The 121,896-nt window shown below is 40.7% G+C and overlaps 2 protein-coding genes across 13 annotated transcripts; both read left to right on the plus strand.

Moving 5' to 3' along the window:
• The first annotated feature begins 8,798 nt into the window (after window positions 1-8,798).
• Window positions 8,799-77,832, plus strand: LOC119895724 (disks large homolog 4). 12 transcript variants are annotated; one of them, XM_038709011.1, is made up of 22 exons: window positions 8,799-8,893; window positions 42,806-42,967; window positions 51,395-51,451; window positions 60,715-60,768; window positions 61,642-61,692; window positions 61,874-61,998; window positions 64,425-64,594; window positions 64,760-64,911; window positions 65,688-65,832; window positions 66,221-66,356; window positions 67,099-67,255; window positions 67,369-67,471; window positions 68,153-68,267; window positions 70,870-71,058; window positions 71,276-71,318; window positions 71,400-71,430; window positions 72,074-72,121; window positions 72,243-72,344; window positions 72,542-72,714; window positions 73,085-73,197; window positions 73,307-73,398; window positions 74,326-77,832. In XM_038709011.1, the coding sequence occupies exons 1-22, from the start codon at window positions 8,864-8,866 to the stop codon at window positions 74,430-74,432; spliced, it is 2,355 nt and encodes a 784-aa protein (XP_038564939.1). In that variant the 5' UTR covers window positions 8,799-8,863; the 3' UTR covers window positions 74,433-77,832. The 12 variants fall into 12 exon arrangements, with proteins under 12 accessions (XP_038564939.1, XP_038564938.1, XP_038564932.1 ...); XM_038709010.1 differs by lacking the exon at window positions 8,799-8,893 and adding an exon at window positions 19,372-19,543; XM_038709004.1 differs by lacking the exon at window positions 8,799-8,893 and adding an exon at window positions 32,224-32,428.
• A 7,198-nt stretch (window positions 77,833-85,030) lies between these two features.
• Window positions 85,031-120,451, plus strand: ephb4a (eph receptor B4a). The gene is made up of 17 exons (XM_038708241.1): window positions 85,031-85,958; window positions 103,812-103,882; window positions 105,698-105,979; window positions 107,878-108,268; window positions 110,342-110,494; window positions 111,998-112,333; window positions 112,418-112,542; window positions 113,225-113,390; window positions 113,714-113,813; window positions 115,072-115,136; window positions 115,297-115,410; window positions 115,713-115,960; window positions 116,044-116,259; window positions 116,473-116,622; window positions 116,922-117,115; window positions 117,548-117,706; window positions 118,001-120,451. The coding sequence occupies exons 1-17, from the start codon at window positions 85,880-85,882 to the stop codon at window positions 118,107-118,109; spliced, it is 2,958 nt and encodes a 985-aa protein (XP_038564169.1). The 5' UTR covers window positions 85,031-85,879; the 3' UTR covers window positions 118,110-120,451.
• Window positions 120,452-121,896: the final 1,445 nt, after the last annotated feature.

A 121,896-nucleotide genomic window follows, 5' to 3' on the forward strand; every position in this document is an offset into this window, starting at 1 on the left:
GCTAAAGATAAATCTGGCCACTTTTCAGTCAGCATCCCCATGATCTGGATGTTCTGCTTAGGTTTAGCCTGTTTAGATGACCAGCGCTTGTCCTTGGCCTACTTTTTGGTCAGAGGCATCCCATAGAGCCAGAAGAGTATAGTCTTTAAGCAAAGCGGCACAGGAGGATGGAGACAACATATTTATGGGTGAGTGCTCCTCAGATCTTAGAGAGAATTACTTTAATAGAGGTTTGTGGATGTACATCAGTGGAAATGCTTTCAGTATTCCAGCCTTCTCCATGGGGAGAGGTTTTTCCTCTTTGCTACTTCTAGCATGATATATTTTTAACAGCAAGTGCATGTGTAAGTGTGTGCCTGTCTGTGTGTGTGTGTGTGTGTGTGTGTGTGAGTGTGGGTGGAAGGTCTGAGTTTTTTTCCCTCATTTACCTAATTACCATCAATCCTATGCTTTTGTTCTTGCAGCAAATGTTTGTGACAATTGAAGAGCATACTGTTAATTTTAGGAATCATACCTTTGAGAACGTGAGAATACTTAAGCTTTGGCAAAGAAATGTGAGCGCAGAGCTCCTTGCTCACTCGAGAGCAGAATTATATAATCTTGTATACAGGTCAGCCATATTAGGATCATTTTCTGAGAGACAACATGTGCTATGTACGGTATGTGGCCCAAAACCTCAGCCCTTTCACATGAATAGAAACTCTCATATTTACCACTTACCCTCTAAAATGTCCATAAAGAGCTGTCATAGTCACCAGAGTACCTCACACACATGTGGCACACTTACTTTAATTACCAAAGCATTCCCATAAACATAATTTGCTCCCAGTTTCCCACTTACAGGCATAAAATGTTCTTTGATTCATTTCTGAAATACAAAGAAAATATTTTCAGCTTCATGCATGGACAGTTTTGCTCACAGATTTTTTTTAGACTTTTTTCTGCTTTGTTTGTGTATGTGAGAGATGTTTCAGTTTATAAGTTTAGTAGTGGAAGAGGAAGCTGTCAAAGCTGTCAACTATGAAGGCTGAGGGCACATCAAGTGCTGCTGTACAAATTAATAACTAAATGGAAACAGAAACCCCACATCATCACAGATGTGATAAGTGGATATACTTAATTATCTGTGACATTTACAGGTGATTTCGTAAACCCATTTCTGCTGCCACTTAGTCAAGACTAGTGTAATACAACACATAATAATGTTATACTGCAGAAAGAGATTACTAATTACAGTGGAGTTCATTTATTTTGTTGGATTTTATAAAAAAGATTTAAGCAATTTGTCAAGTGACAGTGTGCATGTCTGTGATAAAGACAAATGACTCAATAAATGAATAAGTTTGGTGTCAAACATGTGAGTTAAAGCAAAACAAAGAGCATTTTTTTTAAAGATCAGTATGGGAACTGAACATGATGTTTCTGTAACTTGTGTTTCCGTCCTCACCAGAAATACTGCCCTATTGGATGATTATGCAGCGGCTTCTTATGACCCATATTTACGTTTTTTGTAAAGCTGTGACCTCTAGTGGTGGAAGAAGTCAGGTGATATAGTATAAAAAACAAAAAAGGTGGGTGGTGTTATGGATAGACATGTTAAGAAAACTCAGGACTATCACTCAGGAGACTGAGAGTGGAGTCCCATGTGAAAGAAGGTCAAAGTTGAAGTTTTAAGCTTTAATGTACTTATTTTAACACAAACCCCGATCTTTTCCTAAATCTAAACAAGTAGTTTTGTTGCTGTGGTGTCCGAACAATAATGCTGCGATGATGTGTTGAGAAGAAACCCGCTCGACACTGTTCTTGATCATAAAAGTTTATTAAATCAAAGAGTTCAGCATCAATTACAAGCTCTGCAGCAGCTTGGAGAGTGACCCAGCCTGATGACCACTCTGTCTCTCTGTACATAAAACATAGCTTATATAGGATATGTTTAGGTATCTGTTAGGTACCATAGAAGGGTTTGAGTCTGCAAAGTAAAAGGTCAAACCCATAGAAGGGTACAGTACTATCTTGAGGTAACAAAACAAGGGGTTAGAGGTCAAATTCTATAGAAGGGTTCAGTGCCTACATAACCACCAATCACTGCTCTCCCCATAGAACACCTCCCCAAAGGTCACTGACCCTCTGTCTTGCTGCTACAGTGCTATTTTGAACTGTTATGAGTCAAATGCATAAGTATTGGATACTACATTGCCTAAACCTAACTAAACTACTGCCGTTTCATGTTTACCACGTGTTAAACGTCATGTGTCACATGACTTACGTAACATACTTAAAGGTTCAGTGTGTAATATTTAGGAGGATCTATTGACAGAAATGCAATATAATATCCATAACTATCTATGTCAGTGGTGTATAAAGACCTTACTTAATGAACTGTTATGTTTTTATTAACTTAGAATGAGCCTTTTCTATCTACATACACCGCGGGTCCTCTTACATGGACATTGCCATGTTGCGCCGCTATGTTTCTACAGTAGCCCAAACGGACAAACTATTCTACAGAGCATGTTTCATCACGACGTTGAAAACATATGAAGAAGAAGTAGTAATGCTAGAAGTAGTAGTAGTAGTAGTAGTAGTAGTAGTCGACTGGTTTATTGGAGGTAAGACAAGAAGAGAAATTTGGACAAATGGAGGCCACCGTAGCTTCTCCTGTGCGCTTGGAAAAGGGTGAGTGAGCGGTTACTGATGGTGCATTCATGTGGTGTTGAAATAATCAGAATCTTTTTTCCTCCTTAAATCTTTATTACAAAAAGAGAAAATAAAGAGAACATGGAGCATAAAGAAGTATACAGAACTTTGATTTGTGCAAAGTAATGTATTACATATACATATTTTGCATACATGCAAATTGTAATATAGTTGTAACAGTTATTTTGCTGTCCACGTACAGTGAACGAGATGTCTGCATGTTGTTTATACGCTCTGATAATGTTAATCCAACACATCTTTGTAGTAGGTTCAATTTTGATTCCACATTCTGACTTAAGATCACATGAGCACACACTGAAGTCATGATGCAGTGGTTCACTTTTACTCTGTGATCATTAGGCTTTAGCTTCTATCGTTATTTTTTTCATGTCAGATTGACAGCCTGAATTTAACCTTCAAATGCACAAGGAAAACCTTTCTGTCTGCTTCCTTCTGAGATCGCTTTTTGGTTTTTCACAGTTATAGACAGTGACATGCTAAGTCCGACAGGTGCGACAGTTTGCCAGTAACTAAAGGGGGCGTGGCTAAGCAAAGGGTCAATTTGAAACCCTCACCACTAGATGCCACTAAAACATACACACTGAATCTTCATAGTTCCCTTGAAATAAAAATCGATGTTTATTTGTTTTAATTGCATATGCCTTGCAATATGTGTCACCAATACACCAGCATCTGGCTCAACAATGATAAAAACGTTTTTTTGTTTTTTTTGTAGGTATTCTTGATGGCATTTTAGGGCGTACTCACACTAGGCCCCATTGCCTTGTACCGTGCCCAAGCACGATGGTCCCCCTCCCCACTCCCCCGCTGGCCTGCGCTCACACTGCGCCTAACTATCTGAGCCGGAGCACGTTTACGTCATCACTCAGTCGGTTAGTGATGACAAGTTCGACTCTTTTGACAGACTCGAATCTCGAATCAAATTCACCTCTTAATCACTCTCTATCATCATTGTATAAACCCCCTTGGGCCCACAACCAAATTCAAACCATGTAAATACCACAGAAATATGTTGTCTACATGCAATCCACTACTCCAGCTAAATCCTTCCATTTTCACAGTCTTTCCCGAGTATACAACCAGACCAGCCATATAAAGGCTTATGTATATAATTACTATCATTATCTCTAAGTGCTCATTCATACAGTAGCCTAACATCTCTATCCATGAGTAAAATACTAATATCAGATTTGTGTATATAGAAGTAATAAGCTTGATACACTATATGAATAAGCACACTCTTATTAAAATTCAACCAATTTAATAATAATCTGGATAAAGCCACCAAGTTCTTAAAAGAACTCCAGCACAGACAGAGGAACAAAGAAATATTAACACAATACATAAATGCAGCAGTTTGGCAGGTCTGGACGCATAATGGGCCACATCAGGTCCTGATTCTGCAGACAGAGAAACAAACATGAGCACATCGCTCTCAAACACGGCCAGGTCGTTTACCAGTCAGGAGCTGTGAAACAACAGCACGGCTCTGTTGATAAATAAAAAGTAAAAGTTACGTTGCGTTCTCTGGCAGACCCGGATCAGCTGTTAGCTGTAACACACCACAGGGCTAACGTTAACGTTGCTATGTGGCTGTGTTTTAATGTTTTAATGACCGGGTTGGTTTGTTTTGGAGAGGAGACGGCCTCAGAGGTAATTCGGCTCCCGGTAGAACCCTGTTAGGGCACTGAAGTGGAGCGGACCCAGAACAACTCTCATCAGCTTTTAGCTGTAAACCCTAGCAGGACTAAAGTTACGGTACGGCTGTGTTAAAACTATAACTTAGCACAACATCACTGCGCTGTAGTAATGTTATGCTTTATAAAATGTAACATATTTAACAAAATAGCTATATAATATCAGTCCAGTGACTGTCACCTGACAGTCGACCTGCCTCTAATTCTCCGGCACTGGCAGTCACTCAGCCTGCCGAATGATCAAAAGACTGAAGAGGACCCATGTGAGCGGTGAACGAGTCGTTCATTCCTGCTCCACAGTAGGAGCTGTCACGTGACAAATAAATGACTCATACCTAGAGACCCACAGTTGCTATGAGTCGTGAACTAATCAGTTCTGTTTCCTGTGCTGCTTGCTTACCACAGCCCTGTAGCCGAGCTGTCACGTGACAAATGAACAACTCAAACAGATCCAGATTTGAGAGTCGTGAACTAATCAATTCTGTTTCCTGTGCTGACGGAGCCCATGTAGCTGCCGTGTGACAAGTGAACGTAAGAGTCCAAGATCCTTCACGCATGCGTGAAAATTAACAAATTACTCACTGAGACTACCCGTTCCTCCCGAGTCATACACACGATAAGGTCTTATGAACGAAACGTTCATTGAACGACACAACACTACAGTCGGTGTTTCCCATACATTGATGTGTTAGAGGCAGCCCGCCACAGTATCAATACCGACATTCAGTGCTACTGGCTACTGCAAACGTCAATCAATATTTCGACAAGTTCCTCCCTAGCTTTGTATTTTAACGGGAAACACGTAAATATAAGCAAATAGCACTCCGGTTTCCATTTCATGGGAACTATAAGGTCCGGTACACATGTCGTTGGACTGGTACTTGCCAACACTCATACATGTTGTTTTGGGGAATGGTCATATATGTCGTTGTACTTTCCAACGGAAATGCATGCCATTTTGGAAAATAGGCATATTTGTCGTCATTTATGTCATTTTTGGACAATTGACAATTGACCTATTTTGAGTTTTAGAAAGATCAACATCTTAATTAACATGCCACAAAAAATCTGTAACATCCTCAGCTGTTGTTTATCCAGGGCAAATTTGCTTGAGCTTTCAGCAAGACAGCACTAAATTGATTACAATACTACTTTCTTGGGTCAATAAAGTGACAGGGGACAAAATCCTTGTTCTGTCCAAAAATACATTCCGAGGTTTATCTGACGCTTTAATGAGGCTTCAGCCGTCTGAAATACACAAATCAATGGAGTATCTTTATTTTTTTAGTACGAAATTCCCTCTTTATTTTACTGTCCCTACACTGCACTCACTCAGCAATAAAACATTATCTGGGGAAAAATATAGTCAATTTTGTACTAAAAAGACTTTAAATGAGGAAGATATCCACTTGACAGCTGAAACCTCATATTAAGCTGAGATACTTTAAATGAATGAGGACTGTGAAGATGTTGTTAGGAAGGGAAAAGCCAGTTAGAACGTGAAGAAAGATTAGAATTAGCAAGACTGTTTCGGGCAGACATTAAAAAATGTGGACCTATCCTTTAATACTAGGTTCATCATAGTAAGTTCAGTAACATTTAAAAAAAATTTGCAAGTATTTGTGGATTCCAGTTTTTCCAATGCAAGGATTTGCCTATGAAATCAATACCCTTAGGACTTGTGATAATAGCCCAGCTTATACTAGATTTTTGAGCACAACACTAATATTGATATTTAGTATTTGATATTATAATATATTGTCTGTTTTTAAACCTATACAACATCCCTTAGATTAGTTTTTTAAGCGGGACATTTTACAGTTCTATATTTTACAGTCTACTTGTCAGTGTATTTCAGTGTACAAACGATGTAATGGTAACACTGTTTCTAAAATAACTCAAACCGTCTTTGGCATTTGGCATTTCTTTTTACTTATTAGCCAACATCTACACTACTTGCAATAAACTGATATCGGATGATTTATCGGTTTAGCTCTACTTGTGATGGGCTTTTGTCCTTATTGGAATGAAGTTAATCATTAGTTGCAGCATTGAATCTTATTCCAAACTAATATTAAAGCAAAAGATGCACTCAAAAAGACATATGTAGTGTTCCTTTGGAGTGTGCTGGCAACACTGCCACTTGAAGGAACATTAAACTACTAGTTCAAGGCTCATGACTGCCACTGTAATAAAATCCATAGCAGTCTATGCTGCAAATTAACAAAGCAATAGCAATTAAATCTAAATATGCCTTGAGATACAACCAACAGACAAAAGTAAAATTTCTTAATTTCTTTTTCTTGCATGGCTTGCTTTTGAAATGCTGTCTTTCCACTTTTAGAAAAAAACATTTGCACATGTTTAAAATGACTTACATTTGTTTATTATATCTATATATATTTGTTTGTTTGAAAGAAGAAAACTTCAACTTCCTGAGAGATAAATATCATCTGCTCCTGTTACTGGATTCGCTGCTATCACATTATTTTATTATTTTCAATCTATAATGAATAGAGTTGTTGGAAGGGGCATCAAGGGCTAGAGGGGGTTATCAAAAGTTATATGACGACAGTGAAATATTTCTTAGACTACCTCTGCTGGATATCTCATTAAGCTGCTGTCTCTCTGCTACCAAGTTAAACTTGTAGTTACAAGTTCAATATGAGTCAAAAGATGCCCGAAAAAATTGAGCAAAAAAACTAGAGTGTAGACTAACAGGTATGTAATTGAGTAGAAGTGGAGTAATTAAGGTAGCCCATCCTTCCATTTAATTACAGAGATTGCCATTGTTGGAAGCATGACTGCGAGTGTATTTATAACAGTGGCCATCTGTGGATGAGAGTGTCTGTGTTTGTTGCATTGCACTGTACATTTTGATCAAAGCCTGTACTCTTCACCCCGGGGGATGAATGTGTGTTCATCATTTAGAATTGCTTTATTGCTGCACCATTGCTCTGGCATTGTGGGGAGCTGGAAAGTGGGGTGAGGGGTGGACTTGTACAATTATAGAACTGATGATGCAAAGACACTGAAGCACACATGCCCCCCCCCCCTTACACACACTGAGTGGTACGGTCCACAGTCTTAAAGGCAGAGTGTACGACTGAGACAAGTGCATTTACATCCATTTTATCTAAACTAAATAGAAATCTCATAATCATTTACTATAAATTGTTTCTGGGAAAAAAAGGGGGGTTGAATCCTGAATCATGTGGATATGTGGTGATAGTTCATGTTCAAATAATAATTGATAATTTCTGGCAATTACTTAAATATGACTGTCCTTCATGGTTCTCTGCCCTATATTACTCAAATGTAAAACAAATGGACACTCATATCCATACACACCTACACTTGCACACTTGAACACACATACATATACACACACACCTACACAGAATTACTTTACCACACGTACACACATCTACTCACAAACACTTGCACACACACAAACATATACACATATACAGATTTTGATGCACAGGTGTGTAAATCCAGTTCCCTGCTCAGTCCTCAGAACCACAACGCTGACCATATGACAACAACAAGTCCCCTTATTGCCATGGCAACAACTGCACCATTGCTAAGGCAACAGCTGCAGAGTGCTACAACAAGCAGAAAAACCATCATGCATTTTCAATCTCATTATTTCATCCAGTTAATGCAAACTCCCGTTTGATTTCTTCGTGTCATTCGGTCTTCTTTAAGTCGCTCTCGCGGTGCTTCGTGGTTTCTTTTCTGTGATGCATATGTAATTCACACTCTCCTCCTCAACACATTTTCTTTCGGTCTAATTCCTTCTGTCTTCACACACATACACACACACGCACTCACCCACTCTCCCTCTCCTTTTCTCTCTCCTTCACTGTCCCCTCCCTCAGTTCTTCTTCTCCATCCTCTGCTGTTTCACTGTCTTATTCTGTTTCTCTTTTTCCCTTTCTTTCCACAGTGTGAACCTCCCTCCCCCCCTTTTTTTAATCCCCGCCACCTCTGCTTTCCATCTCCATCCTCCCCCTTCATCCATCTCTTTTCATATTCACCCCATCTTTTCTCTTTCTTTTCGGCTGTTTCTCTCTCGCCTTGGAGAAGGAAAAAAAAAACGGATGTACTCTCACCTTCCCTTTTCTGCGCTCTTTCTCTCTCCCATACTAAATTCTGAGACCACCCTCTCTCCTCTCCTCTCTCTTTCTTTGCTCAGTCTCTCTATTTCCCTGTGGCCCTCCCCCTCCCTTTTCATGTTTCCCCCTCCCTCCATCCTCTCTTTCCCTCGCTGGTTCAGTTAGTCAAAGAACAGATTCACGGAAGGAGAGAAAAGGGGGGAAAGGCAGGACGAGAGTGAGAGTGCAGGAGTGGGGCAGGCTGGGGAGAGGGGTGTGGGGTCTCAGCCCTCTGTCGTGGGGGGTTGGGGGGGTTGAGATACACCCCAATATTTAGTTCTAAGTACCATGGACTGCCTCTGCATTGTGACTACCAAGGTAAGCCTATCTGCTGTTCCATACTGTAGCTCTGTGTGTGTGAGTGTGTGTGTGTGTGTGTGTGTGTGTGTGAAAGAGTGAAAGGTGCCACAACTGTATCTGGACACAGAGAAGCACTCATCTTTCTGTCATCTCTCAATTATAAAACTATACGTGCATTTCTTCTTCTGTAAGACATACACGTGTTTCTATCTTTGTGATCTTTCTCAAAATTTGTATATTTCAGAAAAACCTCAGGATGAGCTGAGCTACCTGAGTGGTGTGTAGGCAGAATACTCTTTGATATTTCCCCCTCTGGATAACCCTCACCCCCACTCTCCTGCATCTCCTACTCTGTGTCATGCTTTGTGAGGGTATAAACAGGCTGACCTGCGTGGATGTAGTAAAAGCAGGAGCGAACCGACGCTTGGGTTGCTTGTGCGGGTCTTTGTGTCACGCCGAAGCTGCAGAATATGTCAGGGAGAGACCATGGGAGGGCATCCTGCATGCTAATCTCCTCATATTTTCAGCTGCTTTATTGTAACCTCAACCATAGGCATTCGTTACAGAGCTACCCACTGCACACATCTACCTCTCACACACATGAGCGACGAGTTATATCATACACATGTGCCCAGTGTCGGCTCTCAGCATGCTGCTCCACGGAGGCAGTACTAGTCATGAAATTGGCTAATAAAATGAAAAATGAAAGAGCTTTAATGCATCCTGACTTCAGACACACTCTGGGGTCAGATCCTGTTTATTCAGGTGGCTACAATATATTCTGCACCTTCAAAAATACTGGTGGGCATGCTTACTCACACACATATTCAAAAACATGTGAACAATGTACTGTAGCAGTTGCACCTGAATGCAGTTTCTGGCAGGAAGTGACACACACACACACACACACACACACACACAGCACTTCTGAAGTTGTGTGATGGTGGGGATCATTTGAAAATTTAACTAGGACTCAGTGTGTGTAGAGCAGAAATGAGTGCAGCTGGCCTTTCCAGACGAATTACATAAATTTGTGCTTAACAGTGGCACATTACATTCATTTGCTTATCAACCTCTCAGTTTCCTTGGCAACAGAGATTAATGGTCAGTTAAACATAGGTAGGCGCAGTCAGATGAGCAGGGAGACAGGATTTTACACTGTGGAGGTTTACATTAAAGTACATTAAATACATTTTCGGTATAATATAGGTAAAAATAAAAGAATTGATTTTGCATCTTCCTCTAACGAGCTAACTTCCAAGCTGATTAGCGCCTGTTGGTTCCACAAGTCCATCTGTGCTACCTAACACGATGCAGTGTGACAAATTCTTTGTGAGAAAACAAAAATGAAAATGTCAAGGTACCTCTCTGTAAGCCTGGAACATCAGTCCCTCATGCATCTTATTTGCCTTGAGTGTGACTCACTGAGTTAGCTAGGAGGGAAAAAAAGTGAAAGACCACAGTTGGTAACAGTGGATATTTCACTAAACTTGTTCCAGGATCCTGCGTCGCTATCAAAGTGAGAAAAGACTTACTGTAAAGCTGGCAAAGAAAACACGACTACTGCCAAGAGATTGTGAGACAGATGGTCAGTTTATAAAAGGGAAAGTTGGTGCACAAAAGTGCATTTAGGAATGCACTGACTCTTTGATCACCCAATGAGATGTTTGGTTGCATTTTCACTGCTGTGCCCAAATTTAACTTTGAACACACTATGATGAGCATTTCACCAAACACAGCCAGCTGAACCTTTGGTATCCATGAAGTGAAAAAAAAAAAAAATAAATTAGACAAGTGAACTGTAGATTCACTCGTCTTTCCACTGTGCAAATTTTCCTTGATCATGGGTCAGATTTGCCAAAGAAAACTTGGTGTATTCCTTTAAATGTGTTATTAAACTTTAATGGAGGCTGGCTGCATTGCAGGTGAGGAGTGTGGCTTGCCGTCATGTAGCAGATGATGGGTGAGCAGCTCCCTGGGTGAGCTGTTCCCTGACACCCACATACTTTCGTACAGGTTATGTGAACAATGTTGCTTCCCCGTGCAGGTCTGTCCACAAAGTTTTGCTGTGTGGGTGAAGCCACAGTACAAGCCAGTGAGTGACAAATATCTGATAACACTGTCTACAGGACACCACGTCTAACTAAAGCACGAGCAATACTTCACAATATAATACAAGCTTCTTCCAGCCATCCTTAAGACTGAAATGGCATCCCTACAGAGTCACTATGTTGAGTATTTTGGGTGGGAAGTTCACCGAAACCCTGAATTTCCAGTAAGATGTAATAAATGGACCTCTTGTGATAGCAGCAGAGACAGAATTAATGCAATTATGCATGAAAAATTAAAGAGCACTTAAAGCAAGCCCCTTTGTACTAAAGAGGTTAGTGTTATTTAAATAGGAGTTTTTGGTCCTTGAGGTAGTAAGTAAGTATTTGTTTTTCTTTTATGATGCTAGTATTATCTTTACACATCTGTCTATCCCTGACAAGTTCCAACCTTTCGGCTTAGATAAAATTTGAAGTAAGATTGACTTCTATCTCCAAAAACATCCAAAATTCCCCAGAGACGTGATCTGGGACATAATGTTTTGTCTGACGTTGCAATGACTTCAATCCTATGAAAATAATCTTTTACGAGAATTCCTACAAGGTAAATTTTTTTCCTGGGTGCGTGAATTGACTTTCAACAGCTTATGTAATTTTCTGCTCCTTCCTACACTCAAATCTCAAGAAAAATAAATAATAAATTGCAACATATGATAGCAATGCATCACACAGAAGTGTCATTATATAACATTTAGAACTGGAATATTAGGGCATTATCTGCTAGTGGAGACGTCACAGGATTTATATTTGGTTGCAAGCTTGACAATACCTTTGACTCTCCCTCCCTGTATGGCACTGAGTCAGAGAAGGATGGTTTGATGTTTGAGAGGCGAGAACAAAGATGGTGTGCACAGTAAAGGGGATTTAAGCTCTAAAAGCAACTTATCTTATTGCTATTGTGATGTCTGATAGAAGATTAATGCAATAGAGAATCACGCGTGTGTCTCCAGTGTGGAGAGGAGGACATACAGTATATTTCTGCTAACTCTCCTGCTTTGGTTGTCTTACACTCCTTCGATTATCACTCCTCTCCCTGTCGTCACCCTCGTTCCACTTCCCTGCTCTCACATTTCCAATTCCACATTTTTTTTGTCCTCCTTCACCTCTGTAATCCCTCACTCAGTCCTCTCTTCCAGCATCCTCTTTCCTTTATCTCTTTTCCCTCCTTTCTCCCTTCTGCTTACTCTCCTCTTTCTTGCTCTCTACTTGCTAGCTTACCTTCTGCCCCCCCTCTTCAGCACTTTAAAGGCTTCCCTAGTTAGTTCTCCTTCAAATAAATTATACATTTGACAAGATGTAGTCAAAGTCAGCAGCTCTGTGTGCACATTATTGGCTTCATGTATGGCTTCATGCTCCAACATGAATATGTTCTTCCCTGAAATCGGTTTTAGCACTCATATTTGTAACTATTTTGTGCTGCCTGCTTATTATGGTTCAATATATATGAATATTTATGTGTGTGTGCATACAAGGATGGGAAGCTCATGGCTGCTGCATCTTGCTCTCGTCCTAAGAGTCTCCAAAATGGAGTTCAACTAAACCCTCCGCTCACAAATCCTCAGTGTTCATTCAGTTCGTCCACAATTCTGCTCATCTTAACAAGTGTCCATTCACCACACTGTATCATGTTTTTCTGTACAAAACAGTGTGCAGTGGGTTAGGATTAGTGATCTAGTGGAGAGCTAATATGATCTCCACTCAAGGGCACGAGCTTCCATGAGGCCTTTGTATGCAGCCACAGAGACACTGATCCTGCCAAGTTGCTCCCAGGGCACAGTGAGCGAAGAAGCAGGGCTTGCCCTGGTGCAAGTCTGATGCCATGACTGCACAGCGCTGAGGTTCTCTATTGTCCAATAAAAAAAACAAAGCAGAACTGAGGGGATAGCAGAGATGTAATGCTATACTTGTTTTTTTCTCTCCTTCTTAATTTCTCCTTCATCATTTCCGCCCAAATGACAGCTCGCCTTTGCGCTCATTAAGAAATATTGCACATTTCTGTGGTCAGCTACGGTTTTTCGTTTCGTCTTTAAGTACAGATTGCACCACTCACCCACACATTCAACCGCTTTCCCGAAAAGAAAGACACACACCTACATGATCAGACAGAGCTCACACAAACTGCAGTGCATCCTGCTCCAGTACAAGTGGCTTCTGCACTGTGAATTGTATCTGCAGCCTTGCTTGAGTTAAGAAATTGGTGAGAACTCATATCCTAGGAAACTTGTCAGGTTTAATTAAACAGGAGGTAGAGGCTTGCCGGATGGTGCTAATTTTTACTGCAGGTGCTACATTCAAGCAGCTTCAATGGTGAATGGTGTTAAAATAAAACATCAGATAATTTGCAAACAACATAATGTTGCAATAGAACATCGAATGACTGAATGGGTTGTTTCCCCCTACATATATGCTCAGCAATCACTTTGTTTCATCCAAGCCCATCAGCCCCTCTCTATGATGATGTGTTGCCAATGCAGTGCTAACCACTAGTCTCTCAACTATTTTATAATGCCCACCACCCCCACCAGGGTCTGTAGCCAGCAAGGAGGCTGTTAAGAGCTTCTCTTTGTCAAATGCACACAACACAATCTGTGCTTCACTCATTTCTCGGTGTCTTTTGCTTCCCTCGGCTCTACAGGCTCATCCAGAGCGGATGAGCTATGCTTATCATTTCTTTTGAATCTCACCTTGAATGTTTAGTCATTATTAATACATATTTCAGAATGCCACAATGTGAAGAAGCCATAGGCTCAGGCAGTATCTTTACTGCTTTTGAGTGTTTTATGTATCTTTCTAGCCATGGAATGAAAAGGCTAATTTCTTCTTCATTGAGCCTTATTGACCCTTTTGTATAATTAGGTTTAAAAAGCTTATCGTTGGTGACAGTGATTGATCATCATTTTGTTGATGTAACATGATATATATACATTGTAAAGAGCTTATAACCTCTATTGCCTGTATTTAAAAAAAACAGCCTACATGCTGTCGACCAGCAGACCCTGCTTACAGGCTGTGCTGCTTAATTTCAGTGTTTTGGCTGTCAGCATCGCTGTCCGTCCTAAAATTGTCCATATGACAGGTGACAGATTAGATCCATCATGGGTTGTTTGGGCTAGAGACTTTGTCGTCTCACATTGAGTGAGAAGGCTAATGGCGAAACACGAGCCTGCTATGATGGACCAGGAGGAGGACTGTGGCTGACGGCTGTGCTACTCTGTTCTAATACTATATTAGTATGCACTGACTAGACAAGAAACACAACAAATTGTCATGGTAATTCAGTAAATAGGACAGAGAAAAAACTAAATTGATAGTGTTGATGATGTATATATAAAGATGTGAGTAGATTCAATAGAAGAGGTCCTGTGGGTATCATTGTGTAGAGAATCAAGGTGAAGGGGGGTCAACCTTTCATGAGGACCTCTGTAATGCATACATTAACTCCACACTACAGGTGTTTAAGTCAAAAGAGTCAACTAACTAGCACATGTTATGTAATTACACTGGGTTTGTCAACATGTAGGGCTTGTGTATGTGTGAGGTGGATGTGCGGAAGTGCAGAAAAGAGGAAGGTAGAATAAAAATGACAACCAAACAAGAATGACAAGGATAGTAGTGGTGATATCATCAATATGAATAGCACATATACTAGCCTTGCAAATGGGATCAAATTTACTTACAGTGCTGTGATCATATTTTTCAATATAGCACACAATGACACCTGGTGGCACGTTGGTAAACTACAGCAAAGGAGTCCATGACAATCTGGCTCAGGGATATTGTCAAATTTGAGCTGCTTCTTGGTGTCCATACAGGCATCTGGATGCTCAGATGCTACATTATGCAACATTACCCTTAACCTTAGCGTTACATACGTGGGTCAGCGTTCACTGAGGTCGAGGCCTTGTTTTTTCCTCATAATTAATAGGAAATACCTTGAACCTGTAAGACCCTTGTCACAGACCATTGTAATGTTCTCATCTGAAATTCTGGTCATGGATTCTGAGGTTTTTAACCTCTTGTTTGGCAAAAGCAGAAGACTGCTCAGAGTAAGAGTCATATTTGAATTATGTGCTTTCTAACTGTAATGACACACCTGAACATTTTAACGAAAAACTGACATGGCCGCATGACAGCGTGGGAAACACACACACACATACACAACACAGTAATGTACAAGCACATATATCTTTTTGTGTGATTTGTTTGTCTCGGGCTTCGCATCTTCATGTTCCTCTTATAGGTGATGTCAGTTGCCTAGCAACCAAGCAATCAGGGCCCGATTGTTGCCATGACAACATGGCAGGGGTATCATCATGGAGAGAATAGAGATGAAAGGAGAAAGGGAGAGAGAGAGAGGAGAGGAGAAGAGACATAGGGAGGGAGAGAGGAGAGGAGAAGAGACATAGGAAGGGAGAGAGGAGAGGAGAAGATACATAGGGAGGGAGAGAGGAGAGGAGAAGAGACATAGGAAGGGAGAGAGGAGAGGAGAAGAGACAGGGAGGGAAAGAGGAGAGGAGAAGAGACATGGGAAGGGAGAGAGGAGAGAAGAGACATAGGAAGGGAGAGAGGAGAGGAGAAGAGACAGGGAGGGAAAGAGGAGAGGAGAAGAGCCATAGGAAGGGAGAGAGGAGAGGAGAAGAGACATAGGGAGGGAGAGAGGAGAGGAGAAGAGACACAGGAAGGGAGAGAGGAGAGGAGAAGAGACATAGGAAGGGAGAGAGGAGAGGAGAAGAGACATAGGGAGGGAGAGAGGAGAGGAGAAGAGACACAGGAAGGGAGAGAGGAGAGGAGAAGAGACAGGGAGGGAAAGAGGAGAGGAGAAGAGACATAGGAAGGGAGAGAGGAGAGGAGAAGAGACATAGGAAGGGAGAGAGGAGAGGAGAAAAGACATAGGGAAGGAGAGAGGAGAGGAGAAGAGACAGGGAGGGGGAGAGGAGAGGAGAAGAGACAGGGAGGGGGAGAGGAGAGGAGAAGAGACAGGGAGGGGAAGAGGAGAGGAGAAGAGACAGGGAGGGGAAGAGGAGAGGAGAAGAGACATAGGGAGGGAGAGAGGAGAGGAAAAGAGAGAGAGAGAGCCCTGCCTTTGAAGGGTGTTGATAATGTGAAGCCCACAGTGTGCAGGTAGGAGGATGACCTCTGTGTAGGCGGCAGCAGAGAATGCTCATGAATGCGGAGAATAGAAAATTAATGTTGGGTCTTATGCGGCTGGATCCGCGGGTTACGCAGCGTTTGACACTGTTCTAACAGTACAGGCTTCATTCCAGATGGAAATGTCACGACGTGCTCCAGTTGTCTTTAGTCACAGACAGTGAAGCTGATGCAGAAACCACAGCTCAGTGTGTCGCTGAGGTCCAGAGGACTTTAGGCCTAACCTCCGCAGGTGTCATAACCCATCCATCACCCGATAGCAGTCCACTGTAAAACAGCCCAATGGGGTCATGGTGCATTTACTCTGTTTATTCCCTCGCTCAACTGTGCTTCTCCTTTAATACAGCCATGTAGCAGAAAGAAACAGGGCCCAAGAAGGAAGGAGAAGGAACTACACGCAAATACACCCATCATGATGCCATTTAAGCTACTTTACTATATGGATCAGAGTGAATGCAGAATTATATTTATAATATGTGTGTGTTAAAATACTGACAATCAGGGGTGTTGGACTGGGGGGTCCTCATGCATGGAGGGGCCCATCGAGAATGCCTATATTCAGGGTCCAGAATTTTATTGCCCCTGCTGACAATATTGATTAAATTAGCTGTGTGACCAAATTACATGTTAATATTGTATGGATGGATCAAGTGTCTCTAAGCTAGCAATTCTAGTGAAAGAGGACAACTCTAACAACAAGTGTCCTTCAAGAGAAGCTTTGATTTCTGGATCATTATAGAAGGTTTACTACAATCCGGCCCAACTAGTACTAGTAGCACTGAGCACTGAAGTTTGTGTGGCCTGTAGGCTGCTATCACTGATTTTAGCATCATATATCTTGTAAAACAACACATTCTGAGTTTTTGTGGAGTGATGTAGTGCACTTGTCCCAAAAATCCCTATTTTTACATTTGATAAAACCTGATTTTGCTGAATACCGAACAAGTACGTTCAAATTTTTTTCCATTTATTTTGCTTTTTTACCATTGCATAATTTAAATAGTGATTTTTAATAATTACAATTTTTTTAATCAGTGTTTCCCACAGGATTTGTAGTGAGTATGGTGGGTGGGTCCGAGGCCAGAGAGGATCAGGTAAAGTAAATTACATGTGTTCAATTTACTTTTAATTTAGTTGCGGCTAGCTTAATCGCCTTCTCACAAATGAGTGACAGAAACACTCAAAGCAGTTCAGACCATTTGTTGCCTTTTCTAATTTATGTGTCTTTCTCAGACACTTTAAAATGCTTCCACACTGCTGACACGTCACCGTAAATGTTTGGTAAAATTTCTTCGGCCTTTTGACTTATTAGGCCGAACACTGAAAGTGCTTTTGTTGCTATTTCTGGCCGATTAATTTCGGTGGCCGAATATTCGTTGCATCCCTAGTTTTGAAATAGCTAATAAGTTTTGGAATCCGTGCAATAGATGGCTGCGGTGCCTGTCCATAAAAAGTGGTTATTTTGCCACAGATGGGCTCAGACTATTACATGAGGTGTCTGACAACATCATGGTAAGGATTCCTACGAGTGACCCCCGCTGACGCCATTTGTTTTTAGCAGGAAACAGAAGTCTCGCTCAAGGACAATTCTCATTCTGAAGTGTGAGAGTTGTTGCAGGAAGACGTCGGCAGAAATGAAGGAGTAGAGTTTGTTGTGTACATGGAGGAACTGCTAGCTAGACTTTATTTCCTTAAAGTTACTCCAACAAACTCCTCTTTCCAACTCTGACTCCTTTCCACCGTCATCTTCCTGCTAAAAACAATCTTTCTCCTTGAGTGAGACTTCAGTGCAATTATTACCATAGCTTTGTAAGAATTACTTATTTCACACAAGCTACCTTATCGAATGCTTGTCGAATCAACATAGAAAATAAATCATAGTTATATCATCAGTTCTTGAATGACAAATGTTTAGTGTAAACACATATAGATACACTTTCTTTTCACAATAATAATTAGCCTTTCATGTGATATCATTGACATGCTAAATATGAAATCTTACATCCTAACACAACTGCCTTAAATAGTGTTTTGGGTATCATCATGTAGAGATGCCTGACGTTTTTGCAGAAATAAATCATCATTTATTGCCCATTTCAACATGGTGAATAGCTATTGTAACACCTTTTGCTTTTATCTTTTTGTTGAAGACTGTGTTAAGCTGATGTGTAAGTGTAAAGGGGAGAAAGTACAGCAGTCGATGTTAGGATACCATTTGCACCAAAGTCCAAGAACTAAACAATTTACACACAAGGTAACAACTTGAAGCTAAAGTTTTTATTTGAGCTGGCTAGAAGAAACACTCTTCTGACAGGTGGATATCAACAGGGACAGATCAAAATTACAACTAGAGCTGCAACAAATGATTCCTGATTTTTAATATGTAATAAACGTTTAATCAATAGAATATCACAAAATGGTGAAAAAGTTCCCAGAGCCCATGGTATTGTCAAATCACCTGTTTTGTCCAACCAAGGTTTTCAAATTTAAACTGACAAAAGAAGCAAAGCCTCATTTGTGAAGCTGGAACCAGCAAATGATTGGCATTGTTTTTCTTAATAGATGACAAGCAATCAACTAAAACGATCAATAGATAATTTCAGTGTTTCATGAGAAGTTTCTGGAATATGCAAATCCACAGGGTCATTATGGAGCACCCTTGATAAGCTGATATTTTATATCCACAGGCTTCCAGAGTGACCAATTTGTAGGACAATGTCAAGACAAACATGATGGCAAATTATGTGAATTTGCGCCTCAGAAATGAACATATAGGCTATAGTTAAAACACTAGCTGCAAAGGGATAAATATGTAATTATATAATGATTGCATAACAGAGATATCTGTGTCAAAATGTTCCTCATTTTAAATCATCATCATAATATTTTCCCTTTATGTGATGCTTCCTAATGTATACGCGTGTGGCTGTGTATCAAAGAGGGAGAGAGAGCAAAGAGCAGCGTAGATGGAAGCATACTGTTTATTTCATAAAAAAGGGAAGAAAAATAAAATAATATACAAGGTTTACTGTCTGTCTCTACATCTCCTTCTCTCCCCTCCCTCACTCACCAGCAGTGACAAACATATTTTATGAGTCACGGCTGGAGCAGGCTGCCAGTCCTCTCTATTCAGACCCTTGCCTTTAACATCAAGATATATCCAACACCAACAACTCTGGCTTCCAGGAAAACTCTCTCTCCTTTTCTGCTACGACGCCCCCCCCTTCCCCTTCCCTCTCTCCCCCTCCCTCTTTTTTATTTCCCCTTCCCCTTCCCCAGCCACCCATCTCTCTCTCTCTCTCTTTCTCCCCATCCCTCTCCTCCTCTACTGCGGGTGTCTGGGAGGCTGTTTTTCCTCTGTCTCTCGCTCATGAAGGGCCGCACTAAGCTCCCTTCCCTCTGCCCGTGTGTGGTAGGTAAATTCACCTCTCTGTTCATGTCGTTCTTCTCCTTCCATCTCTCTGTTGCTGCCTCTGTTTTGCATGTTAGCTTAAAGTCTGCTAGTCGTTCTGGCAGGTTTAGGGGAGGTCTGCATCTACATCTGTTCATATCACATCGAACATGCTTGCAATCTCCTCGACTGTCACACATTAATCAGAAATGTGTGTATGAGGAATTTTTTGCTCTCTTTATACGTATGATCTGAGTAGGTTTATTCATTCATTTTGGGTATTACGTATGAGCATGGCCTGGCACATGTGGGTGTGTATGTGCCAGTGAGCATGTTAAGACACGCAGAAGGAGTAAAACTCTAGCAGACTTGTTGATTTAAAGCCCTATAGATTTGTATATGCAACGGTTTTATTCTGTCTTTTGATAGGTTTTGTCAATATATTGATAATAATTCATATTTTTATGCACCTTTCTCCTTGCGAGGACGCTGGGACACAAGCCCAGTTCTCTTCTTCTTTTCTCTTAGAGAAAAACAGCAGTCGTCACTTTGAAAGAGATCATTTAATTTTTAGGGTTAAAAGCAACCCTGATCAACATCAGGGTTAGGGACAGACAGTAGGGTAAGAAGGGATGAGTAGACATGATGAGCGTGTACTGGACTGGTTGAGTCTTATGGCACCAAGATGCCACTTAATGCAGTTCCACAGCCAGAAACCACTATGTTTATGTGTGTATGTGTGTGTGTACACTGGTTTGCACTATATTGTCTGGCTCTGAATGAGAATCATTCGTTTTGGAATATACAACACGGTTTTGCCTCATCAGATGCCGTTCTAATTTTAGTGGTCTGGTTGCAATGTTGATTCTAGTCATGACATTTGCATTTAGGGTCTATTGTTGTCTCTCAACATGAAGACTAAAAATGTGTCAGTAAAGTAAGTAGGTGCCAGTAAAGAAGGCCAACATAAGGCTGAACAAACACAATAAATCATTGTTGTAGCCAAAACATTTTGTATGTCAAAAGTGCCCAGTGATTCAGTGTTACTCAACAAAACTCATTTTGTGTATCCATGAGGCAGTGTTTCCCACAGGATTTTAAGACTATGGTCGGTGGACCTCGGACCCTCTAGGGGGGAAGTCCGGGGGCATGAACATTTTGTACATTTTAAAGTGAAATGCATTAATTTGGTGCAAAATTAAGAGGCTATCTATGAAGAACTTTGTACACTTGTAAATAATGTTGTGCTCTAGTAAACTATTTGATCATAAACCAATTGTATAGCTATAACGATGAAACAGCAACAAAACTCAACAAATGTATTTAGTGTTTTTCCAGCAACCCTAAAAAATCAGAACATAGAATGAGTAATTTCCCTAACAGTTTATTGTTGTGGTGGTTTTTACTTTTAATGGATATATGTAATATGTTTTATACTTTCTGCGAATATAATCCAATTAATCTTTCCATACTGGATAGACACCCTATTTTGAAAGCCGGACGTCACATGTGTGTCCTCGCGCTAAATTCATCAAGCCCGACCCAATTTGATAAATAATGTTGTATGTGGTTTTCATATTGCGTAACATGAGGTAGGACTCTCATACTGTAACACTTGTCTTTGTAAAGAGAGAAAATGACAGGATAAAGTCACCAACCTGCCTGTCAGCTCGCACTGGGCCGTTTCACTGGATTTACCATAAAGGCTTGAATATGTGAGCACTCCAAATTTAAGTGCGGCTAGCTTAATCGCCTTGTGACAGAAACAGACCGTTAACGTTACTGTATTTACCTCAAAAGAAAAGTGGCTGTCTCGAGTCGGATGCCAAAGTGTGTGAGGTTGTGAGGTTGCCAGCTTACAGCAGCGCGGAGCAGCACCCACAAAAAACAACGTTAGAGGTCTGAAATGTTATTATGAGATGTGTAACAATATTTTCGGTTAATTTTGAAACTATGGCGGAGCAAATTAAACTGTGGTGGGCCGCCATGGTCTCGTTAATTAATAGGAAACACTGCATGAGGTGTAAGAAAAGCATTTCCTTTCTCATAAAACATTTTAAATCTGACTTTAGACAGTAGGAGTAGTTTAAATCCATTGTCTACATCCAAGTTTATTAGCTTGCAGTCTACTTCTTTCCAGTCTTTTTTGGAGCATTGCAACACCACCACCTGTTGATCAGTAAAATAGTGTGACACCATTTGTAGGGCTGTGTATCACGTGACCTGCGCGTGTGTGCATGTCCAACAAAAGATGGAACCACTCATAGAAACAGCTCCACAGCATCTAAAACTCCACAGAGAACCTTTAATAAGAGCCTGTATTGCACTAATGACTTCAGCAACTGCGAACAACCTGCTACATAGGGGAAGACCAGTACAGTGGATGAAACCCTTTACAGCTTTCCAACAGATCAAGAACAAACTCTGGGATCGAGGCACAAGTGTGTCAGGTACAACAATCAAAACAAGACTACACCAGTACCACCCCACCTCAGCAGGTTCACTAGAGGATGCTAACCTCAGAAGGTTACAGTTTGCATGAAGGACTCCAGGAAACCATGAGAGTTCTGGATCAAAGTGTCATGGTCAGATGAGGCAGCGATCAACCTGAGCCAGAGTGATGGAAAGATGAAAGAGTGAAAAAAATAGAAACGGCTCATAACCTGAGGCATACAACCTCATTTGTCAAACAGAGGGGAGGTAATGTCATGGCTTGGGTGTGTATGGCTTCACACTTGAGCTCATTGATAATTCCCACGTTGACAGCAGCAGCAGGATGAATGTGGAAATATCCAAATCAGAAATCATAGACCACTGCTTTATCAGCAGGACAGTGGTCCTTAACATTCGGCCAGAGCAGAAGAGGACAGTAACGTTCTTACCTGACAAGTGTTTAATTTGTGGAGGACCAAACTGAAGGCAAAAAAAACAATACAAGCGGGAAGTGAAGATGGCTGCAATCCAGGACTGTCAGAACATCGCCAGGGAAGATATCAAGTGTCTGTTGAGGTCTATGGGACATACCAGTCATTGACTGTAAAGGAAATTCAATCACATATGATGAGTTTAGTTAAATTTGTTTGATATGGATGTAAACCCCGTGATTTTACTTCCCTGAGAGAGATCACCTTAACCTCATACTGATTTCAAATCCAATGTGCTCACACACACACACACACACACACACACACACACACACACACACACACACACACACACACACACACACACAAATGTGTCAATGTCCTATCAATACAACTACTAAGGCAACATGATCCCTTGATATTCTCGCTTGACTAGTCAGAATCAGAATGTGAAATATTCAAGTCAAGTAAATTTGTATTTGTATAGCCCAGTATCACAAATCATAAATGTACCTCAATTGGGCTATTAGTTTCTTATCATGACTACATGTCAACACTACAACAAATTGTTTCTTTCTTTTTGTCAGTAATGGTGTCCCAACACTGTAATATAGAACATATCATTTGTGCTGCACCCACTGACTTCTGTTTGTCCTTTCTCTTATGAGAAGCTGCTTGATGTTTTAACATCTTGCTGTTTTATAACTTTGCAATGAGTTTGATGGGCCATGTGACTGGCTATCACCAATTAGTTAAAGGGGATGGTGATGGGAGGGCAAAGTCTAAAGTATACGATCAGCCAATAGCATGGATTGTGTGTATCGTCATGAATCAGGCTTCTGCGGAGGTAATTTTGCACATTTGCAGAAAACTTAAAAACAGACTTGACCAACTGATCATGAGAGTCAGATTTAAATGCAGATAATTTCACTTATTACCAGTTCAAGAAGAAGCAATGCATTTTATTGTGCAGTTCTCATCCTCGTTTCTGTAATTGTGTTAACAGCCTATATTCAACCGAACATTGCTTACTACTTAGCACACTGGGTAATTATAATTATTACGTTAATTAATATGTGCTCTTAAGTTACTGCTAGCCAGGCAGTTTACTGCTATTACTTGAATAACATTTTCCGTCTGCCAGCTTTGCTAGCAATGTTTAGCAGACATAATAGAAAAAGATATTTAATATTGTTGTCCATATAAAAACAGTGTTGCATTACAGAAGCATTTACTCAGTTGACTACTACATAAATACTGCTAATTCTGTCAGCTTTACCTGTTGGCACCGGTGGCTCTGTTTTTATCATCCTGGCTAGAAGTGATGCCGTTGCTGACCAGACGGATACCCTGCTGTGCTTGCTACATGCCGAGCCAAACCGTGGTGGTCTGAGTCTCTTTGTTGCATATTATCAGAGATGGCTCCAAAAAAAGTCTACTTTTACTCTGTTAAAAGAGTGAGGCAACTGCTTACCTTGAGAAAGCCCACGCAGCGAGGTGCAGACCAGTTTCAGCTTGCAAGCCCATTGTAATTAAAATACGTCACACAATTCTTCCCCAGCACACAATGCTTTGTTCACCAAATCCTTTTTGGCTGCCTTGACTCCATCAGTGCAGCAATTCATAATGACAACTGCACATTTATATTACAAAGTTGTTTGGCAGTCAACACCAGAGCAACAGGAGCAGTCAAATTTAATGCCATATTTCTGGAAAGAAACAACATGCACAAAAGTAAACAAAGTAGCTCTTATTGACTTAGACCATCTATAGAGTTAAGTGTTGCAGATGTGTGGCACCTCTGTGACAACCAGTTCAGGATTTTTGAAATGGGGCTGTGAGTTTAAATACAACACTATGCAACTGGATATTGGACTTCCTCACAAACAGACCCCAGATAGTTTGGATTACCGGCCACACCTCCTCCACTCTAGTGCTCAACGCCACAGCCCCCAGGGCCGTGTGCTCAGCCACATCCTGTTCACGCTGTACGAATACATCCCCCAACATGGAGAGAACTCTGTTGTGAAGTTTGCGGACGACACCACCATCATTAGCCGTATTTCAAACAACGATGAGACTTTGATAATCTTGAAGAGTGGTGCACAGAGAAAAAACTACTGCTCAGTGTTAGTACAACCAAGGATGGCTGTATTTCTTAAAAAGGCTAAACTTCCGTACCAAATTCTTGTTAACTTTTACAGAGGAGCAATTGAAAGCATCCTGACTGACACCACCAACTGGCATGGGATGTGCAAGAACCAGCAGTGTTTCCCACAGAATGACAGTGTATCTGTGGTGCAGGGGGGAGAGGAGGGGGGATGAGCAGTTGATCTTGACTAGCAGTAATGTACAGCATGCTAACCTAGACGGCCCAGCTGTAGTCTAACGTTAACATAGTTATAGCTAGGCTCCTTGCTTGCTAATAACTTATTTATTTATCTATTAACTTATTTGAAGGTGGGTCTCCGAGACTGACAGTGCTGTGTTCAGAACATAGAGTTAGAGTTAACTTAAATGCATTAGTCTTGGACAAATATGTACATTAGTGTTCACGATACTATTCAACTCCGGATTGATTCAGCGCATGAGTTCTGCACCGCTGGCTCACCGCGCTGTATGAACGGTATGGAGCCAGAAAGGGGGGTCCAATTTGAACCGCCTCTGAGCCTGGAACGCTGGTAGTAACAGAGTCGGTACAATGTATTTGTGAAAGGCCACAGCCGGCATGTTGTATTACAGGTAATGGTGTTTTTCTACGCCACTGGTTCCAAAAAGAGGGATCGCTATGTGAAAGCACACATGATTGAAGAATTGTGCCGCATACGTTGGTTTAGTATGAATGAGCATATGCGGCATATTTGCGGATATTCATTCCGCTTATATTGCTTCTCTCTATGAAAGCGGCTCTTGTGTTCTGAGAAAGAGAGGACACAAGAGGGGGACTGGGAAATATATGAAATACGACTTTACCCATTTTAAATAGTAAAAAGAAACCGACAATCAATATGTAGTGGTCAGCATTGATATTGTGGCAGGTGATTAAAACTGCTCAGAAGATCATTGGTCCCATCTCCTGAGCATTAGTGATATCGGTCAGGTGAGGTGCCTGCCTAAGGATACTAAAAGACAGCACCCACCCCAACCACAGCCTGTTCACCCTGCTACTGTCTGGCAAGAGATACAGAAGTGTCTGCTGCCACCACACTTCAGAGACTCTTACATCCATCCTGAGCACTGCACCATGCAAAATAGTTTACTTCTGTAAATTATTTTTATAATTTTTGTTTGCTTTGTGAGTAGCATAAAGGGAACTACAAATTTTATCTCATTATACAACCATGTTGTAAAATGTCAAATAAAGGTAAAACACATTGCGTACACCTGATTCTTTTCACATAGAGTACAATTTGATTTTTTTCACTGGGCATTCTTTTAGGTGGCTTAAATACTTTTGGCTGCTAGCCCTGTCCACAGCAGTACATTTCTTGGCTTCCGGGTCGGTACAACTCTCTGCTTCTCCAAACTGGGGGTACCCTGACCGCCATCTACTGCAGGTAATACACTGACTATAGACTATAAGCACCTCATACAGCCTGACTTCAAAAAACCCAAACTATCCCATTAAACTAACAACCAAAGTGCAGTCTGACCACCATCTACTACTACTGCAGTCAAGGGTAGAAGTGAACGTTTCTGCTACAGCTGCTACAGAAAAAATGGCAAAGCTTGTCAGTGCTAAAGGAAAGACTAGGCTACATGGAAAATGTGTTCCTTTAAAAGACATTTGGCTAGTGCTAGGATGTTAGCTCACAAAAAGACATCTGCAGTGTGTATCTGGATTTGGCTAAGGTACATGGTGGCAGTTATTAGATTTGGCAAAATAAAGCAGCATAAGGTTTTTACAACCACACATAACACATCTACTAAATACAGTAGTGCTATGATCAAAATGATGAAATGTAGCCTAAATTAAAGAAGCAAAAGTAAAAAAACAAAAAAAACGAACAGTAGGCATATAGCATTTCAAATTACCCATTACATCACAAATCTAAACTCTATTTGTATGAAATTGAATTTGAATGAATTTGATTTGAAGTTCAATAAAATTGCTTTGATATTGGCATACAGCATACAGTCAGCCCTTGTGGTAGCATCTTCTGAGGTTAGAAAAGATGTAGAGGCACATGGTGGCAGCTATAGCTGAGAGAAAGCTTTCTAGCTGGTGGGTGGTTCTGGTTTACAATAGACAGATTTTGGTACATGTTGGAGATGGAGTAGACAGTCCATAGTGGTCCTTCTTCCACATTTTTTCACATTATACATGTATAAGTCTCAGATGGAGGACAGCTGGCACAGGATGGTCTCAGTACTGTGGACAGCACACTGTGGTTGTCTTTAGTGTGGGAGGAGGCACAGCAGAACAAGACTGTGATAGAGGAAGTGAGATGAAGGCTGTATAGAATTAGACCAGTAGTTGCTGTGAGACATTCTTCGCCTATCACAGGAAGATCGTCTGTTAGCTTTCATGATTATGGTGTTCTCATCCCATTTGAGGGTGGTGCAGATAATTATCCCCAAGAGCTCAATTTAACCATTTAATAACTGTCTCTAAGTATGTCTGCAGCTACAAAAAGTAGAAAAATGAGGCATTCCCATGCTAATCGATCTTGTGGCTTTTGAAGTGTGTTGAAGGTGCAACATGCGCACCATACTTCATGTATAATGCATTTCTCCAAGTTATCACTGTGGGTGATGACTCCATTCTGGCATGTAAAATTTGGATTAACTGGATGGTTTTGCAAGAGACAGAACCAGAATTATCAGATGTGAAACATTACGGTTTGCTTGTAGAGCAACCTTGGATTACAGCTGTTACACCTGCACCCAGGTTGTCCATGTTTTGGGTGTAACATTGTTTTGTTAATTTACTAGGAAGAATAAATCCCTGAGGAACCTATGGGAAATGAGGAAGGGTGACTGTAAAATTCAACTTATCTTTTCCTGAAAATTTCAAGAGCACATTACTTTGTTGAGATGCATTTTATCTAACAGACAGACCAACATTTTCTAGTAAAGCAGGTGAAATCAGATATTCAAGCCAAGAGAAATCCGATATAGCAGGTTCTGTGTAGGTGTGAATACTATAATTCTCACCTAGGGTGTTTTCCTAGTCAGTAGAGCTGAAGCAGTCTCAGAGCCTCGGGAGAATCCCGGTTGTGTTTGCACTTTTGTTAGACTATTTCAGTGTCAAAGCTGCCGAGTGCTGGAGGTTATAGAAAGCTGAAGACTGGAGGCTTGTTGTATAAGAGTGAAATGCCAATGAATACAATCAGTGTAAAATTTCTCTGTAGGTTTGTCTACCGATACAGTGTAGGATTACATGAATGCAGCTAAAGGACACCCAAACTAAAAATAAGGAAGACAATTTTTGAAGCTTGAATTTGCTGCACTCAAACCTGATAATAGAGTGGAAACGCATCATTTCTGCATCACAGTCATGTTTGTACATCAATTGTTTAGAGAGAGAGAGGGAAAGAGAGAGAGAGCAGACAGCAAAACATATTGTCCTCAAATGACGTAGTCTAAAACTGTTGTGCTTGTTCCTCATTTTATTGCTGTCAGAATTGGATTGAATTTCTACATCATTCTTAAGAGACACTGAAGGATGTGGAAAAATATGGGCTTAACATGAAGGTTGTAACAAACCATTAAGAAGCTACATTCAGTTTTGCATTTTCATTAACGTTTCACTAAAAGATGGGATACGTCCTTGCAAAGCATCATGCCAGTCCTTACTGATGAAGCATTTATTTCCATAGATCCATAAAGGCATGGTATAGTTTTGGGGTTAATATTATAGTTATGCAGAGTTGCCAATTCTCCAATTAAGGCTGGCTAATCTGACAAAACTACCGTAAAACATCAATTAAAAGACTAGTCCCAATTAGACACCTGTCCGTTTTACTGGCCGGGTGTGGCTACAGGTTTTGACAAATATACGCAGTTCTCAATTACCCAGGTCGGGTTTTTTTTACAGAAGTTCTTTGGATGTATAAAACCTCTTAAAGCCCACCGGGTTGTCACTTCAACTTCAGAAGTTCTAAGCTGCTTAGATCTCACATACAAATATAAATGTTAAAACTGGACATGCTACAAATCGTTAGATCAGTTAGATTCTCCATAATTCAATTGTTCAGTTAAATTTAAAGAAATCATGAGCATTAAAGTTATTTAATAGCCATACAAGTACTGGAATATTCATACTGGTAAAATAAACAATTTGTTAGTAGCCTAGTTATCATCTTTGCTAAGCAAGAGTTTTGTGGGAAAGGAATTAAAGCCTGTCCCTTATAGATACCTGTCCCAAATATAGGCGAGTATAGGCAAACCGTTAATGATATGATTTCTCAGCCACTGATAATAACATGATTTTAAGAAGGGCTAAATGATGAGAAAATGTTCATTTTGGCACATCTGGTTCAACATACAGTGTATTAGGCTTAGCACAGTTTCTGGCACTCAAAAGCTCGGTGAGCTGCTATAACAGTGGTGAATAATGCCAGCACTGGCAGCTTGCTCTTAGAGTCACAGTGCTTCTTTATATTCTCTGTGTATTTCAGAGAACCTTGGCATCATTGGTGTCGCATTTTGTAGCATGAAGCACCTACTTTTATACTATACACCCGTGACATAAGCAGTCCTCTTATAGATACGGTGACCAAATGCTGCTGGCAAGTGGACTATTTGTTAGGGATCTGCCACCCCCTGCAGATATTGTCATGGAAACACTACGGCTCTTTTGGGGCGCGCTCTCTCTCTCTCTCTCTCACTCTCTCTCTCCCTCACACACAATGCAGTATTAGGATGTTAATGCTATACTCAACACTGGTACACCACAGTTCAGTTTCCATCTGACTCCCACGCTTACATAATGCTATAGTGGAAGGGGAAAGCCACTTACAGTGTATGATCACCATAGAAATTATACTGTATCTATGATAATTATAGACAGTATTAGCCATATCCATCTTTACGTATCACTTGCCTGAAAAAGCTGCTTGAATTAAAGTAAAATGTTTCCACTTAAATGCATAAAGATGTATACATTCAAATTTAGAAAAGCATCTGCTGTATACAGTACAATCCCAGATACAGGCTGGTTAAACAAAAAAAGCCTTTCATTGGAATGTCTGGGACAACTGTGTTTCTTCTGAAACCAGTGAGAGGCAACATAGCTGACATGGCTTCCCTCCTGCTGTTTATATACACGTCAGAGCTCTGTGGAATGAGATCTGAAGAGGTTTCGGTGCATTTTCCGTCAACAGATAAATCAAATAGACAATTACAGTAGCAAAAAAGGATGAACATTATTTTTTATGAAAGACCATATTTCCAAATTTAAATGTCGATTGAATATTAACTTAATAAACTATATTCACAGATTTTGACACTTTTCCTTTATTTAATGATTGTTATCCTCCAATTTAGACCCACTAATTTAAAGGATCACTCTTGTCTTGGCAGTTTGTTGATTAGATGAGACATTGGTCCTATTTTCATAGTTAGATCAATTAAGGGGAACACAAAGAGACACTGTGTGGATGTATTTTGAAGAGGAGTAGGGGAGAGTAGGTGGGAAATGTGTAGAACCACCCCTGTGTGGAGCGGTGGCCTGTTGCAAATCTGTTACTCATGGTTGCAGTCTTTTTCAGCGAACAATCAATGCCAGAGTCCCTTATTAAAGTACACTCACTGCTGGACAGTTTTCTTTTTTTAGAAAGCAATATCCATGGTAACTGTTGTGGGTTTTAAAGGTCTCCTCATTGTTCATATGTGATCAGAGACGAGAGTCAAAGTCTATAAAGTTAGACCAAATTGTAAAGAAAAACGTCACACATCCAGAGTACTAAAAGGAGAATGTGAATCAGACTACACACATATGATCAAGACTGAGGACAATTTAGGTGTGTAGATGCTTATTTTATTTTTTTCTGGAAAACATATTACTGTACAGGGTGCTTTTTTATTCACAGAGTTGTATCGTATTAATATTGTGTTCATCTACTGATTTACATACTGCTTTCTCTGGCCTCTGAGTTAACTGTAAATAATATTTTTTTCCAGAGAAAGTGACACTAGATTTCCCAGGGTAGCCCCAACACTCTGTGTGATACTACAGTTACCATTTCATTAAAAAAAAAAAATTAGCAGCAGTACATTGATGTATTTGGAACAGTCTGTGTGTTCGATTTAATGCTGACGTCACCCGGGAGCGTTGAGCCTTGCGCCGCAGTCGGTCCTGAGATGAATGCACAATATTTAAATCTAGCCTACCTGGTTCTCTCACTCCACCCTGTGGGCTCACCATGTCAGCACAATCACACACAGGAGTGGAGAGAAACAAAACACACATGAGAACTAATGAGACAATCATCTTGTGAAAGACATAAAGCATTTAAGACATAATGATATGGAGAAAAGGATGTTACCTGCTTTGATTTTGCTGGTTATCTTATGTATCTTCCTATCAAAATACTACTATTTAATTATTTTTTAAAACTGGAAAATACATATGTATATAAGGTTTGTATTAACTTCAGTTTTGTAACAAATTCTATTAATAGATCAAGCATTTGTTCCCTGAGATCAGACCAAATAAATTATTACAGGAAAATCATCAGGTATAATTTCTATTTAAGTTGCTTATAACACGCAACAGTTATCTCAACATATTTTATAGTTCAGCTAATAACTTTTTCACTCACATCAGCTCTATGAGTGAAAAAGCAACTTTTCACCGAAATAACTGTTCGGATAACATTTTAATCAATTAAACTGATTAAAAAACAAAGCTTGACATTGGAAATGTAACTGTGTACTTTCAGAGAAATGTATCAACTTTTATTCAGTCAACTTTTAAACATTCTTTCCTAGTTTAAACTCTTTTAACAGTTTCTATGATGAGTGGTCCTGCCTCTAAAACAACTCAAAAGTAGTGAAAAAATGCTGATACAACAAAAGCAAGTACTGTACTGTACTGTATTTCATTTCATTGTTTGTGAGTGATTTTTTTTTTTGTACACGCAGATCACACATCAGCATGCCTGTATGTGCTTGTTGTGAAGGTTCACTTGTGGTATTTGGGCTAATTTATCAAAAAGCTGCAAGATGACAGAGACATGACACTGGCAATAACCTTGTGCAAGTGTGTTGATGTGTGACGCTCGGCAAGCAGATACATGAGGACATTGTGTAGCCGTCAAGCGCTGTCCTCTGGTTTGAAACATTTCAGCACCTTGGATCGAGCACTTTTATAAATATCCAACAGGGGGCGCAGTAATCACGCTGTAACATGGGGTGGTGAAGCAGTTTGATGTGGCCATTTAGTATTTCCAAGCTTCCACTGCCTTCAGATCAGTGTGTGCGTGTGTTTGTGTGTTTTAACTTTATTATTACTACCAATATTATCTTCATGTTGCCGCTAGGCGAAATAGATAGGCCTACTAGCTTTCTCTATAGAGTCTTTTCACTACTTTTCCTTAAAATTCCAGCTGCGCGTTGAGTACACATTTTACGGTCAATCAAAGAGAAGAGAGAGAGAGAGAGCGAGAGACACTAGTCTAAAGGATGACTGATGCTGCCAGTGTTATTTGGACAACATGTAGGCCTAAAGTGACCTATCGACGTTTTAAACGTGACAAACATGCAGGATCTGAAGTTGCATAAAACACGTCTATTGGACCCGTCCACAGCCACGGTCACATTTTATCCGGGCAGATTGCCTGTTAACCGGCAATCACCGACCGCCCCCCCCACCCCCTCCTCCTTCTCAGCTTCCGCGGCTCCAGTTTAATAAGTGTATCGTTGCTCTGAGCGAGTGGCGGCGGACCGACGAGCTCCGGTCTGTGCTGTCCGTCTGGTGTGAGGCGTTGGACTGATGTCTCTGCCGGTCAGGAATTTAAAGTGTCTCTCGCCGGTCATGTGCCAGTGTAAGGTCATCTGCAGCAACCGGACCCTTTCTCTCATGTTCGGGTGCAAGGTAAGCCTGGGGTGCAAGCAGCCGATGGTTGCAGCGGCGACTGTTTATCTGAATGAACATTTTGGACGGTTATAGTTAGTACAAATAGGTAACAAAAAAAATACAAATAGAGGCCTCTAAGAAATTTCGCGTTTTGATTGTGCCAGTTGTAGTTCATTTGGACCGCGCTTTTCTCATTACACAGCCACTAGAGACATTAGTAGCCTTCACAGCACAGGCTATTAGTTTTACATCACCGCGTGGTGGGTTTTTTAATGCTCATATAGTAGATTTACATGGAACAGGCAAAAACATCCAGGCAGGCATGGTTGTGTTTGGTGGAAGCTATATTCCTTACCACAAACGTTTACTGATATTTAGTGAATGAAACAGGCAATCCCCATCAGATGTCTCCTTATCTGTAAGGCAGGTTATGTAAGGGCCAAACCATATGGTGCACCATACTGATTGGTTCATTTAGCTGTGCATCCCTGCAAATGGCATGCTTTTGACCTTGGGAAATGCACTTTATTGCTCAGGGCCACTTGAATATCACTCATCATCAGAGGAACTGTACACTGCCACAGAGGCTTAATCCAAGCTTGAAATCAGGTAACATGAACAGTACCCCTGCTGTTTTCTATAGCTTACTGATGAATCAGACCCAGGCGGCTGCTCTCAGCTGCTCATTATGAACGAAGAAAACAGGCTATTATGTTTAGCTGTGTGTTTGCAGTATGGTCTTACTGTTGAGTGGGAGATGCTGTCTTTTTTCACTCCAAAGAGACAGCGTGGTCATTCATTCATTCACTGATTGTCCACCACATCTCTGATGCCCCTCCCTCCCAGCTTCAGGTGTTTCCAGTATGGCAGCCAGCTTAGAGCTTCCCTCCACATGGCCCTCTAGTCTGTTAGTTTTTCAAAGCCAAATCAGACTACACTGGTCCACTCTGGCCAAGCATTGTCCCTGCACTTGCCAAAGTGATGTGTACATGTGTACTGAGCTCCAGATAATTTGTTTGTTGATTCAGCTCCAACATTTTGGTTTGGGTTGTTTCTAGTTGCTAGAATCGGATTCACGTCCTGCATATAGTTAGGCTATACATCATAGTTATATTTCATTAATGGTGATTATTTTTACATTTTGTCTGGTAGACAAGAACAATTTCTATATTTGTGAGACACCGCTGGTAAAATTAATGTGGGTGTTTGCTTTCTGGGTTTCTGAAGGGGAGGTCCTGCTGTGCTCAGTGCTGAGTATTACTAGCACAGATAATCCCATGTGTCCCCACGCCTCACTCCCTCCCGGCTCTTCCTCTGTTTCTCCATCTATGACACCACGCCTTCCTGGTGGAAAACATTAAAATTCTCCTCCCACAGACTCAAGTTGTCTCTACAGTCGTCATGACCAACCAGCGAAATGAAACTCCACAGGAAAACATCTATTCTGTAATAAGAGCATGTTTCAAAATGGGATTAACTATTCAAATAAAATGGACTGCGCTTGATTTGCAGTATGAAATGTTGCTTATAACAAATCTGACTTCAAATAATGGCCATTAGTTCATCTCAAGCACATGTTAAAAAGATCTCCTGTCTTTCGAAACATGCTAATCATCCCAACTTTCAAGATTAGCCTCTACTTTCTACACCTCATATTATTTCAACATGCCTAAATTCCAGTTCTGTACACATACAGTATTTCCAGCAGGTCCGGTAGCCCTCAAGCAGCTTGTGTGCAGTCTGTTGAAGTCTCATGGTGGGTTGTTATTAGTGGGCTTATATTTGACCAGATCATTTGGGATGCACTGTTTATTTCAGGTATAATTGTACTGTTCCTCTATATCTTGTCCCTAGTTTTTGTATATATTTCCAGCTCTACCTTGCTCTTATTCCCTACATTCTCTAGGACTGCCATGTATTATATATATATATATATATATATATATATATATATATATATGAAACAATAGCTACCCTGACTGGTCATTTACCAAGGTAATACTCCAAGGTTATTTGTTTGTACAAAGCCCAGCACAGAGTTTCTCAGTGATCTTTAATTCAGGATCGTTGCTAAAAAGGCTCTTTTTGTGTTTGGGAGCGTTCAGCAGTGCTGTAATGTGCTCTTTTATGCTTAATGCTCATTGATGACCTCGCAGCATTTAATTATGACAGACTGCCTCGTTGACGTTTGTCTTCAAGCTACAATTCAGTGCAGTGCTTGCGTTGAAGGCCACGCAATGGACACTAGACAAACGATAAGGTTTAAATGGAAACTCACTATTATTGTAGAGAATGATTTACGACCCAGGGATCAGTCTGCCTTCATCTCAATATCAAGATCGATCATCACCTCACCCTGAGGATGGATTCTCAGACGTCCTTACTGGGAAATGGACAGGAACAACTCAATACCAGCCAACCAATCAAATGATCAAGAGTAATGATATAGAAAGAATCAGCAGGTGATATCAAAGCAGAGGTGGTTTGTGTTACTGCACTGCAATGTGCAGTCTGTGTGTGAAGCACTGGTTTTAACTGTAACAAGTTTTTGTAGCCTAACACACAATTCCTCCTATTTTGCCCTGCTGTTTGTGTCATCTTGCTTTATAAAGAGCAGTGAGTCCCAGCTCTGATAGTAAGCTCAGACAGATGCAACAACATCAATGTGCAGTAGCAGGTATTTACTAATGTTCAGTTCAAGTCTAAGATTGAAGCATTAAGTGGCACCTATACCTTGCCAACTTGCTCTTCCCAGCTTATCTGCTATCAAATAGTGCAGCTGGTTTTATGTGAGCAATGGATGTGCAGGTTGTTGGAGTAAGTAGCACACTAGCAGTATAAAATCCCTCTCTACAATCTCTACAGAAATGGTCCTTACTGTATCTGTCTACAAAAGCCATGGAAATAATAATCGTAGCAGTAATCAAGGAGATAGTGCTCATAAAAGTAAACAGTTTCTTACTGAAGGGATGACAGTGAAGAACGTATGGGTTCTCTGCAAGACAGTTGCCATGGCTTATTTGAAAGAACTCAAATATTCAAGTCGGCCACCATGATCCTTTATAAATGTTAAAACCACCAGAATTGAATCTGCATATTATTGCAACATGGGCTGCCTAGCTACGGTGAACCACTAAAAAACCTTGAGGACATCAAAGCTGTAGAAATGGTAGTGGGCTACTTGAATATGCAATACAAGCCCTTTTTCCAAATTCAACCTTAGAAAAAATCAAAGTAACTTACCCTCCATGACGTCTACATTCATAAAATGCAAAAAATAAATAAATTCTAAAGCTGATGAGAGCAATGGTGCTGGGCAATATTGCTGTCAATGGTAATGAGTAAAAATTACAATGGTAAACCCCTTCCCCCACCACCCTGCCACCCGCCAGACCCCGCCGCACCTTTAGCCGTTCAAAACATAGTCGGGCATGCCATGCAATGTTGCTGGGCAAACTTGCTTGTGGCAAGCCCGGCTATGTTTTGAATGGATAGCGGTGGGGTGGAGCGGGTGGCAGAGTGGTGGGGGAAGGGGATTACGATAGTAATCTTTTCTCATTACTGTTGACGGCAACATTGCCTAGCACCATTGCTCTAAAAGTTGCTGCATGTATCATCAGCATTAAGGTGTCAGACTCAGAACTCGAGGAGAATTTTAGATGCAGGGGTGACTGAATGTGAAATGAACAGAAGGACTGGGCGTAAATGAACACAAATTCATGAACCAAGGCGATCTGTTTTCAACTTATCCGTCTTATGAATCTGTTTTGGAAAAAGAGAGACGATAAGAAAAAGGAAACAGACATCACAAAAATCACATTTGGGCACAAACACACTGACACAATCCCACACATGTTTGGTGCATGCAATGCTAGCTAGCTACAGCTAACAGCAAATGAGGCAAAAATGTTGCTTTCTGTTCGAACACACCTTAAAACGGCATTTTTCTCCAAAAATCTAAAAGAACCACAACAATCCTGGCCAGTCTCTACATTCAAAAAAATATTTCTCTATTTTTTTAAACGTTATCCATGAAATGAGCCACTTCTGTTTGTAGGTTGTGGGTGTATGTGTGTGTGCGTGTAGTGCTATCTTGAATTTTGATACGAGGACTGCTATGTTATCTGTACTGAGACTCATTTCTTACTAGTGCTTGAGAAAAACTTTTATCTTTTTGTTGCATGGATAACCAATAAGAAACAATTGCATTTATTTTGTGTTATTTGCTAACCGCAGTACAGAGAACCACCAAAGAGCTGTTTCGGACATGTTTTTGCAAACAACGCTGATGATCACTGGATAAAAGAAAATTCCCACTGCTGCTGTTATTGCACGTTTGTTTCCAGTGAAACCATTAACCAGTCTTTCAGTGCAGTGTGTTAACATGGCCTCCATGTTTGTGTGTGTGGACAAAACAGAGAGCTGGGGGAGGGTTAACACTACAAGTGCAACATACATAAAAATGTATGTACTCAGCATAAAACGGGCGTGTGCATGCTTCTGTGGACAGAGGGGGAGGGGATGAAATCATGAAGACTACTGAGCTTTGTGAGTGTGAGACCTGTGAGGGGAACAACAGAGTATGGGTTAAGTAAAGGTACATTATTTTAGGTATTCCTCACAGTTTCATTTAGTTTAATGTAAAAACCGAGCCACATGGTCTGCACTTTTTTCCTACATATCATATAAATGTTGTTTCATGTCTTACAAATATGCATGAAGTTCCTGTGAAAACGCTCCAGACAGACAAGATGGAAACCTCCCCCCTGCACTACCCTCAGCAGAAGCACTGCAGCCAAGCGCCCACTATGGCACCATTAACTGTATCTATGACTCTAATCTGTTATTAAATTTGAGGATGATACATCCGTGTGGGTCTTATCAATGATGAATCATGCCACAGAAATGAGATTCAGAATCTCATTTGAGAGGGACATAAATTAACAAGTGAATATTTAAGACTGAAATGTAAGGAAGACTAAACGTTGAGGATCTAAAACAGTGCTAAGCATCCAGGGAGTAAAAAACAGTTTTCTTTATTTATTTTTTATGACTTTTTCTGTTTCACTGTTGTAGTATCGGCCTTCTGGTGGTGAAGAAAGCCCAATTTTACATGTTAACATCTGGTGGTAAAAGCCCAACAGCCAAAGCGCTGATGGGGTTTTATATTTAGAGAAAGTCTTAAGTTGATTGTGTAATGAGCATCAGAATATGCACCACTGAAAGTAATTTTACATGTTAACATCAAAGTTAGAGTTAGACAATCTAAACAGTGCTTCTGGGCACCTAGATTATCTCCCTGCAGGACAATGGTCGAGGTGATATGCCAAATGAAACACGTTCCCCCTGCATTCAATAAATACCTGCACAAATATATTGTGCACCTTTTTAACACAAGTCCGGTGATGCTGTTTTTGGAGTTGATTTATAATAATAATAAATTAATTACCGATCATAAATGAGTAAATACATTTCCACTCTTCCTTCATTCTGCATGCCTCCATTCTGTGGTTGACATATTGTACATGTACGGTAGAAGCTTTGATTTGGTTGTTATTTTTAATCATAAACAGAAAGCCCACCCAACCCTACACCCAACAGCAGACGGACATTTTGAGCAAAGTGATTGAATCTAGACATACTCTCCTGGAGAGGAGCTCTCCTTTGTTGCAGTCCCAGTTTTTGATTTAGGCTGGATGGATTCTTCCATTAAAATCCTTCCTGGTGAAGCTTTAAGCAGTCTGCCCCATGATAAATGAAAAGTTGTTGTTGTTGCAGCATACATAGCTACAGGATACGAACACTTGTCAAAGTGTTGTGCTGAAACACCTTGGAGAATAGTCTGACGTTAGCATTGGCAGAAGATGACAAGATTTTTCTGTCTTCTGAGACTTACATATACATGAAAAAACCAGTCGTACTGGTAGGTGTTGGCTGGCAGCAGCAGTTGTGATAATGCAAATGAGATGAGAGCTGTGTTTGGGGTTTGGAGAGTGAAAATGAACTGAGAAGGCAACAATGACGGTATTTTTTTTTTCTTTGATGGGTTGTGGTGGAAAAGAGAAAGTTCAGATGACCATCAGGGACAAACCTTGTTCTCTCATCAGTGCTCTGTCAAAGGGACAATGAGAGATGATGTTGTGGAGCAAATGCATCATCAGTGTGACTTTAAACAGACTAAAAAGAGTTCAACTTGTGTGTGGCTCTTACATAGGTGCCAGTGGGTGGGTGTATGGGTTTGCTCTACTACAGTAATATCCGGCAGGTGTTCTGGCCTACATATAATATGTGTAGGGAGGTAAATAGCTCTACTGATGAATAACGTAAAGCTAAAGCCTGGGTCACTGGTAATACAGGAGAATACATACACATTTAAAATATGTCTCAATGAGTCTTTTGTAACTATGTATACCACTGCAGCAAAGTACAAAGTGCATGAGTAAAATGGTAAAATCAAAAGGTACAACGCTGGCTGTATTGTTGACTAAATAGTAGCAGGTAAAAATATTAGAGGTGTGACAAAGGTCAGTCACTGTATTAAAAGAGCTGGATACAGTATTTCTGAAAAACTGCAACTATGTATTTTTAGACATTTAATTACTGTTTGTGTATTCTGGATGATTATTAAAATAAGAGGTTTGATTTCAGAGGGAGAATGTATCATTAGCAGTTGCCTGAATAGGAGAAATGTGGCAAGTCTGCAGTTAAATTTAAGCACATAATTTAAACACCTCTTTATGAAATTAATTCAAATTTGCTTTAATTCAAGCACATCTACCTGTCCAGATTTACTTCACTGAGATGTATTGTACTGCACACAACAAAAAAACTCCAGTATATAGTTAATTCTGACAGCGCTGTGAAGTGTCAAGCAGACTTAGCACCCGGCATTAAAATCCCTCTGAGTTCATCAGAGCAGCAACTGTTAAATCCAAATATAGAAAGAAAATGGATTAATCATCATTAAAGAAAATGCAAATAGATGAACTCGCAAAAGCTTAAATCCTGTGAAAATGCAGCGGGGATTTGCCGCCTTTAATTTACACCTGAAGAGCTCCTCATGGTTCCTGTAACACATTACACATCAAACACATCTGCAGTCTAAATTTCTTGGAAATGCTATGCCTGAGAGGTGAGGTTAGCTTTCATTCTATTACCTAATGCACAGCAATTTAAAAGCTTGATCCTTGAATTACGAACCGAGATGATGGTAGATAGCATTTGACATTTGCTCTGCATTAAGTTAACTCATTTAGCCGTTAAAGGAACAGCTTGTTCAGCCTCTCAATGTTGCAGTTATTATAGTACAGGAGGGCCAACAACTGCAAAGTGTGGAGACTTTCCTTATATTGACCTTTACAACAGGCTAAGTCCTTAAAGATGTACTGGATTCCTTCAATACTGATATACTGACCTAATAAAGCCGGAGACACCTGGAGGTATTTTGTTGCAGTGGTAATTTAGTGGGCTGTTGTACAATGAGAGGCAGATTGTATTCGTTGCAAGCTATTATAAGCCCCCTTCTTGTGAGAAAAGGGCCCCAGGAAAACACATTTTATTTACATGATGTCCAATTATCTTTATTGAAACAGATAATATTATATTATGTTTGTTGCATGTATTAATCCAGCACTGTGTTAATCATATAGTGGAACGCAGAGTGCATATTCTGTATTGGAAGAACAACCAAAGAAAACAACTACTAAACATTTACTATAAACCATGCACACTTTACACCCTTTAAAAAGAGTGCTTATCTTCATATCCCAACTGGGCACAGATCATTCAATTGTATATCAGGCAGCAATACTTTTAAGTAACCTTTAACTGCAATAACGTATAATAAAAGTTAAGGCTTTCAGTCCCGCAACTTGAAATCATACAAGCAGTAAATAAGAGTACAGTATATTGCAGGCACAGAGGCACACATATTAGCTCAAACCAAATAACATAGAACAATATTAAACAGTATCAAAAAAGAAATTCATCAGCAAAATGTATATTCACTAGTTCAGGCAGAACCATGCTAATAGACAGACATAATATGACCACCCTAAAATCAAGTGCATAGCTCCAGTGGAAATATTTTCAATTTTAAGATATTAGTGTAGGATCTTTTTCCTTTTTAAAGTGAATAATGGTGCAACATTACCTTGCAACAAAGCAATTTTTGTTTGTCTGGCTGTCTCCTTACACTAGTGCTGATGTTCACATGTGTGCTTTAAATGTGTGCATCTCAAATTGAAGAAATGCTGCACTTTGAAAGGCCTTTAGCCATAACAATCAGACAATATTTTATGATGTGTGAATAAGTGTGAAAATGTGTAGCTTATGTGAAATGCTGCAGGTATGGACCTGTGTGGAAAAACACTTAACTGCTGCTGCGCTAAACGTTAAGGTGTCACCATCTCCAGCAGAAGAGCACGGTCTTTGTTTTCAGGAGTCAGAGCTACTTGTTTTCATTTCAGCCATCTAATTAGGGACTGATTGATATCTGGACCACTAGATGAACACAATGATGAGTAATTAACTAGCTGGAAAACATCAATGAACTTTGATAATACCTAGGAGTTAAGCGTCCCTTTATTGACTGAACAGAATTGACCTCTCATTGATGTTGGCTGCTCCTTTCACTTCACATGAATCCATTGTATTTTCATTTGTCATAATTAAGCCCATCATACCTAACTGTTCCAAAAGCAGCAAGAAAGTAATTGTTCACCTCCAAATAAATTAATCGAGGACTCTTAAAGATTGCTTGTCAGTTCTGTTTTTGTGGTACTGAGCTGCACTGGGCAACATCATACAATTCACTGGTCAGAGGAAACCACGTAAACCCCTCTCTCCAGAAGGACATGTTAAAACATATCTAGCGTTGATGTCACATCCCCCACCAGTGGGACAGAAGGCAACATGGCAGCATAAATGTTGGTCATGCGGGAGAGGGGGAAGCAGTGGAGAACAAAGTGCTGGGGGCGGCTTTGAACTGTGATTCACATTTTATGTTAATGTTTTCTGTCATTTAATACAAATCTTACTTTGTAGAGTTTACTGATATAGGCAGGATTGATTAATTAACCGGCAGTTGTCTATTACACTGTATATAGGTAGTTGATGGTATACAGTTACATAATATTTAATCTATGTTTACATTAACGTAGCAATGCCCGCCTCTGCAGTGCTTAACAGAGAAAAATCAATTGTTTCCTGCTTATCAACCTGTAATTATGGGACCGTGCTATCAACAACTATTCATGGTCCACCCCCATGCTGCTGTTCTCTGCTTCCCTTTATTGACGGTCTCACGTTTTTTATTTTTTTTTATTTTTACCCATCCCCCTCACTTTCTCCTTTATCTTCATCTCTATTTCACTCTCTCTCTTTCTTGCTGTCTCAGTGTAATGTGATCCAGGACCGATGCTGGCAGCCCCAACTGTGGCACTGCAATCTCTGCTCTGCTCTGGTTGCTAGGCAGCCTGTCTGAGACGGGGCTCGGTAATGCACCTCCCTCTCCGTCTGCCTCCCAAAAAAAAAGAGAGAGAGAGAGAGAGAGAAAGACAGAGAGAGAAAGAGGAGCATGGCAGAGCTGGCCATCGGGCCATCAGCCAAAATTCAGATGATCCCTCCAAATTTCTCCGTTTTCAGAATGGGCTGCTTCACATCTGCAGTGCAGCAGAGCACGTCGTGGGCCAGGGGGCTTTAGAAGGGTACAGATTTGTAGCAAAAACACAAGCGCTAACCTACAGGACAGTGTGGCAGATCTCTACTGTGATGCTGCCCACCTTCTGATGTGTTTGTGATGGAAAATGCTGTGTGCAGATTTTGTGTCATCACGCCTAGAATGAAACCTACCATGTGTGGCTAACACAGTGGGCTGCTGGCAAGCTGCCCAGGTGTGGGATATCGGTAGGGGAGTAAGGTTACTAGGAAGAAGCTGCATGATCTGCTACTGTAGAGCCACTATGAGTCATGGCTCTGGTTGATCCATGTGGTTGTGGAGGATGATCACTTCGCTCAACGGCAATATTTTGAGGCCTCCTATGGTATATTCACTTTGCACTTGTAGGCGTCACACATGTTATGTGATACACGGCATTTGCATATAGATTGCCAACATTTGGATAAAGATGCCTCAGTAGAAATGCTACTCTGTGTCCTTGGTGAAGGTGGTTTGTCATTTACACCATTATGTTAAAAGAGATGAGCCATCAATGAAAGGTTACTGTAATGAGGCTGACAATTTGTGATTTAAACATTATCAACCTTTGAGGTTTTTTAATAAAATACACTCCTTATACATGAGACTTGCTCAGACTAACAACCTTGTCTGTATCCGTGTGTGTGTGTGTGTGTGTGTGTGTGTGTGTGTGTGTGTGTGTGTGTGTGTTTTTGCAGAAGTACAGGTACCAGGATGAGGAGACACCCCCCTTGGAGCACAGTCCAGCACATCTGGCTCCAGGGAAAAGTGCCGAGATGCTTCATATGAGTGACAAAAACCTTGCTGCCATGGAGGCCATACATGGCTACACACCACACACACATATCTCTCCTGTCAAGGTAAGACACACACACACACACACACAAAACACTAAGCTGTCTGGGCCTGTTACTGTGTGAGAATACGCGAAGGTGAACATATTGCAACATATTGCAGAGCACACATGATCTTTCCTCAGCCAGTAGGTCACAGTAATATCTTTACCACAGTAATGTGCATTCAGTGACATCATTTTTGACAACACATTCAAATAAAATATGCACTCTGCAGTCTAATTAAGTCCATCAGAGATATTTCACATTTTTGCTGCAGATCAGAAACACTTCTAATATTGTACTGTCTACTTTAGAGGTGGATAATTCTATAGATTGGACAAGTAAGGGTGATGATCGTTCAAATTAAAGCAAAATGTGACAAACTTTCCATGCATTGCCAGTTATTAATACAAACACTAAAGGTTTAATCACCGGACAGATTTACAGTCATGGTAATGTGGTTTCACTCATTCTAATTTGCTTCACTGAGAGACATAACATTCTCTAAGCCTGTTTTATTTATATTAAGAGTTTCATCTAGTTCACGCATGATCTGTCCATTACTATACTTCTCATTATTATTATAACTTTGCACATCACAAAGGTCTGTTTTGAAATTCTAATTCTACAACATAAATTCTTTGATGGGAATATAATGCATTTATGACGACATCTGGCCCTCGGCACCTTTAAGCATCAGATCGACTTTACACCTGCATGAACATGCTTATTAGGCAATTTGATGTCAGAGCTTAATAGCATGAAACTCAAAGAGCAAGTGGACACAAGATGTATTGATTTCAGGACGTGGTTAGAGATCAGTTTATAGTTTAATAGATTATAAAGTGTAAAATCAAATCTCTCATTATTATTTGTGTAGAGGAAAAATGTTAAATGGAATAGCCTGATTGGCACATATAGTCTAACTTATTGATGCATGTAGTATGCCTTTGTCTAGAAAGAAATGCCTATTATTTAATTTTAATTCAATGACATTGGTAATTTTCCATTTACTGAAAGAAGACAGACACTGGAGAGGTACACTTACAGTTTGAAGTAGGGCTGGGCAATAAAACATAATGATAATTTTCTTATTTAACACCTAACAAATGTTCAATAAATAGTAGAAATTAATTCATTTTAATCAAATTAATTGTTCTATTAAGATTTTTATTTTGTTGAGGACAAAGGACTGAAAAATGATTTTACTTAATTTTACTCATGCATATTTGTTAAAAAAAGATTTCATCATAATTTTTTTAAATGTTGTACCTCAGATTTGTTAGGTGATCTACTGTTTGGCAAGTGTTTGTCATGTTCTGACCATAAAGAAAAGTGTAACAATCTTGTTCTTTCAACTTTCACTCGGAAGAAAATATTGCAATAACATTTTTGGCCATGCTGGCCGGCCCTAGTTTGAAGTGGAAAGTGTAATCCAACTTTGCAGACGCTAATGTTAAGATACAATCGCAGATACAAACTAATGGAGAGAAACAAACGTCTGCGAAATCTCCATGACAAAGAAGGAGACATTGACGCAGACAACACAGAAACCACTAGTCACACAGTCAGAAGATACAGCTGACATCAGGAGGAATATGAGTGGAGTCACGTTGCCTGGAGTGCATTAATGAATACATTCTGTAGGGACAAATGCAAGCAGGTGTAAGCTATAATGTGCACTTAATATTGATCCATCTCATATGCCCACACATGTTATTTAACAGCCTCGCTGGCTATTAAGACTTAAGCGTTCCTGTATTTATTTGCTTTGAAGGGGGAAGTGTTTCTCTATTTCCCACATGGGAGTACACTGAAGTCCCAGAGGAGCAAACATGTCCATTAAAATGCTCTATTTTAATAAGCAGAGAGGAGAGTTATGGTGCTTCACCACTGCTATTTAAAACATACAGCGCCTGTTCGGCATGAGCTGTGGTGGCCATAGAGATTTCTCCTTGCGGGTGCTGAGAGGGTGCTCAGTTTAGTAACACTGTCAAAGTGAAAAGCAGTGGCATTGGAGAGTCAGTCCCAGTCATCATATGGTACACTTGAAACTAGTATTATATATGGCACAGTGCACACAACTAACTCTCATGGAGACAGATTGTTAAATGAGCATCAAGTCAACATATCACTCGAGTAACACAGGTTAATAAAATCCAGGAGTGCAGAGAAGATTTGAGCAAGTGCACTGCATGACTGTTTTATGTATAACAATCTGATTGTGCATCTCTGCGTTCACTGCTCTCTCTGTTCATTTGCATCTAAAAAGGAACCTGAGCAAACTGCAACTTGAACAGAACAGAATGACCCGCTGACTACTGGGTTTTCATTTAATGGGGATTGTTCAATAAGCAATAAACAACACAGAGAGAAGCGAGCACTGGCTGTAATTTTGTTGTGGTGGTTTTGTCTCACTTTGTCAAACCAAAGTGTGACTCCAGCAGCCACTGTAACACTTTCACATATATATATATATATATATATATGAGAAAGTGTTTGCTTTTACAAAGAGTAGACATGCTATCCTATTCTCACCTCTCTTGCTGGTTTGATAAATTCCCTTTGTCCCGGCGGAGTTTGTCATCCAGCACATGCCATGGGATCAGTAATTATTCACGGGTGATTTATTACAGTGATGGGGACGGAGACTGGCTCCTTTCCCTAAAATCCACCATTATGAAGTCATTTAAGTCTGTTATAAGTTTAAAATGTGATGTGTGCCCTCCAGTGTTTCAGATCCATTACATGACTCATTCACTCATTTCCCAGAGGCTTTTGGAATCAGAAATTATGGCTGCCAGTAAATCAGTGAGGTAACATACAGGAAATATTATTTTATGCCAAGTAATAATTACATTGTAGGTAAGAAGGTTAGCATCTGCAATACGACCCAGATAAATTTCATTACACAATAAGGATGGTGATTATTTTTTTCATCTTGATAAACCCATGAAAAGACCCAAACCCCCCTCCAAAAAACAATAAATGTATAATATCTTACTAACAAGTATTCTCTCTACAATCTACAGCATACAATACAGTATTCAGATAAGGATGAACTCCCCCCAAAAAACTTTTAACAGGAAAAAAATGATCTGTCTCACGATAATGAACATGGGTACTGTAGTTTGAATAAGGTTTTCTAAAAGCTATAGTGCCCAGCTGTTTTAAGAAATTAACTATTTTGAAAAATAAAACAACATATCTGGGATTTGTATTAAGAGATTTGTGTCTTCAATAGGTAAAAATGGACGTAGCAGAAACAGAGTGGGGAATTTGTAATATTGATTATTAACATTGTCGATTTTGTTTTTTCATGCAATTTGTTGTCTGGGAAAATATCTTAAAATGTTTATTTAATTGAAACAGGATAAGATATTTACATTGACTTGCATTGCTGGTAAACCATGGGCAGTCAACACTTCCCCAACAAAATTTGTTGGTAAGAGGCAAACACTTCACCTTCATGAGGCATCAAAAGTGGATGACTTCTCAATATGCACAGGTTGTTAGTTCCCCCGCAGGATGTTAATGTCGCGTCTTTGCACAGCCAAATAATTTTACTGGCTGTGCAGCACATCTGTGTTGTCCCTAAGTGTCTCGACAGTCAGTGACCGTTTCATTGAAATCAGGGGGCAAAGCACATTTAGCTGGTTGGGTGCATTTGTACAAGTAATCTGTGATAAAGGAAGACGAGGAATCAAACTTTTTGATTGCTCATCATCAATCAGTGGTGTTTGTATACCATGACTTTGTGCTCTTTATTCGCTCAATATGTCGTGTGCTTCTTTAGCACACTTCTTTTGGGTCTAGGATCTTTCTTAGGTCTTGATTCTGTCTTACCCACCTTTCAGCAATAGGTCACATTAAAAACAAATGAAAGAATTAATCGAAAAGAATTACTTATCACCATATTTAGAACTGAAAGCACTGCATTGTGTGGGCATTGAGTGTTTCATGTGTCATGTAATATGCACTGTCCTGTCCTGTCCTGTACTTGATGTTGGTTTCCTGACATCATGCGCCTAAAATAAATCAGTCCTTTGCTCTGCTATTTTGATAATTAGTCAAACTAAATACAGAATTTGCTCCAATAATATCCACATTTTATTTGATTGACTTGAAATCTTTTTGGAGGGATGTTTCCTGTAACACTTTGACTTCATAATCTTCTATATTTTATTTTCTCTTTGCAACGGCCCTGTTTCGATTCCAGCCAGGGACCTTTGTTGCATGTCATATTATCTGTTTGGCAAGCACACAATGTGACTAACCTCATTCACAAACCGATTAATGTGACACAGAGAAACACCAAATGCAAACTAAGCTTGAACATCTTTGACAGTGACAGATCTAAGATCTATAAGAATCTAGTATAGTTGGATCTTTGCTGCCTTGCTGTCTTTATACCACAAAAGCTCTTCTGTCTGGAGGAGTGTGTGGTTTAAAACTAGGCTGCAAAAACGTTTCCTTTATATCATCCCTCCAGATATAGCTGCTTTAGGTAATACTTTTGTGTAAAAATACACCAGTTTTATAAGCCTAAATCAGACAGTCCCATCCCTCCTGACTGAGACTTTGGAGATTTCCTCCTTTTTGCAAAAACGAGATTCTGGTGCTCCGTATGTTTGCAGATAATACAGAATCAAAACTTTACAGTGAGATAAAAAATGATCTTATAAACAGGCAATACAATACATGAAGTGGTGGGGGAAATTAATTTAAATTAATATTATAGCAACAAAAACATTGTTATTGAGACACCTACACCGCAACAAAATCCCGTCTTCAGGATATTTATTTTCCTTTCACATGAAAGGGAGCATGTTGATGTTGTTCACAGTGTTTTGGGAACCAGGATTGGCCCTATTTCTATTTCTGGAATACTGCCATTATTTATGAAGTCTTGTTTTTCTCTTCAGGGAGAACTGAATGCAGTATAAAGGTCTAGGATCACTTAGTTCAAAGTGAATTGTTTGAATCATTTTATGTCAGTGGTCTGCATCTTGAGTGAAAAAATAAAAATAAATGTATATAGAGTAATTTAATCCCAGGTGGACAAACACTGTTGGAGCCATTTTGTTTTTTACCCACTCAGCCTCATGTCAGTGATCATGATTATACTGTGTATTCTGCTGTATTATGATGTGGCATGAGGGACATATCAACATTTTATGTGTGATGAGTTATAATTACACAAGTGTAATAGATTATTAAATCTGAGGATAATGATGATGAAGATAATGAGGTTGTTTTTTTTTGCTATTTGTTGCTGATGAAGATTTTGATAATGACAGTAAATGAAATGAAGATGAACTGATGATGATGATGACGGTGGCGGCTGGTTTATCTGCACTTGGCGTTACCACCTTGCACTTGTATCGAATTCTCACACAGTGTCATTTTTTGGCTGGTTTTGTAACCCTATTCATTACTGTGTGATGTGGTGAGGTACAGTGGGTACGGAAAGTATTCAGACCCCTTTAAATTTTTCACTCTTTGTTTCATTGCAGCCATTTTCCAAAAATCAAAAAAGTTCATTTTATTTCTCAGTAATGTACACTCAGCACCCCATCTTGACAGAAAAAAACAGAAATGTAGAAATTTTTGCAAATTTATTAAAAAAGAAAAACTGAAATATCACATGGTCATAAGTATTCAGACCCTTTGCCGTAACACTCATATTTAACTCAGGTGCTGTCTATTTCTTCTGATCATCCTTGAGATGGTTCTACACCTTCATTTGAGTCCAGCTGTGTTTGATTATACTGATTGGACTTGATTAGGAAAGCCACACACCTGTCTATATAAGACCTTACAGCTCACAGTGCATGTCAGAGCAAATGAGAATCATGAGGTCAAAGGAACTGCCTGAAGAGCTCAGAGACAGAATTGTGGCAAGGCACAGATCTGGCCAAGGTTACAAAAAAATTTCTGCTGCACTTAAGGTTCCTAAGAGCACAGTGGCCTCCATAATCCTCAAATGGAAGACGTTTGGGACGACCAGAACCCTTCCTAGAGCTGGCCGTCCGGCCAAACTGAGCTATCGGTGGAGAAGAGCCTTGGTGAGAGAGGTAAAGAAGAACCCAAAGGTCACTGTGGCTGAGCTCCAGAGATGCAGTCGGGAGATGGGAGAAAGTTGTAGTAAGTCAACCATCACTGCAGCAATCCACCAGTCGGGGCTTTATGGCAGAGTGGCCCGACGGAAGCCTCTCCTCAGTGCAAGACACATGAAAGCCCGCATGGAGTTTGCTAAAAAACACCTGAAGGACTCCAAGATGGTGATAAATAAGATCCTCTGGTCTGATGAGACCAAGATAGAACTTTTTGGCCTTAATTCTAAGCGGTATGTGTGGAGAAAACCAGGCACTGCTCATCACCTGTCCAATACAGTCTCAACAGTGAAGCATGGTGGTGGCAGCATCATGCTGTGGGGGTGTTTTTCAGCTGCAGGGACAGGACGACTGGTTGCAATCGAGGGAAAGATGAATGCGGCCAAGTACAGGGATATCCTGGACGAAAACCTTTTCCAGAGTGCTCTGGACCTCAGACTGGGCCGAAGGTTTACCTTCCAACAAGACAATGACCCTAAGCACACCGCTAAAATAACGAAGGAGTGGCTTCACAACAACTCCGTGGCTGTTCTTGAATGGCCCAGCCAGAGCCCTGACTTAAACCCAATTGAGCATCTCTGGAGAGACCTGAAAATGGCTGTCCACCAACGTTTACCATCCAACCTGACAGAACTGGAGAGGATCTGCAAGGAGGACTGGCAGAGGATACCCAAATCCAGATGTGAAAAACTTGTTGCATCTTTCCCAACACGACTCATGGCTGTATTAGATCAAAAGGGTGCTTCTACTAAATACTGAGCAAAGGGTCTGAATACTTATGACCATGTGATATTTCAGTTTTTCTTTTTTAATAAATTTGCAAAAATTTCTACATTTCTGTTTTTTTCTGTCAAGATGGGGTGCTGAGTGTACATTACTGAGAAATAAAATGATTTTTGGAAAATAGCTGCAATGAAACAAAGAGTGAAAAATTTAAAGGGGTCTGAATACTTTCCGTACCCACTGTACTTCCCTGGATACCCTGGCCTCCATCAATCCCATTTTCCTGTGTTTTACTTTCACATCTCTTTCTGTTTCCACACTACACATTCCCCGTCATGTACCTCTCTGCCTAATTGTGTCTAGTTGCTGTCAGCAGAACAGTTAAGGAAGCTGACCTGAAAGTACTTGTTTGCACCTATTCAGCTGCAAGGAAGGCCTTGAGGGGGGGCAGTGTGATAAAATAAATTAGGACTAGTTAATGCTCTACTCTTTGCTACTGCAACAACTGCTGCTGATGTGCCACTGGGCAAAGGCACTAGTTACTAAGCTCAAAATGTCTTCAGTGGAGCCATTAATAGAAAGGCCATGTCTATATTAGGAAATGGAGGTGCACAGATAGTATCTATAAACATCAGGACCAGCATGAATCCACCTCCCGGGTAGTCCTACTTGGATCAGCAAAAACAGCTGTCCCAACATTCATACTTTAATGACGTGCTCTGCTGCAATATAAAACTTTTCCAATGGGAGGTAAAGTGTCTCCTGACATGTGAAAATGCTGCACTGCTGCCATTTGTAAAATTCATAGGCACAATGTGTATTGTTTAGAGTAGCATCTTCAGCAGTGCAGGGTAAAATCCATTCTGCTCTAACCGGCACAATGATCCCACTGTTCTTTATTGGTTAATCAATTCTGAATAAGCTCTTTTTTATTAGTCCAACAATAAGCTATCAATGACAAGCAGGGGGAAATAGGTACTATATCATCAAGCACATGATATGTTGTGTATTTTCTGTTCTATTATTGGTCATTTTTTTAAATTAGTGGTTTATGTAACAGTCAGTGCATAATATGATCAGATTAATAAATTGAGGTACAAGTGACTCATTTGTATGATTGTTGGAACAGATTTAGTGGCATGTAATTTTCATGTACAAAATCTGATATAGTCTGATAATGTAAAAATACAGGTGTCCCCTGTACCTGTTTATGCAACACTGTACTATATGCACTCCACATGGTACACTAAATGTTGCCTGCCTTTTTGTACATGGCATGCATATCATGTATTAGACTTTACGATATAATTACAGTATCAGCTGTCATCATATTCAAAGTATATCAGTATAAGCTTAGTATAGATTTTTATTAAAAATGTACTATATTTATATTTGACGATCTTGATCCTTATATCAGTTCTGGTAACCTGGTTTTTGTGGATCTCTGCTGTGAACCCAGATGTGAATGTGTGTCTTAGATGAACTAGTCAGCATCCCCTCTGATAAATAGAGGGGAAAAAAACAAACAAAAACAACAAACTGGAACCCACTGTTCTTCCCCTGTACCCGTCCGCATGCCCTGCACAATTACCCTCTTCCTTCTGTTTTGCAGCCTGTGTTGATGTCTACGGGACACACTCCAATGTACACCTCCGCTGTTTCCACACTGGTAAGAGCACAGCGATCCGTGCCGCTCCGTCACCCTGAAAGTTACCACTATCATCATCAGCCATCTTCATCAGTCTGATTTGTGTCCCCTTTTCCTGGATTTGGTGTCAGTCAACATTTGGCTGTCTAATTGCAGAGAGACAGCTGCTCCATACAACGCCATTTTATCTGTACTGCCAGAGTATGAGGACATCTGTTTTTTGATAATATCAGTGTGTTCATACTCATTGTCATTCAGATCTCCTTAGTCTGACAGATTTGTTCCGCTTGTACTCAGAGACTATTGTGGGGCCTGAAATCAGTTGACTAGAACTGAAAAGTTTTAAATGTTGAGCTTTCATCACACTATAATGTTGAATTCCTGTGTTATATTCACATTTCTATTCCTACGTTATAACACAAAAAGTTATATTACTGCATTCCTATGTATCAAAAAATATGCATTGTGGATGCCTGTTTCCGTGTTAAGAAGTGTAAATGGTTTTGCCGGCATATTTCTCTAGAATCAGTCTCTCAGGCTGGCACACACACACAAACCTATCCTGAAATATGTAAATGAGTTGAAAAGCACCCGAGAAGCTGTGAGACTGAAACTGAAATTCAAACGCGTGTCACTGTTAAATGCTGAAGGTGTCATACAGCATGAGGGTTTGATAGACAGATAAATGTAATCTTTTTGCAGCACACACTGAAACCTGAAGGTGTCAGTGTTAGACCGTGCAGAGTGACTTTCATAACCTTGAAAAGATGGCCAAGATGCTTTCTCAATAAAACAGTTTTATGATCAGACAGGTTGCAATAGTCTCACGCACCATGAATTGCTCTAAAGATTTTGGCTGTCTTGCAAGGCAAAAAAAATTATTATAGAATGGCATAAGAATTCATACTACAGTGCAATTAGTTATTCCCTCCAACCTTTGGAAAAACAACAAGCTTATTATTATGTATAAAACAGATATAAATCAAACAGAAACTCTAAATGCCAAATCCAGTTAGAAGTGTACTTATGAAGAATTCTTTTTAAAGACAAAAGTCAGGATTATTGGAAGGAGTGGACTCCATCTCTCCATCTCTGTTGAACAAGTAGTTACTCTAACTATACATCATTGAGTCTTTGTCCGCTTGCCCTGACCTTGAACACACCGTCTAATAGTGCCTGCTTATAATTAAGCTGTTTAACATAAGGGACATTCAGCATCCTTCAGCATGAAGTCATTAGTAATGAAAATTTGTTTGTATACATTCCTTCACACATACACAGAAGTACTTCATTCTGCATATGCATGTATTCAACTTTCTACACTGGTTGAGCAAAGTATGTACTGTCTTCAAGATGCACTGCACTGATACCTATTTGTGTGGATGTCTTTGCAGCCGGTGTAATGCTCGTGTGGTTGTCATTGATGTGTAGGTGGTGTCGTCGGTCTGTCTCTTTATTGCTTTAATGGTGTAGGGTTTGCCAGTACCACTCCAGGCTCCATTGATTTATGGGTAGGATTGTCCCTGGAAGCACTGCAGTGGTTTGGCAAAGTAAGAGGAGGTCTTTGGGTTATGAACATGATTTAGCGAAGATGTGCTATAGCTTCAAATTAGATCTATTTTTTTTAAACTTAACTTAATGTAATTACAATTTTTTTTTCACACCGCACAGAACTTTTGATATTGATCTGTGTTCATATTAATAGATCTCCCTACCTCATCTATTCTGTATGACTCTATAAGTCTGCTGTACTATGTCCTTTCATTATGGGGCTACATAAATTGTTGGCACATCATGTGCTGAGTGGTGCTATTATGGTTGTGATTACACTGAAAAAGCAGGTTCTATCTAACAGCAAACAGAAGATCCAAATAAATGCACACACTATATAAAGCATAGAACAATTTCTATGCAAGGCAAATCCATTATTTGCATTCTTATCCTAATATAAGAATGCCTACCTTTACAGTGATAAGCATCTAATTATTATCTAATTAATGAGCTATGTTTGGCTGATTTGAAAATTCAAGATACCTTCAAACCTCACATATAGACATAAAAGAAGGCACTCCTTAGTGTGTGACTCTGTAGAAGCAGGATAAAAACCACAATTACCCCAATACCAATCAATAACTTTGACATTCCATTCATTCTCCATATTTTGGATGAGGTTCACTCACACGTTAGCTACCCCTGAGGCAGCGCTTTGACTTTATTCACTGACAGATCTGTCCCAAAAATACTCTAAAGGAATACTCTAAATGCAATGCATAAGGTACATTTATCTTAACAGACTGGAGTTCTTGAGCTGAAAACATTACACATTTGCCATTTATTCTTCACCTGATGAGACGGGAGTGAGAACCAGCAGGCACAAAGTGCTTGCTGAAGACCCCCACCGCCCAGTTTGTGTTACGCTCTGTCTCTTCTAATGAAAAAGGATGCCTATCACTTTCTCTCCTCTCTAACCACAGACCTGTTCCTATACATAATACTTTTCACACAAATCCTCTTCAGACAAAACAGTCAACCCCTCTCAGGTGTTTTTGACACACAGCAAAAAAAGCGAATCGTTTTTTTTAATGTAAGGAATTAATGTTTTCTGTAGTGTTTCCCCAAGAGCTCTCCATTATACCCTCCCCTCTGCTCTACACTCTTGTCTGCTTGGTATCTGGTTTCTATCTTCATTTTCTCCGTCCTCCTTACTTTTCTTTAATAAATGTTTAAATATGTCCCTGCAGCTTCGGTGTAATTACAGTGCAGCAGCAGCTCAGGTCCTTTGGGAAGGAGAGGGGAGAAAGAAAGAAGAGAAAAAAATATACACATGCAAAAAGAGGAGGAGAGTGCTGTTCAGGCTTAATGGCAGAGTAAGACAGATAGAGAGGCCCTTGCAATTGGAGGGGTGAGAAAATTAGATAGGTAGACGGAGGAATTTTATTTAACAAAATGAGAACGTCAGCTGACAGCTTGTCCTTCAGCATGTCCTTTTATAAATCCGTTCAGTGTGCATGCCTTGTGTGTGTGTGTGTGTGTGTGTGTGTATATGCACGCCTGTCGATCCATCTCTTTCAAAAAGAGAGAGAGAGAGAAAAAAACCTGCGTATGTAGCTGTGTGTCTACGCAAGGCTACTTCCACCATTTAATTTGTTTGAGGGGGAAAAATTTTTTCAAGCATACATGTAACATCCCTCCTTATTCTTTAGAAGGGCTATAAGGCTTGAGCAGAGCTGTTATGACACTGCCTCAAAATATTTGATTTTAAAGAGACGAGGAACATTTTCCTGTGTTTAAATCAAAGCGAAAATGACGTAATTTGCATTTCAGAAAGAGATTTTCTTTAGACAAATTGCTGTAAAATATTTGCTGATATATGATTTCTGATCCTTACTAAACGTGAAATGTGGATAACTTGGTTTTGCAAGGCTTTGCATTCTTTGTGAAAGCCTTTGTTTTGCCAAAATGTACACATTATCAACAACAACCTTGGGAAAATGTAAACAGGTGACAAACATGAATGATATGATATCAAGTTACATTTTTCCTCCCTCGCTGCCAGTACGGTGTTTAGGTTACACTATTCTGACTGACTGTGGAACTGGGGAATACAGGCCATCAGCCCCCTCTACGTTTCAAGCGCTCCCTAGAACAAGCCAGGCCAGTTTGAGCTGCTTGTCCTTCGAAGTTCAGCCAAAGAATAATTCCTCCCCCTCTCACATCACCAGCGTCAACATTATACAGAGAGACAGCTAAGTAATTGCCATCAAACTTTCCTGCTCACTCCTCTTTCCCTGAGCAGCGGGGATGGGAGGGGTACAGTACAGTGGCAGCAGAAAATATGAACTGCACTCTCACTGAGCACAGACCAGTAGTAGGGAGGTACCGCTATCGCAGTCCACTGCCACAGATGACGAAGGATGGAAGGATCTGTTTGTAAATGTTCCTTTTTATTCTGGATGGGCGACTTCTGAAGACAGGATGACAGTGTTTCAGATAAAATAACGAGCCACATCAGCGATGAGTAATTTTTTTAACTCAAGCCCTGGTTTGAAGGAGGGAATTGGGCTTCCTCAAACGAAGTCTCCAGCTTCGACTCAGCAAGAAGAGGACGCTGGGGCTGTGTTCTTTCTGTGATACTGGATTTAACATTGTATAGAGTTGTATTGTGTGTCTAAAGCATGCTATCTTTGGTATTATGTTTCATTTAGGTTGAGTGGAAAGAAAAACAGAAAGGGCATGTGTTAGGGGCAGTCTGGACTGTGGTTTTTTGATCAACTTTTATGGCAGGGCCTAGACCGAATGGCTCACTTTGCAATAATTCTTTTGTGGTGATGTTGAAAACAGACACTTCAAGAGCATGCTCTAACTCTTCTGGACACGCACTTGGTGGGCGTGTATGTCATTTTGGGAGGTGAGCAGGGTTTGCTCCCAGTATCAACCACGGTTTATATTTCGGCACCGAAGCAGAATGTTCATGTCCGTGTGGTACGCCAAAAAGATGGGCTGCCGGTTCCTCAACAATGTTCGGAAAGCCAAGAAACATCGGCATCATAAGATGGTAGGCAATTTTAAACATGTTTACTCTTTCTTTTTATAACGATGATTGTACCACAATATGGGGCTGGACGATTTCACCTAAAATCAAAATTGCGATTAATTGAAGATTTCACATCAATTACAATTATTGAACGATTATTTTGTTTTTGAATGCTGTTTTTTGTTCACAGGTTTGTACTGTAAATATCCTCAACCAATAAAGCTGGGTTTATTTATTCACAGATTTCACAAATTAGGCTATCTAAATGTTAATTAATAAGGTAATGTTGACATGCACGTGACAGAGACATACTTCCACTATTGATGGTGCATTGCCGCTGCTGAATTACTTACTAAAATTTCACTCACTTATTTAATATCAATGCGGAACAAATGATTTTCACCCGCATACTGTGTGAGTACGGTAAATCGCGCTTTGCTGGCTTCCTCTTCTTATTCATCAGAGGACATATGTGACAGGTGCTGTTATCAGAGCAGCAGGAGTTTGGTCTTTTAACTGCAGTGCAATGTGTTTGCATAGCAAGTGAGTGGACGAGCAAATGAGAGAGCAGGAGGAAGTGACGCTGAAAGCAAGCGAGTAATGAGATGTCAGTCTGGCAGTAAATGTACAGTGTAGGTCATTGTGTGTCCGTCTGTCTGTTGTTTCCACAACTGCTAGAAAGTGAAGGCTGTTAGTGCTAGCCAACATCTCCCTGAGCTTCAGACTCCGGTCTGAAGGCTGAGCAGGACTGGACCGGGTGGAGTCACGTGACGAACACACGCGGTGTTTCAAGGGGAAAGTAGCCTACATGAACACAATATTAACAGGAATAAATAACCGTCATGGGGAAATTACGTCGGTTAGAGGCTCTGAATTTCGGTTTCGATTACTCTTCAGTTAATCTTCCAGTCCTACCTCAATATATTTGAGAAATCTTGATGAAAATGTCAATGTGCTTTGCGGCTTAGAAGCGGTGCTTGAAGAGCATGTCTGATTATGGTTTGTTTTGTTTATCTGCACAGATAGGAAACTCAGCCCAAGGCTGTGGCCCATGATAGATATTTTAATCACAGTGAGCCTTAGTAATCAAATGTGGTAATACGATAGACTGTATATAAAAAAGGGTAATACTAATCAAATCCTACTCATGCTGTGTGTGTGTATGTGTGTGTGTGTTTGTGAGTCCACCTCTATTAGTGTGAAGTTGCAGTTTCTTTCATTTAGTACTCCAGCAAACAAGGAGCCGTACTGTAGGTCACCACCAACTCCACACACCCCATACCCCACACACATGCACCTATGTCACCACCTTTTCCTGTGCTCCACAGATACATACGTGGGATTTACTGAGGCGCCAATAAATGAGCAATGTGCATAATGTGACGTCCAAATTAACTTGTGTAGCATCCTGCTCTAAAACCCACACACAAGCACAGAGGCGGCAAAATCACCAGCCATCGAACGTGACACACAAAAACACACAGCTGCACATTACAAAAACATTTCGCACAAGTCTCGTCAACAGCCCTCAGGGCAGTCTGGCACTGTTATCTGTCTGAACCTCTTTCTCTCTTAAACACAAGATACACACTAATACCTATGATGCTTGCCTGCTTAATTGCTGCCGTAAAACACCTTTCTCAAACACATTTCAATTCACAGTGTGACATTGCGTATTTCAGTAGAGGTCATTATCTTATTGACCGGATGGCTTTTATGTGTTAAAGGCTTTCCAGCTGCTGCAAGGTGTGCAGGACGTGCAACGTTACAGCCTCTCTAAGGCAACCTTTCGTTTGTATCAAGTGCCCACACGTGACACCATCTCCTCTGATGATATCAAAGTTAAAACACTTCATCTCAACAGGGAAGGCAAAGACAGCAGTTGATTTTTTTCATATCCTTAGGCTTAACTAAACAGGTGATTGGTGTTATTTTTCCTCCTTCGACTAAAAATGTCCAGCAGACTGAAAGAGACTAGTGGCATGAGCATGCCCAGAATGGGTCATGAGTGTGCGACAAATACGCATGTATATACAGTACGCAGGTACACGTGCACAGAGCAGCAGACATTGATCAGATTACCTGACAGTCTTATGTAATTCACATATTCATGAGGGAGGATGTACAGTACAGCATGCAGCTACAGCTTTCACAGAGGCTGATTGGTTTACAGAGCTAAATTGCCAATATGAAGTCTATTCATTAAATTATTAATGGAGAAAAGAAAGTGATTCAAACACACTGCTACACTGTTTTGCTGTCCTATTTCTTGCATACAGTTTATGCTAGAATATTGATATATATATTTTTTTTTAATTTAGGAAATGATTAAGTCACACAAAACACTGTAAAATCTGGGAATCAGTGTAACCAGGAAAATTCAAATAAATCTGTTGTTGCTGTTTTATTTGTCTTTGATTTCATTCTGGCATATTAACTTGCTGCATTTAAATCCATTAAGAGATAAAGCCCTGGTTGTGGATGGATGGTGGTGCTGCCTGTAGAGACATGGCACAGGATGGGTTAGCTGAATAGGTGGTGCTAAAATATAGGTGGGCAAGAGCAGCCAAACACTGTAAATCCAAACAACCCCGACGCTGAGCAACTTGACAGAGCAAAGAGAGGGAGAGAGGGTTGTGTCGAAATCCCTGCAGGGAAACTGCCTGCACTGGGCTTAGATTTCTGCTGGCTATACTCATTATTTCTGTCTCCAGATAAGGATGAATTTGACGTTGATGTTCAGCAGCACGGCCCGTTGGACTCAGCTACATGGCGAAGCTCTGCACAGGCACAGTTACAATCAAACAGTGTGCAGCTTAAGCCGAGCGCTGGCCTTTTGTGGAGGGCTGGGGGAGAGTTAAATGTCTTTACCTCATGTGGATGAGTATTTTATCTTTATAACGGCAGCTATAATTAGTATCTCTCAACTTGATTAATAATGAGAAAGGGGGCTCCGCGCTATAGGATAGTGGTGTTGTGTAAAGAACAGGCTTTGAGATGTTGTAGCTTCCCTCATTTATATAAATGTGGTGGAGAAAATAATGAAAACAGCTGTCAGTATAATGCAATACAATTCAAACAGCACCACCAACTGTAGTCTCCAAAATGGCCATCCAGTTGAATCAACACCTCCCTAAAACATTATAACTATCATGAAGGGAGGATTTATTGCAGAATGCATTAGTTTTAGCTAGGTGTACCTGAATGACTGGTGACAACTGAATGTATATAGACTCCAAGACAATACAAATCGCTATATACAAATACAAATTAACTCTGCAAAAACAGTGAGCGTTGCTTCTTTCAGCTCCAATGACAACTTTAATCTCTTGGAGAGAGTAACAGACTGAGTGAAAAAATAACATTACATTGCATCATATGAAGATCACTGGGTGAAAAACGTCAAATTGTTTGTCTTTAAAGCTGAGAAAATGTGTTCAGTTTGGCTGTGTGGTTGTTTGTGTGTGTCAGCGCTGTCAGGTCTGTGAAGGTCAGCAGGCTGATTTTTATGCTGCTGTTTGCTGCTCTGTAAGCACTTTAGACGCACAGGGTCTTTCCCATGCTAATCAGCGTAGTACAGAAACAATGACATAAATACTGGAGTTCAGATGGCGAGTAAGGCTGTGTTCTCCAAAGGTTACTGTACATAGTGTATTTACATCTTCCAACATCCAGACATCCTGGTGATGAGTGAATCCTGGAAAGAAGTATGAAAGAATGACAATGTGTTGCAAGGAAATGGGATTAAAAGGAGAGGAATAAGAATAGCGTGTAGAGGTTAACTGTCACACTTTAGAAGAGATGACGGAGAAAAGTCCCGGCGGGTAAACCCAAACCATATCAATGCCAAAAAGCCTGTCCTCTCATTGACTTGCTGTCTTTTCTAGTCTTTCCTTTATCAGTTTGTTCCTGATGACTAACTTGCTGAAATGTTGGGATTCAGTCTGGCTTGCAGCATGGTTCTGGACAAAATATAGATAACTGACCATCATGCGAGCTGACATTATACTCCTTGATGATAATCGAATTAACTATGCTGTCTGTCACTGCCTTGTTACCGAGTTACTTTTTCTTCATCGTCCACCGAGTGTGCTGCGAGATTGACACCCTGTACTGTCATAACTGCTGCACTTGAATTACTGAGATGTTTGTTTTAAAACAACTGGTGGGCAGGAGGCAGATGTCAATGTCAACAGTAGTCGCTACTAGATATCCATTTACAGCATCAGTAACACATCCTATACTGTAATTCAACCAGTAAATACACCAAGATAAGCCAAAGACCAAAAGTTTGGAAAAACAATGGGGGCTAGCATGAGTTATTTCTGTGTCCTTAATAAGAAAGGGCTCTAAAGCTCTAAAGCAGTGCTCTCTATCCTTTAGCAGAGTGACAGAGTGACAACCATAGCAGAATGAGAATAGTGTTATCACAGTCGGGGGGGCACTTCGCAGGTGGCCACCTAATTGCGTGAAGACATTTTTTTACATTTTTTTTTACATTTTGACATAAAAACAAACATGATGGTGCTGGTATTTATGTTGCTTTCTTATTACTTCTTGTTATTGTTTGTAATAAATAAATGTGAATTGTTAACAAGTTTTGATTGTAATGTCTGAAAGTTTAAAAAAATTTATTTGATTCCCCGAGAAGAAGTCCGGCCCTGATCACAGCTCGGAGTTAAAATGGCTAGAGCTCGCTTGAGTTTCTGCCATAATTTCTTGATAATGTTTCTTCTGTCTCTGCCTCCAGGGAAATACTCCTCCCGTGGTGGTGAACACTGACACACTCGATGGCTCCCCATATGTAAGGATTATGTTCAATCTTGTCTTTTATTGTGTTATTATGTTAGGCTCAACCACATGACTAACTGTACTGCCTTCATATTCAGTCTGGATTATCAGTAGTTTCATTCCTTTTCCCAGAATCCAGGTAGATATTTGCTCATTGTTTTAATCTGAATGATAATGGTAATTAATTGTCTCCTTTTATAATTAAAATTCTCTCTTTGATATACATTTGACAGGACAGAAACATTATTTAATTCGATTCAAAGTGCCATATCTAAAATGAAAGCAGTGAAATACGTTAAACATATTGTCATGAATTGTAAGGGCTTATAGAATGAGGCTTCTCAGAGAAAAGCCTCCCATCACAAACCAGTATTTCTCCCCCCACTACAGCACTAAGAAAAGTTGTTTTCTAGGTCAGCACCAAAACAGTGAAGTCTGAAGTTCTTTAAATTCTCTCTTCCTCTGGGACTTGCTTAATTGCGGAGGTAAAGCTGATGTGTAGCGAAGATCTTCAGCCAGAAGGCGAATTAGACTGAAAGAATTGTGTTGTGGTGCCACACTAGTCTACACATGCAGTATGTCAAAGAGGAGCAATAACATTTATTGGACAGAACTTCTGGGCAGTGCTATAATTAGATTTTGGTGATGATGACGCTGTGTTCAGGAGCTGATGGGAAATCCCCCTTCCGGGACTTCAGAGTCAGTTGATGAATAGTAACCTATGATGATCAAGCTCAGAGAGTAAATGCTGAATTAACATGAGTTGACTTTAAGATTTAGACTCTTATTTTTGCTTATACTTAAACTTGTATAATTGTTTAAATCATTGTACAAATTTCTTAAAACTGATTTTTCTCTAAACAAACTAACACCCCTTTTCTGACAGGTGAATGGGACAGAAGGGGAAATCGAGTATGAGGAGATCACACTGGAAAGAGTGAGTCTGAGAAAATGATCTTACAGTACATATTTACCATATTTACTCCTCTGCAGTTCTACCATATTGATTATTGGTGGTTTGGCCATGGCAACATGATAGTTCAAACTGTCTCCAATCTCTAAAGCCACAGTATTTACCCCTGATGTGAAGAATAATGTGTTTGTGTTTGCTATTGCAGGGTAACTCAGGCCTTGGCTTCAGCATAGCAGGAGGAACAGACAACCCCCATGTGGGCGACGACCCCAGCATCTTCATCACCAAAATCATACCTGGAGGAGCAGCAGCTCAGGATGGACGGCTGAGGTAAAACCACGCACGCTAAGCTACAATAAACACAAAGCCAGCCTGCCTGGATGCATTTATGTTCAGATATATAAAATCCAACAAAGCGCCAAAAGCCCGGACAGACCTGGCAAGGCTGACTCCGAAATGCTGCTCTACTGTCCCCATTTCCCCTGCTCTTACTCTCTACCTCCCAGCACATCTTCTTTTAAATTCACTGATACAGACAACCAGTCACTTTTCTACCAGCAAACACACTTAAAGAAGAGAAACAATCTAAGCAGAACCTCACCTCTTCATTTCAAGACCAAAGTACTGTACCACAAAACTACAGCTTATTGACTGTCCAGCCCATTCGGCATTAAAGTTACATCAGAGAGGACCTGCCTGTTTAATTCAAGATCTGAATGTCTTAACCCAACTAATATATTCTTTTATACTGTATGTCTTTCAACAATTTTATTGACTTTTAATGTTTGTATTTGGTCTAAATACTGTATTTGTAAGACTTATTTATTGTAGTTAATAGTTGCTTTTTTGGTTTTGGGAGGTTCAACAGAGTCTTGTACAATATTGATATGTTAAAAGAGGTCCCATTTTAAGCACATGATATGGAAAGTAATGTTTTCTTTGTCACTGTAAGTATAATCTTTAAAAAGGAGAAAATCTGTAGACGCTCACAGCAGCAACAACATATTTTAGATGGTAAATACTGTATTCTTACCAAATACACTGTGACAAATGACACCTTAAATTAAAGCTCAGGAGGATCAAAGGGTTCTAAAGGAGCCCTTGTAAGAATATGCAATGATATGATGTTTGTTTTCCCACTTTCATAAGAGGCTGTAGTGCAGAGTTTGCCTTTCTGAATAAAAAACTGCACTTCATAAGCCGTTTTCCCGATTACACTGCAATAAATAAGTCATGTACAGAGGCATTCTCCTCATCCTCCTCTTTACAGTTGACCTATAAACGTCCATCTGGAATGACTTCAGACTTTAAAGCAGGCCTGGAGAGAATGCTTATATTTGCCTGAATGCAGTTTTTTTTTCTTGGCCTTCACTGTCTGTTATCAGCAACGTAGCTCAGACATCTCGAGGAAAATGTATGAACATTACTACTCCTATAAAAATGGAATTCCTTGAAAACCTTACAAATCCTGCAATGTGTGGGTGTAAAATTCATGTTGCTTTGAGATGCTTAGCAGTCTTTATTTGATGATTCAAAAACATTCTCTCAGGGTAATTCTTCCGCAATAAGTGACTCAGTGGCCCCTATAATTTATCAGAAAAATCCTTGAAAATAAAAGAGTGTAAAGAACCCCGTGAGCAGAAGACTCGGTAATAGGTCTAAACTGTAGGTATTTGATCATAGATCAGAGGGGATAAAAAGGAGAATTAGCGCGAGCCACAATTACAGAGCAAGTACCTCCACATTTAGAAAGCTTAAGAAGTAGACTGTCGTGTCTAGGATGACATGTCTCCCCATGCGGGTAAAATTCATTTCAACACACTGTAAATTCGCCACTTCGAAGGAAAAAGCTAAGAATACAGAATACGATAGGGCGTCTACGGCCAGGGAGAAGCCTTCGAAATACCATTCAGAAGTTATATAATAGGTTAGAAAACAAACTAGGAAAAGAAGGATCATAACATCTAATGTTAAACTGAATCTCAGCAACAGACCCACATATGTACTTGAAGGCTTGAAGTAGCAAACATCCATGCAGAAACAAATAAAGGCACAGACTATATTTCTGAAAACAGGTTTAAGTGACAGAACTATTGAAACACAAAACATAGCAAAAGTGCTTCAAACAATTGATGATGCCGACAACTGCTTCATCATCACACAGATTCTCTCAATGCTTTCACATTGCCAAAACAGACCCCAGACATGGCACGCTGCAGTGCTACAGTCTCTCCGTTCGAGCTTCATTTGTTAAACGTCTTGCAGCCCTTGAGAATTATTTCAGTCTAACAAAATGTTACACACTATAATTTTCACGGTCATAAAATCAATTTTAAACACATGAATGGAATAGCGATAACTACAGTTTTTAGGCGCTTGGAGGAAGAATGTGTGTCTGAAAATAGCTATTTCATCTACATCTTCTAGCTTGGAAATCAGTTTCACTTCAGCACACAGGCTGTCAGTTTCACTTCACATATCAACTCCTCATCATTTTCAAGAACAGTTAACACAAAGAACTATACTACAGCTTACCCTTGTGCTAGATCAATACCAGAGGGGTTTCTACCCTCTTTAATATGGGATACTGAGAGTTGGGGGAAAAGGCCAGATGTCTGTGCTGAACCTGGATCCCTAACACAGCTATAGTTGGAGATTGACTGCTCATGACCTCTGGTGGAGCATTACACCCCATTTCACCAAAACAAAAGCTGTAATTTCCCTCTCCTTCCCACGGTTCTCTCTCTGTTTCTTAGTGTGAACGACTGTATCCTATTTGTGAATGATGTTGATGTGAGGGAGGTGACACACAGCCAAGCAGTGGAGGCTCTTAAGGAGGCAGGTGCTATCGTCCGCCTCTATGTTCTCCGCAGAAAACCAGCAGCAGAGAAAGTCACTGAAATCAAACTCATCAAAGGGCCTAAAGGTATGTGTATGTGTGGACTGGTGTACAGCATCAATGCTTTTGTGTGGGCTTAAGGATGCTTTATAAACAGCTAAGCTGTGCCCTCTGGATTTAGCAAATCTGCTCCATGTTAACCCATACCTCTTTTGCTCACTCTCTGCCTCTCTCATCGTTCCCTTTCCTCAGGATTAGGTTTCAGCATTGCTGGAGGGGTGGGAAACCAGCACATACCAGGAGATAACAGCATCTATGTCACCAAGATAATTGAAGGTGGGGCGGCTCATAAAGATGGCCGTCTGCAGATTGGGGACAAGATCTTAGCGGTTGGTCACTCACATGTAATAAAAACCAGCATTCACCTTCTGAGCACACATATTCACACACATGCACACTCACCCATTTGTGTGTATAAGAGCCAAGATATGTTGCATCTGTAAATTTTAAGGCCTGAAATTACTTTCAATACTATGTTAATAGATGTGTAGGATGGGATGAATGTTTAACTGTAGCATAGCCACAATGAGTCTCAAGCAGCGTTACTGCCATCTGCTGGAAACAAGACTGTAACACAGCAGCTGATGGCAAGCTCAACACCAGCAACCTCAAAATGGTGCTTGGTTTATACTAAATGGTGTCTGAGCAAATGCTTTACCTTTAAATGGGATATGGCAACATGCTTCTGATTATTATGAAAGCATTCAGAAATACATTTACCACCAATGGCTATATCACATTACATTTATTCATGCGATTTTTTTTAACCATAACACATAGTGCTAGTTAAGTGTGTGCAATCTAATTAATGCTTAGCAATTTATATATATATTATACTTTATACTGTAAGGAAATTATTTCTAATGCATTTAGCAGTTAGTTTTACCTTGTGTATGATTCAAATTTATGTCTGTGCTAAAACAAATAGATGAAGCTTATTGTAGTATTACAATTATTTATCTACAATTTTGCTGCAAAATGTCAATCCAACTGGTGATCCAGTATCATCTCTGGCTCTGATGATTCACAATTCCTAGCAGCTCCCTATCACACTGACTGAGCCTTACGGTTTGCAGTTGGTGATCCTGATTGTGTTTCCCTGCTTGTTGCGAACAACCAGGTGAACAACGTGTGTCTGGAAGATGTGATGCATGAGGATGCGGTGGGGGCTCTGAAGAACACAGCCGAGGTGGTGTACCTCAGGGTGGCTAAGCCCAACAACTTGTTCCTGACCAACTCCTACAACCCCCCAGACCTCACCAGCAGTAAGCCCCTCTCTGTGTGTTCCGCACATCTGCACTGTTGACTGGCACGGAAAAATGTGTCACCAAGTGTAGATGAGATTTTGGAGATTTTTAAAACAGTAGTCAAACATAGAGTGGAGTAGAGAGAATAACTTTTCTGTCTAAATCACTGCAGAGATGAGTTCTGTGAAAACTTAAAGCTGAGGTGTACAGGTTCAGGTTTTGTTTTTTGTTCCTGACCTGAATCCACCTCTTTGTGAAGGTCTACCTATGTAACAAAAAAAATCTGAGCATGGTAATGCTCTTTTTGCAGTAAGCTGATGATTACAGACAATGTTCCACACTAAACATGAAAAATATCACAATCCATATATGACAGCTCCTTTGTTTTTTGTGTGTATGCTTCCAGCATATTCTCATATGGATACTGAACTCAGCCACCCCAACTATCTTGGGTCAGATTACCCACAAGCCCTCACTCCCACATCACCTAGTCGGTTTTCTCCCGTTCTGCATGGCATGATGGGAGATGATGACATCCCCAGGTGAGCAATGATCCTTCAGCTAAACATATCTCATGCGTTGTATTCTTATTTATTATTAGTATTCAAATTAGCAGTAGTAATGGTAGGATTAGCAGTATTGCGGTCAGTATTTTGTGTTGTACATAGTATTATTGATAAATTAATTGATCCTGCATTGGCTTCCAGTTAATTTTAGAATTGATTTTAAGATCCTTTGACTACTTTATAAGTCACTTATTGGTATTGGTCCAGAACAGATTTGCTGTTACCTTATGAACCTTCTATAACCCTCGGGTCCTTCTGTAGTGGCCTCTTAATAATTCCTAAAGCCTCAACTAAAACTTATGGTGAGGCGTCCTTTCAATGTTATGGCCCGCGCTTGTGGAACACCCTTCCTGTTGAGCTGAGAGCAGCAGGAAATCTGGAAATGTTTAAAGGCAAACTAAAGACATACCTATTTAACCAAGCATTTAACTGAGCTGTATTTATTTGATTTAGTTTAAACATTATTTATTTATCATACTTTTGCTATTGATGGGCTGCTTTTCTAGTGCTTTTTGTCCTGGGGTCCTGGCGTTTTACTGTTTTCGGGGTGGCGGGGATGTTTTTACTATTGTTCTGAAATGGCTCTGTAGTGTGAAGCACTTTGTGCTACATGTATTTGTATGAAAAGTGCTATATAAATAAAGATTGATTGATTGATTGATTGATTGATTGATTCATATGACTGTTTACTTTTGTGTCTCCTCCATCTCTTTTCAAGGGATCCTCGCAGAGTTTTGATCCACCGAGGCTCCACAGGTCTGGGATTTAACATTGTTGGAGGAGAGGACGGAGAGGGAATCTTTATCTCCTTCATCCTAGCAGGGGGGCCAGCTGACCTCAGCGGAGAGCTGCACAAGGGCGATCAGATCCTCAGCGTAAAGACACTTTTATCTTCAGGAAGTGGTCACACACACATTAATACGTTGTACAGTGGCACCAAGAGATTTTTCAGTTGTGGTAGTTAACAGTCATGCTGTGTGTGCATCAGGTGAACGGCGTGGACCTGCGTATGGCCACACACGAACAGGCAGCAGCAGCACTGAAGAACGCTGGCCAGACAGTGACCATCATCGCTCAGTACAGACCCGACGGTAAAGCCACAACGGTCACACGCAACAAGTCATACAAACATCAAAGATTTCTCATTTCTAATATTATAAAAGTCAATTAGCCTGGTAAGCTGTCTTAACTTAACTTAAAATAATTAATAATAATTTCAAATCAACATTTCAAATCTGCTGCAAATCTACTTGAACCAAGATTTTTTAATGAAGTATCTTTTGAAGAGTGTTTTTTAAGTCCCGTTTGTCTATTTAAGTGCCATCAGAATCAGAAACCGCTTCATTGGTGATGAGGTACCAGATATACAGATATGCAGTATATCTGTAAAAAAAAAAACTGGAAATGGGCAAACAAGTGATTAGTTAGTTCTTAATTTCTATTGGAAAGAAAGTGAATTGTACTATCAATTACATTCTATGCAGTGAGGTATATATACAGTATTTATATAAAAAAGACAGCACTGATATGGTCACCAGCAAATGTACTGTGTGACAGTCTTTTGACTAGCACTGATTAGGTTTTGTATTTTATGTACGATCATAAAAATGACAAATAAAGGAATTCTGATTCTATTTGATCAGAAGTTATCAGAATTAGTTTTGGGAGAGGAAAAGGTTGGATTGGTGCATCCCTATCACTTACAAGCAAACGTTTCATGTGTCTGAGTGTGGGCCAAAAGGTCTCTATGTGTTTGTCTTTCACTGTTTCAGAGTACAGCCGTTTTGAGGCTAAGATCCATGACTTGAGGGAACAGCTGATGAACAGCAGCATGGGCTCTGGGACCACGACGCTAAGAAGCAACCCAAAGAGAGGCTTCTACATCAGGTCTCTCACATGAAGTAGAAATAGTACCACTGGTACAGCATTACACAGATCAAACAGTGGCTCCAAGAGAGGGCTTTCAGAGGTCAACAGCTTTTGGAAAACTATATTACTTATAACTTACTTATAACTTATACAGCGCCAAATACAACAGTTATCTCAGAGCCCTTTTCATAAAAGAGCAGGCCTAGACCATACTCTGTGATGTTATTTACAGAAACTCGACAATTCCCACCAAGAGCGAGCACTAGGCGACAGAGGGAAGCTAAACCTTCCTTTTAAGAGGCAGAAACCTCAAGCAGAACCATGGTTCAGGGTGGGCGGACATCTGCCTCCATCGGTAGGGGGTGAGAGAGAGAGAGGGCGAGAGAGAGGGCGAGAGAGAGAGGGAGGGAGGGAGGGAGAGAGAGATGGGAGGGAGGCAGCCTAAACAGTATACACACAGAGGTACAGACAGTAAAGGTAATGTTGCTATAGACTGAATGAAAAATGGTACAAGTTGAGCTATTTAAACAAAATTTAAATAAATAGGCTTAACTTAATTTAAGTATTCCAACTTTTGATAATGAGATTATCTTTTGATTAATTTTGTAGAGAATAAGCTTGTTAGGTTAAGTTGATAATCTTGTTGCAAACACATTTAAATTCAAATACCAGCCAACATTATGTTAAGCAGATTTAGCCAGAGTGCTTGCAGTAAATCCATACTAGATTTATTGCAAAACTAGTTGCCATTGCCCAATGTGTTTACATTGATTTACACTAAAATCTACAGTCATTTGCATGCCAATATTTCCTGTAGCCTATCACAAATGGCTGTAGGCTAGTTCAACACTTCACCCCTGTATGTAGGCTACTTGTTACATTAGCTTTCATTTATACAAGAGTAAGGCATCATCATTTAACATCATGTGCCATACTGCAGTTAGGCCTACACCATAAGCAAACCTGAAAATATCAGATTGCTGCAATGATCATTCCATGCACAAATCACTTGGGCAAAGTTGTGTAAATACAGTGAGATAAGCTCTATGTCTGCTGCAGCTCAGCACTGTTTCAGCACCCTGAACAGCGTCACTCCACTGTCAAAGAGTAATCACACCATCCATTCAACCAAGCGACAACAGAATAAAAGATGCTGATGTTTATGTGAAGAATGTCATCGAGAATAAATCATAATATAAATTATGTTGATTAAAATCATGGCAATCTGTGCAACCTGTTCAAACAGAAAACTCTGCCACAATGAGCAAACATCCAAACCGTATCACACTGCACAGAATAAAAGGAGTATGGACCTTACCTTTAGAACTTCTTTACTTGATACAATGTATAAACTGATGATTAAGTCTTCACCTGGTCCAGGTGTGACTCTGTAGCCAGCACTAACAGGACAATGAAAAAATGTGTTCTGGGTCATGGTATTTGCCTAGGTGGGTGTGGGTTCAACAGCTCCCATAGTGCCTCAGGATGTGAAGAAATATGCTATTGTAATCGTTTTATAGGATAGTTGTCCCATCCCGTTGCCACTGTATCGTAGTTTCCCTCCGAAAATCCCGCCATCTATATGGAGATGCTGCCATGTTCGCCCTGCTTCTTCTCTGGCCCGAGTTCCTCTCATTTTTGTTCTGTCAGTCAGAATTTCAGAAAACGGGTCTGTTGTTTGCGGTCAGATTAATATACTGTAACGTTTCCCTTCGCTTCGGGTGGCGGCGAGGCTAGATATGTGCCGCTGAACGTTATGTGAAGGACCAGAACCTGTTCCTACTCTGGTGTCTTCCCGAACAAAACGTTAAAACGTCAGTCATGGTCCTGAATGACAGAAGCCTCTATTAAAGACATTCCTTGCTAAACAAAACGTTTTTAACAGATGAAGACTGTAAATGGATACAACTAGAGGGCAGGTGGACTTCTTAGAAACAGTTTCACATCAGTTTTAGGGGTGTGTAAAGTGACTAAAACACGACTTTTGCCAATGGAAAGCAGGAACAATCAACCATACTGTTAAAACTTGTATAAATCCAAGATGGCGCCGAATTCCTCCCTGGCGAAACGACTGGAGTCCTGACCAGTGCTGCCACTGGTGGTCGGAAACAATACTACAATAGTACTAATAACGTACATGCTCACGTATTTTGTTAGCTTATTTAAATCACAGCGGGTTTAGTATTTTTTATGAAAAGCTTTAAAATGCGCCTGAGGGTTTTTGTTAGCTAAATTGTTAGACTATATAGTAAAATCTGGACACACAACATTCCTTCTGTCTGATTACAACATTGTGATCATTTACAGAGAAATGTGGTTATGCCTGTTGTGTATCTGTTGGATGGACATCCATAATTTTCCATTTGGGGCAACCCTAACAAAATGGCTTCTTATATTTGGATATTTCAAATAAATTTGGATATGTAACTAACACTTTAAAAAGCACTGTAAAAAGCAATCGCTATAGTCTACAGTAGGCTTTGTGATTTTTTCAAACAATGTGAAAAAAGCTTTGTAATTATGAAGATAAGAATAGCTCATAATATTGGTGTTAAAGTGGTTAAATATAATTTTAAAAATGTTTTATTAAGTGACTGATTTAAATTCTTCCATTGTTCAGGGCTCTTTTTGACTATGACAAGACTGCAGACTGTGGCTTCCTCAGTCAGGCACTGGGCTTCAAGTTTGGGGATGTGCTGCATGTGTTGGACTGTGGAGATGAGGAGTGGTGGCAGGCCCGTAAGGTCAGCCCCCAGAACGAGGCTGAGGAAGTCGGCTTCATCCCTAGCAAGCACAGGTCAGATGCACTGTGAGTGAGTGTGGGAGGGATTATTGATCTTTCATTTCAACAGTTAGTAAACCCCTTGATTTGCTTATTTGTGACTAAAATACATGTACAGGAGGTATTAAGTTAAATATCAAACTAAATGTAATTTATGTCAAAGCTTTGTAGCTGCTAACCAGTTTAGCTTGATTGTTCTGTATCCAAAAGGTAATGTTTTTGTCGTTCCTCCTCGTTTCTACAGGGTGGAAAGAAAAGAGTGGTCACGTGTTAACACCAAAGAGAGGGTAAGTTTACTCATTAGAGTTTTTTGATTGAGGTTGGTTGTAACCAGTGTGTAAAAATCTCTGCTCTCATTTCTGTTTCAGGATCATGGTCGAGACAGCTTAAGCACTCAAGGTAATATGAAGCATACATGCACTGTGTATTGACACTGCAAGCTATCATTTACACATGTTACTGACTTTAGCCGATTACTGTTAACGCTGTAGTAATGGAGCTGGACACAGCAGCACAGCAACAGGATTTGCTGACACATGCACACACACAATGTCTTACTTTATTTACATACACTTAATGTTAATGTTTATGTATGTAAATAGTAACCAGACACACTCTGTGGGATCCTGTTTTATGTAATCATGGCAAGATTGATAGCTCAATTGAAGGCATAAGTAGCATTGCCGCCTGTGAATGTGTAACTACCAATAACTGCAGCCAGAGAGCAGTCCCATCCCTACCTTTGCCCTGCTCTTTGGCGTTGCTGTCATCTCCACCAATTTGTGGACATTACCCAAGCTGCTAAATAAGCATTCTTCATTCACACTTTCTTCCGGACTGTAGCCCAAAGCACGACTCACCTCCAACAGAGTCGCAGGTTTACTGTTGTTGTCAGTAACAAAATCTGATAGCTGCGACATTTGAAAATACACCCCGTTCAGTACACACAAATACAGACACACACATGCACAACCATAAACCCAAATGTCATTTATAAGTGTAAAAAGAAATTTGGCTGAATGCTTCTGTGTTCTGTCACCAGGGAGAGATAAAACTTCACACAGCTATGAGACAGTCACTCAAGTGGAAGGTAAGGTCATAAAGAAGAAGTCTATTATTTGAGGCTTTCATATAAAATTTGATTTTTGTTTTTATTTCCCTTTTCTGAATGATCCTACTCTCATTTCATCTCTCTTTCTCTTCATGCTTAGTTCATTATGCGAGGCCCATCATCATTCTGGGTCCTGTGAAAGACAGGATAAATGATGACCTGTTGTCTGAGTTCCCTGATAAGTTTGGATCTTGTGTCCCACGTAAGTAATTATGCCATCAGTCATGGAGACTGAACCGTTGTCTGGTTTTCATTAGATGTCAATGCTGCCACCTGCAGCCATTTTAGGGTGATGTCTGCATAATACATTCCTCCTGGAGAAGTAATTGCTTTAATTTTCAGATTCAAAGCGGTGTGAGTGTATGTGCTGCTTTTATTGTTTTGTTCTTTGCCTGACAGACACCACACGGCCCAAGAGGGAGTATGAGGTGGATGGGCGAGACTATCACTTTGTGTCCTCACGGGAACAGATGGAGAAGGACATCCAGAGCCATCGGTTTATCGAGGCGGGCCAGTACAACAGTCACCTGTATGGCACCAGTGTCCAGAGTGTCCGCGAGGTGGCTGAGCAGGTATGCAGCACAGTGTTTTATCATTGCACAGTGCTGCAATGATAAAATTCTTTAAAATACTTTTATTTAAAATTTCCAATCATTTTAGTAATTGGCTGAATAACTACTAATTGCTAACTGATGACTTGCACTGGAATTATAAGATCAGGCATTTAATATCATTATTATTATTTAAATTTCATTTAAATTGTGTGTTCATAATTTTTTATAAAAGCAATCCCCCATTAGAGAAAAGTTTAAGTAATGAGCCGCCACCTCTCATGGCTAATTAACTGGCAATTTACTAAAAAGTTGTTGAATGGGATACTAAAATAACATTTTGTATTTATTAATCCTTATCATTTCTTTTCCTGCATGTGTGCACAAGTAGCAGGGGAAGCACTGCATCCTGGATGTATCGGCCAATGCTGTGCGCAGACTACAAGCAGCTCAGCTTCATCCCATCGCCATCTTTGTCCGGCCCAAGTCACTGGAGAATGTCCTGTCTGTACTGCAAAAACACGTCTTTAAATATTTGTTAACAGACACTGAATGTATCCTACATCATGAAAATATGTGTTATAATGAAGATTGTGTGTATGATGTTGAACAGAGAGATCAACACTCGCCTGACAGAGGAACAGGCCAGGAAAGGAATGGACCGAGCACTCAAACTAGAACAAGACTTCTTAGAGTGTTTCTCAGGTGAGAGCAGAGAGTCTGTGTCTTTATGAGCACACACACAAGGTGACACACAGAGCCTGGGCTTTCTAAGTAGCAAACTGGTATCCTGTACTATCTATGCACATATTTACTTGTGGATTTGGGCTTGGATTATGTCGGCACCAGATGGTAAACATGAGCTAATACACCTGTGTTTGCACTCCACTGTACACTTGCTTATTATCTATTTAATGTGGAGTAGTAATTATACTCTCCATTTTATGATTGCAAGATTTTAGAAACAACACATATTTTCAGTTCATTGCTGGTGCTCATATTCACACTTCGGAGGGTGATAATATGTGCATTTCATATAATTTTTTTTTATTGTTTATTGCAAACAAATGCCAATGGTAGAACAGGACTCTTTCACAATTGCTGAACTTCACTTTTCTATGTTCCTGGCAGAGCTGAACGAGTTAAATGAGAAAATGAATTTCTCCTGGGAGGACTCAGGGCATTTTAACATTTAAGAGACACATTTAGGGCAAATCACAGCAGCTGACTGAACATGAATGTTATGTTGCCTCACAAATCCAGTGTTGTCCACAATTTCTAATAAATTGGGAAAACAGCTGTCATATGTGACACTTTATCAACCACTGAAAGAATACGTGTGAGGCTGAATACATATGTTTGAGGCTTTGTGGAGATACATGTACAATGGAAATGTGCCTGTTAACATTGTGATCCCACACAATATTGACATTGTATGTAGATCATAAAACAATTGGAAACGCATCTGATAAACATCCTTTCTTTCCTCTCTCTCTTTTTTCCCCCTAATGATTTTTTGCTCCCTGCTGTCTTCATTTCCTCTTTGCTTGCCACCGTCGGTGCCATTTCCCCCCCCCCTCCATTCCTCGTTTTTTTCTCTCCGTCCCTCACACATCCTCTGTCCTGCTGCAGCTGTCGTGGACGGGGACAGCTTTGAAGAGGTCTATCACAAAGTAAAGACAGTGATCGAGGAGCAATCAGGGCCTTACATCTGGATCCCCACTCGGGAGAGGCTGTGATGCTGCATCCGCCCAACCACCCCTTCCTCACAACCACCAACCTACACCACCCTTCACCCTCACAGCCAAGCCAGCCTCGCCTGCCTGCCTGTCCTCCAGCAAAGTCAGTGCTTAGGCAATCACTGAGAATGACACAGAGAGACAAATGCATACTAAGACAAACACAGAGACAGAGACAAACACAGGAAGTGACACAGCAGGGCAAAGAACGATGCCAAAAAAGAGACTCTGAGACAGATGTGAACACAGTGATGTGTAATTAGACTGAAAGAGACTGAGAGAAAAGACTTAATCAGTATTCCACTTTAATGAGGCAGGACTGAGTATTGAGGCCCTGTTCACACTCAGCATTAAAATGCATCTTGGCCAGCAGCTGGACAGCTCTGAATACAGCTGTGACTGCACCCAAAACTGGAGACGCAAATGTCCTAAACGTGGTTGATTTAGTGCTGCCAGACAACTCAGTGTGTGATGTGTGTTTTCTCTGGTTAGATGCAGAAAAAAGCAAGTGTAAAGCGAAATCCAATCACAAGTGAGTACTTGAGAGATTTCAGATGCATTCTGATGCCAGGTGTGAACTGCAGTCCATGTCATCTGGATCTCAACACGGTCTGGAAATATCTGGACACAAGACATTAGGTCTGAATAGGGCTTGAAAGAGCAAAGAGGGTGACCCAGCAGGAACGGACCCTGAGGTAGTATTAAGACCAACTCACCATCCCCATCTTTCTCAAGCCTCACGCCCCCACTGAACACCTTCACACATGTCTGAGATGGAGGTGCCCAAAAAGACACTGGACCCTCTTTTTATATCATCTGCTGGCTTTCTCTCCTCCTCCTCCTCCTGTCAGCTCTGCCTTGTTTAAGGACAGGAAAGGGGGGAAGACTGAGAACGTGGTGTCCAGATCCTGCTGAGTCCCTCTTGATGAGGAGTCATTTCCTCGGCAAAGAGTCCTTTTTCTTGTGAATCTCTTGGTTCTGAGAGTGAACTCAGAGTAACCCCTCAGTGACCAAGACAGACATTTGCTCAATCACCCATGTTGAATATTGCGAGGCATTATTTAATGGCAGTTCAAATAATTATGATAAAAGCTCATATGCTGAATTTGTGCATGCATCCTCAAAGACAATGGAGATAGGAGATAAAAACAATGGAAAAATCTGACTAAAAAAAGAAAAAAAGGAACAAAAAGAAAGGCGAGTAAGCAGGGTGTGTTCTCCTTCTCCACCTCCTTATTGTGGAGGAGTTTTTTTAGCATGTCTAACGAAGGAAGAAGAGAAGAAGAGACATTGTCATGAGACATGGTCATGATTGGCCAGTCCTGAGCGCAGTAGATGCTCTGACATAGTTTAGCCTCTGCTCTCTTATGCACACACACTCACGCACCCACACACCCTCACATTCATCCACTGACACACACACACCCACGCTCACACACACGTAGAGTTGTAACCTCAGCTGTAACCTAGCACACTCCTCTACAGGGGGACTGGCTGTTCTGACCTGCTAGTCAGAATCCAGGATGAATGTTATCTCTCTAGGCACAAACAGCAGAGCTGTTAGCTTCATCGTACCACAGCCAACTCGCCGATCACTCTTCCAAAAGAATCCCTCAGCCGCAGACGTACACACTGTTTCCAGTGGCCGCAGTAAAAGCCATGGCGTGTGTGTGTGTGTGTGTGTGTGTGTGTGTTTGTGTGTGCGTATGTGCACGTGTCTCTGTGTGTGCGCATATGTGCACAATCACGTGTGGAAACTCCTCTGCGTGGGAGGAATAGGTCTTCTTTTATTCTCTCTCTTCCACTTTTTCTCTGCTTCTTTCTCCCTCTTGTGTCCACACAAATTAAAGCTAAGTCATGTTTAACAAATAAATGGCCTATATATATAAATATAAATATGAATATAAATATATATCTTTTTTATGACAATTTCTAACGGGACTAAGTCTGTAAAAATCAACATCTCCAAACAATATTCCATTGATTTCTTTGGTATATATTGCGGTTTGGTTGTTGAATTTACTCACGTTCCCATTTTATTGTTGTAAATGCAGCAAAACGCTACACAGACATAACTGGACCGTTCAAGTCGATGTAAAGCAGACCTCGCACCAGAGCTTTGAACTGACATATTTGACATGTTCTTGTATACGTTGAAAACGAATCGAAACACATGTACAGTGCAGCTCTGTGTGTGTCTGTATGACCGTGTGTGTGTGTGTGTGTGTGAGCATACGTGTGTTTGCTGCTTGTATGTATGTGTGTGCGGGTGACATGAAAGTGTGTGTTATGTATGAAATAAAAATGATACTATATGAGAATATCCTTTATAACATCCACTGGTGGTTATAATGTATAATACGTAAATGGGTGGCGTGTGTATGTGTGTGTGCCAGAGCGAGAGAGTGAGACAAGCACATGAAGATGTAGTGCAATATTGCTATGATGTTATGCAATGAAGATGGTTTAACATGTGTCTAAGATTAAAACAGTATTTATAAAGTTTGCACTGACGGCATTATATGCTACAGGTATCAGAAAGGAAAAGACAGCGAGCAAAAGGACTCCCACAGTTTTATGAGCATGTGTTTGTATTTACTTATAATTTGTTCTGAATTATAAGAGTAAAGGTGGAAGTATTGATGGAAGTGACCATTCATATTTATTGTTTATTTCTAATCACCTGCTTCTCTCAGCTCAAGATGGAACAGCTGGAGCTTGTGAATGACAAGTATCAATTTCTGTTTATGATTTATTATTTATTTAGAACTGTCACTGGTTTCATCTCAAGTCTGTATATTTTTGTATTTTTCCCCCCACACTGAGAGAGATTTTGGGTCTTGGGCCAGAAATGCTGTAAATATATTAGAGATGTTGGAGTGCTATGTGGCTTTAGATGTAGCCGCGCACACTGCTGAATTGATGCAAGTACAGAATCCATCATAGCCATAGCCCAGTTTAACTGCTCAAACACAGAAACAACATCCGCACACTCCGGTGGGGCAACACACACACATACATACACACACACATACACACACATAAAGATATCAGCACATCCACACATCCTACATTTACACATTGAATCACAGAAACAACAACACATGAAAACACATCCATGAATGGAATAATATGTTTTCACTTTCTTTATTTGAGGGTTCAATGTATTTCTTAATATCTCTCTCAGCCATCCGTATCATAGTGTGATATTCCTTATAAAATATATGAATTTTTACAGAAAAGACTGATTACAAAGTTACAACAAAGTCAACTGATGCAGAAAAATATATTTAACAATGACAATATCAAGCAAAATAAGATGTTCCAGTTCAGTGAAGCGCTTGTTGTAAATTAGCTATAAAATAATAAAATGAATTTAAAAATGCTTTCTGAAAATGGACTCAGCAGCCTTGTCTTTTGTTTGTCTATGTCAATGATTTAATGCCTCACAATTCCACAGGTGGAGGCTGCAAGAAAGCAACAGGATGACCAGGGGAGGGCACTCACTCTCCATTTTCAGCTGCCTTTACAAACTCCTCTCAGCTCCATTTGCACATACTTGCTGTGGTTCTTATTTGCAGGTCGCTCCCCCGCCTCCCCCTTTCTCATCATGGGAACCATTTTCTCTTTAGAAAAGCACACAGTGAGGACCCTTTCATTTGATTGCATGTTATGCTATAGTGTGTGTGTGTGTGTGTGTGTGTGTGTGTGTGTGTGTGTGTGCGTGCGCTTGTGCACATGTGCATGTGTCTGTGTGTGTGAACACACTGACATTCACACTGTGTATCTGGCTGTCATGATGCTATGTCCCCCTCTATGCCTCTGGCTTGTTGCATATCACGTGTGCCATTTTGAAAGGCACAATCTGTAATTTAAATGTAAACTTATTGATCAAAACCAAAACAGGAGACATAACATTTGACCTGTTGTTAACTGCCCACATACCTAAGTCCGATTTGACCATGTTTTCTGATGCTGTATGGTTAAGGTTTTCTCATATCATTATTTTGTATTAACAAAGGATAAAACAGCCCTAAATTATTAAGTGTGATTGATTAATTTGTAACCCAAAGTCTTTATGTTTCTGATTTCTGAGTTCTGAGTCTTATGTTAACTGATTCATAGAGACAAAGAATTACAAATTGGACCTCTAAAGAAAGGCTACTGAGAAAAATCAGTGGGCCTAGCTAGTGGGCCAGTCTTTGCAAACTCATGCTTTGCAATCAAAGATTGTTCAAACTCATAACTTTATGTACTTTAAATACTTGGGTAAATCTGTAATTTTCCTAAGAAACCAACAATGCACAAAATATCTGGTATAGACATAAGCAGCATGGAGTCAACACTGGGTTTGAAAGTTTCACTCTGTATACACATCATATAGCATGAAGAACCAGAACGAGCTCAGGCAGTTTTCAATAAGATTATTTCCCCCACCCTTAAACCCATTAAAGGAGAAAATGGGAAATGTGTATGTTAAGGGCTTTAAGTTAATGAGGTAAAATATTCATCAATTTATCCATTTTCTCAGCCACTTGTTCCGGTTGAGGGAGGCTGAGGTATTTCACTCCTGAAACTCAAAACATCAATCACCTGGTTGACCACAGCCTGGTCTCTGCTGTATTTGACAAAGGATTTGACAGAGAGAAGGGTTGGGGGGTCATAAACAAGATTTAAACCTGCAAACTGCTATGTATTTAAGGCCTTACAACCATCGGGTTACTCCCATTCACATGTTTCTGTTATCCTCCTATCAGCCAATACCAGGTGTCTCCTCCATACAGGGCATGCAACGCGTCTACTCACAAGCTGCACAGTTGGATCCTTAAGCAAGGCAGATGCCTGACAGATGGATCATCGAAAAATTCGCCAAAGTAATGTCCTTACTTCAAATTTAGAACTTGAAATGTCCTCCTAATGAAGTAACTGACTCACTGGATAAACTCTCTCTTTAATCATCTAAGTGATTCATGTTTTAAAAATCTTGAAACCATGCATGTCACAGATGTACACACAATCCGTTGCAGGCACGCTGCCAGGGTGGACAGTCTTCTTAAACTCAAAAGGAACGAGAAATGAATTCCTCCAAATGGAAAAATTAAATTGAGCCAGTGATTAGAATCAAATTTCACTCCAAACGCGATGAAATTGGGAAACTGGCAGAGTGAAATTAGCAGTATAATTGTCAAACAATTCGATCTCACAACTCTTAGCTAGATCAAGGTGATGGTCATTATGCATCGCAAGTGGGTGCTATTATTGTATCACCAGCATGTATCCGCAGCCTGTTTCACAATAGGCTGATAATGGAGTAATGCTTTTTTACGCCTGCTGCTGGGGTCCAGAGCCGCAGTGACAGGGCTGGATTTGGATGAAAGAACAGCTGACATGTGTGTCTTGTGGGTGTTGGGAAGAAGACTCGCCAGAGAATTATCTCAAAGCATTCAATGCGACCTCAACCTGCTCATGTACGCCTGCACAGGAAACCAGTCAAGCATTTCAGTACAACACACAGCTATCACAAAATTATCAGTGGACCTGAGGTGTTTCAAGCATCAATCATCCCTGAAGCTTTACCTTTAGTCATGACTTACAGTACATGCCCCAGACATCGAGGGGATCACATTAAGTGCTGAGGTATTCTGACAACATGTGTAGTAAATAGGTCCACATACGTTTCAATCTATTAAAATTACAAAATGTCTGTGTACCTTTCCATTGCATGAGCTATCGGATGGGCGTACCTGTATTCATCTGCACAGATTTAATTATTTGGTCAAGGTAATCCCCTTAGATCCTGAACGATTATACAGCAGACATGTTTTTGTCTAGGAATTTCAAAAACTGCAACAGGACTTGTTAGTCATAGACTTCGCCAACACATTTCAATCAGTCTAGCAAAGACTTTGGCTACACACAGGAGGTTGTCAGCATCATTTGTTATCTTCATTACAACATGACAGCTACAGCGTCGAGTAGAGGATCAAACATAGATCCTTTCCATGTCCATATTTTATTATTCATTTCAGCCAGCTGTGTCTTCTACTTACTGATTCTTCGTCCCCTCTTTTCACTCCTTCACCCGGGAGGTCCCAGCTGGCACCCATCAAACTGTTTGTGTAGCACAACTTGAGTTCAAGTCTTTTGTTTAGATCTTGTGCTGTGTTGGGCATGTGACATCCGGATGGTGTCACTTTAGCTGCTTCACTGTTCTTTATCCACATATTACACTGACTGCATAAAGATCAGATGATTCATCCTCAGATTGGTAAGCGGCAGGGTGTGGTGCAGGGTTTTGCCGTTAAGATGCTGCTTTATGCTGTTTAAAAAAAAAAGCTCCCTACTTAGGTTTATAGACCAAGATAAAACAGACTGGTGGTTTTGTGCCAGAGCTCTCAGACTTGATGTTGGATTAAACTTAATGAGTGCTTCTGCCTTTTTCTGACTCTTAAATGCTTATTATAATAATAAACTGGCAAAAGCACCACACTGCAGCCTGCCACAAAAGACATTTCTGTACTGAAATTATGTGAGAATGAAATTGAAAGGATTGTAAGAAGTATTTTGGCATATTTACTTCTTTTGTGAAATAGCAACTCTTTGCCCATTCCACAAGGCATGTTGCCTTCAAAGGACTGTTACCTTCTGTGGTTAATTTTAATATTTAACAACCTTGAAATTAATCGAAAATGACAAATGACAGATTTTGGTTTTGCACAGTTAGGTAGCAACCAAGAAAATGACTTGATTTTAAACTACAGCCTTCTGGTTTCGCTTTATAAACTGAATCTGCAAGGGCATGCAGAGCTTAACCCATGAAGGCTTATAATGTCACCTGAGCCAAATGCACACTTTCATTTTGTAGTAGCAAGGGCATGCAGAGCGTATCCCAAAATTACAATGATGGCACGTAGCAATATGCCACCGTTTTCATTTTAATATGCATGCGCATGTCTTGTGCCATTATGACTATTCGAAGTTGCTGTGGGTCCCGACCTAAAAGAATACAAGAAATTCAGTTACCTTCTCTTTGTGTTGCTACGTTTAAAGAGCCTTGTTTTTATGCAATGTGGAAAGAACGGAAATGGACATCCCTGGCTCATCCTGTCCACATGTCCAGCAGGCGCCCTTGAGCAAAACACTGAATCCAAAAACCCTCACAATAGGTGTATGCTTGAGGGAACAAAACTTAGGGTATCCAGCCAGGCTAGCAGCTCTATGAGGCTGTAAGCATGCTATACCACGCTCACGATGATGATAAAGCTAACATGTTGATGTTAAGCAGTTACATGTTGACCATCTTATTTTAGCATGTTAGCATGCTAACACTTGCAAATTATCTCTGATGAGACATTTCATGTAAAACCACCAAAACTGTCAACCTCATGGTGGCCTTGGAAGAAAAGTCAGTAGGACTGAACATCTGGGAGCCATGAATGTCTGTACAAAATATTGTTAGTCCATTAAATAGATGATGAGATATTTGACTGGATAAGTGAAAACGCTGACTTGACCAAAACAGTGGACAACACACCAACAGCAACACTGCCCTCTGCAAGAAATATAATGTGATCAACTATGGTCACATGTTTACAGTGAGTTTGTACAAGTATTTCCTACAAAGTAACTCTTTCTGCTCCTTTCCCTCCTTCTGCATTTTATTCATCTAGTGGAAGAGGCCCTCCCACACCAGCCAAACCACAAAGTCCCAAGCAGTTGCGCCTTCTTACAGGCGTTCAACAACGTGTGACAATCAGTGAAACTGTGACGACATTCTGATAAAACATCCTCTGGTAAAAGACACATAGTGTGCACAAACAGCTGACAAATAGCCTTTCCTCCGATTGGTTGGTCACTCTGATCCCAAAGCTCTTGTGCCTTACACTCGAGGGGTTCTCCAAATCATAGGCTCAGAGTGAAGAAGAAAAATGGAACCTCCCAAGGACATTTCTCGGTCTCGTTTGTTTCACAATTATTTCCTGTTGAAGCTCCCACTGCAGCTTGCCAGTGCTGGAAGTGAGATCCTGATTAAAGTGAATTTCATGCACTGCATACAGTAAATGTGACAGCCTTGGTGTGTTGAATATCCCCAAGCATCTTCCTTATGCATGCTGTTTTGGGTTTCTATGGTTTCTATCCACTTATATAAGACACTAACAAAGGACCTGAAAGGAAAAGTTGTTGCAGAAGTAAGTAATAGGCATTTTTATAGAGTCAGGGTGAATTGTGAAACTTTCTTACTGACTTAACTTATTACAGTTTATGGCCATACTATACTATGTATGCAGTGCCCTTGAGCACACAAATAGGAAAATCAAAGTAGCACAAGTATCTTATTAACAAAACTGACAAATTGTAGAAATGCTGTTTCTATCATTTGAGCCTACTCCTCTTATTTGTAAGACATCTTCCACACCACATACTTAGATAAACGGGTATTGATGTAGAGTAAAAGATCAATGTAAGAAAAAGACTTATTCTTTTGTGCCACATAGATCTCATCATCATGTTTCTTAATTTTCAGATAAATCATTGCACCGCGTGTTAGCCTGTGTTGACGTCAATCGGATGGATAAATTCAATGTAACTCAGTGTTTCTGCTTTACAGACACCAGAAAAAACGCAACAACACAAGTTTAACCCAGAGATAAAGAAACACTGGCCTCGCCTTGCCAAAATTAAACATCAGTCTGGCCTTGTTAGTGAGCTTGAATTGCTAATGTCTTATTTACATTTTGTCATTTAGACTTAAAATTTGCATTTTCTTTTATTTATGCCGCTGTCTCTCCCCGATCTTCTTCAAAAAGTGATTCCATTCAGTTCCCCTTGAGGAAAACACCCATTAATTAAATAAGAAAATAGGCTGTGCTGCAACACTGATGTAATGAATCGGTAATGTTATGGTTCTCATTAAAATATGATGTGTTCCGATGGTTAGTTGCAGAAAAATATGCATCTAAGAGAGAGATGTCATAAAACATACAAGTTTAAAACTGGCCAGTGTGGTGGCCTGGATGCATGATAGCTCCCTTTTTTTGTGCTAGCCATGGTAATTATGCAAAAACTTTATTTTTTCATGATATCGCAAGAACTTATCTGTCAAAGGCAATATGGCAGCAGGGTTGCATCATGAGTCTGGTTATGTACTAAGTTGGTTTATCTGCATTTCACAGCTTCGACCTCAACTGGAAACCACATAGGCTACTGTGCTGAAATCCCCAGTGCCAGAGTTTATCAGCCTTGCTTACATGTCCTTGGCGGCATGTATCCTTCAGCGATGCCCCTCTGTGGCTCAGAGTTGCCCGTAATGGGAAGTCATTACATGTTAAATCAAACATATTTTAGTAAAGATGAACTTGATTTTGGTCTGCATTAGGGATGGGTAGGCTATACAAGCTGACTGATTTCCCGACTAATTGGGCTTGAGTCAGGCCAATATCAGTACACTGAACCCAACTCTGGATGGCTGTACCACCACTTACCTGCAGCTTTCATGTCGACTCGAGGACAGTGTATTGAAACAGCATGACAGCACTTGTAGATAGGACGGACTTAATTGTTGTTTTGGACTCAAGACACTCAGAAATAGTCAAAATAATACCGGAAGTCGTGCGACTCTGTTGTAAAAATAAAGCATCTTTTCTTTGCCTATTGTGTTTAAACCTGAGCTTAGTAAAGTGTAATTGCACCAGGTTTTCTGTTGGTGCAGGTGCGGGAGAGTAGCCTACATATAGAGACCCCTTGCTTATGCTATTAGAAACCAAATTATAGTGACTTTCCCACAGTGCTAAACACATATACTGTACATGTAGCCTATGATTAATTTCAGAAGCAGATGTTTCCCCATGGAGCTTGTGTATGAAGTCACATTGAACTTATATTTACAGAATCTAATTTATATATAACCAATACTTTAATCTGGATGACTGTGTAGCGTAACTCAAGTCCCCTACTCTACATGAACAAGCACAAGAGCTTAGAAAGACGTTGTCAAGCCAGCCCATATAATTCCAATTTAACTTGCTCTTTGTCGTATTTAATAGACTTCGGTTAGGTTTTTTTGGTGCATAGCAGTCACAATAAACATAGTAAATGAGAAGAAAAATCATATAGGCCTACAGCAAAAGTCAAGAATCCTAAATATAAAATACAAATATATATATATATTATACTATTTCTTTTAAAATGAAAAGAGATGTAGCCTACAGTGTTTAAAACAACGAGGAGGGAATGTGCAAAATACTGACTAAACTAATTTTGTACTGTGACAATGTGTAATTGTCCCTGCCTGGGATCAATAAAAAAATATTTCTGCAAATTGTGGTAGGCCCTATACAAGCCTGTCAACATATAGTCTAGTGTTAGTGTACGTAGCTTATAAGCTAAAAAAAATCAAAAAGGCCAATATTAGAAAACAAAACAAAATTAAATTGTTTCTCTAATCATTCATTTTGGATATTTAATACTATCCAAATGTTTGTTATTATGGATTTTATTTTGAATGCCCTCTCCGGAAATGATATACCTTATCGCGTGCTCTTCACTCAGCTGTGAGGAGACCTGAGGGGGCGGAGCTTGCTGGTGCCATTCGACTCCGGGTTTGATGCGGCGATGAAGTCCTCGGTGACCACTAGCTTACTGTAGTCATCCCTCAGAGCTGCTTTACCGCTCAACTTTTAATAACCGCTGTGCGTGCAGTCTGCTGAGTATCCAGAGAACAAACTAGACATTTCCCCTCAGTTTCAGCCTAATTTTGCATGTTAATCCAGTCCAGACTAGACGTGTCGCGCAAAATCCCCACCACCTTTCGTGGATTTTTTTTTTCTCCCGCAGGCAATAGTCTGGTTCTTTAACTGGGGAAAAAGGAAAACAAGACACACTTAGGCGGACTGTTTGCCGAACATGACAAGAAGATGTGGAAATAGGTGTGCATCGGCTGATAATGAGGATTGTCGCTGTCACTAACAGATATGCAGTGAGGTGCCGTGGTTGCGGATTCAGCCTGCACGGCCATCTAGCTGAGGGGGAGATTTTGGGAGAAGTCGTGTGGAGCACAAAGAGCTGGTTAAAGCCGAGGACACAACAAGTTTCAACCATGCACCCCTTGTGCTGACCTAGAATTGAGGTGGGAGAGGAGCTGCAGCAGTGTTTGTTTGTTTCTGACCAGACTTTCACCACAACACAAAGTTGGACAATTCGGAGAAGTTTCCAGTCACTTTTTATTTAAAGAGCCGGAACCCGACCAATTAGACGTGCTTTATAATCTCTATAGACTGATAACCGCATTTAGCAGCCCAAGTGTGAGGCTCTCTGAACTGAAGTCTACTTTAAATGCGGACTGGTTTGCGGTCAGTGAGTGCACCGCCGAGCTGCCACAGCCACTTGATTTTTTAATTCAAGGCAAATCAGAAGTCGGTTCTTTTTTACCATTTAGTAGTAACAGCAATATGGAGCTGACATACAGGAGCATTGTCCTGCTGGGGAGCATCTTCCTGGACTGGGCTCTTCTGGCTTCTGCAGAGGAAGGTGAGTCTGGAGTTTTTATTCATATGCTGCCCAGACTTGTTTTCTCTGGTTACATGACTGAGTGAGATGAGTCCAATTAGTATTACATCGTGTTCCTTACCCTGAAAGGAAGTGTAGTAAAAACCACAAGGCAATTTAAAAGCATGCTAAATTCAAAGACCACTCAAGAACTTTACCTAAATCTCAGGGGACTAATCAAAATATCATGGCAGGATATGACTGCAGCCTCACTGATAAGAAGCACTGTATGTTACAGGCAAAGCATTAATCCCAATAGCATCATCACCATGTAAGAATCTTCTTCCTCTGGCAGTGGGCTATTAAGCTTATTTAGAAAGAGTTTCTTCCACATGTTGCCAAAGAAAAGGTTTTGCCCACCTGATATCTTCGCGAAGGGCATTTCTAAGACATACTTTTAGTTTTCACTTTAAAATCATCAATAACTTCCCAGGCTGCACCCTAAGGATCTTATCCAGCTCACCCTATAATCTATAAATCATCTGGTGCGTTAGGGCTAATGCAGGGCTGGTGTGTTTTATGCGGGTTTAATGTAGACATCTACATGAGGCATTTTAGCCTTGAGGAACAACGCTTTGTATCAAATATATAATCTCGATCATAATTTATATTAGTTTCTGGCAGCAGACTTGACATTAACTGGCAAAATTGTCCTGGATCTGCTTTGTGAACCCTGGAGGGACAAGTAACACAGTATGAAATTAGCTGTCACAGTGTTAAAGAAAATGATGGTTTCAAATTGCCTGGTTTCACAGGTGAGTACAGCTCAGCATCGTCAGCATAACAACAGGGCCAGTGTGTGGATAATTTGCTTAATGCAGGGTTGAGAGACAGAGCCTCAGTGAGCCACACTGACAAATAAGAAACTAGAAAGCTGGGTGTTTGTTTATTTTTAATCTCCTGCCATGTCGCTGTCTTTATGTGACATTAATGGGGACGTTTCAGTGCTGTGGAGGGAGCTGAAAGCTGATTTGAGTTCGTTAACAATGCCGCTGAGACAACTTTCTGTAATACCTTTGATCCAAAAACAGTCTATGGGAATAACAGGTCTGTTACCACTCTATAATCTCTGATTTCTTTTCTGGTTGGTGGTGTTTTAAGCTTATACACAGCTGCTTGAGGTGATGTTGCTTCATTGGGGCACGACTAGCATGTGCTCTAGATGTAATGGACATATATACGGTGTATATACATTAACATAAAACAAAACATTGACACAACAGTAATTTCTCTGGCCAATTCCCAACGTGTACTGCTACATGAGGTAGGTGTTTTGTAACAAAAAATAAATAAATTTGCCCCGAAAACAATGAGCACGAACAATAATGTTCGGTCCAATCAATAGTTGCCATAAACAGGAACACCATGAACATGCATGACTACACATATTCTATGGCAGGAACATGAATCTGTCAACTGCCTCTGGTTTGAGGCCGGACGCCACATTCGCTGGCACTAAATGCCCTTTCTTGGAGGGGTGGATTTACAGTATGGCTTCTACTGTAGACTGTACAAACACATGGATGTAGCATACAGTATGTGACTTCAACCGTGGTTTTCTGAAGGGTTTTTTAAAGCCTGGATTTGCCGCTTGTGAGTACACACCCACCAGAAGAAGATGTAAAATTACCGCAGCTACTTTGTTGACTTTGTATTTCAAGAGAGAAGTTTGGGATTTTCCCAGACACGTAACAATTGGTCATAGTTTTCTGGGAGCCAGGAATTTGATCTTCGGTCTTTTCCTCCTCGACATAAGAGGTGCCCAACCTCAGTTGTGTGTGTTAGGAAGCGATGCCCAGCAGGTTTTTTAGTAGCAGAATTCATCAAACATTTCCCTTTTAGAAAATGAATAATAGTCTCAATCAACTTGGCTCTGTTTCCCACTTGCTGATATTGGTTCCAAACAGGTGCAGCACAGGCACAGCGTGGAGGACAGACATGTAGTCGGGAGCTGAGGGGGTCGTAGCGCCTTGTCGACTGACTCCAGAACATCTGTGGCTTGCCAAGTGTGAACAAGATGTCTGGTTTCCATGTCTTGTGTAATGGCCCGCTGCTCTGCCAGCACACTCTGGATCGTCCTCCCCCTTGTTCTCCACCTAGTAGGGAATTCTGTAATGAACTGATGGGAGGGTAGATGAAGCTCACTGCTGCCAAATATCTCCTCCTTTTCCAACTAAAGGATAAATGACTCACTTACACACACCACTTGCTCCTTCAGCGCGTGGATCTCTCTTGCTTCTGTCTCCGTGAAGATTAAAACACGGACCTCTTGATCAGAAAATTACTTTGGCTGGAAATTAATAGCAAGCTTTGGGTGGAAATTAGTAACGAGGATGCACACGCACACACTGTCACACACACAGAAGAAAGTAACACGCTCTGCCTCGCCTTGCATATATAAAGTGTGTCATGTACAGAGATCTCTGACCATGGCCTTAAATGGAAAAGGCATGTGCTTTTTGTCCAGTATTAATAATTCTCACTAATGTAGCCCTACTGCGATTTTAAAACATATTTAACTGTAAATGTAAGTTATAAATGTTTGTTATCCTCCCACACACAGGCGCAACCTATAAAGTACCCATTTTGTTTTTCTCCCTGCCCCTCGTTATTCCTTGCACATACAGTTTCTCTCTCTTACCAATGGCAAGATGCAGCCTGTGACAAAAGCACTGCAGTCTTCCCCACCTGTTCAGGTCCAGAGCTCAAATGATGAAAACTCGTCTGTGCTCATCTAGACTTATAGGACAATTTTCCACCCAGGTGTACCACATTTCTATTCTGTCCTATCTTATTTCCATAGCTTTAAGGCATTTCTGAGAGGGAGCACCACTGAAACACCTGTGGTGTAACAAGTTTGTAGACGGTCTCTCTTAATATCGATAGTCATGTTTCCATCCAAGTGTACCAGAGAATCGGCTAAAGGAAAGGTTAATAGATAGATACATTTCCATCCACTGCAAATGTTTTGCAATATTTAGACCTTTTCTTTTATGTGCAAATTGAAAGTGGTGGATGCATCATGCGACTCTTGTTACATGTGTTCATGAAACTTGACTGTAGCTTGATTGTGGTGGAGAAATAGCTGAGATTCTGAAGTATATGTGTGAAGTATAGACAGTGTCTATTTAGCAAAATTGTTTACTTTTGTCTGGGAGGCTTGTACTTTGTGCTTATAGTTTTTACAGTGTTGTAAATCCTACTGGCAGTGGAGAGTATACCCTCTGCAATATGGTACGTTATTGCAGCTCCTACATCCTTCTATTTACAAAGCTTTTCACGTAATGTGCAACAAGCGAGTGCATCTGCCAGTGCAATTTGTTTTAGCATTCTTGTTGATGGGGTCAAAAACATGGACAGCTCTTTAAGCCTCTACTAAAGGAAAGAGGGGTGGTGTGTCATCCTGTCTATTGCAAACTTTGCACACAGCAGCCGTTCTATATCATGCTCGCCCAAACCAAAGCAACCCTATACAAAAGAGGTGACGTTAACATGTTTTGTTTGGCACATGTGCAGACTCCATTCTCAGCAATGAGCTCAAACAGCTACAAGTAGATGTGCCGGGGGCCAAGTGGGAGTAATGACAACTGAGTTGCATTTCCATTAGTGTTACATGATTTAAAACATTGTAAATTGAATATATATATATATATATATATATATACAATTTAATCCGAAGAAGGGTGTGTGTGTGTAAGAAATAACTTGTAGTACTGTTGATAGTGACAGTGGATTGGTAGTGGATTGTGGGCAGGCAGCGAGGGACGCCAATGCACATCTGTCCCTCATATCCATTCAGCTTAAAAACATGTAGCAGGCTTCTTTATGTGGAATTAAACAAAATATTCAAGCCTCATATTTATGTAATCTGCTGTTAGACGCTTTTAGGTGGAAGGCAAGATTGACACCAACCCTCTAAAAAATGTCCAAAAAGTGGGGACATTCTCGTGTTTTGTACACCGTCTGTCTTCTGTTTATTCTTTCACCTCCTGACTCCTCCGTGGCATAACTAGCATGATGAATAGCGTAATGCTTCTCAATCTAAACCAAAACTCACTAAGTGTTTCAAATGCAAAAAAGGATGTTTTCATCCAAGAGGCCTTACTTGAGCCTCAATCCCTTCTTTCACAGACATGTAGCCTTTTCTTTTGCTACTCTTTCCACGTCCTCTGTCTCCTTGATGTTTGACTGGTGCTATGCTGTTTCCTCTTGCTGACTGTCTCCCCTGCCGTGGAAATGTGGATCGTTTCCCAGAAATCCTTTTAAACGGAACCGATTTTTATAAGAAAGGGATTTGCATTTAAAGCAACCTCCCCCCTCTCGGAAAGCCTGTAGCCCATCATCCTCAGTACCTCAATCCGATGATTAGCTTCCTCAAGAGTTAAACAGGCATCCGAGTGCCACAAGTACTCTCACTCCATGTCTCTCTCTCTCTCTCCCTCTCTCTCTCTTTTCCCCTCTCGCCGAAGAAGGATGCATATGGCAGCCGGGAAATGCAGGTGGATGATAGTTTAGCTCAGTGAGAGGATACACCCCCAGCCCATACATCCATGTCAGGCATTCACTTTGGAGAGCCAGTCTGTCCTCCACCCACACGCTACTCTCTGTGAGTGGGACACAATGGGGACAGGCTGCAGCAGAGAGGGAATGAGGCCACAGCCTATCAGCCATAAGCACCAAGGAGAATGGCACTTTTAGAGGGATGGGGGTTCTCTTTGAAGTGAGTCAAGGAGAGATGGGGAGACCGTCATGAGTTGACGAAATAGAAAGAGCAAGCGCAGAGAGGGCAAGAATGGTGCAAGTGTGTGCACGTCTGCGCGCTGCATAATGAGCAAAGTAGGTATACTGCCTATTTGCATTCTGTAATCATACACACCTGGGGCCAGATTTGTGAGATACATGTGATGAGCTGAATACGTGATTATAACAAAGGGATTAAAAAGGCCTTTACTGTACTTAGACAACAGCAACTGAGAAGGAGCTTTTTATCTCAGGTCCATCTTTCTCATTTATCTTGCACTCTAATCGCAGCTGTTATTTGAGGCTTACTGCGCATTGTGTTGGGGAAAAAAATCTTTTGTGAAGCGTTTCTACATACCATTATTGTCTTACGCTTTGTGATGTTTTTGTCGTTACTTTAAAAAATAGAATGAAATCTTGAAGGGGGGGGGGGCAACATGAGGCTGGTGAGGCGTCTGAGCCTGGATGTGCAAGAATTGATTAAAAAAAGCAACCTTGATGTAAAAATTTCTCTGCTTGAAGCATGCGCGTGACTTGATTCGATTTGAGTCTGGGATATTTTCCTCTCTGCGTCATAGGTTGACCTACATCTTGTTTTTGATATGCCCGTTTTAAGTTAAAATGCAATTCACTCGGTTCGACAACAACCTAGAGAACACGTGCGCATTTGCTTTCACCTTCATGCTTGCACACGGCTCGTCTCCCAGGGCCTGCTTTTATATACTGCATTGAACCAAGTAGGCTCTGCTGTGTACGGCACAACACAGACATTCCTGTGCGCTAGCTGCCCTCCTACAGCTTGCACACAGCTAAGAGCTTTAAGAGGGAGTCCTGCTCCGAAAGGAGTGGGTCAGTTCACATAAAGAAGCATTAAACACCTTTTTTTTGGCAGCTTGGTATCTTATTTTTAGTGAGTGCTGCACACAAAATGTTCTTTCACTCCCTGCCTACCTTCATGTTCTTACATATCACCATTGCTTCAGTGATAACTGATTGCTGTCTCTGCTCCACCCATCCAATTATCGCAGAAGGGTCATTGTATTATTGAAATCCATTTAAATAATCGATTTTTCTGAGATTGGACAAAAGTATGGTCTTGAAGTACTTGAAGTGCTGAATTCACTCCTTGCCAAAAAACATAGTATGGTTGGCTGAGGAAGGAAAATTAAGCTCTTTGTACTCTAACAAATGACTCCACATCCAAAGATGAGTCTATCTTTATTCTAGATAAATCGGTCATCGCCACACAAACACCCAGTCGCAGGCTTGTAGGAGTAAGGCTTAGACTGATGAAGAGAATTAGCCCTCAGCGTGTCTGTTGTTGTTTGAATATGAAGAAGTGTGATGTGTCAGAATAAAAGAGAGAGTCTCGCTGAGAGTCTGTTTTCTTGTATCTCTACTTAGATGTGTCAATCCTTAGATGGTTTATTTAGCTGTAGTTTGTACTGCTGGCTTCAAGCTGTCCACCTCCCACAGCAGATTAGTCATTGAAAGCTGTGTGTGTGTGGGGGGGGGGGTTGTGTGTGCATTTTCTTGAGCAAGATTTTATTTTTCCCCCAAAATGAATTGTTGAAAGATATTGCTGTGGTAAAAAAAACAACAACTCTGTTTTAAGCACAGCCGTCGACATTTTTGGGGCTCATGGAGAGTTTGTTAGATGCATCACAGCAGTAGATGGAGCTATGTGAGTTTTTCATCAAGCAAGTTTTGAAATGAAATTGGTCACCTGTCATATATTACTATATAAACATTCACATTATCATGTCTTTTCAGCTTTAACAAACAGGAGTTAATTTTGCTGCTGCTGCTCTATGGGATAATATATCATTGCAACGCTGTTGGTGAACGCACACATTACCACATTTTGAAGTGGATCCCAGTCTTTTTATCAAATGACCCAAGACACATGCCAATAATTAATCTATAGTCATCTAGCTGGCAAACTATCTGGTCTAATTATTGGAAGACACAGCACTCACGGGGGTGGCAGAGTCTCCTGCTGGTAAAAAAAGATCATCCTGGATTTCAGTGCTGCATGACTCCAAAGTGTCCGCCCTGCAGGGGTGCCAGTCTATGACTAACCCCGACCTCAGGCCTCCCTGTGGACAGGAGAAGACAATGAGTATCCTTTCACAGGATGAATGTCCTCTTCAAGGATTGAGAAAGTGTTTGAAAACAAGCACACAACCTGCACTTTCACATGGTGCTTTTGCCATGATGACACCTAGCTCAGCTCTGTGGCTTCACGGATTATCTGCTGCCTTCAAGCTGTCTATAAAGGAAATGGCAACATGGTGGCTCATTACTTTGTAGAGGCCACAGAGTGATGATGTGTGATAGCTTCCAGGTATTGAGCAGGGAAGTGTCTATAAAGTTGTCAGAAGTAAATTTTGTTCATGAGGATCTTGGTGCTGTGGTAAAAAAAAACCCTCACAGATGTATTGACAGCTTTCTATCTTAGTTATGTGTAATCTTCCTTCCAAGACGATAGTTAATTTCTTTCCCATTACATAAACTGAAAATGTGTGACATTTGTCTGTTTGCAGTCAAGCATAGAAATGTGGTGCTTTTTTCTGCCAACTCTGATCACAGGATCTAGATTGCTTTGCTCTGATGTTGACTAGCACATCACCCAGATGATCAATCAACAAGCAGAGTATCATTTCCCAATGTAAACACCTTTTCTATGTAGATGAGTGTGGCTTTGAGTTAGTTTTTGTTTAACAAATGTTCTTTCCTACTCTGCAGTTGTACAGTCTGTAGCTTTTGACAGCATCCAACAAAGTAAAACCTTTTTGTAAAGGCCGCTGGCACAGAAATTGTCTTTTAAAACACCAAAGTGTTAAATGTATGATTCGGCACACAACTGTTTACTGGGGCACTTGACTTTCAATTGTGTAGAATCAAGGTCTCTGACAAGAAATAATACATGTTTTTAAGCCCAGAAGAGGTTACTGCATCACTTTTGAAGATTAAAAGATGTGACATGCTCACAAAAATAAGGCATTCCCCGTTTCGCCGTGTTTGCATATGCTTTTAATAAAATACTATAATGTAATATTGTAGAATTAAAGTGAATTCCCTTAAGTCAGTCAGACTCCAGCAGAATTTCTATGAACATAGTGATGAATAAAAATGTGTCTGGCTACACTAATCAATACACGTGACCCACATTTCATGGAATAATCTCTGGCTGCAGCTCTAGTCGTGGCGTTTCATAATAAAATGAATCTCCAGGTTACAGTGGAAATGATCAGTCTGATTGTCTACCCCAAAAACAAACAGAGCACACACCACTGGTTTGTCTTCTTTCTAATTTGGGCATCGTCTCAAGTGTTGTCCCTTCTTCCCCTCACAGTGGTCTTTAATAATTGCTTGTGGAAATGCAGAGGTTTTGAAAAGTGCATTATACCCTATAATGATTAGAAATTCTTTTTAAAGAAATAATTTTTTTACTTTAACTTAAATTCCTTTGTAATTCATTCCTCCTGTTAAAGGATTCTGTATCAGGAAGCCATGAGGGAGTTGGTTTAGCCTGCAACAATGTTCTCAAGAAGGCTTTCAGATTTTCACAGAGTTGGGTTATTTTTGAAGAGGCCTTGAGAAAATGGGGTCCATAATTTGAAGTAGCAGGAGATGAATTCACTCAGTGGCAGATCAATCTAACTAAAATGGAAGGAGTCTATGCATGTATGGATGGAAATGTTCTTCAATTTCTCTCAACAACCATTCAGTTCCAGACCCATAGTTTTAGATGTACGCATGCTTGAGTTAAAACAACAGTCGGTGACAGTCGGTGACTACATTATACCCAGAGCCACGTAGAGAGAGGGTTAGGGTTAACCCTGGTTATTCTTTATGCCTAACGTGGCATCCGCTAATTTGAGTGTAAATATTAATGTTTTGATAACCCTACGCAGTGGTTAACTTAATGTTACTAAGCTAACGTTGGCTTGCCACCTTCAATGAATACTGTCACCCTATCCTTTGTAATGCCCTGGGAAGATTTCATTTTTTCACGGTTATGTCTGGATCAGAAACTTCTTAGAGTTAGATTTCAGTGGCAGGGGCTCTTCTTTCAGCATCTCCTGTAAATGTTATGCATTTATAAACACATCTTTCATTTACATCATTACATAAACATTACATTGAGCTTTTCATGTGTGCAGTGTGTCTAGCCTACATTCAGTCCATTAAATGTAAAGCAGAAATAACAATAATCATTCAGCTATTATCATTAATATTTTGGGTGTGTCTCATGTTTTGGGAACACCTCAATAAACTGAAGGCATATTGTAATATTTGCTGTTGATAAAGTTTAAAAAAGGGGGAAAAACTGGCGGTGCATGCATACGTCAGACAGTGGGTCTGAACTGCGGGGCTCTCTGGCTCTGCAGGTTGATGATATTGAGAATACCAGAGGCATTTCGGCCCGTTGCAAATGGGTATGTTTTGAACGGGCGCTGCACTAGTCACTAAAAATCTCTATTTGTATTCACATGCTCCTCGAATGGTCCCTTTTCCCAAGTTGGGAAGTCGTTCTTCCGACTTGTATGTATGTGTATTCATGAGTTTTAAGTCATAATTTGGAGACAAAATGGAAGCTACAAAGGAGATGTGTTGTATGTTCTTGCTCAGAGCATTTAAACCACGCGTAGAAAGCTGTTTGTTAGCAGAACATTGATATACAATACATAAATAAATAAAAAGTGTCTTACCATCAACCCAACATTTGCTTTCATCCACCATGTTTCTGCAACTTGACATCAACTCAGCAAAGCGGATACCAAAGTTTTCGCAGATTTTCGGACTTGTTGTTTCGAATTGAGGTGAATTTACAGGGAATCCTGACATCGCCCTTGGCAGGTGTATTGATGAGGAAGGAAGTGCAGTGTTGACATTGTGTTGTGCAAGCTCGTGAGATCTATGGTACATATTTATTAGTAGTGCATTACTACTGCTGGAACATAGACTGTGTAGTGTATTGACAAGGGACCCCCGTTACACTGTTTCGCTCCCGAACAGCATGTTGGGTAAAGCTTGCTCTCCGTCGCTTGGTTCAGTACGTTCAAGAAGAGATGAAGAAAGAGGGCACTAGTATTCCAAAAGGGCTGAAATGCACTGTAAAGCAAGGCACTTTAATCAATCATACCGTTAGAGATAGTGAGGCGAATTGTGTATGTAAAGCTTGACGTTCTTAAATTTGTGTTCTTAGAGTTAAAATGATTAACAATTTAACCAGAAAAAAAAGTGAGGTGTCCTACCTTTGGTCATGTTGGGATTTAAATGTGGAAATTTTCTTCTTCTGGCCAATGTTATTCAGTTCCTCTTGTACACAGCAAACACTCCCTTTAATAACACTAATCTATTCTCAAACAGTCATAGATGTCACCTCTCTGTAGATGATGTTCATATTTCATCTAATGTAGTCTCTTTGGGAATATCTTGAGGCCTCACAGCTATGTGAATTTTGTTTGTCTGAGGAAAAAAGGCTGTCTGAGTCCAAGATGCACAAGTGCTGTTCAGCAGTTAACACCACAGGTCAAAACTCATTACTCGTAGGCGGTGATATAAAAAGCCACAGAACCAAGTCAATGTCTCACTTCCTCTTAACCTTAACCTCTCATATTACGTGAGGCTCCAAACTTTTTACACCATTGAGTAAATATTCACTTTGAACTTGTGTGGCTTGAATAATGTAGCAGCGTTTCCTTCCACTTTACTGCAATTAATTAAAAGGGAATGGCCATGAATCATAGAAGGTGCTTCTACCTGTATAAATCAACATTTGTTTCGTGTTCCAACACAAAGCTTTTGTTAGATCCTTTCTTCTGTTGTGATTCACAGATGTATTCATACTTAACAGTGAGCAAGAATTAGAAAAGATTAAAAGGGTGATCTGCCGGTGGATCGTATGTTAGGCGAAAAAACAACTAGAAATCAAAATGGTTTCAGTGTTGTAGTGAATATATTATTAGCTAAGGAAGATTGACCTCTCTTACAAGTTCTCCAGTGTGATCTCTGAGAATGAATTGATGTAATGATTCTGTCCGGTGAATCTCTGGTGACTGTAAACTGATGCCAAAACATTCAGAGGTCACGTAAATTAGACCTGTACTTAATCCTCACTGTTTTGGGTCAGTCACTTTCATTCACAGCAGTGTTGATCCTCTCTGGTGACATCCTTGGTTTCTGTCCAGTATGAAGTCTCCTCCCTAACTAGGCCACATCCTGTCCTGGGACAGAGACCAACCACAACACGCATTGATATGCGTCCCGACCAACAAGAGAACTAACGTGTCACACATTAACACCTTTTCTTCATTTCACCCTCGCTCCTATCATCTCGCTACTCCATGACACACTTGAAGTAGCTGAGCTCATCCACATGTGCCACAGGAGGATTTTGTTGTAGACAAGTAGTTCAAGAGGGCCCCCCTTGGTTGCTGTGCATGTGAAGGATGTTGGCGGCCGGCCCCCACCAGACCAGGAGACAGGAAGGGGGGCAGGAACTACAGGAAGCTGAGGTCTAATCTCACTAGACACAACTCTGTCAAAAACACACAAACATGATTCATACACACATATTGAGTGCAAGTTTTTCTTTCACATGCACACACTAACCTACCCTCTTAAAAACAACACTGGACAGCTGGCACGTGAAGGAAAATCAGTTTGTCTTCTCATTTGCTTTCTTTAACTGCTCCATTGTAGATAACCAAGGACATCCAAAATTTGCATTTTTAATGATTAACCAGCGTAATCCTTTGTAACATGTGGTTAATAATACCTGGAGAACAGTCACTCCTACCATATAATGATACTCTTTTGCTAAGAATAATTATTATATATAATTATTTGAATACTCCAACAAGCAAAACAAACTAATGTTAATGCAGACGTCATTTATTGTAACCATAGTTAGCCATTTAAGAACATCGACCTCACTGGGGAACACTGATGTTAAAATGGAGAGAAAATGACCAAAGTGAGTTTTTTTTTTTTTTTTTAAGGAATAGTTCAACATTATTGTCATGCTAAGCCTAGTTGACGCTACACGATTTTTTAACCTGATTTGCCGGTCAGTGAGCTCGGCGACGTCGTTATGCCAACTCGACATCACTTCCAGCGAGGCAGGTATATATATAACAGGCAGCTGGCAGGACAGAGAACTACTTTTTCACCGCAAAACACTTTTTACTCGCCTCCAGCTCTCTCTGTAGCTTAGACGATCCCTGCTACCTGTGTGTGCTAATCCATTCTTTCACCCATATTTTTGTCTTTATAATAACTATTTTTATATTAACAAACAGCAGCTGTTTTGTGTGTAGTATCGCGTCAATTTCCGTTTCACATTTCACGTGTGTTTTCTTACAAAACGTGGTTTGGACACCAGCCGTCAGGTGACACAGACATTGTCAGCTCGTGTAGTGTGTGGCCCCCTGTCACCACCGATCAGTGACGTTGTGTAATCTGAGCAGCACGACATTCGGCTGACGATGAAAGTCGTGTAGTCTGCGCGAGCCTTTAGAGAATGCCTCTTCCATGTCTATACTGTAAATATTCAGCTACAGCCAGCTACCGTTAGACTGAACATGAAGGAACCGGCTAGGCTGACTTAGTCTGAAGCTATCAAAAATCTACGGATGATGTACGGATTTAACAAACAAGATGTAACATGTTCATTAGTGAGCTTTGGTGCAGGTGGTAGGCAAGTTTTCTTTTTCTTTTTTTAAACCATTGAGCAGATTCAAGTAAGCCTTTTCCCCCTGTTCCCAGTCTTTGTGCTAAGCTAAGCTAACCGTGCAGACATTAGAGATGTATCGATTTTCTCATCTAACTCTTGACAAGAAAACAAATAAGTGTATGTTCCAAAATGTTGAACTATTCCTTTAACTTAAATGTGAAACGTGAAGGTATCAAATTGCCAGAGGCACCAGAACATCCCATAAGCATCTAATTTCAGGGTATTGGCTTTGCAAAATTTAAAACATGTGCTTGCAGTATTCTCTGAAACACATGAGGTTTTGAGTTACACCTGGAGGACAATAACTCTCCTATCAAGAAATTACTTCACACTACTCCAAGAAGCAGGACAAACCTTCATATCGAGCAGGGAACAGAGCAGCTATATGCCCCAAACCACCAAACAAATATGCAAGCTGATATGATTTCTTTGCTCGGCATCATTTATTTCGTTTTTTGTGTCTTGTATTGATTAAATTACTTTAATAAGAAAAAGCAATGTATTTCTCTGACAGAAAAATTGTCAGTGTTTGTTTTTATGTTGAAATAATTAAGCTACACATGTGGTATATGTCAGAAGTATCAATGTCGGGATGAGATGGAAAAGGAAAGTACTGAGCGTACAGAAATACATTATGATGACACCAATATGTTATCAACCTGTCATGGCTTCATGTTAGCTGGCCAAGCCAAGCACAAAAAAAGACATTCAGAGCAAGCTTGATGAATGTAGCTGTAAAATTGGCACACTGAAAAGTCTATCTAGTTTTTATACATTTGTCATCTGTAAATCCCAAACCTTCTACTATCTCTTCCCGTCTTACGTTCCTCTTTTCCGTTATCCCCCTCTGTCTCCATTTCTCTAGGTGTATGAGGGTAATTGGCACTCTGTTTCTTTAATTAAAATGAGGTCTAATTGTAGCTGAAGCAGGGCAAATGTTCATAGGCCTATAATTTCCCTATCACACTGCAGAGCCATGGAGAGGGAAAATAGGGAGGGAAAGGGCACGCAGAAAAGAAATTACCACAAAAGTGAAGAATGGCGAACAAGATTCAGAGCAAATGGATCCTGCTGTTGAATTTGAGGTGAGTTGTCAAAAGCTTGAAGACAACTGTATAGAAAATGAGGGAGTAATATTTGGCGCATACCCCCCCCCCCCCCCCCCGTCAGAAATAGAGGGTCAAGTTTTACATTTCAAAAGAAATGTGTACAGCACCCTCTATTGTTGTCTGCCTTTCATATGGAATACCTTCCCATGTCTGTTTTTTTCTGACATGGTTTGATGATTAAAATCAAAACTATACCACGCTAATACTGATATCTCACCTACTTCAGGCCTCTCATTGTCTTTCCTTGGAGTAATAATAATGTCTTTTTATAATATTTAACAACATATAACATGTCTCCGTAATTCCAAGTCTCAGTCCTGGTCTTCTTCCCAGCGCCAGTATCAGTTTAGACGTCTCTTGTGTCTCCTAATGTGGACAATTGTACTGTAATTACTGTACAGTTGTTTGTTTTGGGTGTTAAATATGGCCAGATGACGAATTTTCATTGTTCCTTCATTTATCTAGCACTAGGGGCAATTGGCAAATGGCAAATGGCGGTGGGTGGCCGCTGCTGCTATAAGAATGTAGGGGAAACGCCAGCTTCCTCTAACAGGGCTTAAGTCTGGATCTACTTCAGTGAAAGGCAAGGCCGTGCAGGCACATAATAGAAATGCTCACCATCTCATAGAAACACTCACGCTCACACATCCTGTCTCATAAACCTTAATGGTAGAGTGCGATAAACAGTGATTACCATGCCTGGGGGGGGGGTTCTTTTCCACTCCTTCAAAATAAAATAAAAAACGAAACAGAGGCAGGTGTGCATATGAAAGGTGGTGACGGAGCAGTCCCCAAACTGGAGTGTATTATGAAGGTGGTTTTTTTTTAATTATGCTGGAGTGAACTCGAGGTAGACTAAATGTGGGGGAAAGCACCTGTCTGAACTTTGTCATCCAATTATCCTCCTCATCTACCTCTCTCCTTTTTTTCTCTGCTTGCCGCAGACTTTCCTTTCTTCTTCTTTATCGCCTCACATTGTTGTTACAAAGCTGGTGGGCTTCTGGGGCTTTTAAGCGGAAGAGGGTGACAAGCATGTACATTTGTGTTTTCTTTACAGAGAGTTTGCATAGAGAGAGTAAAATGAGTAGGCTGCAAAAAAGAATCGGGTAGTACACAGGGAGAAGTCATTAATAAAAGCCACATTTACCTCTGTGTGATACAATGACAAAATTGCGGCATATGCAGCCCTGATAATTAGTGTTATCAAGTCACTGCTTTCATATGCTGTGCATGAGACAGGTCACCCAGACCATGGGAACAAGAAAATGACACTGAGTTGAAATGCAATAAGAAAGATTTGTTAATTTGGCTTTATGGCAGTGAGAGTGGAGTTGAGAAGGGGGATGAATTCTGTGTATGAGGGGGTGGGGTTTTTTTTCACTGAGGAAATGCATTAAATTAGCAGGAGCTAAGATGTGAGCAGCCCTCAGCATGATTGAGTGTGATCATTGAAAGCATTATGGAAAAGCAAGGATATAAAGAGTCAGATATTTATATATGACGCTAGATATTTTCCACTTAAAGCACTTGTTCTTTTACTGTTAATTATTTTGTATTAAAATATCCATGTGTTACAATTTTTTTTTTATCTAAAGGAGGAATAGCTGTTGGGCAGAGTAGGGCATATTTATTTAATACAGTTATCAAATCTATCTGTAATATGTATTTGTATTGTTATTGAAATTCTGACTCTGACCAACTGTATTATCCTGTTAATTCATCCCATTAGTATTTTTTTAGAATGAGGCTTGTAGGATATTTCAAATTTCAAATAAAATAATCAAATGTTATCTTCTCCATCAGCACAGAGGAACAACAAACAGATTTACCATAAACTATAAGCTTAGTGTTGAGTGCAGCAATGAAAGCACTAAAGACACTGTTTACTGTCCATGCTGAACAGACCTCACTTGTCCTCTATATCTGATATATATAGTATCTGATCTTTAACTGACAGTTTAAGGTTAATTAGTGTTAAACAATGGCGTCTGTCTCTGGACTGCTATAGCAGGAAGCCAGAGTCAAACTCTGCATTATATCGGAGGATTTCTCTGCCTTCATGTGTATTTCATTGGGATGTGGGTTGAAAAGTGGTAAATGTGATTGCCTCTCACTTTACACATGATCGCAGAGATTAGTAACTGTAGGCGGCTGAAGTTATTTTCGTAAAATACTACAAGTGCCTGTGTTGAACAGTGTTGTGCAAAATATATTCATAGAGCACAAGGAGTCCCTAACAGCCTTCATATCTATCATGACTTTTGTTTCTTGTACTGTTTTATATATGTTTTTATGTTATAACTGCTTCATGTTAAGCACTTTGTAACGTTTGGTTTTAAAAGTGCTCTATAAATAAACATTATTATTATTATTATTATTATTATATTATTATTATCTTCATAATGTCTGGTGCAAAAGCAGTTTCCAAACATAAATGGCCAGTTCTACTTCCCAGTGCCCAAAGTGATGGAAATTTTTTTGTTTTCACCGGCCAACTGTTCAAAACCCAAAGGTATGGAACTAAGGCAATGTTTGGTGTTTTTCTAGATGTTGTCTTAAAGGATCCATTGATTTTCAAAATGGTTGCCAATTTATATTTGGTCAGTCAACTAATCAACCATTTTACCACTACTTAACTTTGCCATTCCAGGCGATGGGAAACTTGCAGTTCTAGTTGAGGTGTTTTAGATTACATTCTGTGTAGTGCACATTTCAGATAGGTTAACTGTAGATAATAATTAACAACTTTATCTCTGAAAAGGTAAACCAGTACCAGTGCCAGCTTCACAAATGGCAAAAGCACATTAAACATTATTAAACGAATGGAAGAAGTATAGTCTCCACATTTGGATAAATACAGAAGGAATCACTGATTCTGTGTATGAAATTAGACACTTGACTTGCAGGCATATATTAAGAGCAGATGTTTTGTACAACAAAGCAACATGTTGAAGCAAGTAGGAGGTGGAAACAACACATCTTAAACAGTTGACGAAAACAACACTTTGGCCTCATCCAGGATTCAGAGTGACTTTTTGTTATGAATATGAGAATGTAATAAGAATAATCTTACTAAAATTACATTTTTATTTTAAGATATGGTTTCAGTGCAATTCAGGCACGATTTTATTATTTTCATGAAGCAAAAATCAATACACTTAGATACCAACATTGGGGAAAATAAAACTTGGAAATTAAATGTTTTTTTCCAGTGCAGTGGTTGTATTGTATTTGTCTGTAAATGTGTGTGTGTGTGTGTTAGTGGGGTTATGGGGTGCCAGGTTTTACCGTTGAGCTTTATATTGGAAGGCTAATTCAACAAAACATCTTAATAACCCCAGTGATAAACTCACACTGAAATCCCCATTTCCTCCGGCATCCATTTTCATGCAGGTGCTCTCCTTGATCATGGCACACAGGAGAGCCGCATTAAATCCTGTTTATTGGTAAAGCCAAACTGCCTCACCCTTGAGATGAGCTTCCACGGGGAACATGCATGGCTCTTAAAGCCAGGCCTGTGACAGAAACCTCATCCCATCAGGAGAAAGTCACAATTCAGCAGAGACAATCTGCTAAGACAGCTGGGGAGAAAAAAAAGATGTCCTCCTCACATGAGAAGAAGTCCCTTCACCCTAACCCAACTCTGCATCAGGTTACATGCAGTTCAAGTCCCGGATTTCATTGAGATACTGAATCATAGCAGAACAGCTCAGATTGATTGTGAGCTGGCGGCCTGCCGCTCAAAAGATTACAAAAAAATCTATTCTATTGTAATCATAGATCGTGACTGGAAGGGCTTAAATCTTTATGTACGTGTGTCTGCGTGCGTGTGTGTGTCTGTATCTATGAGAGTCTGTTCGATTGTCTTGTTCCAGCTACTTGTCCCTACTCTCTCTTGACAAAGGCAAACTCTCTTCACCGGGTTTAGTGTGACCACAGGCTTGGTGTGTTGCTGGGAACACAAGGGACACTGGGGAGAATAAAAACAAACATGAGAGGAAAGACAATTTTAGGGTAGTGGGAATCTTTCTGTAGATGTAATTGACTGGTGAAACTCCATCTCATACTCTAATCCCAGTATAAGCCATAGCTGATAGGCAGAGAACTCGGGATTTGAAATATGTGGTTTTAAATTCATTTATGTGTTTCTTTGAATGTAAATGAGTCTCATACATGTCACTTTTATATTTCCTGCTGTGAGTGATTTTATGTCTTTTAAACCTTTTTTTTTTCCCACAGAGGTCCTGATGAACACTAAGACAGAGACGTCTGATCTCAAATGGACCATCTTTTCAAATGCCAAACCCGAGGTATGGGCCCCAGCTTCAACATGTTATCCGTATTACTAACACAGAGCTTGTGGTGACTGGGGATTTTTGCCCTCCTGCTGTTCCTTTGTTACTTTGGCTATAAAAGAGTTCCTTATATGGCAGGTAACTGACAGAATAAAGGAATCGCCTGAGTGAATGTGGGGTTCAAAGTATATTGAAAGCAGATGCTTTGATATATCCCATCAACCTTGGAGTTGGAGTCACTAGCTGCCCACAATTTTGAATACTGCTGCCAGAAAAAGACATATTTGTAATTTGATCAACTGAGGAGTGGTTGCTAGGGTATTTTTGCCAGCAGCGTCAGTGACCAAAACTGCTCAACTTGCTGATGTCTCACAAGGAAAATGGTAACAGTGATGCTGGCAAGGAGATTTCTGGAACCGGAGAGAAATTTTCAGCAAATGTGTCTGCGCTTTTGATTAAGATGCAAAGCAAAAACAGGCCGACAGTCTCTAAATAGTTTGCACGGCCATTATCATCTGAAGCAGTTTATCAAAAGTTCCACATTGTCAAAATACATGGCTGGACTGTGTTTTATTACACTAACTTAACAGTAAAGAGCATAAAGCTGTGATTTAGTCAAAAGTGACAGGCAGCAGTGGAGAGATGCCATGAGCTGTCGACATTAAAGATTACAGATATAAAAAGACTATTATATGGTTTATTTATTTTTAGCATTAAAGGGTTATGATACTCTCATAGTAGATATTTGTGGCAACTCCTAACCCTGTCAGATAAGTCTGGCTTCTCGATTTGATATAAATTACTTGACAGTGTGGGTGTGATAGAAAGTAGTGTAAATCACATCACTCAGACCTAAGCTTTGCACAGAAAGGACATGGCAACCAAACTCAATTCTTCGATGTTAAGTATAAAATCAATTGTGATTGGCCTTGCTTAAAGATCTCCTTGATTTGCTTTCAAAAAACATTTTTAACAACTGCTTTACATGATTTTTGTCAAATCCACATGAGCCCTGTGGGATATTTTGTGCATCTTCGTTGCAGAAAAGATTTTGTTCACAGAAATATGTGTCCATAATATTTATTTTTTGGAGGATTAAAAGGGAAATTCTCCCCTCAAGAGATTTAGACCTGGCTCTCAGTGCTCTGCTGCGCTGTAATTCATTCAGACCAGTATTCTGCCTCACTCAACACAACATCTGTAAATGGATTTTTAAAGATTTACATATTTACATAACTGAATTTCTGAGCCTCAAGTTCAGCAAATCTCCTAAATTCTGCCCTGAGTATGTTAATTTCTTGCTTGTTTCCCGCTTTTGGGAACATAGTGATGGTGAACATGTTAGTTCTTGACTCAGAAGTTAAACATTAAGTATTTAAGTTACATTTGGCTCCCCAACAAAGGTAGATTCCTGTGGAGGATTTTCACTTCATACATATTTGTGATATCCCCTCTGTATTCTAGTATTTTAGTCTGAAAGTGTGTTTGAAGGGTGAGAGAGCTGTGCCTGTCTCGGATGCTGTGTGCCGTAGTATGCTCTGTTTGACAAGTGAGACTTGTATTCCCACTCGCTGGGCTGCAGCTCCATAGGAGGAATGATTTAACAGCCCAGATTTAAATTTGGGCTGGATCAAAATCCAGCCTCTGACAGGTGCAGTACAGCAGAGGGCCGACAAAGAATTGCAACATTATTATGATTAATAGGACTTTTAATGTGACCAGTTATATAAAAAGCCTAGTGAAAGACTTTACAGGAGAATTAAACATACTAGTTTTCTGGTTAAGATGTCATTTTAGCTTGACAACCTTTGTTCTCATCTTTGCTCTCAGTGGGAGGAAGTAAGCGGTTTAGATGAAGAGAACAACAGCGTAAGGATCTATCAGATCTGTCAGACTGACAGCTCATCCAGCCATTGGCTGCGCAGTGGCTTCATCCAGCGACGAGGAGCATCTCAGGTTTACGTGGAACTGCGATTCACCATGATGGAGTGTTCATCCAGGACCACCCACCAACGCAGCTGTAAGGAGACCTTTAACCTCTACTACTACCAGGCAGACTCCAACGAGGCCACTTCCACTTACCCACCCTGGATGGAGAACCCATATATCAAGGTACGTCCATGACAAGTGCTATAAGATATCCACTTTTGAAGATCAGTTTATTTGCCATGGTAAGCGCCATTCAGACTGTGAGTACCACTGTATAATGTTTTATTTGGCTCTGGAAGAACCATCTGAGAATGTAATTAATTACTGACCCTTTGCTAAGCCACGCCTCCCTTAGTCACTGTTGCTAACAGTGGCAGCGCCGTGATAAAAGTCCTGACGGACTGCCACTGTTTATTACTGCACTCCCTGGAGAAATATTGTCTAATTTTTGGAAAGAGCGATCCCAGAAAGAAGCAAACATTATTGCAGTTGCGTTGTGCATCTGAAGATTTTCTTCATGCTGTCAAACTGACTCAAACTGACTTTATAAAAGTAAAGACAGAAGCTAAAGCCTACCGATCACAGAGTAAAAGTGAACCGTTGTAACCTATTATCTATTGAGAAAGAGGATATTGATATTAAGGATCAACACTGTTCCTGTACAGCTGGGTAGGTCTCTGTTCAATATTACAATCATTAAAAGGCAAAAACAGTTAGCTAGTTTTAACTAACTAACATTACATGAGGAACAATCCACAGCTGACATTTTCCTGGATTTGCTTTAGGTTTTGGAAAAGGAAAAAACCTTACTTTTCCTTTCAGGCTCTGGGTAGTGATTGTAACTATTACAAGTGCCCCAGGAACAGCGCTTGACCGTGTCTTGGAGGTCCAAGGAAGGTTAAAATCAAGGAGAACTGGACTTGGTTGAAGATAGGATTGGATAACTATGGCCTGGATGACTGACAACATTCACTGACATTATGGGAGGTGTAGAATCCAGTAGTTTTACTGGGGACTAAAAGTATGGATATTTGTGCCTCTGCTGCATCAAATTCTTTTCAAAACATCCGTCTCTTGTGAGTCCTTTAACATTTATGTAAGTGCAGTATTAAATCACTACAGTATACTTTTAATGCATTCAAGAAAAAAAACACATAATGAATTCAGAAAAGAAGAACACAAGTGGATCATTTCCACATCATTGAAAAGTGTTAAGTTTACAAAATAAATTGTATGAGGGCTGTTAACGAGCAAAGTTCTTATCTTTCCCTTTGACAATATTAATAAATCTCTCCAAAACAAGACAGGCTTTAAGTTCCCTTTGTTTTGCATTTTAAATCCATATATGCGTGATGTTATATGACAGCTAACAATTTACCTTTTAATTCCTAACTATTTAGATTGACTTCTAACATGCAGTTGGCTTCTATTTCTTTACAGTTACAAAATCAGCTTGCAAAAAGTTGCGTTAGTTATGTTTATTGCAGTCAACAATGGCGCACTTTTATTTTATGTTGTAGTTATTGTCTTGTGGGGCCGCAGGACTGTTTTGAAAACGTTCCTCGTCTGTGCATTCAATCTGTATGTTTGCTTATTGTTTATCTTCTGGCTTTCATTTACCAAACACAGAGCTTACAAGTGCTGTGCTTTTGGGCGTCTCATCGTCAAACCTCAAATGTTGTAGCGTCCTTGAACACACCGCCAGAAAGAGGTTTCAAAAACAGTCCCTGCTCCTCGACTTCATTACCACTTCATAATGTAACTTTGACAGAAAAATAAAAGTGATGAAATGTTCACAAGGATGAATTACCTTTCTCCCAAGCACGTTTCAAGTCCCTGCAAGTAGAGGTTCAACGCGTACTGTAACAAATGGGAAACAATGTCTGCCTGGAAGGTAGTAAATCAATCTCAAATCACAGTGGTATGCTTTGGAAAATGTTCAATAATATAAAGCATATGTTGTGTCTAGTTAATGGGCTAAAATGGCTAAAACATGCAAAACCGACAGTCTGGTCCTTTTTAAGGCTAAATCCTGTGTGTTGGAATAGGGCCATTACATTACATCTTTCTTCCTGTCCTAGGTGGACACAGTGGCTGCAGACTTTCTACTAAGGAAGGGCGGGGAGCGGAAATTTAATGTGAAGACCTTAAGAATCGGCCCCCTATCTAAGAGAGGCTTCTACTTGGCCTTTCAGGCTCAGGCCGTCCACATGGCCCTGTTGTCTGTCAGGGTGTTCTTCAAGAAGTGCCCCCCCCTGGTCAGTGCTCTTTCCTCTTTCCCCGAAACTGTTCCCCGCACTCTGGTGCAAGAGGCGCAGGGTGTGTGTGTGGAGCATGCCGCCCAGCAGGGGCCCCGACCTCGTGCACCTAAGCTGTTCTGTGGGGAAGATGGCCAGTGGGTGGGTCAGCCAACAACCACCTGCGCCTGCGTATCAGGATTTGAGCATGCCGAAGGACACACAAGATGCACAGGTAAGAAGGAGGCAAGGATAGGCTACATATACAAGTATGTATATAAACAGCAACCACATAGGCAGCAGAGCAGGCAGACTAAACAAGAAAACAATGGTAAGATGAGGGTGGGGTTCACAGAGGGTCGAAGCGCTTGAGAGGAAATGAGAGTCCGAGGAAGTTAATGAGGCAGGGGAATGGCTGTGCCACAGAGGGGACAGAGAGAGGTCATGTGGAGCAGCACTTATCTCAGAAAGGAAGAGCAGGGTCAAAGGCTTACTGCTGCGCCAACGCATGGCTCAGCTAAGATAGGATGAGCACAGGAGGACTGTAGAGGTGAAGGGAGCTAGAGGGGGGAATGCTCTGGGTAAAGATCATATCACTTTTTGGAACATCAAAGCAAAGCTGACAAAAAAAAGAAGAAAGAAGCAGGATGATTCTCTCAGGAGCTGTGCAGCAGCTCTGTCTAATGAGTCCAATTAACAAGCCTCGTGCATGAACCCCCCCCCCCCCCCCCCCCCCCCCCACGCACATTCTCACACACACTCTCACACACACACACACATTCTGCAGCACACCAACATGGATAAATGTTGAACAGTAAAAACAAAGAAACACAAGAAGAAATGCAACATTTTCTCAAGTAAATTTTGCGGTTGCATCTGTCTGTATTTGGAGGTAGGATTCAGTTTGATCTCTGCAGGAAGTATAATGATTTTTCATGACACAAAATCATTTCTGGTGAAGTGAGGTTGGCATTTCCAGCGTTCTGTCACTGAAGAGAGCTGTGAGGGAAAAACACTCACCAGACCATAAATGGAAATCTTCTTGATGGCAAGATTGAACTGTTAATTTGCTTTGTAGGCCGGTCATTTCAGAGGATGAAATTGAAGTCTACTTGAGTTAATTTTGCTGTAACGCCATTATCTCCCATTGACAATACATATATTTTCTGGGTCAAACACAATGCACAACGCAAAACTTGCTGTCAAGTAGATTTAGTGTTATAGATGAGCTAGATTAGAATATTTAAAACACGTCTTTTAGAAGCAGAGCTCTAGTAGGCTATAAATACTGTTACATGGGAGGGGTATATTTCCCCATTAACAATGTTATATAATACAAAAGGGTACAAGATGACACCCTGAATATTCCCAAATAAACAAAGAAAGCTAAATGTTAGCAGCGGTCAACAAACTCAATATCAATCTTCATAAAAAGTGCGAGAACTCAGAACAAAATAATTACTTAAATTGGCATGGACTGCTGCAAGTGCATAACAGTTACAGATGAATAAATGGAAAAAATCAGTTTAGTGAACAATAGGAACAGGTAAGTGTCATTTATGTTATCCTGAGTGGAATGAGAGCTCAAAAACACCAAGGTTAGTTTCATAATCCTGCATTATGATGATCACTATCACTATGTCTTTGAACAACTTGGAATAGGTGTGATATGCAGCAGCGCTCGGCACACGCCAATACATTGTTCACGCGTGGGAAATTCCAGCTGGCAAAATGTCAGTCGGAAAGGCCAGTGTGTAGACCCTGCAAACAAATCAGTTTTGACTATTAACAATGCTCCACTTGGTGCGAAGGTTTATTGTTTTATTCCTCTCACTCAGCAGCTGGACCTGCATTTCAACAGCCACAATGAACACGTCATAATCACTGCTCATTCACGTGGGGGACATGTGTTGAATCTGGTGTGTCTTGAGTGCCACGGTCTGTTTTTGGTTTTAGTGTGGAGACTTGGAACAGAGTCAAATAGCAAAATCACATGTTTGGTCTCTTCATCCAGATATGGTCAATAACACATAGGGTTTATTCACAAAATTGACTATTACTATATGTTCATTACTGAGTTTCAGTTTATAGCCCTCATTACGTGGTCCTGTCTGTCAATCTGCAGCCATCTGGCACCAAAGTATCCTGGGGGGAAAAATTGCATTTGCACATTCAGTTTGACCCATGTCTGACTGGGACACAGTGGGTGTGGAGACTGTGTGCATTGTTCTGTAGTATTATTCACAGGTTGAGAATCAGACCTCATGATAATTTGCCTTCATTTGTTTTCCCCTCCTGCCCTCTTCAGCCTGTCCTGTGGGTCAGTTCAAGCCGGGCCCCGAGGGACAGTGTACAGGCTGTCCAGGATTCAGCCACGCCACCATCAGGGGGGCGTCAGTGTGTGCATGTCGTTCTGGATACTTGCGTGCAGAATCTGACGCCCCGGACACCCCATGCACTAGTAAGTATGCAGAAAGCAGTACTTATGCACGGATCCACATGCAAATATGGAGGTGCTAAGCAACACAAGTATCCTCTCGCTCGTTTTCACTCTTTACCTTCCCCTGCACTTCTTCACTTTGTTTTTCCCATCTCTGGGGCTATTTCTCTTTCCTTCTGGTGTCATTTAGCCAAACTCATCTAATCTGTCCTTTGTCCCACTGCTGGGCATTGAGATGCATGTCTTTTGTGACAGGTTGTTGGGGGCAGGGCTTTCTCTCAAAAGTAACGTAGGCATTGATGGGCTCAAGTGACAACTCCAATTCGGATTCAGGAATTTCAATTCAGCTATATGTTGGTTGTGTGAATGGGAGGAACTTTTTAATTAGGTGCACTCTTTTGGAATGGCCATAAAGAGGATGGGAAACAATGTGAAACAGCGCCGGGCTGTTGACAGTTCCTGTTCCCCACAGGTGTGATATCAATAGCAACAAGAATTTTACAACTACCAATTTCATTATTACTGATAACTTTAATTACAAATGCTTTATCTTAATTATTAATCACTTAATTAGGCCATTCCTATTATATATTCTGTTATTGTACTGACTTGCCTGTGCAGTTCTGCACATCACTTATATTTTTTAATTTGTGTGCTAAATTGCAACCAAGGTGTACAATCTATAAATCATGCAGCGTCCCCCCCCCCCTGAAAATTACTGTGACCGCTTTGGTGATTTGGTGAAGTGGATTCTGATTGTTAAGTCATAAAATGTATCCCCTCTAAAAATCCCCATTCCCAAATTCTGAATTCTGAATTCATTCTCACCCAGATTGTCTATGATGTTGCCCCACTTGGGTTTCCAATGAGAGCACTATTAGCACTTAAGTTAGCTGCAGGCTCGGTGACAAAGCTCTGTCTCCTTGGCAGGAACAGAATCTCATTCATAGTGGCTGAGTGGTATTGCTGTTTAGTTATGCTTGGCTTGAGGCAATAGCTATCTTCTTACAATTTTCAGACGGTGATCATTATCCTCCAGTTTTAGACAAATGTAATTGCACCAGTTAAATTCTGCAACACATATGCTCCCGCTGTGATGCGAAGCCACTGCAGGAGCATCATTCAGCTACGTGACTTCATGTGCAGACTGAATAAAATGTCCTCACCATATACTGACATAAACATAAACAAATGGTCTGTGTGGGTCATGGAAAGGTAAAACAGCAGTAAAATGACACAACAGGGATTATAATTTGATTTCATTGGACATTTTATACACTATGATTGCATCAGGGCTAATAAGGCCTAAATATTAAAATAGGATGACATTTTTGACCAAATAATGTGAAAATATTTGGGGGATGACTGCTGGTAGTTTAGTGGAAGAAAACAACTAAATGTATTTCCCAAAATATTATATACATAACTTTAAGCAGGATGATTTGCTAATACAGGAGTTTTTACAGGAGGACATTCTGTTTATCTCCAGTATTTAAAATACAGGAAATTTTTTTGTCACTGTAGGACCTCCCTCTGCCCCGCGCAGCATCGTCACCCATATCAATGACACCACGCTCAGTCTGGAGTGGAACGAGCCTCTGGACAACGGCGGCAGAACAGACCTGAGCTATGCTGTCAGGTGCTCTGTGTGCAGGACACCCAAGGGGCCGTGCCTCCCCTGCGGCGACAGCGTCACCTACCGGCCCGAGCAGCACGGCCTGCTGGGTCGCAGGCTGGAGGTGTGGGGTCTGCTGCCTCACACCACATACACCTTCACTATCCAGGCCCTCAACGGGGTATCTCAGCTCAGCGGCAAGGACCCTGCCAGTGAAAGTGTCAACATCACCACAAACCATGACGGTAAGAGGGACAGAAGAAGAGGTAGAAAGGTATAAATAGTCAGAATTTCATGTGGTATTTATAATTCCTCTGCCATCTGTGCAGTGCCATCGCTGGTGTCTGCTATTCAGAAGAGTGAGTCCACAGAGAGCAGTCTGACTCTGCACTGGTCAGTCTCTGCTCAGCCACATTACACCATCCTGCAGTACCAGCTACGCTACTGTGAGAAGGTGAGAGCTCCCCGACAACATCCCTCAACTGTCTGGCTTAAAGGTCACATACTCTCCAGGTTTCATGATTTTACACACTGTGCTTCAGGATTAGGAAAGAAGTGTGGTACGCACAGTGGCTTAGTGGTTAAAGTGGATTTCCTCACACAGTCCTAAAACATGCAGGTCAAGAGAAATGAAACCAAATTGCCTGTGGTTTTGTAGATTACCCAGCCAAACAATGCTCCAGATACTTGACTATGCAAATTATATATTGCAGTATATTAGCTTAAGTAATGGTGTCATGTCAATTCAGAGATACTATATATAATACTTTGTTTTAGTGATGCATGTGACAACTGTGGCTGAATTTGTGTTTTTGTTCTGACAAAAACACAGAGAAAAACCTGACTCAGGATCATATAGCTGAGACACAAGATGTTTTTGTGTGAACGAAGGAAATCTCAAAACATGTGTACCCCTCCAACATATTAGTTAACATTCTGATCAGTATGTTTTAATGTGCTGTACTGTATTGAACGACACTCCAGGTTCAGTTCAGGTCAGTTTGACTAAACTGCATATCAATGTTGTGCAGTTGTATTTGAATTCCTACACATTGCCCCATTGTTTCCTCACTTACTCCTGCTTTTGCTCCCTCCTGCATTCCTAACTAAATCTAACTCTTGTTCTCATGTGTTAGGAGCGACGTAGTGAAGATCAGTGCCACTACACAGAGAGTAACAGAAACCAGGCTGTGCTGACAGACCTCCGCAGGGCCACTCAGTATGAAGTGCAGGTTCGGGCGCGCACCATGGCCGGTTATGGCAGCTTCAGTCGTGCTGCCATCTTCCGCACCCTTCCTGATGGTAAGAAAAGGCCCTGTTTGCTCTTGAAGAGGGAGTTTCACACACATTGCTCTTTTTTTTTTCTTTCACACGTTTTTTTCCTTTCCACTGGGGAGGTTTTTCTCCATATCCTTAGACAGTTTCTTCTATGAATTTATTGCCTGTGTCCTTGTATGGAGTTAGTGCCCTTGTGTTAAGCCGCTTTTAATATTATAAATTCCTGTCATGTTCTTTTTTCCCTTCTCATACTTTTCTTTACTGCCAATGTAAACCTCCTGTTCTGATTTCTATCATTACACTCTAACTCTTTCTGTTCTGTCTCTTTTGTTTGTCTCGTCTCTCAGGACAAGACTCTGCCTCCCAGTTCTTGCTGCCCGGCATCCTTATCGCTGTTGGGATGCTGCTGCTTGTCACTTTCGTCTTTGTGGCCGCCTACTGCATACGGTGAGAACGAACAGTAGGGAAAGAGCCAAAGAAAAAGATATTTGAAAGGGAAAGAAGCTGACAGAATAACAGGAAATGGAAAAACGGGGGAAATCGAAAACCAATAACAACCGTGACCCCAATTTTACAGTTTTGCACCACTTTGTTCTATTGTTTATACAAATCATATCTTATCAACAGTGGATTTGCACTCTGTTACCTACACCATTTTTTCAGAGTGAGGCAGTTCAGACACAAAGCAATGCTCACGATGTCTTTTGCTTACACAGCTAAAAGTTATCCTGCTCATTACAACGTTTTCCTTAGGCTTCATTGTTTGAGTAAATAGTGTTGGATGCCATCAGAGGGAGAAAAGGTGTGTGTGTGTGTGTGAGAGAGAGAGAGAGAGAGAGAGAGAGAGAGAGAGAGAGAGAGAGAGATGACGATAGAAGTAGAGGGCAGGGAGAGACAGGATGCAGGCGTCCCAACCCTGTTTCCACAGGACAGGAGAACAATAGCTGTGACCTTGTGACACACACACACACACATGCACACACACACACACACAAACCAATGGCTGAGGCCCAGATCTGCCACTAACTGAGGGTGGTGCATTATTGCTATTTTAGGCTTATGAGGTGGGAGAGAAATGGAGGAAGGCATGAATCCAGTAGCTACGGGGTTGTTACAGTCTTGCAGGGATGAGTTTGCGCCAGCAGAATTATAATGCAGCCGCTTGTGTCAAAGAGCAGAGCCACAGAGGCTGGCTCAGGTATGCTACCGCTACCACAAGCAATCTTGTAATGTGCGTTTGAGATCGCTGAGGATTGTTTAAGGCCAGCAAAATCCTTTCGTCAGCAAGGCAGAGTTTTAAAATGATGGCAGTGTTTTTGGAAACAGACAGTGTCCTTCTCTGTTGGCTAGAGGGAACTGGTCTGTAGCTGAACTGACTTCAGACCTGTCAGTTCTTGGGGCCAGGATAGACAATATTCCCCACGGGGATCAATAAATTATCATATCGTTGCTTGCTTGCATTCTTGAACATCAAATAAAAATATTCATATAATTAGTGATTTTTGGCTTATTTTTGCAAAAGGGCATCTTTGTTATTGTACTGTTCTGAACAGCCACGTTGTGAGACCATTGATTTGCATCACATTGGGCTGATAAAGCATTAGGAATGCCTGCCAAAGAAAAAAGTCTTACATTCTTCCATTCTTCAGATAACTGCACTGCCATCCATCTTATTTCATTTATCCTGATCTCCTTCTGCCTGCAGGAGACACAGCCGAGTAAAGGATCCAGAACTGAGCGACAAAAACAACCAGTACCTTGTTGGCCAAGGTAACATATCAAGGACACGCACGCTAAACCTCTGCTGTGATTTACGACTCGTTCACATCAAGAAAATCATTTTTAATGTGCCCGGGTTCATTGCTCCTCATAGTACGCTAAAGATTTCTTCTTTTCCTTTCCCATGACTCTCTTTGTCGTTCTCTCGCAGGGGTCAAGGTTTATATCGACCCTTTCACCTATGAGGACCCAAATGAGGCCGTGCGAGAATTTGCCAAGGAAATCGATGTTTCCTTTGTCAAGATTGAGGAGGTTATCGGTGCTGGTAAGCCCCAGCTGTATGCTTTTCCCATCATTCACAAATGTGTAAACTCTGTACTGGTCAACTCTTTCTGTGTACTTTTTTGCTGTAGTCTTACAGATTGTTCTCTTTCAAAATAACATTATTAAAAATATATCTAATTTAGTCAAATTGATTCTGTGACATTTAAAAGCATTGCCTAAATTTTGCAGCGTATATAAAACAATTAACTGATAAATTATGTCAGCACTATTTCCAAACTAAAGGGCACCGTAAAGCTGCAAGGGAGCTTCACCAGTGTGTGTTTGTATGCTGGTGTGCTGCAGGAGAGTTTGGAGAGGTGTGTCGAGGACGGCTGAAGATCCCCGGGAAAAAAGAAAACTACGTAGCAATAAAGACACTAAAGGGAGGCTACACCGATAAGCAGAGACGGGACTTCCTGTCTGAAGCGTCCATCATGGGCCAATTCCAGCACCCCAACATCATCCACTTGGAGGGGATCATCACGGCCAGCTGTCCAGTCATGATCCTCACAGAGTTTATGGAGAACGGAGCTCTGGACTCATTTCTACGGGTCAGTGTGACAAAGAGAACACACCCTAAAACACACAGCCACTTCACTCATTCCTCCACCTGAACTCTCTCTCTCCTCCACAGCTGAATGACAGTCAGTTCACACCCATCCAGCTGGTGGGTATGCTGCGCGGCATCGCCTCCGGCATGAAGTACCTGGCAGAGATGAGCTACGTCCACCGAGACCTGGCTGCCCGTAACATCCTGATCAACAGCAACCTGGTGTGCAAGGTGTCCGACTTTGGCTTGTCACGCTTCCTGCAGGAGAACTCCTCTGACCCGACGTACACCAGCTCTCTGGTGAGATGACAGTCCTCTTGCCTAAGATTCACTTGCATTAAGTCATCTACAGTATATCTGTTTGTCAGATGGTATTTATACATTTCTGTATTAAATCATATAATTACAGCAGTAAAAGTTATTTTTGCTTCATTAACATCATTTTATAGCCTTCCCATCTGACCATGTTGATGTTGAAGTTTTGCAGAGCTGATCGTTTTCTTTTTTGTGCAGGGAGGTAAGATCCCAATCCGCTGGACAGCACCAGAGGCGATAGCCTTCAGAAAGTTTACATCCGCCTCAGATGTGTGGAGCTATGGCATTGTCATGTGGGAGGTGATGTCTTTTGGAGAGAGGCCGTACTGGGACATGAGCAACCAGGATGTAAGTTTAAACCAAAAGCCACAATTGGGCCATTCTTGACAATGATTTTAAGGTCTTTTCAGCTTTTCCAAAACAAAATTGAAGCTCAATAGTTAAAATTTTTCAGGGAATAAATGAAGTGTTTGAATAGTAGCTTAATCATTGAGATTGCCAAGGAACACAGTCATACAGGACAAATCAAGTTCAGCATTTTCTTGCTTTTCCCTTTTCTGTATAGTTTATTTTTTCTTCCAGTTTAAAAAGAAATACCACTAAGTTAATGCATTGGTTTGAATAACGATAACTTTTCTTCCTGTCAGGTAATCAATGCCATAGAGCAGGACTACCGGCTGCCCCCGCCCCCTGACTGCCCCACCCACCTGCACCAGCTGATGCTGGACTGCTGGCAGAAGGACCGCTCGGCACGTCCTCGCTTCGCGGACCTCGTCAGCGCTCTGGACAAGCTGATCCGCAACCCTGCGTCGCTGAAAATACTTGCTCAAGAAGGAGCAGGGTGAGGATGATTGACATAAAAACCTGCCCCAATACAGCCACAGGGGAAGTAAATATACAGCTTGAGAATGAACAGAAAAAAGGAAGCATGTCTGTCCTTTCATAATGACTCCGTCCATTTAGAATTCGAACCGTTACATTACCCTCCTACTGGCCAATCTTATGTACCAACTAAATGCCCTGCTGTGACCTGTCAGCCTCTTGCTGTGCCCATTTCCCTTCCTCCATATTCTGCCTGTCAACTGGTCGCATACAGCAGAGGACGCTCCACCCCTGACAAATCCCTTTGTTTGTCCCTGTCAGTCACTCAGCCTCAGATTATACCTCTGCCTGTTGACTGGAATGTTGCTGCAGGATATATATAAGCTCCTCACTGTTGTTTTGGTGACAGTGTGTGTAAGTTGTCCCTTTGTTTCTCTACTCTGTCCCCCAGGCCTTCCTACCCCCTGCTGGACCAGCGAGCACCTTTAGCCCTCTCATCGTGTGCTTCTGTTGGGGAATGGCTGAGGGCCATCAAGATGGAGCGCTACGAGGACAGCTTCCTGCAGGCCGGCTTCAACTCGGTGGACCAGCTGGCACAGATCACCACACAGTCAGTTCCTATCTCCAGTTTTCTTATCTGAACTGATAATCATCTCTTGAGGAACATTTTCACTTTTCACTTAACACATCCTGGCTACAAGGTCAGGGAGCTAGTGTCATAGCTTTTAGTAGTGACAGCTGCAAACAGGCTAGATTACTGAGCACAATTTACAGAAGTAGAATTTTTATGAAAGACTAGAAGAAGAGCCCAATTTTGTGACTGAATTATTGTCCATCAAATCTACATACTTGATTTTTCTCTCTTCTTCCTGTCTAATTGTTGTTTTTTCTCCTCTGTGTTCAGGGATCTGCTGCACATGGGAGTGACTTTGGCCGGGCATCAGAGGAAAATCCTTTCCAGCATCCAGACAATGACCTTTCGGAACAAGAGCACTGCAACTGTGACCTTCTAGCTCGCCTGTCTCCTAACCTGGAACACCAGCGCACAGGTGCAGCCATGTACTGTGAGCACTCTGGGTCCTTTTCCTGTGACCCACTTTGATGACGGACTCCAAGAGAGATTTTCAGATTTGATTCGTCGCCACAAGAAAATTGAGAGTTGTCCCCACAGCTGTCTCCCACGTGACCAGGGGAGGAAGTTGACATTGTTTGGACCGACTACTTTTTAAAGTTTGTGTTCAGTGTTTTTATATCTACCCGAGGTTAGGACCCAATAAATGTGCTAAACCAAGAGGAGAGACGGATCAGAGTTTACAAAGTTTCTGTACTATGTCATTTTGAAAACTGGCAGTTGACTGGTTTGTTGTCCCAATAAAAAGTCACTTCACCAATGGAGACAAAAGGAAAAGCCAGTGGCAATCCAAGGATTTCAGTTCCCATATTGTTGAGTAGTTATAAATGAGCACTACTTTCACCCTGGGTGTCTTGCATAAAATCCATCTGGATGACATTACTACAGAGACAATTTTTACATCGAGACAACATTTCGCCCCACCAATCATTTGATTTCAACGTTATCTCCTTTTTACTCAGGTGTGATGTGTATTGCAGACTTGGGAGAGCGTTGTACTCGACCTAATAAGAATTCTGTCATACTCCCCAGTCTGACTTTCCCCTGACCAGCTCCACAACATGTGAGGAGAAGAGAGACTCAGAGACATATCGGCACTTTTGTCATTTCAGACTGAATTGTAATCTTCAGTAACTCAGTGTGTTTCTCCTTGAGTGTGGTTGGTTGTTTCTACTGCCTGTGTTTCTGCTGGCAGCTCAGTTTAATTATACTCTGAACAAGGACCAAGTGGACTCAGAGACCAGAGAACACTGTAGAATTGGTTTTCTCAGTAGAAATTTACCAAGGAAGCTATCTCACCTTGAACTTTTTTCTTGATATAACTGATACATTTTTAATTCTATGTATTTGCCATCTTTCAGTGCCATTCAGTCGTCTTTGTGGACTGAAATGCCAATTTTATAAAGCAGAAATCTCTCATGAGGGGTTATTGTCTCATTTAAATGTACCTTAAAGGGTTACCATGACATTTTGAGGTTGAGTGTATTATTTTCCGTCATCAGCTGCTGGTTGTGTATTTGGCAAATTATTCCTGCCTTTGCCTCAAAGCTGCACATAAATAGTTTCTTAACATTTATCCCAGGAAACTATGTACAGCTATCAGTTAAGCCAACAGACTAGTTTGCAGCCAGCAGTAAGCATTGTTTTCTGCTGAGTTTTGCTAACAACATTGTTGAGTTGCTGTTTGATTATCATCGCAGCCCCCCTTACTTTTTAAGTTTAGTGTGTTATTTACCTTCATCAAATGCTGGATTATGTGGTCAGCAAAATGTTTCTGCTTTTACCCCAAACCTCCACAAAATAATTTCTTAACATTTAGCATGGAAAACAATGCGCAGCTACCAGCTAACAGGCGAGATTGTAACCAGTAGTATCCATTGGTTTCAGGGTGGAATGCGAATAATACCTTTGAGCTGCTGTTTGATTAGCAGAGTATCCCCCCACACACATTATTACAAGTGCTTGTTTAAGAAGAATAACAAACTGGAGTTCAAAATGTCAAAGTACTGCTCGAAGACTTTGCATCTCTTGAAGGATAATACCAGCCTTTTTAGGTCGTAATTTTCAGAGTAGCTCACAGACCTGCCATGAATCAGGAAAATAGAGCTTAAACAGCTTCTAAAACATACCCAAACAACTTTGTTGAATATGAAATGTATAGTATCACTTTTTCTAAATGGTTTTACCTTTGTGCCACAGTGCACTTTTATGAAAGAATGTCTTTATGAGTTGGTCTTTTTTTTTATTTGTCAAATGACAATTTGGATGTGCATCACAAAACATTACCTTTCCTGCTAAGTGACGCCAGTGGAGCAGATTTTTGCTAACAGCTCCTTTGACATTAACATTTCGATATGTGATAATTAACATATATTCAAGTCTGGTTAATGTACACCAAAAATAAGTGGTGGTGATGGCCACACATTTCCATTGATTGTGCCAGCACTTGAGAAAGACCAAGGGTGGTGAAAACGTCGGTGACCATAAAAATCATATTTTTCAGAATGTGTTAGGCCTTCATCAAAAACACTTGTATTGTTATGCAAGAGTCTGAGAGATTTCTTTCAGGATTATGGGAAATGTGGTCTTCATATTGAAGATCTCAATAAAATCAACTTTGAAATAATGAATAGATAAAGTATGTTTTGATTACTGTTCTGTGTGTAGGCTAATCTGTATTCAGTATTCATAATAAAGATGCACACCAGTGTTTACCATCAAGGACTAATTTTTGGCTTATTAACATGCCTGATGGTCTGTTGATTATCCATCTCATCAATCATTCTCACACTACTGCACAAACATATGCGGATGTCATCGTATAGACGTCATAGGAAGTTCCTATCTGTCCTGAAAGTGAAGATCCACATAACTTACCTGTCTGCAGTCCAATGACACGCTGTTCTGTCCCAGTGACCCGAGTGACTTCTGTCCCAAATTCACAACAAAGCAGCTCCACATTTGCCAAAAAAACACTGATTTTTCTGGATTTGCAAGAACCTGTATTCCCTACTGAGTTTATTTCAGTGCTCACAGATGTGAAGTAAATAAATAGTTCTTGGTTCTCTTTGTTTGTTTTTAGCTTTGGTTAGGTAATACCCTGCCTGAACTGTCTACGATCATAGCAGAAATGTGCAATTTCTAATGTGGTGTGTTTTCCTGTCTTCTTTGTGGCTCTTGTTGCAAACATGCCTCTCATCTATCCCATCGCCCCTTTTTAATAATAAGAGAGAAACAGGAGACTGCGAGGGCGAGAATTGAGTCTCACTCCCCCTACATTTCCCAGCTTTGCTTTCTCGCAGCCATTCCTCTTGCCTTCTGTTTCTCCAGAGAGCACTTATACCCGAGGGCTGGAAGCTTGTCCTCTCCTATGTTTCCCTTCCTGGTCCTCAGCCCTTTTAATCATGAAGAGATGTTCTTTTCTTCTCCTGTGCCTCGGGCTGAGAGCAGCTTATAGCACACCATAAGCTTAAACTCTTACTCACAGCTTTTTTCCCCCTTTTCCTCCTATCTCCAAAGCTACCATAACCAGGCAAAGCTGCCAGGGCTTCAAGAAGTGTTTAGGTTCATTGATTAATGTACTTTGATTATCTCTCTGTTACTGACTCAATCCTCTTGTTCTACTGCTCTCGTGTGGCCCACAAAGTACAAAGTACACTTCCCTGTAGTGGAGATAAATAATGATGAGTAACTGTTCTTGTAAGCATTTCTTTTTTACGCCACAGTGTGTTTCGGAGTGTTTGAATCTCAGTGTCCGAGTGATTCAGTGTTTCAAAAAGAGAGTCGGGCATTCATCTCTGGTTTCTACTTCTGTCAGTGCTTTGCGTGACCCCTGACCTCGCCGTATAGTGCACATCCAGCCCCAGCTTTGTGTGTGTCTGAATGGCTATTCATTTAATGGGCGGCTGTTGAGAAGGGAGCAGACCAGGCCGGCCAGGTTTTAGCATTCGTTGGATTGTGTCATTCCCCTCGCATTCCTGTGCATTCAAGTGTAGACTGTGTGTGTGTGGGTGGATGGGTGGATGGATGGATGGTAGGGGTGGGGGGCTAACCAGCGGGACAGGTACATGTGTGTTTGCAAGCAAGGGGGGCAGGGAGGGAGAGACGGGATAAGAGGCCATCTGAAATCGTTTCACCCTGTCTGCAGCAGTAAACAGCTCAGAAAATCA

The sequence above is a fragment of the Micropterus salmoides genome, unplaced genomic scaffold (assembly GCF_014851395.1).
Source record: "Micropterus salmoides isolate LMB-PRFRI ecotype aquatic unplaced genomic scaffold, ASM1485139v1 Ms_hic_scaffold_9, whole genome shotgun sequence".
In the NCBI taxonomy this organism is placed as follows: domain Eukaryota; kingdom Metazoa; phylum Chordata; class Actinopteri; order Centrarchiformes; family Centrarchidae; genus Micropterus; species Micropterus salmoides.

Coding starts and splice junctions, on each gene's coding strand:
- ephb4a (XM_038708241.1), top strand. CDS start 85,880: ATGGAGCTGACATACAGGAGCATTGTCCTGCTGGGGAGCATCTTCCTG. Junction 108,269..110,341: donor AGGACACACAAGATGCACAG/GTAAGAAGGAGG, acceptor TGCCCTCTTCAG/CCTGTCCTGTGGGTCAGTTC. Junction 115,961..116,043: donor CTCTGGACTCATTTCTACGG/GTCAGTGTGACA, acceptor TCTCCTCCACAG/CTGAATGACAGTCAGTTCAC.
- LOC119895724 (XM_038709004.1), top strand. CDS start 32,327: ATGTCTCTGCCGGTCAGGAATTTAAAGTGTCTCTCGCCGGTCATGTGC. Junction 51,452..60,714: donor CCTCCGCTGTTTCCACACTG/GTAAGAGCACAG, acceptor CTCTGCCTCCAG/GGAAATACTCCTCCCGTGGT. Junction 72,122..72,242: donor GACAGTCACTCAAGTGGAAG/GTAAGGTCATAA, acceptor CTTCATGCTTAG/TTCATTATGCGAGGCCCATC.